Source organism: Rosa rugosa, chromosome 6 (genome assembly GCF_958449725.1).
Source record: "Rosa rugosa chromosome 6, drRosRugo1.1, whole genome shotgun sequence".
NCBI classification, from domain to species: Eukaryota; Viridiplantae; Streptophyta; class Magnoliopsida; order Rosales; family Rosaceae; genus Rosa; species Rosa rugosa.
The window spans coordinates 2606125-2744003 of record NC_084825.1 but is presented as its reverse complement, the minus strand read 5'-3'; the positions used below and the strand labels follow the sequence as shown (position 1 = coordinate 2744003).

The window sequence follows — 137879 nt, the reverse complement described above, 5'->3', positions numbered from 1 at the left end:
AATAAAGCACAATACCGGGCCGAAAACACCAATGTCGGCAAGTAAATCCACAAAAAAACAAAAAAAAAAATATGATGCACTATAAACAAATTTCATCTACCTTTTTTATTATTATAACAGAAAAAAAATGAAATAAATTGTTTCAACAATTGAATGATGCACTAAACATTCGTATTGTTTGACTATATTATGGGTGTTGCCGAACTAGACTCTACTCATCTACCTAGACTCTTGCTTAATAAATACAATTGGCAGCCAACAAGTCATTCCACTAAAGGCAAACTTCAAAGTACAAAATGGTATATATAACAACCAATTTCAGCAGCAACTACTCTAATCAACACATCAAGTATACAAAAATCACAAAAGAGAAAAATTGCGCAAGCATCAAAGGACTACTCTAATCAACCCATGCAAGCATCAAAGAACTGCCAATGTACCTCAGCTAGTAAAACTTGCTCAGAATTTATGTTTTTGCCAAATGTGTTTTGTTATGACTCGGGCACTTAAAAGCTGTCTTGCCAAGGCAACTCCAGCATTAACAGAGACTCTTACCAAACTAGCAAACACAAAATTACAAAGTATTTCCAAAGGAAATAGTTATAGTTTAGGCACACCCAAGCTTACTCCAGAAACCAAGCCATGTATAATTTCATTACCTTGGGACCAAATCATGCAAAATACGATTAATCTACATGAGAGGATGGCCATGAAAAACTGAACAGGAAAAAAAAAAAGAGTTTTGTTGGTTTTTTCTGTTGTGAGATAATGACCCAGCACCAGCAATCATCACAAAAAGAAAATTCTTGCCCAGTTTTATTCGCACAAATTAGGGCAGCATTTAGACCAATTTATATATATAAACAGAAGACCGGTTCATGGATTTTTGAATAAGTTGCATCAACACGCACCCAGGTAAAAATCTAACATTAGAAATAAACATCAGAAATCATAGGTTGAGGTGTCCTCCTACAATCTCTTGGACTCAGGACCACACCAGTCTTCAGAAGTAATAAATCCTCTGCCTATTTTCTTTGCAGCATAAGCAAGCATTTCTTCCCCATTAGCTTCATATTTCGTCAACATATCACTTAGTGGAGGAAATTCTGCCAAAATTACACCTTGTAAATGACCAACTCTAAACTAGGAAATTAGATTTTAATAATAAATGAGTATTCATGTGATTGACCCCATTCACATTGAATAAAGGGAAGGGATGATGGTAAAACAAAAAAATCAGATAAACAGATAGTTGGTTGGTCGGTTTTAGAGACCAGATTACAAAATTCATCTGTCATGGCATGCTAGAGCTCAAATTTGTAGAACTGTGAAAATCTTATATTGGAGCCGTACATCCATATAGATCACACACACACACACGCATATATATATATATATATATATATATATATATATATATATATATATATATATATATATGTTGGAAACACAATCATTATTTCTAGACCTATATATAAGAGAGAATACCAAGCTTCACTCCAACAATCCAAGAGTGAATTATCATATTATAATTCAGACCGTTGACATGCAATCCTAATACATTTTATTTTTAGGGAGTTATCAACTTCAAATAGAAATGATAACCACAGCAAGAAACAAGTGTCAAAGAACTATTACAGAAGGGTTTCATAGTTTAATAATGGAAGTGCTCTGTTTTCTGAAATATATGCATTCACTCAATCACAATCCATAAACTCTAGACTCTGAACCCCATAATATAAAGCATGTGAGCAGAGGACTGAGCACAGGCACATACAGATTATGTGGTAAGAACCTTCATTCACACAAGAGATGTCGAAATCACTCAAAATATGCACACCTTAGTAATGCAATAGACAATCATAACAAGTGAAACTTGTTGATTTGCTCCTTCAGTAAGGTGGAAACTCTCAATGTAATTTGGGCTGAGATTAAACAATACAAGAAAATGAGAGAATTGGTGAAGATGCTACGCTCAACAATACCAGTTCATGTTTTGCTATCAGTCTGACAAAATGGTGGAGATCCTGACTGGAAGCATCAGACTTGAGTGATGCAGGGCTGGCTGCACCTGTTGTCTCAGAATATGCAGACCATTCTAATGGGTCAAAGAACCTACCTTTAAGGGTATAAGTTGTGCGCTAAAGAGGAAATTTTATATGATGAAGGAAACTATGGGAATCTAATATGTTTGACAGCCTTTCAGCATGACCCAGCAACAAAAACAAAATTCTTGCGCGGGCGGCAAAGGATGTTGTTTCATTTCGACCAATTTATTTATATATAAGAGAAAAGATGATAAGTATTGAAATAGAGACACGCGAAATTCAGAAGACCTCCCACAATCTCTCCGCCCGCCCTTAGAGTGTGTTTGGATAGAGTAATTTAAATTTCCACAGAAATTCTAAAATCATGGGAATTACAATTTCATGAATTTAAATTCCATTAATTGAGAATTCCATTGTTTGGATTTCATAATGTAGAATTTTTAAAATGACAAGAATTATGAATTCTAGTGTTTGGATTAATTTTTGTCAATGGAATTTAAATCGAATCAAATAAATAAACGATAAACTGATTGAAGAAATACCATAATCAATACTGCAATGAAAATGTAAAATCCAAATTTAAACTAGACCAACACATGTGCTAAAAATCCAAATTTGCTTGCTAGGAAAATCCAAATTTATGTTCTAACAATACTAAATGAGCAAAAATAATTTTCTGAAAAAAAAAAAAAAAAGTACCAGCTCTTATCATGTTAACAAGAGATCCTATGCAGATCCATATGAAATAAACATCAACACCATATCTTTTTTCATTTCCACTGGGACTTCCTTCAACATGAGAAACTGTTTGTCGTTCTCTATAAACCAAGCGCATGCTTTTATTTGTTCTTCTCTAGAAAGATCTGTTATTGCCATGATTTCTGTCCATACATCTTTCGGGGCAAGACTTTTTGTAGTAGCACGAATGAGTTCTTCAAAAGATGAAGCCATTCTATCCACAGAAGTACCCAAGACATCTTTAGTTGTAACTCTTCTCTTTGGAGGAGGTACACTAGAAGAGACTGTTGCTTCATTTCTCTTTTTCTGAGAACTTGCTTGGTTCGGTGAAATGTTCTCAATGATGTGAATATCTTCGGATCCTTGGTCATCACCTTCCAAATCGACATGATTATCTTCATTAGCAGGAGGAGTCATAACCTCAGTGGCTTCGAAACCTGTTTCAGCACCCTCTCCAGTGGCTCTATCTTTGCCACACAAATCAACTATATCATCCCAATTTGGGATTCTTTTAAACCGAAAGCTTATAGCTTCATCATGAGACTGCAAACAAATAATAAAAGTTGCATACGAAAAATTTAGTAAAATAGACAAATGATATTATGAAAAAAAATTAATAAAAATTACATACCTTCACATATTCTTCCCATACACTGTTTTCATCAATGCTTATCATTTGTGTTGAGGAATCCCAGCTAAATCCACTTTGGCTCAAGATATCACTAACAATTCCATAGAACTTTTTCCATGATTTCACACGGTTTTTTATATTGTCAGCAGATATTTGAATATCAAACTGTGCAGATAAAATATCAGCAGCTGTATTATAAGCTACAGCTTTCCAACCATTATCTCCTTTATGGCCCAGACCTCGTTCCTCACGAAGTATATCAGCCAAAGCACGCTCCATATCTAAATTCCACTGCAAATAGTTCTTGCCTTCAGCCTTTCCTTTGCTCTTTCCTTCATTCTTTCCATTTGGTTTTCGGATTTTGACCTCGTTTCCTCCAAGTCTACTCATTTCTAAACACAATTAGACACCATGAATGAAAATCATTAGATTTGAGTATATCAACACAACAATCACATAAGATTTAATAGGAAACAAGATAAATCATACACACAATAAGAATGCAGAAATAAATTACAACCATACTAAAATTTAACTTCAAGAACAAAGTTTCATTACAAATAGTAAACTGCACTAGGAGAACAAAAAAAAAAGGTATAAATAATTTTTCTTATTGTTTATGTGGCATGTCGCGCTTGATAATCCTGGAACATCTTCAATGCAAATGTATCACGAAAATTTGTCCACTGCTCAGTTGCTTGAACTGATGTAATCCTATCATTTAAATTATTTGCATTACTCTCTGACATTGGACGATTTAATATCTCCAAATCAACCGCTGCTAAAAATCTTGAATCTTGATCTTCTAAAACAGGATCACTAGCTTGCTCAATTCGAATAAAATTGTGCAAAACACAACAAGCATTTATGATCCTAACTTGTGTTTTGATGCTGAAAAATGATGGAGTACGCATTATACTCCATCGCTTTTTTAACAACCCAAATGACCGTTCAATTACATTTCTTGCAATTGAATGACGAAGATTATACAATTCTTTGTAATTTTCAGGTCGATTCCCAGTCCATTCATTTAAGTGGTATCTAGTTCCTCGATATGGTGCTAAAAAACCAGGCCCGTTAGTGTATCCCGCATCCACCAAAAAGTATTTATCTACAATAAGAAATGTATGAGAGGAATTAGAAGCTTACTAAACGTCTAAACCTAAGTTTTATTTAATCTAGAATTAGTATAGAAAATTACCCCGTGGAACATGAAGTCGATTATTTCTACGTAGAGCATCTCGTAAAACACGAGCATCAGAAGCAGAACCCTCCCATCCAGGCAATACATAAATAAATTTTAAATCAGGGGCACAAACCCCTAGGACGTTAGTAGAAATATCACCCTTTCTATTTCGATATCTTGGTCTTTCCTCAGCTGACACAGTCACTGGAATGTGAGTTCCATCAAGTGCTCCTAGACAATTCTAAAAGGAAAATATAAAAAGTGGTTATTGATTAAGATATAAAATGGCGGAAATTGGTTTTCAAAAGGTAGGGAATTACCTCAAACCACTTCCACTTCTCTCTTTCTGAGCTACCAATGATAGATGACTGTAATTTCAAGTATTCCTTGCTTATTCTCATCATTGCATATAGCACATTATGGAATTGCCGACTAACTGTTTCCTTAGAACGATAATATATAAAACCAATTTTTCTGTACTTCACGTTGTTACCAAGTATGTCCAGAAACATAGCTACTGATTCTTCAATAGGAACATTTCTTGTACGAACTAGCCCACCTATTCCATGTAAAATCTCACATAACTTCCTAAATGCGCTCTTGCTGACTCGTAGTTGTTCAATACAATCTACCTCTCTTCCATCGTACAAACGGTTTAAGTAAGACCGTCTTTCTTGATCCCAATCACGTGAAGGCTCTTTAACAAGAAATGTCTTATGATACCACTCTATTATTAAAGCAATCACAGATACGGTAGCACCAAAAATAATTCTCATTCTCTTTTTATTTTCCTCTTCTTCTATGGCACGCTTTCGTTTTAACCTCATTATAATATCACCAACACACATTACAGCCATACCTGTTTAAACATTAAATGACCAAAGACACAGAGCAAATTACAAAGAAAGGTCAGAGAAAGGCAGGGGGTCCAAAACAAGATTCTACTTAGTATCTATCTTTTATAGTCTAACTATCACTACGACTGTTTTCATCCTGAAGGTGTGCACTTTAAGTCACGAGAGGTTGATGACAACTTAGGAAGAAGGATTTTCAAATCTATGGATAGTTGAATTTGACAGAAAATAATTGGTATACACTTCTTTTTCATTTTGAGTCTATATTTAAAGCACTAACCCTCATATAATCACAAGATTCAAAAAGCCTAATCTAGACCACATGAACTGCCTCCTGCTTCAATCTAAACCAATTTAATAAGTTATTACCATTTACCACTATCTATTTTGTTTCCCGGCTACATGTCAAAATGTTAAAAACTGAAATAGCTTTGCACTCAATATGAGAACACAAGTACATAATGAATACAATTCAGATCTTAAGTAAATATTGATGAACAGAATTACTAACCTCCTGTGGCCATTGAAGCTCTTCTTCTCTATGCAATCTCCTTAGACACTCTCGTAATGGGGTTTGAGAATAATGTATGTGTGTATATAATGAATAGAGAAGGACCTTCAGCCTTTATTTATAGGTATTGAACTTTGTTTCCTCCCATAAAAAATTTTATGTCCTAAACCTGTAAGGAAAACCATAGTCATGTACTTTATGGATTTATTCCATTAACAGATTCATATTCTTATACAACAATGTTTATTTATCTGAAACATAAACACTCCCCACTTACAATGCAGTAATCAAAACTCACAATAGTCATTTTCAGTATATGAAAGATATAGACAATGCTCAGTATCTGAAACATAAACACTCCCCACTTACAATGCAGTAATCAAAACTCACAATAGTCCTTTTCAGTATATGAAAGATATAGACAACTCAGTAAATGAATCAAACTATAGCAAGCATTCAAGGTCCTGTCTTCCTGATCTATGTACTCACAGAATATTCACATATCAATTTGTAAACATTAGCATACAGAAGTTCCTAATACAATCTATATTTCATGAAGTTCAATTATCTCTTCTCAACTTGGTTAAAGAACGATCTGTATATGCAGAGAAAGGAGAATACAACAATAAAGGATCTTACCGTTTTAATATACAAATATATGAGTATGAAAACAATAGAAAACAGCCACTTCTCTATGTCTATTTTGGATTCTCAGCAATTAAATTTATGAGAATGAAAACAATAGAAAACAACCACTTCTTTATGTAATTATATGTGCTCAATTTGCTGATGCAGATTTCCCGCTGATGCAGGAACTAAAAATAAAATAGATGGAGGCACATAAGCAGATGAAGATTTGCAATACCTAAGGCCTATCAAACTCTAGCAAAGCATACGTAAAGGAACTTAAAAGTGGAATATGACAAAATGGGAACCCGGTAGTTTACCTCAATTGTAACCTTATACATAAATTAGCTATTCTGTTTCTCGAAATGTATCAAGAAGCAATCCAACAGACAATTAAACTTCAAAAGAACAAGGCACACGGAAGACTAGAGAAAGCAAAAGAAAAGAATCAGACATACAAAACAAAACAACAAAAGGACTAACCTTTTCAGCGGTAGTAGAGAGGGTCCCCAGAAGAAAACTCAACGACAAGAACGATTGCAAAACCTAGCCACAATCAAAGTCCCATTGAAAAATTAAATTTCAATACATAAAACAATTACACATAAGAAGATATGGATTGGAACCCACCTTTTTAGCAGCAGAAGAAAACTCAGATATGAGAACAATCGCAAATTTTGGAGTCCAGGTCTTGCAAGTTTTGTGGCTTTATATAGAGTGGTTTTGGATCAAAACTTAGCGCGGCATGTTTTGATTTTGGCGTTTTGGAAAATGAGATTTCCCGCTGGGATGGAATTGAAGAATGACACCTACCTTGAGAGGAATTCAAGTCAGGAATCTGCGCCCTCAAATTCCACGATTTTTTTCCCGTGGAAATTGCTAATTTCATGGGATAAGTATCCAAACGCTGGAAACAGTCCTAAGAAATTGGGAAATCCTTATTTTTGTTTAAATTCCCTCACTTTTTCCCCCATCCAAACACACTCTTAAGGAATACAAACACAAACATAACTTCTTTTGGTTAAGCGCATGCGTTATTGCTCCACAGAGAGACAGTGAGGATGATAGAGGGAGAGAGACAGTAGAATCGAGGCTGAGGGTTTGTGGTAATAAAATTTCGGGTAAAAACTCTAAATGGTACCCAAATGACAGCGAAAGGTTTTTTTGGCACCTTCGAATTTTTTTTACCCAAATGGTACCTGAACTGTTGCATCGTTACCAAATATTTTCTGTTAAAGTCGCCTACGTGACATGTACTTTTTTAGAAAAAACTCCAAATGATACCCAAACTATTGCAAAATATATTTTTTTTGGTACCTATAATATTTTTTTTTACCCCCAATGGTACCATTTGGAGTTTTTTTTTTTTTTTTTTCTAAAAAATTACATGCCACGTAAGCGATTTTAACAGAAAAGGCTGGAAAGCTAACCAAGGTACTAAATTTGATAATAGCACAATACTTTAGGTACCATTTGGAGTAAGAAAAAGTCGTAGGTACTAAAAAGTACATTTCACAATAATTTAGGTACCATTTGAAGTATTTACTCTAAAATTTCACGTGTGATTGGTTTGGGGTTTTGGGTAATAAAGGCCTTATCAATCACCTGCAACTTTTTTTTTTTTTCTTCACTCTCTCCTCGCTCATTACTTCATCAATCGTCTCAAAGCTCCTTCTTATTAATCCCCGGAATCAAATCCCTTCTCAGCTTTCATCGCGTGCAGGAATAGGTTCGTCAGAGTCTCGGCAAAGAACACCTCCTTCAGTAAGTGTTTTTGCTATCTATACTTCTGTTGGGTAGGAATTAGTTTCCCCCTTTGAATTTAGCATGAGAATTGATTTTGGTTGAATTTACAGGAGACCCGTAATTGAGTGAAGGAGAAGAGGACGACTTTGTGTCCGGGTTTGTTTTGGCTTCCTGCAAGTGCAATGGGTAATTGTGTAACTCTCACTGTGAATATTAAGAGTTAATTTTTGGTTAGCTATGAATCTGGTTTTGTGTACTTCGTCAGTTTGGTACTGTAGGTGTTCAAGTTAAGTATGCATGTAGTTCTTCTGTTTTATAACTTTAAGTAGTTGAATGAAGTTGAATAGTGTGCTACTATTATGGTCCATTTGTCCTTATGTATCAAAACTAACCTTGCACCAGTGGTGTTGTTAAATTCTTGAATCTTTGTAGTTTCAGTGGTCACATTAGACCCTTCTAAGTAAGGACCTAACCCACATCTTATTTTGATTTCAGCATTGTTTATATCTACGAACTTGAGTGGTTCTTTGCAATTAAACACTGTGATCGTCTTATGTGTATCTGGTTGGACAACCAAACCGGTAGCAATGTAGAAGACTGACAAGGGCTGCTGCTATGAATACAAGCACACCCGACACAGCAAGGTGCTCTGTTTGTGCTATATTTAAGGATAAGTACTACATTTATTCACCCACTGAGCTTTATGTCTGTTTGTGCTAAGACTCATAAATGTTACAACATTTGTTGGCTTTTGATCTCATTACCAACATCATCTTTTGCAAGAAATTGAAGCAAATGAGAAGCATAGATATCAACTCCAACATATGATTGAGGAGGCCATTAGTAACAATGGCAATATCACGGCAGATATCTACATGGAAGACCTTTGCGAATATCAAGGTCAGTTAACTTCTCTGTTGTTTTTTTTTTTTTTTTTTCCTTTTCCTTTTGCAGTTCTGAGTAGTTTATGAAATATCACGGCAGAATTTAAGTTCTCGGAAAGATATCTGTGACATGTTAAAAATAGAGATAATTAACATAGGAACAATTTTTAGGTTCACCCCTAGGGTGAATGAGCATATTCACCCCCGTTGTCGATTAACATATTTTTACTTAATAAATTTATAATCCAACGGTCTATATCTTAAATTATTCTTTAAAGATCATATCTGTAAAAAATTAATCGAATCGGAAATCGTTTAATTATCTAATTGAATCAAACAAATGGATGGTTCTAACAACACTTACTACTACTATGATGAACAGTCCATATATTTCATAGAAATAAATAACTAAAAGGTCTTCAATTTGATTTGATTTTTTACAGAGCTAATCTTTGTATTACGTTATATAACATGAATGGTTGGATTAGAAAATTATAAAGTTATTATGCGTTAATCGCAAGAGATGGTGAATATGCTCATTCACCCTAGGGGTGAACCTAAGAATTGTTCTTAACATAGAGTAAACAGCAAGGGATGTAACATATTTCCTATGACTAGAAGTCTAGGCAGAGGCTCCAAAAAACCCGGCGTCTTGGTCTAGGGTTTTGAAAAATCGGCTCGTCCGGTGGCGTTCGGAATCGGTATGGCCTTGCCTTGCCGTTGACGAGTCGCTGCCGGACGGGTATTGATAGCTACTTTGCTCAGATTGTTCTAGAGAGTGGCTTCGGCTCAAGGGACAGATGGCTGTCTGGTTGGGTAAGCATCAGATGCAGGCTCTATGCGTGGTGGTTGGGTTGTGCTAGGATGGCTTGAGCGGCGGCGTGGGTTCTGCAGATCTAGTGACGGCGGCGTGGGTCGAATGGACTGAGCGGCGGTTAGGTTCCCAGGGGCTTTGCTGCGGCGAGGTTTTTTTCTGGCTGATTTCGGCGTCGACTTGGTGGCTGTAGGATTGTGCGACAACGTAGGCAGGTGTGGGACGCGGGATTCCGGCCAGCGAGGACGTGGGTCGGCGCGGCTGGATGAGGCGGCGGTGCTCCACAACCACTGCGAGTTTTTGGAGATAGATTTGGGCTTGCTGCAGGCAACCTACTGGACCTGAGTTTGGGCTTTCTTTTGGAGCAGCTGGGCTTTGACTTTGGGCTAGGGTTTTGGCCTTGGCCCATACTATGTTATTTTAGTTATAGTCTAATTTACATTATTGTTCCGTTTTCAGGGACAGTCTAGGCACCTTTGTGCATCTAGTTTTTACATTTGGTCTGGTCTTGTCGACTTATTTCTCAGTGGATCTAGTTGTACACCAATTGAGGTCTCTAGGCAACTAGATTTATTGGTTCAGAGTAGGTTGGGAGGGCCGGATCTTTCTAGCGCCTCCGGCGTAGTACCAAAGGGGGATCCTGCTATGTCTACGTATTGATTGTACAATGAGTGGGTCTATTTTCTAGTACCATTGTGGGTACTACCACTATCTTCTTGTCTGTCTAAATGGCAGCGGAACGGTATGTAATGGCCTATTCTGGCTTTTGATGAATTTAAATTCGCCCTACTGGCTCGATTATCAAAAAAACAAGGGATGTAACAAATCAGGAATTCTGTGAATATTTAATTCCTCAAGTTCCTCCCTACCATTCACTCAACAGAAGCTAGAAACCACCTTTGGGAATGGAATAATACTGTTGTTGTCAGTTGTCACTCACTAAGAGCAAGGGTTAATGGAGTGATATCAATATAGACTTATTCGTATCAATTGAGAATTTCAATCCTTTATGTTACATATGCTGGAAATTCCATCAGTATTTAGAGTTTCTGCCTTTCTGTGGTGGGTTTTGGCGATGCAGAATCAAGAAATTGGTGATTGGCATCAGCATAGAGGAAGAGATTTCAAAGTGTCTCTTCTGGGCTACCTGCAAGAAGATGGCAATGTCGTTGGAGCAAAAAAGGGGTTGGGATATTGTCAGGTTGTTCAATCATTATACGCTCTGTTCAATCACACACACACAAACACATGCACACTATGGTCTCTAGAAGGGTTCTATGACGAACTCCCTATCACAAAAGAAATTGCTGCAGTGAATTCAGTAACTGTATCTGTCAGGAAGTGCCCTGAGCTTAGAATCTTCTATATTCGCAAATGGATACCTGATCATGTTGTTGGCACAAATTCACAACACACTGACGACTGGTTTGCTCTGCAGAACAGCTGAGGAGCACCCTGAGATTCTACCTGAAAGTGAACTTTGATGAGAATAAGCCAATGTGCAAAGCGTATGAACGTGAAGGTCAGCAACCCCACATTAGTTCTTGAATTTGATATGCAATAAAGCTGCACATATTCGATTTTCAAAGGGTTTTATTATGCAGTGCATATTCAATTTTCAATGAAGATTTTAGAGAGCTTCCAGGGACCCTTAATGCAGAACGTCTTGATGGGGACATACGAACAGGTCAGATTCTATCATAAAAGCTGTTCTTTAGGATTTTGTTTTTAATTTCCTGTTGGTATCAAGTTCTCTTAATGTGGAGATATTTGGTTTCTTGGACATGTCAATTTCCAACTGATATCTCTAATTTAACATCCAAAAGGAGATGCTAATTTCATTTCAATTGTACCTTTTCAGATTGGGAAAAGGCTCAGCTGCTTTAGCTGATTTGGGTGAGGCTGAAGAGAAAGAACGTGTTGATGATTTGAAGTTCAAGGATTTGGCTGCCAAAATTGCAGGTCGGATTTTGTTTTTCATCATTTCTGCTTAATTGTGGGTTGCTAAGTGATTGTTAAATGCTGACTCTTGTGCTTGAGTACCATAATGATAGAATTAATTTAATCTTAAATATTGGTTTTATATATATCTTATGGACACAATTACTGTATTTGAGGGGTTTTATGGGAATACTTTCATTTCCATGGTTCCGATGGTACAGTTTTCGTAGAAGTCAAAGAAAAACAATCCTGCTTTGTTGCATCGAGTTCTGTAGGTTTCAGTTCTTCTGTACTCGGTTATATGATTTACATTAGTAAAGCATAGGATGGCAGTTTCAGGAGATGAAGAAACCCTTTGGAAATGATAATTTTGTTAGTTTTGCTCAACTGTTAAAGTATGCTTATAGTTACTGAATGGTCTTATGGCTACTTTGTATTTCTTTATATGCTTTGCTTCAGGAATAGGCAGCTGTTGCTGAAATAGACCAGCCAAAATGGTGGTAAAGAAGTATTCCCAATATGATTGACATACATTCTACTCAAGAATTCTTGAGTGCTTTAGGTCAAGCTGGAGAGAGCTGTGCATTATTTTGTAAATAATTGATTAAGTGATCCAGATAGGACTTTGTTCTGTCAACATAAGTCTTGCCATGTATAGAATTTGGTTTTGATTTTCTATTTGGCTTAACATCTAAAAGACTTTTCTTTATAAAAAACATTAGTATAGTAATTGATCACTTACAGGCTTTGAAGCCCCCTTTTGACTAGTAGGCTAGACCCTTACGGAACATAACTCTACCTAAGTAATTGACAGAACTACACTACTTCTATTCGACCACCTCATCCTAATTTAACATCTGCTTGAACTCTATGGTACCCTTTGGTATACAACTTAGCAACTATCGTTAATGCAGCATTACTTGGTAACTTCAATTTTTTGTTGGACATCTAAGTGTCTTATGTTTTCTGAAGGGTATTATTTTTTGTAGAAGGTATTTACTGATAAAAAGCCTTAAATTGTAATCAATATCTGGAAGCGTGATGGCTCAACCATTGGCTTTAAAGAGCAATGTAATGTGAGCAACAAACGTATAATTGTGAAAAAATTTCTGAATAGTTAGATATTAACACTGCTTCCTTGTATGTTACTGTCACAGCTTCTATTGTCCTGCATCAGTTTGGAGGTGACCTAACAATAACGATATGAATATGTTCTGTTTCTGCCATTTGGTGTGAATATTATGATTGAAGATGTTAATAACACCGTATCTTGGTCTTAATAACACCGAATTATGATCTGCTTGTTTGTGTGCTTTTTCTTATTGTCTTCCTGGTCCCTACTATACCATCACCGTATGATCTGAACTTTCTACACCACCTCTCACTTAGTTCTCACTATCCCTTAAAGGGAAAGGTGATGTTAGTGTTCATTGGCAATGCAGCTTACTATTTCAGATTTGGTTTTATAATCAGATGTGAATTGTTGCTATTCGACGTGCATTACTTTATTGTATTTTGTATATTGCATCTGCAGTTTTAGTCATTTCACCTTGCATATGTTACAGCATCATTCATTTATTTTTGCTCTTCTTATTAGATCTTATTTGAGGAGATGAAGTCTTGGTTTCAGACTTGGCATTTCATTGATTCGTTTGCGGAATCCCAGCAAGCACAAGAGTTTTGTCTCTCTCAGGCAAGTCCTTCTTATCTTATGTGTTTCTTCTGTATCTATATATGTCTGTGTGTATATTTGAGCTTCTGATCAATCAGTGATTGGATTTCTCTTTGTTTGGTTATGATTTGAAAGAAGTTTTCCAGATTGGTAGTAGATATTGCCCAGTAATGCAGTCTCTCTCTCTCTCTCTCTCTCTCTCTCTCTCTTTTTCTTTTTGAATTCATTCTTTGTCCTTTTTGATCTTGAACAGTTGCTGGGTTTGTTGTTTTAACGTTTATTTTACGAATTGGTTCGCTTAGTGGGAATGTAATAACAGTAGTGTAATGAGTAGCAGAAATTGATCCCTGATCCAAATGGAATATGGGTTTCTCCCCGAGCCTTACAAACCTTCATTTAAACCTACAGTCCAAGCAAAGTAGCATTTTCAAAACACTCTCAACTTTACTATACTGCCACATGAATGCATAGACACAAAAATAACAGTGTCAAGCCCTGATTGACTGATGTGTTCAATAAATTTACAAAAACAGAAAGGGAAAAATAAACGGTAAATATGAATTCCTAAAAGAAAAAAATATTGGTACCTCAAAAACAACTTAGCGGACAGATTTTCAGAGTGCAGCATTGGTTTTTCATAGCAGATGGTACCAAAATTAGATACACTTCGTCTGTTATAGGCTTATAGGCTTAACACCCTATTATGGTCTTTTGTTGGCTATATGAAAATATGAATGTGGATCTCAATTTTTCGTTTTTCTTTGTCCTTTGTGAATTCATTCAATTAAATCACTCAACCTCTAAATATAGAGAATCATATTGAGGCCTGCCGTTTGAATGATTTTATATATAGAGGTTGACTAATATATAGAGGAAATCAGTTTGTAGTCTTTAATGGTATTGGTTAGTGTTCATTGTCACTATATAAATATAGAGATTATGATATGTTTGTAGTTTTTTTATTGCACTTTATAAATTATATCATAGCATTTGTATTTTTGCTGTGATATATGGCATATAATGAATGATTGTATAAAAAAGAAATGCCAGATTACATATACATTTTATCAATATTGGAACACTATTTGTGAAACAATTTTTCTTGATTATTAATGCTTTGAGACAGGTAATAATACATGGTGAGCGAAATACTAATTGCCTTTGGATGGGTTGGACGACCTTTTGAAGTTCAAGTTTGAGGTCAAGAGCTTTTGTATCGTAACTTCACGCGGTTTCTATTGGTCTTTTTTTTTCTTCCTTCATTTTTTGGAAAATGTAAATAGATAAGTCTGGTTAAGATATCAACTTTTATTTGGGATTTCCACTTTTGTAATATGTAATTATACAAACATGGTGAAACCCTAGTTTTTGAAATGTGTAAATTTAATAAATGTTTAAAGCTTAGCAAGCAAACAAACTTGCGGCATCGTTCGGGGGAACTTACCTAGTAGTAAGCTAAACTTGAGTTGTCATGGGACGAGCTCGAGGCTAAGATCTACTTTTCATCAAAGTTAAGTTCTTCTCCCTGAGGCAGTTTTTCAATAAACTCAGGTGTTGGTGGAAGTAGGGACATGCTTAAGGTTCTCTAATCTTAGAAGAATCCAACTGTACCTCTGTATATTTATTTCCTTAGGTTTCTTGTACGTATCATGTATTCATTAACTCACACAGTAAGCAACAAGATTCTCAAACATTAATCGTTTCAGATACTCAAGTTACTACATTTAATTCATAATGCAATGCTATTATTTAGTCTTTAAATAATACACATAGATGATACTAAATAATCTCAATGGCTCGTTATACATATAGGAAATGATCCATCTTTGTTAGACAATACTCTGTAAAGTATGCTTCTTTAAGAATATGGTAAATGAGCGAGAAGTATTCTATTGTCGAATGAGGAGGTAATCCATCTAATATCCTTTCGGGTAATTTTGATTTTCTAAGATATAGATAAGCTTTCCATTTAAATTTGTGGAAAAATTAATAAACTGGCTGGGTAGTTGGGGAGTTCTAAGCATGTGCGATAAGAAAGGCTTGAAGAAACTCCGAGGATGTATAGTCTCAAAACTAGTGTCCAAAATATCAATTATATTTCTTTATATTTCTTACCACCCATTTCTTTGATAGTGATCGGAAAATGCACAAGAGGGTTCTCAATTTCCATGTATCTCCAAATTACCAAGGCAAAACTATAATAGTTGACATTTGCATCTGCAAGCCATTCGACTTATTTCGGTATAGATGAACAACCTGGGTTCTTTGCCATACTATTTGGAGATAAGTACATGAACGGGTGTACTGCTCACAAAACCAATCTAATAAAAGGCACGACCATGCTAGAAAAGAGCGTTTTGGGCCTTTTGGCCATTAGGAATATTGTAGATTGGACAGTTCTAAGAAAGTTGTAGAGAAGGAAAAGCTACCATGTAAGGGTCTCATGTGCATTAATGTTCCAACAAGTCCACTTATTTCATGTTGAAAACAACTTAAAATTTAGGAATGTTTTTATCTATACAACCTTCTATGAAGTACCATGTTGAGGAATATTAGGTGGCGTTCGGTAACGTTTTCAAGTCATTTTTTTCATTTTATAAAATGAAAATGGCTTGAAAATGCGTTCGTTGGTCTGTTTTCAAAAATACAGAAAATAAAAATTGAAAATGATTTTTTATTTTACTCGTAAAACAGGAAAACGACAAATAGACGTTTTCACCTTTTCATTCTCATATTTTAGAAAACACGGAGATATATGTATACATTTTCATTGTTTTTTGTATTTTCATACGGTAGTACCGGACTCGTTTTTGCTGTTCTCGTTTTTGAAAATTGTTTTCGAAATAAACTACCGGACACATTTTCGGATCTCAAAAATCCAATCTTGTTTTCTCGTTTTCATTTTCAAAATCGGTTTTTGAAAAATCATTTTTAAAAACATTACCGGACAGGCCCTAACAACTTGTTTTTTGGATTCTGAGATGACAACTGGTTCAGAAACGAAAAAAATTTTGATCGACGTGATAGCTAATATGAGAAATATATAGTTAAAGTATTATGACCATTTTAATAGAATGGGTTTGGGCTTGAGCTGGTTCACGGTTTCCAAAGTGTAGCCCAATCTCTACCCTGTCAAGAATGTGTTGAGCTAAGTCCACCCATTAGCTCCGGGTTGATTTTATAGGCATAACTGACGTTCTTCAGAAAAGTTAGTATTATTCGCATATTAGTCACTACCATCTTTCAAAAAAAATTATTGTCTCAAACTGAAAGCTATTTTCAACTCAATGAAATTATTTTTAGTAGAAATTAATATTATTTCACAAATTAGTGGCCAAATACAAGGCTGGTTGAGGGCGGGCTTTATTTACCCGAACGCTATCGGGCCATCAGCCCATGGGCAGGGCTTGTGCTTCACATATTTGTGAAAGGGTCGGCCCTATCTTGCCCATTTAATACTTAGGGGTACAAAAGCCTAGGGCAGACCATCACTTAGGCCATCATATTGCCTATCCCTGACCATTTTAGACGCCTATTTGTGAGTAATTGTGAAATTGGTAAAATACCGAACGTCTCAACCCGTGCCCACCCCTACTTTGTGGTGCCTGATCTTTACCCCTGCCCTGACCATTTTACAGGCCTACTTAGGGGTAATTTGTGAAATTGATAAATCCTGAACATCCCGGCCCGTGTCCACCCCTACTTTGTATTGGTGCCTGAGTTTTAGTAGTAGATTTTTTTTTTTTAGGCAACAGCAACATTTTAGTTGTAGTGGTGCCTGAGCTTTAGTTTAGAATGTTCTTTCACCTACTTGCCTGCATATATCAAATTTTCTTCTCTTTGCATTTGTAGGTTGAGGATTTAGGATTACATTAGCCAAGAGATATGATGATCCTCAAATCCCCAAACACGATGCCACATTGCATCCCCATAGACCTTCTCAAGGTCTTGGAATTGATCTCAGCTGCGGAGCTTGCGAACACGAGAACAAGAAGCGGAGCCCGTATAAAACCAAAACGCATGGTTTTCGTCCGCCCAATTCCAAAACCCCCATTCTCCGTTTCTCCCTATTCCCAAAAGTTTAAAACCCTAATTCCTTCTCAGACTCAACCATGGCTGAGCAAATGCAATCTCTTCGATTTCTGAGAAGGTTAACCAAAATTCGAATCCGACGCTTGCAGAGAGAAGAGAGGAAATTGATGGCAATGCGTGCCGAAATGTCGGTATGATCTTCTGGTGCAGAGAGTCAGGATGATTTGGAAGAGATGCAGGTTGATTGGGAAAGGCTTCAGGTTGATGGGCAAGGGCAGGTTGATCATGAGATTGAGGAGGCTGGGAATGAGATTGAGGAGGCTGGGCAACAGATTAAGGAGGATGGGAATGCGATTCAGATTGATCGGTGATACGCTCGAAATTAGTGCCATTTTAAACCTTGAAGGGACGAGAACTGGGCTGCATTGCAGGCAAGCTCGGACGAATTGCTGCAAATCCTTGATGGAGAGATTGAGGTCGACTTTTCTGCTGAAAGGGAGAGGTTGCAGGAAAGGATCGGCGAATTACGGAATCAGCGTGATAAAGCTTTATCAGATGTGACGAAAGTCGAAGCAGATCTGCTGAATCGGAGAAGAAATTAAGACGAGCAAATCTTGCTGTTGCTGCTGAAAGGAAGAGCTTGCAGGCAAGGATCGGCGAATTAGAGGAGCAACGTGATAAAGCTTTATCAGATGTGACGAAAGTCGAAGCGGATCTTGCTGAATCGGAGAAGAAATTAAGCCGAGCAAATCTTGTTGTTGCTGTTGGACCTACTCAGACTCAGTAAGTACTAAATTTAGTTCAAGTATTCTATATTGGTAAATATGCACCTTTTACCCAAAACCTTGTTTGTCTTTATAGACTTATGACTGCAAACAGTAATAGGATGATGACGCAAAATATCACAGCAAGGAATACTAATCATATACAAAGTAGGAAACCAAATCCAAGTAGAGAACAAATTATAAACAAACACAAATTAGAAATCAAAACAAACGCAAATACAAACAACAAATCCTAAACAAACTCTAACTACACAAATTCATATACAACACTAACTCTACTTCTTATACATGTACAAAACGTCATAAACAATCCTAAAACAATGTGTTACGAGTTAATTAAGTACAAGATCAGATTATTAACAAGTAATTTGAGAACTTCATATTACTATTTTACAAATTACAAGTTCACAAATCCTAAAATGAAATCAAGAACACATATACAACAGAAACGCAAAACACAATCACTCAAACACTTTATTTACGATTTTAGTTTACAAATATCAGATTATGTCATGCACAAATTTACAATTTCAAGTAACCTAAAAACCTAAACAATTACACATATACACAAACACAAAACACAAGTAAAGAGGGGTTTTTGAAGATTGAAAACGAAAATTTCAGATTATTTAAAACAAAGAAAACGATTTTAATTTAAAAGATGGATGAAGGAAATCTTTGGAAAAAAAAAATATCAACAGGAGATGTTGGGTATATCCAATCAAGAGGAAGGCGGACGTATTCCCAGTTTTCAATATAAGCAAAGCGTGTGTGGAGCTTGAATCTGAAAAGAAGATCAAGTGTTTGAGGACGGACAATGGAAGTGAATATACCAGTAATTAATTTGATAACTTTTGTCAACAAGAAGATATCAAAAGGCAGTTCACAGTGGCATACACTCTACAACAAAATGAAGTAGCGGAGTGGATGAACAGAACCTTATTAGAACGAACAAGAGCGATGTTAAGGACTACGGGGATGGCCAATTCGTTTTGGGCAGAAGTAGTGAAGACCGCCTGTTATGTGATCAATCGGTCACCATCAACCGCAATTGATCTAAAGACGCCAATGGAGACGTGGACTGGTAAGCCATGTGATTATTCTCATTTACATACATTTGGAAGTCCTCTATACGTTATGTACAACGCCCAAGAAACATCAAAACTGGATCCAAAATCCAGAAAATGCATTTTCTTAGGGTATGCTGATGGAGTTAAAGGGTATCGCCTAGGGGATCCCACTACCCACAAGGTGATAATCAGCAGATATGTAATATTTATAGAAGACAAGGTACAAGGAAAAGAAAATGATAGCACTTCATAAGAGAAACCAAAGACTCTTACAGTTCAAGTTGAAGATAAACAAGAACAAGAAGTTCCAGATTCTTCGGAAGCACCACTAGAGCATGAAGAACAAGAACAAGTTGAGTTTGCAACTCTATGAGTTCGAAAGTCAACTCGAGAGAGAAGAGAACCAGCTTGGCACTCACAATACATTATGGAGGGAAATGTTGCATACTGTCTACTAGTAGAGGATGGGGAGCCATCAACTTTCCATGAGGCTACAAAAGGCCAAGAAGCTTCATTGTGGATGGCAGCAATGCAAGAAGAAATTGAAGCCCTCCATAGAAACAAGACATGGGATCTTGTTCCACTACCACACGGAAGGAAGGCCATTAATTGGCAACAAATGGGTCTACAAGATCAAAGGAGATGGTAATGACCAAGGTTCTAAAAAACGCTAGGCGCTAGTCGGGCGGTGCCTCGAGGACTAGCGCCTAGGGGCCTAGGCGGGAGCCTAGGCGGGGACTAGGCGGTTTTTATTTTTTTAATTTTTTAAATTATTTTTATGACATATAATTATATAAATAAAAATATCTAAAGTCTAACAACTAATTATAAATTTAAAAATAGTCAAAATATAGAATAAAATTAAGAATTTAGCAATCACACGTTTGTTATATGAAATATATCCTTTTATTTAGATTGAGTTTGTTATATCAGTAGACTATTTTAGTTGGTGTGTTGTATGACTAGTTGACTACACTATTTTAGTGGGTGTATGATTGCTACACGTCTGCAAACTGCATGTATATCCTTTTTATAATATTAGCAAATGAAACCTCCTTTGCTGGGTTTCAATTTCTCTCTCTCTTCGTTAACCAAAAAAAAAAAATTCTCTCTCTCTTCTCTTCCTTCGCCTCACTGCATCTCCCGCTTACAGTCCCACATTTGAGCGGCCTCACTCGCACCAGAACCAAGCCCTCCCCCCCTCTCTCTTTCTCTCCCTTCCTCCCTCTTTCTAGTCATCGCCGGAACCACCACTGTCCAGTATAGTCGCCGGCGCTGGCACTGGGTTGTCAATTTTGAATCAAGGGCTTAATCGAGGACTGGGTTTAGTTCAAAGAGTAGTCTCTAATTAAATGCTTTTGATTTTTGAATCTTCTTCTTTGTCCTTTTGATATCTGACCAGAATCAAAAGAAAAAAAAAAATTCAGCGCCCAGCGCCCAACAGATCCGCCTAGGCCGCCTACCCTCCGCCTAACCCGCCTAGGCGGCCGCCTGGAGGCCCTCCGCCTAATCACTTCGCCCAGGCCAAAATCGGGACGGGATGTGGACGCCTAGCGCCTAGGCGCCGCCTAGTCGGCCGCCTAGCCCGTTTTTTAGAACCATGGTAATGACCAAGTGGAGCGGTATTATGCTAGATTGGTGGTGAAATGATTTGCTCAGAAAGAAGGCATTGACTTCAACGAAATATTCTCTCATGTTGTTCGACTCACAACAGTTCAAGTAGTCCTGGCGATGTGTACTACATTTGACTTGTGCTTAGAGTAGTTAGATGTAAAAACTGCGTTTCTTCATGGAGAACTTGAAGAAGAGATTTACATGCTCCAACTAGATGGATTTGAAGAAAAAGAAAAGGAGAACTTGGTTTGCAGGTTGAACAGTCAAATAGAACAATAAAATATTGAGAGAATGAATTGCTTGATACTCTATTCATCTCACAGGGAGGTATATAAAGTAGATTACATGAATACAACTAACTTACGTCTCTATTCTCTACCACACATAGAATAGGTATGGTATAACTGCAAATTATTACATTCCTAATATTATGCCATGACTCACGCTAACACTCCCCCTCAAGCTGGCGCATACATATCGACCATGCCCAACTTGCTTAGTGAGTCATAAAACGCCTTCCTGGGAACTCCTTTGGTAAGTATATCTGCAAGTTACTCTTCAGTAGGAACAAAAGGGAAGCTGATAAGTTTGGCATCTAGCTTCTCTTTTATAACGTGGCGATCAACCTCTACATGTTTAGTACGATCATGCTGTACTGGATTCTGTGATATATCAATGGCTGCCGGGTTGTCACAATACAACTGCATAGTACTTTTGAGTTTGAGACCCAAATCACATAATAGATTTCTCAGCCACAGCAATTCACACACCCTATGAGCCATACCTCTATACTCAGCCTCAGCACTAGATTGTGCCACAACTTTCTGTTTCTTACTCTTTCATGTAACCAAATTACCTCCTACAAAGGTAAAGTGATCTGATGTCGACCTCTTGTCTGTAATATTTCCAGCCTAATCTGCATCTTTGAAGCCACAAACCTCAAGAATGTTGTTGTGTTTAGAAAACATTACTCCTCTCCCTGGAGCTGACTTCAAGTACCTGAAAATTCTCACAACAGCATTCATGTGACTCTCACTAGGGTTATGCATGAACTGACTTACACACTCACCTCATATGCAACATCTGGTCTAATATGAGCCAAATAAATCAAGATCCCAACCAACATCTGATAGCGAGCTTGATCAGTAGATACCTGATCTGGATACTCTGCTAAACAATGTTTTGCTCAATAGGAGGGTTGATAGGTTCATAATTTCATACATTTTTATACCCTTAAATGTAGGATTCTAGCCTTAGAACTTGTCATCTTTGAGTCATTTACTTTGTCTTTGTGTTTTGTAGGTTAAATTGGAGAAAAGAAGGATTTGGAGCTTAAAGTCAAACGCAGGATTGAAAGGGTGCTTGCTATCCTGAGAGTCCAGAATTGTCTCTGCTGTGCGTCAACTTTGAGGATTAAACTGTACCTTCTCACAAGGAATTAGCAGGCGAGCCTTATACCATTGGAAAGATACAGATGTTAGCTTTCTGAGGAATTTTACGGAAGTGGATTCGCATTCTTGTGGAGGAAGTTATGATGATTTAAGTGAACCTAGTTCGGGAAGGCAGATTCTGACGGATTTTGCATATATTTTCAGAATCTGACTTGTGAGGCCCAAGTCCGTTGATCTTAGCACTTGAATGGAACAAGATTGAACGTGTTTGACATATTTGGAGTAATTTCTTGCTGTGACTATAATAACCTTGTGTTTCTTTGGAGAGAAGAAATCTATTCCAAGTTGGACTAGAAGACCTAAGAAGCCCAAGTCAAGTAGGGGAATAAAAAGAGACATATTAGGCAAAAAGGGAGGACTTCTAGAGGGAGGAAGGCGGTCTGGAGAGCAGATTGGGACGCAACAAGAGCAAGAGGAGTCACCTCCATCTTTATTCCTCCTTCACTATGTTTTTCTTAGTTATTTTTATCGTTTCTTTTTGCTAAATTCCTAAGCTAGGGCTGAGATGAAGCCCCTAGTATGACTATTCTATTTGTTTAGTTGGTTTGCTATTGAATTTCTAGATTGCTATGTTAAACTCTTAATCACCGTTTCAATAGAACTTTTATTCAAAATCTTTGCTCGGGATCAATAAGACCTAGGTTTTGTTTATGAGTTATTTGGTTGGAGAACATGATGCTTGATCAAAGAGTAGATGTTTTCTAGGGTGCCAAAAGATAATTCAATCTTGTGATTAAAGAGTTGTGAATTGAGAATACAAGTGCTTGATCATAGTCGATATTCTTGTTTGCATGATTTTCTAGTTCTTTTGTGCTTAATGGAGTTGAACATGTTTGCTTGAACCTGATCATTAAGTGAAGTAAATTATAGTTTGGCTACTTGAGTTCTATACAGGATCAATAAGTTAGAATTCATAAGTTAGAAGAACTTTGGCATATGTCTTGGATCAATAAGGCTTATGTACGGGAATCATTAGCATAAAATCTAGGGAATTCAATGGTTGTCAGCTAGCAATAGAGTAGAAGTACTAGGTGGTGGATTCAAAGTCTTAGCATTCAACTCTCATATTTTTTTCAACCTTCTAAAAAACCCTTCTCTCAATTCTTTTGTTTCTGTTCTTAGTTGTTTAGTTATAATATCAATCATCACAATCTTCCCAAATGTTTCTCTATTTTTGTGTTCAATTGGTTATTTGAGTTAGAATCAATTTGAGTTTCAATCCTTGTTGGAACGACCTCGTGCTTGCACTAACTATACTACAATCGATTTGTGCGCTTGCGAGTAATCATTTTAAAACACAACAAGGGTCAATAGGTTTGCAATCCAACATACCTGTCTCTGTCAGCAGGTCAAGAATGTACTTCCTCTGGCATAAGTAGATCCTTTCTCTCCCCCTAGCTACCTCAATCCCTAAGAAGTACTTTAGTTCACCCAAGTCCTTCATCTCAAACTCAGAGGCTAGCTGGCTCTGTAGTCTATCCATCTCAACAGTATCATTGCCAGTGATTACCATATCATCAACATAAATGATTAGGGTTGTTACCTTCCCTTGTTGATGCTTGAGAAACAAGGTATGGTCTGAGTTACTCTGTCTGTAACAAGACTTCCACATGAACTGTGAAAACCTCCCAAACCAAGCACGAGATGACTGTTTGGGACCATACAAAGATTTTCTCAATTTGCATACAAAATCACCAGAAGAGGCAGCTACATACCCAGGTGGAAGACTCATATACACTTCCTCAGCTAACTCTCCATGAAGAAATGCATTCTTGACATCAAACTGTCGGAGTGGTCATTTTAAACTAGTAGCAAATGAAAGCAGAACCCGAATAGTGTTCATTTTGGCAACATGAGCAAAAGTCTCATCATAGTTTATACCATACGTCTGAGTAAACCCTTTTGCTACAACACGTGCTTTATACCGATTCAGTGATCCATATGCATTATGTTTCACGGTAAACACCCAACGACAACCTACAGCCTTCTTGTAAGAGGAATGCAATTAGAACAACATAACTTAGTTCAATTACATGTTCTGTATGAAGAGTAACAAGTTACTGTGACTTTAGTTGATATTGATTAGTCCACAAAACCTTACAAGTCCCACATCGAAGACAAAATGGAACTCCTCCCTCTACTCAACTATAAAAGGTTTCTCACTCTCCTCATTAATACTTACACATTTATTACTTACCTAACGTCACTCTGTCAACATAAATACATTGACTAACTTAGACATCGAATGAGCAAAGACTGCCAACCTAGGTCTCCCTCTTGACACTAGTTTATTTTACTTGACAGGTGACGCAGTCGCATTTCCTCAGTAAATTAGCTGAGACTCCAGACTCGTGTCTGCATTAACAAGATCCGACAACACCCTGAATCTTGAGAATTAACACAACAAGCTGATCTTTCGGAGACTCGACTCGTTACCGAGCCATGACTCAGGCTCTCTTGATTGCTAGACCAGGGGAACCCCTAGCTGCCCCATCAGTGTTCACTTTCACCTCATGAGAAAGCGGAGTCAACCAGTTAATCTCTGTGACTTTTGGTGCACGAGGTAGCCTTCCAGGAACTCCAATTGAACAAAGTACACATAGTTCCACTGTCGTGTTATGCATGATACCTTTGCTAAGTGAATTAATATTACCAAGTTGAGAAATCACATCCCGTGCAATAGAAGAAGCAGATATGATAATTTCCCTAAAGCGAAAAGCATTCCGTGCAAACCAAATTTCATACACGACGGCCCCAAGCATTCCCCACCATAAAATTCGTAACTGAGAACTAAAATCATGTTGGATGGGATATAGAAACATAGCTTCCATGTCTCCAAAATTTTGTGAGACCCGAAATAACCTTAGTAAAATTCCCCAAATATGCTTCGCAAAGGAACAATGAATGAAGAGATGCGAGGTAGACTCACAGCTACGATGGCAAAGTGAGCATAGAGATGCCAGGTTAAATCCACGAAATTGCAACAAATCATCAGTTAAAAGTTTACCATGGAGAAGCTTCCAAAGTGTGACCGAGTTACGAGGCCGGTAACTTGAGTGCCAAACAAATTTAGACCAGCTAACTATAGGAAATTTGCGCCGCTTCATCTCATAGGCTAATGCCACCGAAAAAGCACCATTAATTGTAGAGCACCACACCAGTTTATCCTCAAACCCAACTGAATTTGGGAGTATAATTTTCTCAATAGATAGCTTGATTGTAGCCCAATTAGCAGATAAAATATTTGGCAACAACCAAGACCCATTAATAATAAAATTTGAAACTTTAGAGGACAGATGAACGTTAATTGAAGGGGGTAGCTGCAGCTGCATTATAATTGGAATATCTAGCCAACGGTCAAGCCAAAAGTTTACTTTCTTGCCCGTACCAATTAACCATTTGGACTCCACAAGAATGTCATTAAAAAGTGGCTTGAAACCTGGCCAAATAGAAGATTTCTTATAATAAGAACATGGTCTTCCCAGGCTATTAACAAAACGACCCCGAAACAAGTACGATGCTATAGAGGAATTGGTAAGAACATCCCAGAACTTTTTCATGAGGAAAGCCTTGTTCAGAATAGGCAAATGCTTTATACCCAGTCCACCCTCATCCTTTGGTGCACAACATTTCTTCCATGCAACAGTTGAGTAACCACGAGTAAGAACATCACCAGTCCAAATGAAGTTTCTAGACCAATTCCTTAACTGAGACAAGGTGGAAGACGGCCAAGCATAAACCGCAAAACTGTGTGAAAGCATGCTTGTTACAACTGAGTTAACTAATGTGATCCTGCCGGCCATGGAAAGAGTAGAACCTCGCCATTGAGAGAAACGAGCTTTAACCTTATTATCTGCTAATCCTTGAAATTAAATCCTCTTAGGACTACCTTTTTTTATAAATTAAATAGAGGATTAGGCGATATTAGTTCCTCTGCGATAGCCGATTTGGGGTGACTAGCACCCACCCACAATCTCGAAAGAAAGGGGGCAATCGCAACCGGGAACCCACCGCCCATCCCTCTATTTTATGTTATTAATAAAAGAAAAGAAATTACAAGAAGAGAGAGGGGGACATGAACCAAAACCTCTCTGAGAACAAAATGAAGTAAAGTACTCAAAGTGAGCAGTAAGCAATAGTTACAAACTGATGGAAAGAAGAAGGACATGCAGTAACCATGCAAATATATGTGACCACGCAGCAACCACATATATGGAACACACCTATAGTTCATCAGCAACCATGCAGCAGAAATCACCATAACCCAAACCCACCTTTTCATGAAGTCTATCAAGCACCACAAAATTAGCGAATACGGAAATTCGGTAAACCTTGCAGATTGTGAACAAAGGCAGCCGAAGCACAAGGAGGGCAAGAGTCCCACCAATAATGCCCCTCATGATCCACCCCATAGTTAGCTAAGCAGTCAGCCACTTGATTCCCTTCTCGATAAATATGTGAAAAACGTATCTGCATAGAGGAGAGAATGGTACAACAATTGACCCAATCAACAGATAGACGCCAAGGGACTGAGCAATTATTAGTGGCAAGAAAGTGAATTGCTACCGCGGAATCACACTCAATCCAGAGAGAATTCCATCCTTTTCCTGATGCTATTGTAACTGCATGAATAATGGCTTGAAGCTCTGCTTCTAGAGCAGTAGCAATACCCATGGAACCAGCAAAACAACCCATAAAATTGCCCAAGTGATCACGAAAAATACCTCCATAGCCTGCAAGCCCTGGCGTCCCACGAGCAGCGCCATCAGTATTAACCTTTAATTGAAAAGCAGAAGGAGCAAGCCAATTTACTTCATGAATTTGATGTGTTCTTGAGGCTCTACCACTGATTCCAAGAGCACTAAAAATACAAAGCTCATCTACTGAGTTACGCATAATTCCAAAACCCCAAGAGTCAACCTCTCGAATTTGCAGCTTGATAGAGTGAATCAAATAATCAACCGTTAAGCGACGCTCATCAAAACGAATAGAATTTCTAGCATTCCAAAGAGATTAGAAGCCAGCTCCCATCATCCCCCACCAAAGCAATTGCAATTGAGTACCAAAACCATGCTGTAATGGGTAAGAGAAGAAAGCGGATATATCCAAGAAAAGAGTAGTGACTTTAAACCAAGATAAAATTGCGGACCAGACCTTCATAGAGAAAGAGCACTCAAAAAAAAGGTGGTGGGCTGTCTCAACCGATGCATGACAGAGGGAGCACATAGAAGCAAAAGAAAAGCCTCGCTGAAGCAAGAGATCATCTGTTAAAAGCTTACCATGAAGAAACTTCCATAACGTAACAGAGTTGCGAGGGCGAAAACACTGACGCCAAACCCATCTATCCCAAGGAACACCCAAATAAGTGAAAGGCAACGTGGCGGGACGATTCTTCAGACAAGAATAAATCAGAGGACGATGAGCTAAAGCTGGCTTTCCAAGAAAAATATTTGATTTTCCTCTGCTCACCCGCTGCCCATAATTAATACCATACTCTTCAATAAAATCCCATAGATTATGCAGACTATTCTTATCGCTTTTACAAAAAATCATTATGTCATCTGCATAAAGAACATGACTAGGAGCTGCTACTCCACGAGGAGAAGAAATAGTACGAACCTTCTTAGAAGAAACAAGATTCAAAATCCCACGACTTAAAACCTCCTCTGCTAGGCAAAAGAGAAGAGGAGAAAGAGGGTCACCTTGTCGAACACCACGAGTACTACAACCAAAGAAACCTGCAGGAGAGCCATTGAAGAGGATAGAAAGTCTAGCTGATTCCAAAATGTGTTTAATCCAAGTAATGAAAGTTCCATGGAAGCCAAAACAAGAAAGCACTTGACAAAGAAACCCCCAATGCAAAGTATCAAAAGCTTTAGCAACGTCCAGCTTAATGGCAACATTACCGTCCTTGCATGGGTTGTCAATCAAGTTAATACATTCTGAAGTCAACATGATGCAATCAGAAATATTCCTGCCTGGAAGAAAAGCAAATTGGTTTGGCAGGATGATTCTTGCCACAATTGGTGATAATCGAGTAGCCAAAATACGAGTAATGATTTTGAAACTGAAGTTGGCCATGGCAATAGGTCTAAACTGGGCAATGCAATCAGCTTCTTGAACTTGTGGTACTAAAGCCACAAAACTGCAATTTAAATTTGGAAGAATGTAACCTGTTTCAAAAAAGGAAGTAACCGCATGCACCACATCCAAGTGAATAATATCCCAGAAAGCCTGGTAGAAACTACCACCAAAACCATCCGGATTCAGAGAGAAGACTGCACACCTAACTTCCTCCGCATTCGGAATGGCCAAGAGAGAATTATTTTCATCAGTAGTAACCAAAGACGGAATTAGCTGAGAGACTAACCCAGTATCAACTGATATGCCGTCATCTCGAAAGGCTAAGGAAAAATGATCCACTGCATGGGCACGAAGGGCGACAATATCCTGCTCAAGCTGCAAGCCCACCTTCAAACCTGTGATGCAATTCTGAGCACGGCGAATCTTTGCTAGTGTTTGAAAGTAACCAGTGTTGCGGTCCCCATCCTTCATCCAACTTTCCCTAGTTTTAGTAGCCCAAAATTGATCTTGGACTATTAATGCCTCTGTCAGAGACTTCTGTGCCAAAAGCTCTTGATCATGCAGAGCTTCTGTGAGACCACTTGAGGAAATTGCATATTGCACTGCCTCAAGATCACTACGAGCAATGTCAACTGCAGTATTAACATTTCCAAAAACTTCCTTGTTCCACGTCTTTAGTAAGGGTTTAAGAAGCCTTAATTTTTGTTGCAAGATAAACATTGGGCAACCAACAACTTGGAAAGATGCCCAGGAATTCTGAACCAAAGAACGCAACTGGGAATGACCCAACCAAACTTTATGAAAGCGAAAAGGCAAAGGACCTTGAGATTGAAATTTTTCACAAGTAACCAGAATGGGATTATGGTCAGATTGATGTCTCACAAGAGTGGAAGAGCTGGTAACTGGCCAAGATTCTAACCACTGTAAAGAACAAAAACACCGATCAAGAAGCATTTCAATGCGAGATGCGACACCCCTTCCATTAGTCCAAGTGAAAGGAGACCCTTTTAGATCAACAGGAAGCAAATGACAAGCGTCTATTGTGGCCCGAAAATCATCGATCACAAGAAATCTGTCTTGGTAAGTTACCTCCCGATTTTTCATGAGCACTGAGAACAGCATTAAAATCACCCACAACTAATAGAGGACCAGTGAAGCTGGCGACGACTTGAGCCAAAGATGGCTAGAGTGAGTGACGCTCAGCAACAGTAGTCGCCGCATAAACAAACACTAGTCCATGAACAACATTTTGCACCTTGAACTTCAAGAAAACATGTTGACTAGAAGTGGAGGAGACCCATGGAGCACTGACATTAACAGAGGTAAAAATCCAAATATTAGGAAGCCTGCCACCTCTGTCATTAAAACCTACTAAACTCATACCAAGAGACTGCCAAAAAGATGGTTTGAGTCTAGTTCTATATCTTAACAATTAGCAATTTTGATGAAAAATTTTAGAAGTGATATATTCATGCATGCATAAACATCAAACGATTGATTTGTCGTCATGTAATCGAAAGGTGGTTCTCCCAAACCGTTAATTAGAAAGTCTTTAACTAGTCCTCATTTTAGTGGTCATCATTAAGAGGGCCCTCTATAAATCAAATAGTTGAAAACAAAACAACTCAACTTGAAAATAATTTTCTCCACCATTGAACTTACATCCAACGAAGCAAGCAGAAGAATAGAGACGAATAGAGACTAGCAGAGGAGCAAGCAGCTACATCAATTGAAGTTGAAGAGACTAAAGTCACTCAACAAAGCCAAAGGTTTCCAAAGTTTCAAAGGCTTGTGATGCTTCAAATGGAAAAGAAAAAAAAAAAAAAAGAGCTCAGGTTTTCAGTTAACTCAAATTTGTGTTGTTGGAATTTGGACGTTGGAACAAGTTGTGGTTTGGTACTTTGGTTGCAGTCTTGAGTTTTTGACAGTTTGATCAAATCATCAAACAACTTGCAGAGTCTTGTAGATTTTTTGGTTTGTGGATTGTTAGAATTTTCAGATTTGTTATATATCTCAGATTGCATAATTTTCATATTTGCCATTTGTGGATTGTTTGAATTGCATATTTCAAACAGTCAAACTGCATAAGTGCATAACTGCATTGATCAGCGTGCATTTGATAATGTGATTTTGTGCTTTTTTTATGCAGGTTTGGTCTTTCATGTGTTACTTTGGAGCTGCTAGTCCGGTCTGCTTGCTGTGCAGCTGTGGTGCTTAATTGCTTTGAAGAGTGTAGTGGCCAGTTGTTTAACAGTTTAACTTGTTTTAGTTTTTTTTTTTTTTTTCCTGGTTTCAAGTTCTTTGTTTGGTACCTGGATAATGGATGATGGATGATGTAATTTGCTTCTCAAGTTCTCAGTTAGTCAGTTTGGTACTTTGAGAGTTTGAGTCTTTGACAGTTTCATAATTTGCTTATCAGCTTGGTACTTCATTCATTTGATTCTCAGTTTGGTTGCTTCTTATTTGATCATTTGCTTCTCATTTGTTGTACTTGAAATGGTCAATTTTGGCCTCTTTGAGTTGCCCAGATTGTAAGTAATTCGTAGGGGTGGGCATAAACCGACCCGGGACTCAAAAACCGGCCGAACCGGGCCGGAAAAACGGGTCGGCGACCGAACCGCTTGCAACATACACTTAAAATGACATTCACCGAACCGCACCGAATCTTTCCGGATCGGGACCGGTTTCACACTTCACACCGACCGAACTGACACCGAATTGACCGAATTATAACACAATTACCTTTTTTATTAACGTGTTGTCACTTTACTAGTGGGGGAGGTTTGGTTTACTATGGACCTTTGTACACACAATCTTGACCACCTAATATAAACCTAATAACCCTAGCTGACAGCCACTATCTCTCTCTCTCTCTCGCAGCAGCCTCCTCATTCTCTCTCACCCTCTCATTCCTTTTCTCTCAATTCTCTCATTCTCTCTCACAAAAATCTTCCACAACAAAAAGTTTAGTCACTATTTATGTTCATGATCTATAGGTCATCATTAAGCGAGTCGGATTTTCATCAAAATCTATTGGTAAGCTTCTATTTTGAATATGAACTAGGCTATAGATCTGGGTTTTAATTGGATGATTTTGGGTTTGCTTTGTAAGGATTTGGATTCAAGGATTGATTATATTCATTTGCAAAGAAAAGACGATCTGCACAAAGGAATATTTATTAGTGTTGTTCGACTAAGAGTTTGATTGTTAGGCTATTGAGATCAGTGGTGAAGTTTTATGCTCTAATACTTTTGTATGTTTGTACCAGGATCAGTGGTTTTCACAGGTGTTATTCATCCGCAGGAGCCAAGAGATTAGAAGCTGGGAATTGAAAGTCGTCCTCCAACCTTTGATATATTTCTGTTGTTATATTTGTTTTAATGAACTATGATCCTTTGCTTCCTTTGATCTGTGAAATAAGTTAATTTGTTCTTGCACAAGTTTACCCAGATTGTTCTAAACAAACAATTACCGAAGAATTGATGTTAAGTTAATCTATTGTTGAAGTGTAAAACAGAAAATTGAAGTTGGGCCTGGATATTGGACAATTGACTTAAAGAATTTTGTTAAAAAAAATAAAATAATTTAAGCCCATTAAAAAAAACGGTAACCGAACTGGGCCGAACCGCTATTTCGGCCCACCGAAAATATCGGTACATCTCAGAAATAATCGGGCTGCGGTTTGATTTTTGGCCCAACCGAAATGGGCGGTTCGGAAACGGTTTGGGCCCAACACCGATCCGACCCGACCCGCGCCCACCCCTAAGTAATTGGAGCTGAAAATCTGAAATATGGTTAACATAGTTCTAGTTTTGATAGTAAGTGTAGGAACTGAGGATAACCGAACTGAAAGAAAACAGCTCGAGTCCTTGTCGGTTCCCAGCTTCACAGAATGAAAAATCCGAACCGGAAAACATTGATCCAGTTCTGTTACGGTTCTGGAATTTTTTTTTTGAAAACCCGAACCTACATCCCTAGGTGGACATACTCGGAATCTAAGAATCTATTAGAGTTGATCATCTACGTAGACCCAATTCTTAAAGCCCAGAGATTATTCCCAATATATGTCTCCTCTCATCTATTATTTGTACTTGTAACGAAGAGAGGAGAGACACTTCTAGATTCGCTATCCACATCCCCTCACACTCTTCCTATTGGGGGTCCGATATGAGAATGCACAAATCAAATGAAGAATAGAGAAAATTTGAAAGAAAAACTGGATGGGTAAATTCCTTCTATGGTACCTAAGGTATGGTCAATTGGACATTTTACTTAGTTTTTAAAAGAGGACAATTTGATACCTGAACTTATACTCCGTTTGACACTTTGGTACTTCTGTTAATTTTTCAGTTAAATATAAAGGTAAAATTAACATTTAGAATATATGTACAAAAACACAATAAAAAAAATATGAGTTTTGTGGGTTGATGGTTGTTATTCATCATTTTATGAGTATGAATTAATACTTATGGGTTATGCTGAAGGTGAAATAATCGAGTTTTATGTTTAAGAAATATAGTAATCGTGATTTGAACACCCACGAGACTACTCCACCGAAAGTAGTTTCTTCAGTGTTCAAATTACGACGATTAAATTTTTAAACATAAAATTCAACTATGTCGTCTTTAACATAACCCAAAAGCATGAATTCATGTTCATTTTCTCCCAAATGACCTAAATGATGAAGACCTAGGACTGATGGTCATCAACCCACAAAACTCATGTTCTAATTTTTTTAATTTTTATACATATATTCCAAATGTCAGTTTATCCTTACATTTAACTGAAAAAATTGACATAAGTACCAAGCTGTCAAACGGAGCCTAAGTTTAGATATACAAAATCTATCAAAAATTATCCTTTGTCTTCTTATTTATTGTACTTGTATTTTGAATCTTAATCCCGTTTTACTTAATTCCTTTTCTAAAAGATATCTTTATTTTTTGTTTGAGTTGGATAGGATTGATTGTATAGTATCTTAAAACCATACAATGTCTAAAAATTCTTTTGAAGATTAGGCACCAAAAGTGTCCAATTGGCCATACCTCAGGTAGCATAGAAAGACTAGATTTCATATATTCGAAGATTCATAATTGGGAACAACCGAACCCAAATAGCTAAGAGAGAGATCAAGAGCTAGGCTACAGCTGTATTACTCACGGCAGGAGATCAGCACGTGTCTGTTAGCCAAAGATATATAGCCAAAGATAGTTAGTAGGTAATGGGCCTGGTGGTCACTGGTCACAAACCCAGCGTCTGCATGGCGGGGCTTCCTCTTCTCGATTCTCTCTTATTTGCTTCTCTCCCATCATCATCGACGAACCCTTGGACTCCTCGATCCCTCTGATCGCCACCCATCCATCCCAAACACTCCTCACCGCGACCGCCACCTCCTAACCCGACGCGGTCTCGAATCCAGTGATACCATATCATCAAGTTTAGGAGAATCAGCTGATAGACGCCAAGAACTGGGCGTCAATTCCCATCAGGGACAACGAGGTATTCGTCGTGTATATCCATTGAAACGGCGCCGTAGTAGCAGTTTCTTGTTCAATTTAGGTTTTTCAGTGAAACCAAAAGGAACCCCAAACTCATCGCAGTCGCACAAAGCAAAACTTCCGATTTCAGTCTCTCTTATCAGCTTCTAATAAGTAAGATGTCCTCTTTTTCGTTTTAAATTTGCGGTTTCGATTGGAATTTCGATCGAGTCCGGGCTATGGTTTCGTTCTTTTAATGCCATTAATTGTTTTTTGTGGTCAAATAGGTAGGAGCAGGATGTCAAGCAAGAACGAAGAGGTTTCGAAGCTTAAAAACAAGGTTTATGATTATATCTGATTATATGTAATAAGCATCAGCCTTGAGTACTTAGTAACTGATGCATGCTTGCGGCAGATTATTGAATGCCAAGAGGAAACGATGCAGCTATTGCGCGAGAAACAGCGGTGGCCTGACAAATTTAATCTGATGGAACAGACAAAAGAAAAAGCTGCAGCTGACCTGACAAGACAAATACTATGTAATTCGATCCAAATATCTGAATCTGAAAAGGTACTCGAGGCTCTGAACAGGGACTTGAAGCGTGTGGAGCAGTCTGAATCTAATGTAAGACTTATCCTTGTTGCAGACTGTGGCATTGTCTGTCTCTAGTTTCACTGTTTGATATGTTGATGTATTAGAATTGTTTATACTTTAGTCACTCTATCGGCAATCTCTCATCCTAAATTTGCTTTAGGAATTTTTAAACATGTACGGATATGTTTCGAATGAAAACCAGCATTTCTAAGTCTGAACCTTGAAGCTTTGTTTGCAGGTAAAAGAGATATTTGACAGCAGTCAAGTTCAATATGATGAATATAAGAAATATAAGGAAATGCGGCTGATAGAAACAGAGAGTGGTTTGGATGAGCTAGAGAAAAGTTTGTCTGATGAATCGGACGACATTAACGTGTACAAAAGGCGTGTAGAGATGGAGAAGACACTTGAAAATCTTAATGTTTTCTGTGAGGCTGTGTATTCTATTCTCGAACCGAAGGACTCTAGTGATGTCTCTCTTGTCAAAGAAGCTCAGGTAATATATTTAGCAATATTATTGGTAGGGATTAAGTTCAATTTCATGAGTCTGTAAAATCTGTCTTTACTCTTCCTCTCATTGCACATGCTTCGTGTTCTCTCTCTCTCTCTTTCTCTTACAAGAACGGGTAGTTGGTTCTTAAATGTGGTATAGCTGACTTTCTATTTTTTATTGGTGAAGCTTGATCATCTTGGCGGACAGAGTGGACAGAAAATGCGAAAAAGGAGAGGGTCACAGAAGTCTCAATAGGAACCTTAACATAAAATAATGAAGACCTGTTTGGGCGTGTTGGCTGTGAGTGGAACTTCTTTTACATTTAGGAGTTCAGTTGTTTCTTATGTTTCTGAGACATTGCTGGATGTTCAAATTGTTCCCCTTTTGACATTGTTTAAACTACACTCTGGTTTCATATGTTTATTTTGGTTATTCTCTCTCCCTTATTTTGGTTAATTCTTCAAATGATTTAAATTGGTCCTGAATAGCTGCATTTTAAACCTCAGTTTATTACAGTAAGCTAAGCAAAGCAGTTGAAGCTCTTATGGAATAATCCAGAATTACAGAAAAAACTACAACGTGGGTGCCTCTGTAACACCAATCAAGAAGCTTAGATAGTCATCAGGTTGAAGATGAAGGAAAAAAAAAAAAAAAAACGAGGAGAAATGCCAAGTGTCTATTATTCGGTTGAGCAGAAACAGGCCTCTACTCGCTTGGGAGAGAGAAGCCCAATGATTCAATACTATAGCAGTCAGTATCTCATTCAGCCTCACTGCTTCTGCTATCAACCTGAAAACTAATACGAGCATCTGCAGGGAGTGGTATACAAGTATAACATGGCATCTTCAGAAATAAAGTTTCCCCCAGTTCAACAAACCAAATTGCTATACCCGTTTCTTTTTGTTTACTCAATTACTTGTTCATGTAGTGATGTAGAAGTAATAGGGCTTCTACGACTAACTCAAACCACACAGACACATCTCCGCATCTTTCTAACTTCTAATTCTCATGATTCTGCACTCGCTAAACGCTAGTAGAGTACGACTTCTCTTAAATTTAATTCAGAGGTAATTGTATCCATCTGGAAGATGCTTTTCTTTCAGGATCAATCACAGATCTAATTTTTACCATAAAGGGCTTTTCTTTATTTAAAAAAACTGTTTACCCAGCCAACTTATAAATAGAAACAAGGGGCAGTCACATACAAAGAGACACACATTTAACCTAGAACTATCAGTAACAGATACTAATGTTATATTATAAAAAGGACTCTGTGTTGTACAGTGATTTTATATTTATAATAATATTTGAATGCATTTATAAATTATCTTCCTGAAAAGGCTTTTACATGCTTCGCACCATGTCTTCAACTCCCCGCATAATGTATTAAAAAAATAGTCACTTTAAATAGTTGCCAAAGGAAATTTAAGATCAGCTTAAATGAATAGCATACATCCAAGTGTTCATGCAACAAGGAACATTGTCTAGCGTGCATGTCAATAAGCTTTGAAACTTGTTCAAAACCACACTGCACAGGTTTTTGGACCAAATATTTTTGACAGTATCATTCTAAATTCTGACATGGATGCCATCATCAATACGCAACTCCACACGCTTTTAACACAGGTCTTCCAATTACAATACTCCTCCAGCAAAACGAGGGAGGAGAGTCTCCTAATTCAGCTTCCCAAAATGAGCGATGAGGGTGATATTTAGCTTTACACAATCTAGCAACTTATGAGTTAGGGTTAGATGCAAGTCTCCACCCTTGCTTGGCAAGTCTTGCTAGATTATGAGCATAAATATTTTTAAAGCCCATGCCATCCTTTAACTTTGTAAGACACAATTTTTCCCAACTTCTCCAATGGATCTTCTTCTTCATCTCATTAGTATTCCCTCAAAAGAAAGAAGCACACAGTTGATGAATGTCATCACATAAACCTTTAGACAGTAAATAACAATTCATAGCATAAAGGGACATAGTTTGCGTAACAACTTTGATCAAGGTTTCTTTACCTGTAGCACTAAGGATTTTAGCTTTCCAACTAACAATTTTTTCAGTGAGCTTCTCTTTAATGTATTCAAAGACTGCAGTTTTTGATTTCCCAACTCTCATGGGGAGCCCCAAATATCTATCATGCTCTTTCACACATTTAACCTCTAGAATAGATGCCAGTTTCAACTGCCTATTTTGATATACAGTATTGCTATAAACCACACTACTCTTTTGAAAATTTACCTTTTGTCCAGATGCCCTTTCATACCTTCTGTACTGCTCACACTTCTCATTTGTAGCAGTGCCATAATGAATGCTATCATCCGCAAAGAAGAGGTGATGGATAGTTGGTGCTTGAGGGCACATTTTAAGGCCTTGAATGACATTGTTGCCTAAAGCTTGTGAGATTAGGGTAGACAAACCTTCACTACAGAGAATAAAAAGATAAGATGACAGAGGATCACCTTGTCTTATTTCTCAAGTTGGAACAATTGGTGGAGTCGGTTCTCCTTGTACCAAGATAGAGTATCGCATCGACATCACACCATTCATAACCATCTGTATCCACTGAGGAGCAAAACCTAGCTTTGTTAAAATTGCCTGAAGAAAATGCCATTCCAATCTTTCATAAGCTTTACTTATATCCAGTTTCTGAGAAAACAAACTTATTTCTTTCTGTCTAAGCTTGTACATGAAATGTGCGGCCTCATTTTCCATCAAAGTGTTGTCAGAGATTAACCTAGTTGGTATACGTAGGCATTCTACAAGGGAGAAATTATGTCTTGCAACCATATTTTCAATCTGTTGGAAACCACCTTCAAGCTAATTCTGCATATGACATTGCAGAGAGCAATAAGAAGAAAGAGTGTTGGATCTTTTGGGTTCGTTAGCTTTGGTATCAAGCATAAATGTGCAAAATTGGAATCATGCCACAACTCACCTTTTTCAAGTAAATTGCAAGGCACATATCCTGATTGACCACATCCTGACACGCTCAAAGTAAGCGCGTAATTTAACCCTGTAAAATGTCATCGTTAGTATAGAATAAGTAGGGATCGTTCTATCCGGGGATTGAGGGTACACCTGTAATTGTGTAAACAAATAAAGAATTAAAATAATAAAGTATTATTTACAAAAATGAAAAAAAGAATAGAAATATATACAAGTAACACAAATAAATACAACACAAACACAATTTCTAAACAAAAACTAATTCTAACATGAAACTAACTAGGAAGACTCACATGAACTAACCTTAAAACCTAAACAAGGTTAACGTATTCTTTTAAGGTATTTTCATATTATATTTGAAATATTTACATGTACGAAAAACTAAAAACACAAATTTATATACAAGAACACATATCACGAAATCAAAGAAAGGTTTTGGGGGTTTTTGTAATGGAAATTTCAGAAAACAAAAACAAAGAAAAACGTTGAAGATGAATGGAATCATGAATGGGACATTTTTGGTAACAATTCATCCACCACAATTCAAGATCAATTTGTTACATGCATCCCTTAATCTTTCTTAATTACCGTGGAATAATATCAACCAAAACACAAAGATCAAAGCAACCAATGTCTCTTTTAACTTTCTTTCTTAAGCCTATTGAATTAGCAAAGCACCAAGACAATTTATTTTGAAAAGTCGACATCACACAATCAAAGCAACTGCGTTGAAAATCCGTTTTCAAATCATTAAGTTCAAGAAAGAATTGATAAACATGCAAATCCAAGCACTCAAAGCAAGTCAATTCATTACATGCATAATCTGATTTCGACTCAAAGCAAGCCTTTACTACTATTTTGAATTAGGGTTACAAAGCATAAACCTAATTACTAGCAAGTTACATGCAAGTATTCCTATGTTTGCAACCAAGAGAACGTTACATGTAATGAAGCACAAAATCAGATTATTATTCCATAAATCAGCAACTAACAAAGATCAAGAACACAAAAACTAATATTACATTGAAAAGAGCATCAAAATTGTTCCAAAAATAAGATTATGAACTCATAATTTCAGTTTACACAAAGAAAATAAAAGGGTTCTTGACCCAAAGCACCAAAATCAGCTAAAATTATTCCACTTACCCCAGCAACAAATTTTTATTCTCACTAACCCAATTTGAAACAAAATGACAATTTTGTCCTTAATCAAATTAATAAACCCTCGATATCTCTCCTTCACATCGCTCTCTCTCCCCTCTCTCATCCCTCTCCGATTTCAGATCCCTCTCTCTCTCTCCCCCCTAGGAATTCACTGCCGGAATTCTCTTTCAAATTCCGTTCCGGCTGACCGGGGCTCCTTGCAACTCGCCTCCGGTCATACACGTAAGTCTCTCTCTCTCTCTGCCTCTCTCTCTCTCTCTTTCCCCCCGCCCCCTCCCTCCCTTATTTTGGTTACGCCTCTGTTCAATTTGCCGGAAAAGCTCCGGTGACGGTTGCTTGCTCCAGTGCCATGGCACGACAACGAGTGGGATTAGAGCTCCCGTGTGATCGACTTGATTGTGCACATCGCCAAAGGCTTAAGCTCAGATCTGAAGATGGAAGGCTTTGCTTTTACATGTTTCGGTTGAGTCTAGAATTTTTAGGTCTCTGGGTTCTGAATAAGAGTATCTTTGTGTGCTCCTCTGGGGGTTGATCTCTCGGGGTTGTCTATTTTTGGTGTTCAACTGTTAGTTGCGAATTTCTCCAAAAAAAAATAAATATCATTTTCATCAAATATCAGTTGAATTATTTATTATTCAACTTGGCATAATACCGTATATGTTGATGATCTTAATTAAAGGATGGGCAGTGAACTATTCTGATGTGAAAGAAGATCAATGATTATTGGCTTGACCTCAATGCACGAATTTGAAATCATTTCTATAAATAGTTGTTCCAATTAATATTCATTTTGATATATTAAGTAGAGACATGCTGCAATATAAATGAGATTTCACGAGTTGGAAAGGTAATGGTGATTATTGAGGCCGGAAGGCCATGTCCTTCCTCTTTCTTTTATTTTTTTTGGTAAAATGAGGGCAGCAGGAAAGAAAAAAGAGAAAAAAATATTTAGTGAATTTCTAGCTTTTTTTTTTCCCTTTTTTTGGTAAAATGGGGCAGAAGACCCAGAATAGAAGAAAAAATGAAGGAAAAAAATAGGTTTTATTGGGCCAAAAGAAGTGTGTTAAGGGTCTATTGGGGGGCAATAGACATCTATTGGGAGGCAATAGACGTTTTGAATTGATGTAACATTCTCATTTTTTTTCTTTAATCAAAGTTTTATTTGTCTAAATCTAGGAAGATTAGTTCTTATTCTGGCTACTGAAAGTCCTATGGGGGCAATACATGGCTGATAGTCGTCTATTGGGGGCAATAGACGTCTATTGGGGGGCAATACATGGTTGATAGACGTCTATTGGAGGGCAATAGAGGTCTATTGCCCCTTTATTGGTGGGCAATAGATGTCTATTAGGGTAATAAACATTTTCAGTGAGGTTTTCTGAAAGGTCCGATGGGCGGCGGCCGGTGACCGGAATCAGGCGAAAGTTGGCCGGAATCCGGCGACCGGTGACCGGAATCAGGCGAAAGTTGGCTGGAATCCGACGACCGGTGACCGGATTCCGGCGGCCGGTGACGGGCTCCGGCGAAGTCTCATATGGTTTCTCTCTCTTCCATTTTCTCTCTCTCTCTCTCTCTCTAAGTAACAAAAAGGGTGAGGGGTAAAATGGTATTAAAAAAAAATTAAAAACAAAAAAAAAATATTAATGGGGTATTAGGGAAGAAAATCCCTAGAAATGGGGTAAATGGACAAAAACCCAAAATAAAAAGCAGAATTTTTTATCTACAATTACACATAACCGTGAAGATATGATGATAAGATGGTATGAACAACCCTTGATTACGTCCCAAGGATCCAAAGCAGCTCCAAGGTGGCGGCACAAGGTGGTGATCACAGCTAGGAGGGTGGATGGCACGGCTAAGCTCCTTGAAGATATGAAAACTGCTATGCAAGAAGACTAGAGAATGGGAAGAAAATGGAGAGAGGAAGAAGATGGAAAATGGATGAAGGAATGTAACTAAGAACTAGAGAATGGAGAGAAGATGGTGAGGAAATGGAGAGACAAAGAAGATGAATGGATGAAGGAATGTGTTGTTACTTCTTTGTAGCCTCTATATATAGGCTATCAAGCCATAGTGTTTGGCCTTAAACAAATCATGATGGGTTAGGTTTGAGCACTTAAACACTAATGGAATTTGTTAGGTTTAAGCACTTAAACACTAATGGAATTTGTTAGGTTTAAGCCACTTTCTACTCCTTTCTTCCTTCAATTAATTCTCCACCAAGACTTCAGATGTTGCCCGTGACTTCTTCATAACAAATGTTCCTCTATGAGTGTAGATCATCCTGGTAGAATTTCAGAGCTTTTGGTATAGTGGTTGGGCCGGAAACTCTGCTGGACTCCTTACAGGTCCAGTTTTCCAGTTTTGCTTCTGCAGAAAATTGGACCTATCTTTTGAAGGCCTTCCACTTCTATCTGGATCTTTCACTCTTCATAAGAAATATTTCTTATGATGTCTAGAATGGATCTGGAGAGTTTCAGCTCATTTGGAGTTCATTTGGTCAGGCGGCCGCTCCTTCTTCCTTGCTTGGCTTGGTTTCTCCTAGCCGGAGTAGGAAAATGTGTAAAGTTGACCTTTTTAGTGCATTTCCATTTTTCTCCATCATTTCTAGGTAATTATGGACCTAACACTCATTTCTTCTTCATCTACTCCAATGTACCTAAAAATAGAAATTCAGTTAAAAAACGATTCGGTTAAGGAATTACTAAGCAAAATATGAGGAATTAACTACTAAAATATCACATTAAAATGCTCCTATCACATCCCAATACTTTTGAAAGAAGAACGGAGACATGCCATCTGAACTAGGGCTTTTTGAAGGATGCATTTGGAACAAGGCAGCTTTTATTTCCTCATATTTGAGAAACTTTTTAACAGGTCTACATTCATATCATTTGTAACCTTATAAGGAGTGGCCTCGATGACTTCTTGCAAAGCATCATTGTCAGTGCCTACAGTGGTGAAATATGTTGAAAGTATAACAGTAACAGTCGTTGTATTTCATGAGGTCCAATTTGCCAATTTCCATGATCATCTGTTAAACCCTTGATAGTATTTCGACCCTTCTATTGTTTGCTCTTTCACAGGAAAGTAGCGCGTTGTGATCACCTTCTTTCAGCCAAATTTCCTTAGAGCATTGCCTTTAGTAATTTATTGTACCTGACATGCAAAGCTTTTTGTTCTTCAAACAAGAGAGGAGAGTAAGGCTGCCTCATGAGATTGTTTAACTTTTCCTGAATAACTCTCATCTCAGTCTTCTGCTTGTCAAAATCACCTTGGTGCCATTGCATTAAACTTTGACATGTTCAAGCAATTTCCTGCCCTAGTTGACGCGAAGCATTTCCAATGGTAGGTCTTGACCGTTTAGGAATCTGACCCAACACTACTCCTTTTGGATAATCGTATTACATTCTTCTATCCCAAACCAACATTCTTCAAAGCGAAATCTTCATACTTGTTTGCGTTGCAGCAATCTTTCAAGCCTCGCCTTAATCCATAGCAGACAGTGTCAGATTCAGAAGGGCTCAAGGTGATAACCTTACTAAATGGAAATTTGTAATGCCATGTTGTCTGGACACCTTGATCTAGTTGTTCTTTAGTGTATCTATTGAACCATGTGTATCTTTTTCCCACAAAGCCTATGTCAATGAAGCCACACCGTGACATGGCAATTCTGGACTTCGCCATTGCTGCAGCAACTCTGGGAGGACCACCAGACTTGTATTCATAGCACATGACCTCGATAAAATCTCCCAATCAACCAAGGTAATGAGCAATCATGTGCAGCTGGGGTTTCAGTGAGATTCCATGTTTTGTCTCTACCTCCTCTTGCAGCGACGTCATACACACCTGTAAAGCACCATAATTCCACTCCAGGCTTACAGTCACAACATCAATGTGGTTTGCAGAATAGGTACGAAGATCCACCTTGGTTTCATCATTCTAGAAGAGGGAAAGACCCTGAGAACCTTCTTCATGTGGTACGCAGAAACCACCTACAAACCCTAATCTTCTCGTAAGCGAGTCAATCAGGGCTTTCTGTGCTAGGATTTCAGAGAGAAATATGAGGCTTGGTTTTCTCGCATGAATGAGGGCTCGTTGTGTTTCTATGTTGATATTCCCTCTGCAGTTCTATACTAGAACATTTTCTTGAAGCATTTCGAAGGCCAGAAGGTGTTGCCATATATAGAAGGCTTCCGGCATTGGTGGTAGCGCACGGAGTGACGGAGGCCTTAGGGTTTTTTTCTACTAGGTTCGTAGCTCTGCCCTTGTTTAAGATTGTAATTTTTTTTTGAAATAGAAGTTGATTTCATTAGATCAACAACCAATAGGCTAGAGTCTACCATAACTTACATAAGCAAAACTCGGCAAGAAAATCCGAACTAAACTATCTAAGCTAGAGCATATCATTAAAATCTATGGAACGCTCACATTTAAGCGAGCCTATACAAGAATGAAAAACCTTGCCTCCTACGGAAAAGAAATCATTCAACTTGTCCCTACTTGCCAATCACGCAATTGTGGTACAAGCAAGATACTAGAAACATTATAGAAGACTCATAGAAGTTGATCCAACATCACACAGGCTCAATACCCTAATTCATTACGGCCCAGATTTCCTTAATTTGAGCCCAAGCCCGTAGGCCCAAACCCAAATCAAGTATTGCTTAGCAGGATGACTCCCCTACCCCATCAGCCCAAATTTGAGCCCAGGCCCAAACCCAAGCAAACAGCACCTAAGAGTCACACTGCTCCTTTGCCTCCACCGCCGTCAAGACCTCCAGCGCCATCCCCTTCGACCATGGCTCCGTGATAGGAGCATTTTAATGTGGTATTTTAATAGTTAATTCCTCACATTTTGCTTAGTTAATTCCTTAACGAATCGATTTTTAACTTAATTTCTATTTTTTTAGGTACATTGGAGTAGATGATGATGAAATGAGCATTAGGTCCATAATTACCTATAAATGATGGAGAAAAATGGAAATGTACTAAAAGGTCAATTTTACACATTTTCCTACTCCGGCTAGGAGAAACCAAGCCAAGCAAGGAAGAAGGAGCGGCCGCCTGACCAAATGAACTCCAAATGAGCTGAAACTTTCCAGATCCATTCTAGACATCCTAAGGATCATTTCTTATGAAGAGTGCCAGAGCTAGTTTTGAGTGGAAGACCTTCAAACAGTCAGCCCAATTTCCTGCAGAAGCAAAAACTGGAAAACTGGACCCGTAAGGAGTCCAGCAGAGATTCTGGCCCAAAGGCATGGAAATAAATTCTGAAATTTTACCAAAATGATCTACACTCATGGTAGATCATTTCATATGAAGAAGTCACGAGCCAAATCTGAAGTCCTGTTGGAGAAATAATTGAAGGAATAAAGGGGCAGAAACTGATCTAAAAACAGCTCAACACCACATGTTCAAGTTTCCTACCCACATGAAGAAAGCTAGATGCTTTTCTCTTTTTCCTTGGATATATTTTTCTGCTCCAATAGATCATCATCACTTCCATACTTCTGCACCTTCATGCCTTGCTTTCATTTCATCATTACTCCATCTTTTCCATATTTTACAAACCACTTTCATTATTTTTCTTCCATTTATCATTTCACTCTTCTTTTTCTTCCCTATATAAACACCTTCTCCTCTCACTCTAAAGACATTCCTTCATCCATTCCATCTTCTTTGTCTCTCCATTTCCTTTCCATTTTCCCACACATTCCTTCATCCATTCCATCTTCTTTGTCTCTCCATTTCCTTTCCATTTTCCTCTCCATTCTCTAGTTCTTAGATATTCCTTCATCCATTCCATCTTCTTTGTCTCTCCATTTCCTTTCCATTTTCCTTTCCATCCTCTAGTTTCAAGTTTAGTCATCTCCACGAGTTCAAGCAAGGCCAAAGAAGAAGAAGAGAAGCCGTGAGCACTTCCATCCATAGCCATCCTTGAAGCTTGCTTTCGAGTTTCAAGAATCCACAACGTGAATCATCCATCTCATCTTCATCCACGGTGTAATCTGATTCTCCTTTGTAACCTTTGCTTTGAATTTCGTTGGTTATGAACTAGTTGACATATATGTTTGAACAAAGTACTATTTCTGGAATTTTTATGATTAATTGAGAATTTTCAGATTCATATATTGTGATTCGAGAGTTGCTTATGTGGGTTTGTTTAATTAAATTTGCGTTATAGATAACTTTTGTATTTTAATCTTATGTGGTTGCAAACACTTAGGGTTTCGATATGAATGGTGCTAGGTTTAAGAACATGAAATCGACTTTTCGTTTTGTGTAAACTTGAATCAAAGTAGTAAAGGTTTTGTACAAAGATCGAATTTAATTAAAGAGAATTGCAATTAGGTGGACTTTTCCATACTAAGTTGTACACTTGAGTTGATAGCCTTTCTCTATGTGTAATGCGTTAAACATGACATGATTGACTAGCTTTCTAGGGTTTGATTGCATGTTTGATAGGATTAATCTAGGTGCTTTCGCTTAGGTTAATTAGCATTGAAAAGTAAAAAATGGGAATTCATTTGCTTTCGAATGTTTCACATGATCAACTCCTTTCTCATGACTTAGATGAACAATATTAGGGTTTGAATCAATTTTAATCATAAGTTTCGGTTTTGATCTTTGTTCTCTCATTCCATTCGTTTAATTATGTTTATGTGTTTTATTTGTTTTCTTAACTTAGTTTATTTTCGAATCCAAAATCCAAAACTCCCCCTTTTTCGTAAATATGTTTATACTTGTGAATATCTTTGTGATTATATTACTTTGTTTTAACTTTAATTGTTTAATTGTTTGACAATGACAGGTGTACCCTCAATCCCCGGAATAGAACGATCCTTACTTGCTTATACTACTAATGATATTTATAGGGTTAAATTATGCGCTTGCTTTGAGCGTATCACTCCGGCGGCCGGCTTTTCCAAACCCCAGCCAACAGAGGAGTCGCCTCCACAGTCTACACCGCCGCCGTCCCGTCTGGCGGCCTTCCCTGTCCACAAATCATTTCCGACCGACACTAGTGTCAAAGAACTAAAGCACTAAACCGGCCAAAAAACTCAGCTTGAAACACCCCTGCACTGCACCAACAAGTGATGAAACCGGAGAAACAGCGACAATCTGCAAGCCAGAGTCGCCGACGCCAGTCCCCTAGTCCAGAGATCAATCGCTCTCGTCAAGACGCCGAGAAAGAAAGCAGAAGCCGTCGGCCCAAACCAATCCACACGACCCTCGACTTCTTAATCTCCGACGTCGATCTGCCCTCCCAAGACGTGTGCCACCCTATATCTCGCCGGTGTTAGATCTCAGCCGGCCACCGAAGAGGGTCCGTCACCGCTCTGCTCAAACCCTAGGTCGGGTTTGCTAAAACTGGATATAGTATAGATAATACTTGTCAAAGATATAGCATAGCACACGTGGCATTAGCATCCCTATTATGTTTAAGATTGTAATTTGTTATCAATGAAGTTGTTTATTTTGATTAAAACAAAAAGAAGAAGATAAAATCGGTGTAAATAAATCACACGAAGGAACAAAAATACTTTTGCTTATGCGATTTTGTTTCTCCATGCGAAGACATTGGTCAAAAGACTAGTAGTACAAAAAGTTCCTTTGAAGGGTTTTTGTCCATTTACACCATTTTTAGAGATTTTTTTCCCACTTACCCCATTAAGTTTTTTTAATTCCCTCTTACCTAAAACACTCTAAGGAGGTCTTCCCTAATACCCCATTAAGATTTTTTTTTTGTTTTTTAATTTTTTTTAGGGAAAATCGTCCAAACAGTGTCTGAACTTTTCCAGACTATTAAATTTTCGTATCTATACTTTCAAAAACATCAAAATGATACCTGAAGATTTAAACCCGATCCAATTTCCGTACCTGACAACAGTAATATCGTCAACGGCGTTAACTTTTGAAAGGTAAAATTGGTACTTCCGAAAAGAAAAAAAAAAAAACTTGAAGTTAACCCTCTCCTTCCACCTGCTTTCGGATTCTTTTCTTTCTCTCTTTCTCTGATGGTTGATTCACTTCATAATAGTGCTAAAATTCTTCGGCCTCCAAAACCTTAATCTGGTTTATTCAAATTGAAGGGCTGGGGGCCGTGCATGGGCTGGGCGGGGCTGCAAGGGTTGAGCAGGGCATATGCGTGAGCTAGCGAGGCTAATGGACTCGCGGGGCTGGGCAGGCTTTGCGCAGGCGGGGTGCAGGCCGTGTGTAGCGAGGCAGACTTGCCCGAGCTCCAGGTTTTGCAGCTATTGGAGAACAACTTCACTGGGTCTATTACTCAAGGTATGGACAGAAATGGAAAACTTCAAATCCTAGACTTGTCTTTGAACAAATTGACAGGGCCTAATCCTCTATTTAATTTAAAAAAAAAAAAAAAAAAATTGACAGGAGCTCTGCCTCTTGATTCAAATGGGTGAGAACTTTCTAAATGGGTCGATTCCTAAAGGTTTCTTTGGTTGCCCAAACTCACTCAAGTGGAGCTGCACGAGATCGTCTGGGTCAGGGACTAAATTACCTCAATCTCTCAATAAACCATCTTGTGGGGAACATGCCATCTACCCTTTCGGCAATAGAGATATACTTGGCAAAAATCAATTTCCCAATTCTGCTTGAAACCTCCTTCGCTGGAAGTAGAACCACTTTTGAAAAGTTCTTCCTTTATTTACTCCTCCTCTCTTGATCCTATAAAGGAAGTTCTTACTGTGGCCATACCTCATTTGCAACAAAGCTATTTCTAAACTATTTGATTAGACTACTGCAAAATTCTCAATCAACCTTCGTTTCATGGATATCAACAGAACAAACAATTAAAACCTCATGAAGTAATCCAAAAGAAATTAAAGATATAGTTGATGCTCCGCCGCTTCCGGCCTTGTCATTCTCACCGCACAGGGATAAGATACTGTTCTCAAGCGGAGAGCTTTGCCACCATTGACAGAACTTGCAAGACCAGAGGAGAATCTTGCTGGTGTTCGGATTGATGAAAAATGCAATACAAGGACTCGGATGTCGTTTTATACTGGGATTGGGATTCATCAATTGTTGTTGGTGTTGGTGAGTAATGAGGTTGGGGTGGTGAGGTGGCGGGGAGTGGAGAACGGGTCGTCGATGTCACTGGCGGCGCGTGAGGTGGAGGCGAGCTTGAGGGCATAGACGATGTAAGTGACGGAGACGAATAGGATGAGCCAAGAGGAGAAGTTTCGAGGTGGCTCCGCATCTGATCTCAAACCATATGAAGTACCAATTTTACCCTTCAAAAATTAACGCCATTGACGATATTACTGTTGCCAGGTACGGAAATTGGGTCGGGTTGAAATCTTCAGGTACCATTTTGATGTTTTTTAAAGTATAGGTACGAAAATTAATAGTCTGGAAAAGTTCAGACACTGTTTGAACGATTTTCCCTTTTTTTTAATACCATTTTACCCTCACCCCTTTGTTACTTAGAGAGAGAGAGAGAGAAAATGGAAGAGAGAGAAACCATGGGAGACTTCGCCGGAGCCCGGTCATCAACCGCAGGAGTCCGGTCACCGGGCGCCGGATTCCGGTCAACGGTCGCCGGATTCCGGTCACCAGCTACCGCCCACCAGAATTTGCTGAAAATCTCACCGTAAAGTTTTTTTGCCCCCAATAGACATCTATTGCCCCCCAATAGATGACTATCAGCCATGTATTGCCCCCCAATAGAGGGGCAATAGACCTCTATTGCCCCCCAATAGAATTTTCGATAGTCAGAATGAGAACTAATCTCTCTAAATTTAGACAAATAAACTTTAATCAAAGAAAAAAAAACGAGGTGATTACAACAATTCAAAACATATATTGCCCCCCAATAGACATTTCAACTGCCGGAATAGTTACTAATCCTCCTAAAATCAGTCAAATAGAACTTTGAATAAGGAAAAAAAAGAGGAGATTACACCAATTCAAGACGTCTATTGCCCTCCAGTAGACGTCTATTGCCTCCCAATAGACGTCTATTGTCCCCGATGAAACTTTTTTTTCTTTGCTTCTTCACCTTCTGCCCCCTATTTTACCAAAAAGTAAAAAGTAAAAAGAAAAAAAAAAAAAAAAAAAGCAGGAGGCCGGATTGCAGCTCAATCATACAATAGATAATTAAAGAAAAAGAAAAAGCAAAGGAGACAAAAAAAAAAAAGAAAAAAAAAAGCAGCCATTAGAAATCAAAATTCAAAACACAGTTTGCCAAAAAAACAAAAAATCAACTCCAGTTCCGATTGCGGCCGGAGAGTGCGGTGAGTGAGAGACGGTTGCTGTCTTTGCCGTCTGCGCCATCGAACAACAGGGCCACGGCTTCTCCGACGGCGTCGTTGTTCACATCCCCATCGTCGACAACTGGGCTCCATTCTGAAGCTCGAAGGCCCCCGACCGGTCTCTACTGCGGCATCGACACCGGCGTGGACAAGGACGGGAGAGAGAGAGGACGAAGACGACACCACATGAAACCGGAAACGAAGCCGGTATATTCCTCCGATCTCCGAGTTGTTGCGTCGTCGCCGGAGCTGGAGGAGAGAGGGAGATGGCATGGGTCGAACGTTGGAGCTGGAGGGGAGAGAGAGAGAGGGCCGTGTCGAGCGCCGGAGGCGGAGGAGAGAGAGGGCTGGGTCGATCGCCGGAGCCAGAGGAGAGAGAGCCGGAGGTCAGTTGGGAGAGATGGGGGAGAGAGGAGAGAGAGAGATCGGATGAGAGAGAGTCAGAGAGATTGATATTGAGTGGCGAAGCTGTAATTTATTAATTGTGTTTAGGGCAAAATAGTCATTTGTTGTTAAATTGTGTAGGTGGGAAGAAAAAAGTATTGCTGGGGTAAGTGAGATAATTTTTTGTTATTTTGGTGTTTTTGGTCAAGGACCCTTTTTTGAAATATAGGCCGAAACAGAAAAATAAAGAATTAGGCACATTAGCCATCAAATGAAAAAGAAATTTAAAAAAAAAACAAAAAACAAAATGTTCCCAATAATTTCTTTAAAAGTCCAACAATTTCTACTAGTTCTCCTTCAATTTCTCCTCAAACAATGCAATTGATTAAGAGCCGCTAACTCTCATCTTGCGAAAAGCCAAGGTTCAGACAAACAATGGTGGCACAAAGCATTTGCAAACTTTTGAAACCAACAGAAGGAAGAAAAAGAAAGAAAGAAAAAAATCTTTGGGGAAATAGAAAACCCAAAGAAGAAACCAAAGCGGATTGAGCAGAGAGAGAGAGAGGAAGAAAATGGAGGAGAGCAACAAAAAAATTCACAGTGTTGATAGAATTGACATTCCTAAAGGATGCTCATTGCAGTTACAAAAACTTTTCACAGATGTAGCCCTTCATGTTGGAGGTTTCTTCTTAATGTATATCCTGTGTCATCTTTCGCACTACCTGCTAAGGCCCTATTCACAGCCTCGCATTACCTCTGATACCTTTGTGAGTCTCTCTCTCTATTTTTTTTTCTTTCAAATTTTTGTTTAATATTAGACAAGCACTGGCAATACATTTCAGGCATTAATATGCTTCCCTTTTATTCATCGAAAATAGGGAAAATTTTAAACGAGTTGTGTTAGGGTTAATGTTCTCTCAGAAACTTGAGTTATGTAAAGCACCCGAGATCTTAATTGGTCTGCTTTAGTTAGTTCAGGTTCATTTCTTGGAGACATAGTGCAGCCGTGCAGGCATGCTATGTGATCGATTTCAACGTACGCTTAACCTCCTACTAAAACACAAGCACTTCTGTAAGGCTACGTACGAGTCTTTTCTTCATCCTTTTGAGTATGAGTAAATTTGACCCTAATGAAGAGATTCACTTCCTTGTTCTCGGTCTAGAGTGTTTCGTAATCTAGTAGACCATGTGGATGCTTTTGCTCGCTCTTCGATAAATTGGTGCCTCATTTTGGCATTGTAGAGTAATTCATTATTTCAGTTTTGTATTCTTTGTTTACTTTAAGCCTCTAGAGTAATCTGTAGCTCATGTTCGAAAACAGAATAGTAATCTGTAGTTGCTCGATCCCATTTTGATCCATTTACTGGGAATTTTTGTATCAGACCAATCGGACTAAAGCAATTTTCCATTACATAAAAGTTTTAAAGCACAAAAGTGTTTCCTTGTAGTTGCTATCCTACTACATTTCATCGTTATAGCACAAAAGTGTTCATTTTGCAATCATTTTAAATAAGAAATGTGTTGAATTGTGATGCTGTTTTCTTTATGATAGTATCCACTGCCTACTATTGTGATTAAATTGTTATCTCTTATGTAATGCAGGTAGGACTAGTCATCGGAAACATAGGGTTCATACGCAATATTCTATCAAAGCGAGTATTGCAGTACATAGTTGATTTTGGAATGATTGGCTACATGTTTGTGCTGGGAATAGAAATGGATCCATATGTGCTTGTTAGAGCACCAACCAAAGACGCGAAAGTAGCCTATGCTGGTATGCTCTTCACATTCGCCCTGGCCTGTGGAATAACCCCATTTCTGAACTATACAGACGGTTTTAAGATTGACTTCACTCTCTCCCTCTCCATGGTCCTCTCTAGCACGGCTTCGCCTGTACTGACACGTATGATAACAAATCTCAAAATAGGCAAGTCTGACATAGGCCAGCTTGTCATTGCTACTGGAATGCATTCTGATTTTATAGCCACTCTTCTCCTCTCCCTTGGCTATGTCATTTGGCCTGTTCAAGTTGAAGATAAAAAGCCCAATGTTCGCAGATCCCTTCAGATGGGTGCTGCATTGTTGGTCCAGACAATTTTTACAGCCATTGTTTCACCAGTCGTCATGAACTGGGTCAACAATGAAAACCCCGAAGGCAAACCCATCAAAGGTTCACACCTAGTCCTCTCTATGGCTTTCATGGCCTTTGTTGTGGCTTGCCCATCATTTTGGGGGTACAGTGCTATTTTGAGTGCATTTATGGCAGGAATCTTTCTACCAAGGGAAGGAAGAGTATCAAAGTGGGTAATAGGCAAGATCAATTACTTGTTAAGTACCATATTCTATCCCATATTTTTCTTTTGGATGGGGTATGAAGCTTATTTTATGGAGTTTCAACCTCTTGACTGGATGACATGGGCAAGGTTATTTGTAGTTTTTGCTATAGCAACAATCGGAAAAGTTGCTGGAACAGTGGTCTCTGGAGCGTTGTTGGGGTTTAACTGGCCTGAATCTGTTGCACTTGGGCTTCTTCTCACTACCAAAGGCCATTTTCATATATACTTGGCTATTGCTGCAAAATCGGTTAGTACGTGACCTCTGCTTTTATCTCATGTCCTTTCTTTTCCTAGCCCAATTTCCAAGTGTTCTGATACAAGAATTTCTCAGAGAGCCACAGGCATTTTTATTCTTGAGGTTATGTCCCAGTTTAAACTTCATGCTCTTTGCCACTTCATCCAATCATAAAAATTTTATAATTGTGTTTATCATAAAAATTTCTTGTACTTTCGAATTGCATGGACTGAAAGGAAATGCATGCGGTTTTTGTTTCAATCTAGATTTCTGTTTGAACAAGAATAAAAGATAACTTGACCAACTAAATTAACAATTAATGTTATTCCCAAAAGAAGCTGAACATGCCGAGTCAATAGAAAACTGATTGAATTATTTCTGATCCATTAGCTAGGCCAAGAAATGTTTAAACTGAACTAAGGGATGTTTAAACTGAACCAAATGACAGAAGAATTATTGTAGTTATAACTTATAAATATCAAATACCGCATCCATTCTCATGCATATATTGATACTACGTACCGACACATTTTGAACCATACTGATCTTTGTTTTTTTTCTTTGCTTTTGATCGACTATAGTATGGGAAAACCACTACTTCAACCAGCACTGTGATGGTAATAGCTATTTTTTTTACTGTGGTGCACGCCCCATCAGTTGTGGCTCAAATTATTAAGCGTGCAAGGAGACGGGCACCCACTCATCGGATGTCACTTCAGTTGCTTGAACCTTCAAGCGAACTCCGCATATTGCTATGCCTTCATGGGCCACAAAATTTGCGTACAACCATTAACTTCATTGAGATATGTAGAGGGACAGCAGACCCTGGAATCGTGGTATTTGTAACAGACATGATAGAACTCACAGACCAAATAGCAGCCACACTAGTTAAAGAAGAAGGAGTGAACACAATGACTGTGACTGACAAGGCAGTCACAGACAGGAGAGATCAAGTCACTGCTGCAGTTCAAGCCTATGTAGAGGAGGATGAAACTGGTATTACACTTGGACGATTGCTTGCACTTTCGACTTTCAATGGCATGCCCCAAGATATATGCATTTTGGCTGAGGACTCGATGGTGGCCCTCATCATATTGCCGTTTCACAAGACACAAGGTGCAGATGGGACATTAGATGGCGGCCATTCTGGTTTCAGATACGTGAACCGTAAGGTAATGTACACCCAAAACTTGATATTTTCTAAACAGCTACAAATTCTACAAAGAATAATCATAGTTGCATTTAACAATGTGTCACTTGGGCATACCAAGATGTATCGAGAAACAACAGTTCAAGAATTTTAGCACCATGATCGTATTTGGAACGATTCTATATTTACAGTTGGTACAACTGTACTTAAAAAAAGAAGAAGCATATATTAGAACACTAACAGGAACTAGGTGGATTAGTTTGTCTTAAAGCATCCTGTTAACAATAGCAAATTAAGAATTAGATTGGTTTGGATTTTGATTCACAGATAATTAATCGTGTAATATTTTGAGCATGCAGGCTGTATTACATACTGTCATATATGCAACGTTTAATTTACTTGCATGTGTGTGTGTGTGTGTATCATATACACCATTATAATTAGTAACTATGGCATTGTTAGATAAAAACCATAAAAGTGAAAAATAGCAGGGTGTGCTGCTTTTAATATCTGCTCTAGTTTTGAAGCCTATTCACCATTTCTGGACATATTGGCAATCTTTTATGGACATATGTATTTTAGAATATTCTACTTTCCATTAATCAGTTACTGATGACTATGGTATTAACAGGTCCTCAGAAATGCTCCATGCTCCGTAGGAATTCTTGTAGACAGAGGTTTTGGACTGATTGAAAAAATATCAAGATCTCATGATCATTCTATCGATATGGCAGTCATCTTCATTGGTGGAAAAGATGATAGAGAAGCACTTGCTTATGCCGGTCATGTAGCACAACATCCTGGTGTAAAACTCACCATCTTAAGATTTTTGGTAGACAGTAGCTCGGATGCCTCAAGTAGACCTAGCCATTATCAGGTAAGTCGTGCTCTACAAGAAGAGGAAATGAAGCTTGATGATGAGTGCTTTGCTAAGTTCTACGAGAGACATGTTGCAATTGGGCAAGTTGCTTACATGGAGAAGCATCTTGCCAATTCTTCTGAGACCTATAATACCTTGATGACATTGGATGGGCAGTACTCACTTATTATAGTGGGAAGAGGGGAAAGGGTGAATACAGTTTTGACATTTGGGATGAATGACTGGCAGAAATGTCCGGAGTTGGGTCCGATCGGTGATGTTCTTTCAGGTTCTGAATTTTCAGTCAGAACCTCAGTTTTGATCATCCAACAAAACAGTGGAAAAGGAGAACTAGATGGACTTGATGATGACTTTTCTGTCATGTAAATGTTGAACCTAGCAAGTTAGCATAGAATTTAATTGTAGATACCAATTGTAGCAGGGAAGTAAGAAACTAGACTTTTTGTGAAAATCATAGATAATAGAAAGTTAGGAGATTCTAACAGAAAACAGGTTAGAAATTGTAGAGCTAGTGTGTGAACTGTAAATCAATCAATGATGGAAGTTTGGAAGAGTTATGTTTAATTTTCTACCAAGGTCCCAGGCTAGCTCCCTACAGGTATAATTCGAAACTGGAGATTGAAATATATATTGTATCACATCTGAAAAATTCATTCCTGATATATTTCATTTGGGATTTGGAGTAATGAAGTTTTAGTCTGTTTTCCTGAAATCCTAAGAAACATCATACTTTTTATTTAGTCTAATAGCATAAGTCTTTTATTCGTATATGGGAGGTTGCAAGTTTGACTCACTGAAGACTAGTTTTTGTAATTATGAGTTGCTAATGTGACAAGAAAAAAGGTTATGCAATGGGTAGGATGGGTTCCATTGTTAACCTGAATTAGGTTTAATATTAGTAAAATATACCATAATCGAATGTTTTGGGCATGAGCTAATATTTCCCGAATTGACTTCGTGTAACGGATATCCGAACCACATCATCTTTATAACGGATATTTGAACCAATCCAAGTTACTAAGAAGCTAATTATTATTGAAAGAAATTTAAGAAAGAAACACATAGAACCAAAAATTAATCTCTATAGTAACTCCAATGCATATCTTTATGTGGCATGAAGTTAGACAATATTAAGGCAAATCTCTCTAGCTAAATGTTCGTAGTGGTACTAAGATTGTTTGTCAACTGGCTCTGTCATTGCATAGATACTACATCAGCTCGATGTATTCTCTTTCTTATATAATAACATGGGTGTGGCCCTGTGGAGCTAAACATTTTGTGTGATAAACGTGACTCCTGTGGTCATTATGACACATTGATATTGTTCAAACTTAATTACCTATTAAGTACTGAATTTTACTCAAATGATCTCAGTGCAAACAGAAGCAAGGTTGTCTACTTATAGAAGGAGATCCGAGATTCTCGGTGCATCCTTGGTTTTCGAAACCTAGGTTTCGACTGGCGGAGGCGTTCTTCCTTCGGGTAAGGCGGTGATCGTGGATGGTGGCGACGTAAGGAGGGATCTCTGCGGAGATCGTGGGTGCGGCGAGGGATTTTTCTCCAACTGTGGTGGTGGATTTCGGTCTAGGCGGTGAGTGAAGAGGGCAGCCCTCACGGTTTTCTCGTCTGGGCTGCAGGGGAGGATTGGGCGAATCGGAGTGGCGGTTTTGTCTCGAGATCGCAAGACTTTGAGTTAGTTTTAGCGCCGAAGATTGTCGATTGGGCTACAGTTGCGGTCTGCTGGTGTGGCGGTAGTGGCAGCGGTGGTTTGGAGGTGGCTTTAGCTGCTGGTTGTGGTTGCTCGGAGGCTTTCTTGGTTTGCGGCTTGAGGTCACCATGGCCAGGCTCGGTAGCGGTCGGCCGCCGGAATGGACGGCGGCAACGACGGTTTGGCTACTGGGGGCTAGGGAAGCTGTCTTGGCTGCTCGGGTTTGGGTTTGGGCTTTTGAGCCTGGGCTTAAAACTGGAATAAGGGGTGCTTGAGCTTTTGGGCCTGGATTGGAGTTCAAACTTGGGCTGGTTGCGTATGCTGCAGTGGACAAGAAGAGCAAGACCAACCTGTTGCCGAGGTTGTTGGCTCCTGAAGAGGCTGAGGACGGTGCTGGCTCCAACCCTAAGGGGAAAGAGCTAGCATTTTCTTAAGTCTATTTGCTATTAGACATCTAGTTACAAGCCTTTTAAAGTTGGAGTAATCTATATGGGTTATTCTAAGATGTTTCTAGTTGTTTTTTGTACCACAATTGCGTGCTGGCAGATTAGACTAGATGAATGATTTTTCCTTAGAATAGCGAGGTTGTTCTTGCTTGGTTTAGGCTTGCTTTCCAATGAGCGTCCCTTTAAACTTTAATGAGTTTAGTATTGGCTTAGATAGGTTTTATATGGTTTTTTACCGGATTTCTTGTGTAAGTGCATGTTAGACTCTGACATGTTTTTATGTCTTTGATGACTAATAATATCAAATCCTATTAAAAAAAAAAAAAAAAGGTTGTCTACTTATAAATTCTATTTTTTTTTTCTGATGTAAAATTTCCACGCTTATTTTTAAAATTTTTGAAACTTGGTGGTGAGTTTTCCAATATTAGCAATATGGATCTTTTAACCCTTCATTGTCAATATCAAAAATTCAAGAACTAAAGTGAAGAATTATGGCAGTGTAAAAAATAATTTTGTAATTCGACCCCATTGCTATATGTGTATTGACCAAGGGACCCCGAGCCGAAACGACACGACAAATCCCAAAATTGAAAGTAAAACGCACACAAACCCTCAAATCGGCCACACAAGAGAGAGAGGACCTGTTTCTCTCCCCGTCTCTCTTCTCTCTTCCCTTTTCTTCGTCATCACAGTCACCCCCACACCTATAAATTGGTTTTATTTTCTTATATAAATTTAATTAAAATTTTCTCCCCCAAGTAAAAATTTTAGGAGGGCGATCCCCTAAACACAAAATTTTTTTTGAAATCTAAATCTTGATGGCATTTCACGTCGCTTGCCCAATTACATGGTATACCCTCTCTCTCTCTCTCTTTCTCTCTCTAAAACCCTCTCTCTCTCTCTTTCTCTTTGGTTTTCCCTCTCTTTCTCTGGCTCACTGAAACTTTCTTCTTCTTCTCTGTTGTGGTGGTTTTGGTTTTGTTTTGAAGCCGGCGAATCTGCTTCTGTCCGCTAGGGTTTCCTCGATCCCTCGCCACCGCGAATTCCAAGGCGTGCTTCCTCGACGAGGTCATCAAGGTCCATGACTTTCTCAGCGATCCGTCCGGAATTAGGGCTCGCGGCGACGACGCCAAAACCGTCCAGGTCGCCGTTCCCAAAGTCGCGCCGCCGCCTCCTCCGCCGCCGACGGCTCAGCCTGTTCCGCCGTCGGTGGCCGGAGGAGATGCCGCGGTGACGGCGCCGGTCGATGATGAGTCGGCGGCTGCGGCCTCCGCGCAGGCCAAGCGCGCTGCTCTCCAGCGCAAGGCTGCCGCGGATATGGTGGCCGCTGAGGACTTCGCTCGCCGCTTTGAGTCTGGTGATTTGTCGGTGAGCCTCTTCAAATTTACTGCTTGTACTGTATGAATTTTATGTGTTATGCACCTGCTTATTAGGATTTTATCTTTTTGGAGTTCACTGGCTGTAATTTGGAGATGTTAATTTTTTGTAGATGAATACACGATATGTGAATTTCGAGTTTTCGTAGAGTTAATTGTTTGAGATTTTGTTATATATGGTACTGGGAAAGTGCTTGCTGAGTGTTGATTAGTTTTTACTGTTTCTGCTAGATAATGACTTTTATGGGTTCTTTTCGGGCTCATGTTGGTTCGCAGCAACGAGAGGCTTTGAATTACTAGCTGCGAATTTCCTTAAGTAATAGGGTTCCATTTATTATTACATGTTTGTATTTGTAGGCAATGCATTTATATATTTATTTTTTTTTAAATTTTCCTGCTTTAAGTTTGTTGAGCTATCAACATCTGTAAAGGCGGCTCCAGGTGGATTTTTGTGGTCATCTTATAGAGGCGCAGGAATAGGACTGACTGTGAAAAAATATGAGAGAGAAAGCAATAGCCTTTCATTGGGAAAAATGTTTTGTAAAGGGTGAGTCTAAGTGGTTGCAGCACTTTTAGCTGCAAAGAAAATGCTTTTAAGTAGCTTCTCAACTTAAGAACCCAAAGTAGGGTTTATATTCTAATGATATAACCTTCAACTAGGATGTAAATGTGTTTCTTCCTTGCTTATAGAACCTCCCAGCTACACACATACACACACCCAAGATGTGCTGCATATGAAAAACTACAGTACATATGCTCTAATAAGGAATGGAACATCATGTTGAAGTGCCCTCACCCGTTTGGTTTAGTCAGACTTGATACCCCATTAGCTTTGGACACGATATGAGACCTAGCAAGTTTTGCTGTTACTCGAATGGCATACCTCCATTTAGCTGCTGGAGTATGTGTTGTATTTGATTATGTCGGGGCACCTTTTTTCCATTATAATCTGATTGTTATGAGATAGTTGTGCTATTTATAATTATCTTTTCACGTAGTATTGCGATCTTGATAAAAAAGTTGGCTGTTCAATTCTTTATAGATCCTTTTATACTCTCTCCCCCTAAATACGTATGTGTATACTCACCCGTATTGTTTATGTTGGATAATATAAATTTTTCATTTTTTTTCCCCTGTTATCAGGACACCTCCAGAGGAGTTGTGGGAGAAGAGCAGGGTCAGTCCAATGTTATGTGTCGGATATGCTTTTGTGGTGAAAATGAAGGAAGTCAGAGAGCAAGAAGGATGCTTCCATGTAAAACCTGTGGCAAAAAGTACCATAGGAACTGCTTGAAAACTTGGTCTCAACACAGAGGTACTAATGGTTCCTAAGCTTTTGTAAGAGGCTATAGATTTGACATATTAATGTACTGGAAGTTCTTTGCAGATCTATTTCACTGGAGTTCATGGGCATGCCCCTCGTGCCGAATTTGTGAGGTAATGAGTGATTTGCAATACTCCTCCAATCTTGTTACATGTATCTTCTATTCAGCTTCCTATATCACCTTTTTTTAATTTTTTTTTTTGTTTTTTGTTTTTTGTTTTTTTTTTTGTGGGGATATTATCTATTATTGTTGGTCTACAAAACTCATGTTCCCATTTTGCATGCACACCCAATCATGTGTTTTCTAGTATTCTCCTGATATGCCTTCGTTTATTTGTAAGTTTCTTTTTCTTTTCCTGTTTCGATCATTGCTCTCTTATATTGTAACTTTTCCCTCAAAAACCCTAAATATTTTTAGGCATCTTAATAATATGATCCCTGATATATGTATCAAAATAAAGTCTGGTGTTCCTATGCCTAAAATTAGGGCTGTTGGCCACCACTACATTCTGTATCGAGATACCTCCGCTTGGTCTATTATTATAGGCTATAAATTGTCTCTTAATAACACTTCATGAGGACTTATTTATTTAATTTTATCCACCGATTCTTTTATACATGTCATTTTAAACCAATGATGCCAGATTATTTGTATGGGCCAGTGGTCCTGGTATTGGGTTTCCAAAGAGTCACTTCCTTAACCAGGTACCTATTGCATCATTTTTCCAGGTATGTCGAAGAACAGGAGATCCAAACAAACTTATGTTCTGCAAAAGGTGTGATGGTGCTTACCACTGTTACTGCCAACATCCTTCACATAAGGTGGGATGCACTACTTATTTATGATTTCCTATCTCAGGCTGAAAATATGCTTATATTTGTTCATGCATGTTGCAGAATGTTTCTGCTGGAGTTTATGTGTGCCCAAAACATACAAAGTGTCACAGCTGTGGGTCAAACGTGCCAGGAAATGGTTTGAGTGTAAGGTGTGTATTTTTACTATTTTGATCTAGTAGTTTTATTATCTTTCCTACACTGAGGACAAGATGATTGTTATTGTGATTTTCTGATTTAGTTTACTTTGTAGTATCTTAGTTTTCTGTGTTCTGCACCTTGTGAGATTCTGGCCTTCTCACACCATGCCTATTGGTGTTATACCATCTCGCACATCCTTTTAAGTTATATGTTCTGGGGTATTGTGGTGTTTTGCATTTGATGTAGTTTCTATATGTCATTGAAATCCATCAGGAACATGTTTCATAATGAGTTTTGTTTGTGTAAGACGCTTATACAATTTTAATCTTTGATGGGCCTCTCTTTCTCACGGAACTCAAAGTTGTTCATTTTTATTACCCCTCTCTTTTCTTAAGTTTGTTATTTTTATGACCCAATTAGCTAACTTGGAAGGAAGTCATAGACTTATGCTTTGCTGGTTAAATTGACAGGTGGTTTTTGGGGTACACCTGCTGTGATGCATGTGGACGATTATTTGTTAAGGGGAATTATTGCCCTGTTTGCTTGAAGGTACTAATTATTTTTTAGACTATTTTCCTGAGGTTATTTTTTTTTAATTGACTTTTATGATTCGTGTTGCATTTGATTGATCAGTTAATTATTACTAGGAGCTACAGTTATTCATGTACTAATTAATTTCAACGGTATATCTTATTTTTGAAGCATCACATTGGATTATGTTATCTGTCCTGTTTGTATGCATGCACACTGTATACATGCCTCACACGGGCACACAAAAAATTAGGGAGATGCACACTCTTGACAATATCCATTTTGGCATTTTGTAGGTTTATAGAGATTCAGAATCAACACCTATGGTCTGCTGTGATATTTGCCAGCGTTGGGTACATTGCCATTGTGATGGGATCAGGTTGATTATTTTGTATACTTACAATTACTGTGCTTAGTTTCCTCTGATTCCGCTGGTTCTGAAGACCAATTTCTATAAAGAACATGGTTGGTTGTCCAATTTTAACAGGAGATATGATTTCATTTAGCAAAAAGTAATGGAATGACATGTCATTCTGTTCACTCTTTCTTTCTTTACTCAGATTTCAGAAGCCTTAGGTCTGGCTAGCAGGCAAATCATTTTTTTTTTTTTTGAAAAGGGCAAATCATTTTTAATATCATGCATTTATGTTGGTGAATGTTTCCCTCTGAAGCCTCCTTTCCATCCATATATAAATGCAAAATTAATGTTTGACATTAATATGAATTTTTTACTTGTTTCCTAAATTGTGTTATTTCTTTTTCCAGTGATGAAAAATATCAACAATATCAGTTAGATGGAAATCTCCAGTACAAATGTGCCACATGTCGTGGAGAGTGCCACCAGGTTCGCTAAAGTTAAATATTAGTTCCCTGCCCCCCCCACCCCTCAAAAAAAAAAATTAAAAAAAATAGAAGAGAATAATTGACCGTCTGTTGAATCTCTTCTGCCAGGTCAAGAATCATGAGGATGCTGCGAAAGAGCTTTGGAAGCGAAAAGACGAAGCTGAACGAGATTTAATTACTAGCTTAAGGGCTGCTGCAGGGTTGCCAGCTCCTGAAGAAATATTTTCTATTCCTCCCTATTCTGATGATGAAGAAAATGGCCCTCCAATACAAAAGAGTGAATATGGACGTCCCTTGAAATTGTCTCTCAAAGGATTAGTTGATAAGTCGCCAAAAAAGACCAAGGACAGTGGAAAGAAATCTTTAATCAGAATCCCTGCTAAGAAGAAGGAATACCAGGAAATTTCAATCAGTAATATCGAAGCAAATCAGAGTGTTCGAGGACATGATCACCAATACCTTGGGTCGGACAAGAATGATGAGATGCATTCCTCTAAAAATGCAGAACCAGAAGTATATTCTTCACCTCTTGCTGGAAGTGTGAGCCATACTGAAGAGATTTTCTCTGTCAGTGAGCCAAGCGTATTGAAGCACAAGTTTGTTGATGAAGTGATGTTGAATGGTGGAGATAGGACCTCCAAAGTTCGTATTAAGGGCAAGTCTCATGGTCTGGATAGTGTAGAGGACACTGGGAAGCATGCTGGCAAGTCTAAGCCTGTGAAAGAGAAGAAGCTAGTGATAAACTTTGGTGCAAAAAAGTTAAATATAACTAAATCTCCAAGTTCTGATGCTTCAACCTATCAAAGAGAACATGCTTCGGTGACCTCCAATGGTATTTCATCTATATACTGTATAGGGAACAAATATCAGATATTGTTGTGTCTCTCTCTCTCTCTCTCTCTTTATGATTTGTGATCCTATTCACGAGCAGGTGGTGAAGATGCGAGCCAGAGGACAACAAGTACTATGGTGGGAAATAGACATGATGGTTCTGCTAATTTTGGCGATGCTAAAGGTATAAAAGGTAGAATCCCCTTAATATGCCTTAAATTTGATTCTTATCTGTTTCCTATTTCATTTATTAGTATCTTGGTCGATTTTCATTATTTTATGTAACCAAAACCCTCGTGCTGGTCTACAATTTTGCACAGATAGAATTGATAATTCTTTGTCATGTGATAGGTTCAAAGGTTGCTGGAAGAGAAGGAAATATTATAAAGTTGGGAAAGGCTAGGTCAGGAGCTCCAGATCATAACCCCAAACTTGTGAAAGGTGATAGGGTTGAGGAAGTCGAAGGCATTCCTCCGGAGCAGGCGCATGTTTCATCCGGAAAAAGCATTGAAGGAGGCATGACTGCAAGTGAGCCTGCAGTTGAGATCCCCACTATGAGAAATAACAAGGTATACTCAAGGAAGCACTCAGAAAGCAGGTCTGCTGTATCTGCTCATAGGAATGATGATTCTGGCCAAACACCAGTTTCACTTTCTTCCTCCAAAGATCATAAGCCTTTGTTGAAGTTTAAGCTTAAGAAACCTAATGTTGAAAGCCAGAGTTCTTCTCAGCATGAAGAAGAAAAAAGCTCTGTTAAGGGCCAACGGTCAAAAAGAAAGAGACCATCACCGTTTATGGAGAAAACATCATTTAGTGAAAATGATGATAGGGGACCGTCGGTTGAAGATAATTTAATGGATGAGATCATGGATGCTAATTGGATTTTGAAAAAGTTGGGAAAAGATGCAGTTGGAAAGCGAGTTGAAGTACAGCAGCTATCGGACAATTCATGGTGAGTGCTTTTGTTTTACCTAGGTTTGGCACATCAGTCATATGTTGAAATTGTTCCATTACATATTTTCCTAATTCAATCTATCATTTAGAGTAGAAAATAGTCATTCAAAGTTTTTGGGAGGATGATGCGTACTCGTTTCTCCAACTCTCCTTATTAAAGAAACCAAACCTTCAACCAAGTAGAACAAATTATGAATCAAAACATTGAATGCCTATATCGTGAGCTGTGAACTTCTTAGTTTTATGTTTCTTACCTCTAGAATATGAAAAATACTACGAAGACATCTGCTTCACAGCTCAGGAGTCAATTTGTATGTTTCTCAGCTTTTGCCATGCATATGCGTTTCAGCTGCCTTTTATGCATACATTTGATCTCATTTACAAGGGCAATAGTTTATTAATGGCTGTAGTGTAAGGCTGTTGGGAGGGGGCTAATTTTTATAAAGGAACGAGATTAAATGGCTGGTATTGTAAATATCATGTGAAGAGAAAATGATGAATGCCATTCAAACACTGAATCAATATCTTAGATGAAGATGTGATTGCTACTTTGGTGTGATAATTGGTGCATTTGAAAACAAAAAAAAAAATCTGTTTAATGCTCCTTTTCTTGCCAAGTATGTTGGTTTGGTGGGAGAACTGCAGTTCATTCGTTATATGTTGATTTCTTTTCCCCTTTTCATGTATTCAGGCACAAGGGAGTCGTTAGTGATGTTATTGAAGGCACATCACTGTTATCTGTTACTTTAGATGATGGCAAAGTCAAATCTCTGGAACTTGGAAAGCAAGGGGTTCGCTTTGTATCCCAAAAGCAGAAGAGGTCGAGAACATGAGGGGGATGTATTTTTGTTTTGTTTTTTTCATTTGGAGGCTTCCTTCCCCATTTTGGTTAGATAGCTCTCCACATACATATGTTGTAGCATTTGCCGTGGCTTGTAATTTTGGTCATTCTTCAGTCTTCACAGAGGAGAGAGGGAGTTGTTTGTTGGGTGCTCATGTGTCTTCGTAGAAGAGTTAATTCCATCCAACTTGGGTTAGCTACACGGCAGGCTTTCTCTCTCCTATGCTCCCTCATTCTCTCTCTGTATTTCAATACTGTAGTCTCGACATTAAAAAAGTTTCTGTAATAGGACAGGAATGTTGACCCTGAAATAATAGGGTGCTGTTTTTATATCAGGCTTGATGCATTACTATCTGTAGAAATAAGTAGGAATTATTTTGTTCCAAAGTCATGGTCGCTGAAGTTAATAAGCACGTGATTAATTCAGGTGATGATTGCAAACAATAGTTTCGTTCATCTACTCGGTTAATTTTTGATTCAATTGTGTTTAGCTATCATTGAATTTAAATTTAAGGGTGGATAGTAATGAGGCAGTTGAAGTTACTTTTCTCGTTATTCTTTACGACTGAATTTAAATTCAATGGAAGTTGACACAATTAAATTAAGGAATTGACTGGGTGTCTGGGTGAACATGACTCACAACATGGGTATTCATATATATGAAAACGTGTCCTTAAAGTTGAGACCCCTAGAATCAGCAGCAAATACAGGGTCTGCACCTCTGATGGCAAACCCTGTATTTGCAGGATCAGGATTTGACAAAACAGTAACCTGTAGTTGAGTTGAGATGAAAACAATATAACCTCGATTACAGAAGTGTAAGATACAAAGTTATACAGGTGGAGGTGGCAAGTCGACTATCTCATAGGGTTGATATCATGTATAATTATACAAAATTATATATGATATCCGTTGGCTCCAATATCTCTAAAGAGCTCTAGGAGCGTGTATTATGGTGCCGTTGGGCAAAACAAATTATGTCATTACACAGCCTTGGATTATATGATTTATATCTGATGGGCCTTTCACAGTTGTCACAAAGGAATATGTCTCGAAAATAAAATTAAGGGAATAAAAACTCAAATTTTATTCATTATTAAGCCAACAAATACATCAAAGTTCCAGAACAATATCTAATCCAAAACTATTAATACTAACAATGGTAGTCACTCAACTTCTTTCGGTAACTCCAACACAAATATACGACCAAGTAAGAAGAGAAGAGATTTCAGTGGAGCTATGCTCGCTTAAGTACACGTATCTCTTACAACTCTAGCCTAGACATCGTATCCATTTTGTATGAGCCTATTTGAAGGGAAGATAAGACCAATGTTCAGTAATAAAATATGGCAAATGTTATTACAATCATTCTTGGAAATAAAAGGTTCTGATAAAAAACAGCGACTTCTATGCCGTTTGACATTGGCAGAGTCAAAAATCTGTAATCTTGAGCTCGACATTTTGTCTTCATGTTCTGCATGATAGGCTTTTCTTGCTTCCCTTCAAGCTTTGTAGATAGCAATTATTAAATCAGAACATGACACGTTTTTGCCCAATGATCAATTGCTTCACATTGGAAACACACTTCACATTAAAACTCGATTTATAGTTAATTGATCTTATCGTGATTGAGGCGCAAAATGTGTGCGTATATTGCAAGCCCTATGGCAAGCGGCGGCGGCGATCCCTCTCTTTCCACCACGGCTTTGGCGGTTTCCTTCTTGAGTATAACGATTAGATAGAGCAAAACGTCCGAATTGATTATCCTTAGATTTAGAGTTTCGCTCACGACAATCTCTCTTAGGTGTGCCATTATAATCTTTTTTCACAAGGTGTAGAGAATATTCTCAATCAATTCCTCATCTGTAATGCTCTGATTACATGATTTTAGCATAGATCTAATGCTGAGGATTTCCGAATAATACTGAAGCACTGATTTATAGCCTGTGAGGCCTTACGCAATTCAGAAGTTGGGGGTCTCGGATATTACCAAAGTGCTGAACCCATAGATTCGTTCGGTTATTTCCAACCATACATTTGAGTAGTGCATAATAAAGCAGAGTCGAGTTTGTTCAAGTTTGGCATCCCAAAAAGGGAAAACAAAGAACAAATTAGTTTAGGAGCCTTTAGTGCTTCCACGAAACCAATAAATTTTTTAGCATAATTCGCCACCAAGAAATTGACTAGAATTTTGGATTAGACCAAAACAATGATGTTTTGAATTGTCGTTTGGTCATGTTCTCAACAAACTTCTTGTTCATAGTATATTCAATTTCTCAACGAACCTCTTGTTCAGAGTAGTATGAACCCCCACAGTTTGGGTTAGAATCCCACATTATAAGAAAGGTGGGAGGTAGAAAAAGGGATATTAGAATCCCCAAGTACGGAAAGCAAGAATTTAAAGAAAGCAAGAACCTTTGGAAAATCTTACTTGTTAGGATTGCAGATATGTTTTCGATCCTGAGATAGAATTGTAACGGTGCCTTCAATCTTGAGGCAAGACTCTTGCTGTGCGTGGTGATTGTTGTGTGGGGTCTGCAAGGCTGGTGTAGATGGTAGGGCACTAGGGCAGTCTAGTGAGACTAGCTAGGCATGGGGCAGCGAGGTTAGGCGCACGGGTGCAAAAGGTTGATGGGAGGCTATGCGAGGGCTAGCCAGGCTAACATTTTATTTAATTTTTTTATTTTTTATTTTTAGGATTTGTCTGGGTTTTGACTAATTGATTAATGGTTAGGGTTTTGTGTTGATAACATGTTTTAGGATAAGAGTTTTAGATACTTTCATTGATAATATGGATATTTTTATGTAGAAGATTACATGTACAATATCTTGAAGTACAAGGTATCCTAATTAGATACAGATTAGGACATCTAGAATATCATACTTTATAATAATAGAATAATTACGATCTTCCAAGAGAGCCAAAAACCCTAGCTAAGAGAAAACGCAAAGTAGCAGTAGTGCCTGTCCGGCGGCGCGCCCTCTCGGCGTCGTCGTCGGACGGGACAGAAGGGACCGAGTGTCTGGTTGTGCACGGTCCAGTCGGAGAAGAGGTTGCAGGGGGATGACGGCGCAAACCCGATCGTTTGCAGACTCTGACGTTGGCGGGGGCAGGCAGGTGGGATCGGAGTCCATCTATCCTCGGGCGGTGCACAGACTCTTTGGTGGTTGTTTAGATTTGGGGTGGCGGGATCGGCGGTCTGTTGGCGGTGAAGACCCGGTGGCGGATTTGCTGGGTTCCTCTGATCTTCGTTCGGATCCGTTTGCTTTGGTTGGGTTCGGCCGGCTTTGCTCGGATCGGGGATGGGGTGGCGCGTCTTGCCGGTGTGGGGATAATGGAAGGTTGGAGGGTCAGACTGCCCTTGCACGGCGTCAAGGGGGCGGCGATGGAGCTGTCGGCGGCAGGACGAGAGGAATGCGTCGTGCCTTCTGCAATTCTCTTTTTAGGCTTGGGCTTGGTATCATATGGGCCTGGGCTTTGGCTCTAGGCCCAATTTATTTTTCAGTTTATTTATCTATTTTAATTTATTTTTCAGTGTCTTTAGGTGGCTTTATGCCCATAATAATGTCCTACTCTAGGTTTGTAGGGCGAGGTGGACGTTGTCCCGGTTTATGCACCTTGAGTGCCTTGTCTGGCCTAGGGCGGCGGCAAACTTCTTGCATTGTCAAATGGTTGCAGCCTCCTAGTGGCAGAATGAAGCCAAGTGTCACCGGATTTATTTTTTGGTGGCAACATAGTTGGAAAGTTGATATTATTAGTCTATTATGGCTCCGCGTGAGCATTATCTTTCCGGTATGTCGCCAAATTTGTAAAGCAAATGGAGTAGCCAGATGTGCATTCTTTGCTAATTGGTGCGTGATAGAATACACAATATTAGTAGGGACTTCTGATATTATTTCGGAATGTTCTCTTAAGGCTCCTTATAATTTGGGGTTTAGGCTTTATGTCCCCCCCCCCCTTGTATCCTATGATTTCATTAATGGTTATGGCTTAAGGCAGCCGTTTTGGCCCTACCTCAAAAAAAAAAAAAAAATCATACTTTATTACAACTAGAATTCGGCCAGACACAACACAAATTGGTTTCCAACGATATATCAGGCCATTATCCCCTATTACAACTAGAAGAAGTAATCATGTTTCGGAAGGTGCACAGAGCTATATTGGATGTAGGCCAGAGACCAGAAGAAAACAAATTGACACATCTTGTCTGATATGAGAAATCCAACCTGGATTCTAGATCAGAACTCCCCTTATCCTCTTATCAAACAACTATCTAATTTTGTGATTTTCAATCCTCCTAATTTGGGTGCCACTCAAAACGAATAACACCAAATTCTAATAAAATCTCGAATTTTTGAGTCCTGGGATGGATCAGTTTATGGTGGCCTGAAGAGGCACCAAGCACAAAAAAGAGAGAGAAGTTTAGTTTTCTTAACTGGGTTTCTCTTTTCTCTTTAGCTTCGTGGTGGATAACGTTTGCCTGATGGCCTCTCATGGCTACCCTCATGGGCTTGTTTTGCAACAAGAACAGAACATGGGCATCATTAAGGATTCCCAACCCTTCCTGCCGAGTTATGAAGCAAAACAGGAAATACAAAGTCGGAATCTTTAAAAATGTTGCCTCAGCAATGTGAGGAGCCATGGAGAGAAATAAGTGGATTGTCAGAGTCTAACTGGTTTGCCAAGACCCTGCCTCGGATATTGAAAAGCCTGCACTCACTGATCTGCAAGATGTTCATCGAGATTCAATGCTTTTCGATCAGCTCTGGGATTGCTGAGCACTTCCTACGACATGAAAAATGGCGCAGTTGCTCATGTCCGGAGAAAGTGAAGCAGAGAGAGGTGGACTAGATATAACTTCACTATATGACTTGATGGGGTACAGGGACTGAGATGAAGCATCTCCTTTCAGTTGTTGCGGAGTTTCACTCATTGAAAAGCTCAGCTAGTTTGGGAAAGCATTGTGTTCTGGTTCCGTATTTTGATAGGTCCCAGTTCAGGAAAAGAGTCAATATTTGATGGTTCTCCAGTGAAGATGCATGGGACTACAGTTGCTCCTTTAAAGAGTCCTGAAAAATTCAAGACAAGGGGGATGCCAAAGCAGAAGAATGGAAAAAAGGTAGGGCAGAGACAGACACCTATACACGAGGAACTATTTCCACAACTGCGAGAGCCTTCTATCTAAAATGATCGACAGAAAGAAGAATGGGAAATCAGCAATTCATTCACTTCAAAAATCTGGCCCTGAGCTTCCTTAGCTCCGACCCAGTTTTCTGCCAGTATTGCTGGAACAGGATTTACTGTCTTTTTCTCTGTCGTTTGTAAAGTAGCTTGTGCGAGAGTACCCTTCTGCTCGTCCAAACTCTTGAACACCGGAGTTGGATTTGGGTTAGTTTGTCTGTCTTGGGCGACACAATTGTTTCTAGCAGGAATCCAAGGAAGTCGTATTTAAAAAAAGAGGAAATATTGACGAGGGTCTAGACAAGCGTGAATGAGATTTACTTCAGAGCTGCAGCTTTGATGACGGTGGCGGTGTTGAGGTTTGCTTGAACATGAAGCGAAGACAAAGTTTTGGGAGATACAGATGGTGAGAACATTTGCCTAGATGGTTAGTATTTAAATATAATTGCATATGGCGGTAGCTAATAATTTGGCTAATGACCAGATCGAGTCACCAGACAGGTGAAGCCCTTTGATCAAAAGTGTTCTTCAATTAGATACAATTGAAGAACCCATCTTTCGACGAATGAATATGTTCAAAACAACTCTACAGTTGGCATGAACCAGAACTCTGGCTGATGACCAGTCGATCAGCTGGTACGTAGTACGGTAATAGACTAATAGTACTAGTTCATGTAGAATGTGAATTGATAGGAAGGCTGTAACATGGACTGTGCATGATACTGGACTTTGTCTTCTTCCTATTTTACGCGTTCAGATTGAGTTTTAACCACCTTTTAATAAATAGTTGAAAAATGACCCTATGAATGGATCAAAAGTCATATAAAATCTTCCCTTCTTCTGCGAAATGAAGACCTTTTGAGAGCTTTAATCCCCTTGTTGAAACTAATTTCTTTGTTCAAGTCAGGGCCAAAGTAGGCGACGGATCAAAAGAAAAAGGAAGCGAAGGGAGCATCTTCATCTGGCCTTGATTTGCTTGAAAGAATTGATAATGATTTATTCTAATTCAGACTTGACTTGGTTTAATTGCTTGAAGACATGGTGTCAATCTCCACTTCTCATGATGCTGATTTGTAAACTGAATGTGAAAGGCCTCTAGAATTGAGGATCCACATATGAGAAGCAAGGAGGTAACTTACAAGGAGCTGACAGTTCCTCTGAATATCTTCGTGGAAATTATGCAAAAGGTATAATATATCTTATTCGAGTCTTACAGTAGATGAGTTATACAGAATTTTAATAGGGGTAACTAAAATTTTTGATCCGTTCATATGGCCATTTTTTAAATATTTGATAAAACATGGTTAAAAATCAATTTAAAAACGTAAAATAGGTCATTTATCAAAATTTCTCTTTTTTTTTGAGTTGAATGGTGTTACTTGTTAGACTTTATTGATAACTAATAAACAGATTAAGAAATACATTTCTCAGATTCTATTACATCTTGAATGAAGGAAGGAATATTAGACCAAAAGAAAGCTTGATCAAAATCTGCAGCATGAGCTGCCAATTTGTGCGCAGCCATGTTTGCCTCTCTGCTAGCATGAATAATTCTAACTTGGTTCACCTCTTTCAAATCTTGTCTGAGGTCCTCATATAACCTTCCAAGAATAGAATAATTTTGCAGCTCCTCTTGACACACTTGTTGCTTCAAAACCAAACAATCAGTCTCCAAAATTACTGGACATAGACCATGTTCCATCACATAACCAAATGCTTCCTTACAAGCCAAGAGCTCGACATGTTCAGCAGACTGAACTCGAGTAACTACCTTCCCCACTGCTCCCAAAAAAGTCCCTTGAGAGTCACGGACTAAGAAACCAATTGCTGCTTTGCCAGAGCTCGGACTAAAAGCTCCATCAAAATTTACCTTCAACCAACCCACAGGAGGGCACTGGCACTTCAAAATTTTCCTAGTTCCCTGAGAACCATGTAATTTTGTATTGTGAAAAATAAAGTTACTCAGTCTGACAGAAGACATGAGAGCTATATCACGAGCTAAAGTGATTTTGTTTTCCCATACCCTATCATTCCTTTCTTTCCAAATTCCCCAAATAAAATGCAACAATTGATCAAAGTCTGTTTTTGATAACTTCCCAACACACAAATTCAACCAATTAAGAGCATCCATCTGATCAGAATCCCCCCCCCCCCCCCCCCCCCAAAACAACTGCCAGCAATTTGCAAATTGGTGGACAACACTTCTCTAGTGAAAGCACAATCTCTGGTAAGATGAATATTTGTCTCCACCTCATTGCAAAAAACACAACTCTGAGATTCTAAAATAACATTCTTTGATGCCAATCTGTCTAGAGTAGGCAGAATATTATGACAAATCCTCCAAGCATTAACCTTTGCCGTGCTAGGGATTTTGGCATGCCAAATGTTCTTCCACACTCTTTGATTACTCACAACAGAAGGAGAAAGAATAGATGCAGTTTTAGAGAAAGCATGACGATATGCAGATTTGACAGTAAACATACCTTGTTTCCCCAAATGCCAAGTCAATCTATCATCCGGACTTCTAGCACTCAAAGGAATTGCTAGAATAGTTTCTGCATCTGAGTGTATAAAAGTGGAACGAATTTTATACTCATCCCAAGAATTAGGAGGAATAATCAATTCACTCACCTTGGCCAAATTATCTTGCACCGGTCCCAATAGCTGTGGTTTATGAGTAATAGTTTTAGGAATCCAAGAATCCCGCAACATGAGAACATTATTTCCATTCCCAATTTGCCAATGAGCACCTTCAATCAATAAATTTCAAGTAGAAAAAATGCTACGCCAAGAATAAGAAGGAGTAGCATGTTCTTCTGCATTCCAAAAAGAACCATTAGGATAATATCTAGCTTTGTACAATTGTGCCACAAGAGTATCCGGGTTAGAGACAACCCGCCAAGCTTGCTTCGCCAACATCGAAGAATTAAATTCTGATAAGCTCCGAAAACCCAAGCCACCCTCTTCCTTGGCATGACACAAATCATCCCATTTCTTCCAATGTATTTTACGTTTATCATTTGTACTCCCCCACCAAAATCTAGCACACATCTGCTCAAGATCTTCACAAAATTTTTTTGTCAATTGAAACACACTCATATCATAATTAGGGAGAGCTTGAGCCACTACCCTGATCAAAATATCATTACCAGCACCACTCAACATCTTGCCTTGCCAATGCTTCAGTTTTTCAGCTAACCGCTCCTTTATATAAAGGAAGGTAGCTATTTTCTTACGTCCTATGTAAGTAGGAAGACCTAAGTATCTCTCATGGGACTCCACCACTTCAACACCTAACAGATTAGCCACTCTATCTTGCTCACAATCTGCAACATTCTTACTAAACACAACAGAGCTTTTATGAAAGTTAACCACCTGACCTGAAGCCCTTCCATATGTCTGTATAACATTTTTGATCTGAAAACAAGCTTCCGGAGTAGCTTGAGCATATAGCATACTATCGTCTGCAAATAACAAATGATTGATAGATGGTGCTCCTGAGCAAATAGCAATACTAGGTAATAACCCCAACTGTTGCTTTTGTTGTAACAATTCCGAGAAGCCTTCTGCACCAATAAGAAACAGATAGGGTGATCATAATGGATCCCCTTGTCTCAAACCCCTAGTTGGAATTACCAGGCCTCTAGGCTTCCCTCTAACCAGAAAAGAGTACCTCACAAAGCAAACACATTGCATAACAACATCTATCCATGTAGAAGCAAAGCCAAATCTCTCCAAAACCTTGTGCAAAAATACCCATTCCATACGATCATAGGCCTTGCTCAAATCCAACTTCAAAACAATATACCCAACTTGACCTTCCCTTTTGTTATGGACAAAATGAGCTACTTCATTAGCCACTAGGATATTATTCGTGATCAGTCTCCCAGGCACAAATGCACTCTGAAAAGGAAAAATAATAGATGACAAGAAAACCTTCAGTCTGTTTGCAATTACTTTAGAACAAAGTTTGTAAATAACATTACAAAGTGCAATAGGTCGTAAGTCTTCCATATTCTCAGGATTCTGCACCTTTGGTATCAAACAAATGTGAGTAAAATTTATCTATTTTAACAAAGAACCAGTGTGCAGAAAGCTTTGTATTGCCTCAGTAACATCTTTCCCAATATCCTCCCAATAATGCTGAAAAAACAATGGAGGCATACCATCAAGGCCAGGAGATTTCGTTGGGTACATCTGAAATAAAGCACACTTGACCTCTTCTTCTGAATACTGGGCACATAGCTTTTGATTCATATCACTAGTAACACACAGCTGAATTGCCGCTAAGGTCAGATTAATTGCGTCAACATCAAGATCAGTGGTAGTAAACGTTTTTGAAAAATATGAAGTCACAATATTCTCCATACTCTTGCAACCAAGTAACCTTGGCCCGTTGCTTCCAAAATGCCTCTTCCTGCGACAGAATATCCTGTAAAGAAATCATTAAAACTTTCTTCTCATTGTAAACTGCCTCAGACATCGGCTCATTCATAAGCACTTCCAATCTGCTCCGAATATCCTCCATCTGATTTTGACGCAGTCTAAATGTATCACGCTGCCAAGATTCCAAGGCACATCTCGTGTTAATGATCTTTCTTGCTAGTACAAACATGGAGCACCTCCATCTTATGCTTTCCAATTAGATAACACAAGAGGATCACACTCTTGGTGCTGCAACCAAAAGGACTCGAATTTAAACCTGTGCCGCTTAGGACGCTTGGGCAGAGGTACAGAACTAGCTTGTAACAGAATGGGAACGTGGTCAGAATCACTGGGCGGCAAGTGTTTCACCCTTGAATAACCAAAGATGTCACTCCATGTAGAGGTACCAACTGCTCTATCCAAACGTATTTGAGTCTCAGAATTCCACCAGGTCATCTTTGCACCCTGAAACCCTAGATCAGCAAGATCACCATATCCCAATGCATCACGGAAACCCCGCATCTGTCTTTCACTAGGCAAAGGTCCTCCTAACTTCTCACTATTGTTCAGTATTTCATTAAAGTCGCCGATTATCACCCAAGGAAGAGAATCTAAATCAGCCAAATCACGGAGAAGCTGCCAAGAATCCCCACGATCTCCTGTCCTTGCATGACCATAGAACCCTGTTATTCTCCACCACGGTTCACCAGGTGCACCCCTAATTTATGCGTCGATGTGATGCGCAGAGACAGTACGCACATGCAGATCGACATCCTTTGTCCAGAAGAACGCCAGGCCTCCCACCTGACCCACGCTCAAGACCTCCTTCGAGTGCGCAAACCCTAGATCCTTGTGCAAAGCTTTGAAATCCCTCAAAGTACTGATTTTTGTTTCACAGAGAAAGACAATCTGAGGCTGATTCTGTGTGATCAAATCCCTCAGCGCCCTTGTAGTAGTTGTGTTGCAGATTCCCCTGCAATTCCAACTCAGGACATCCATGGAAGTGGACGGAAGATTAATCTCCCAAAGATTGAGAGTAAACCCTAGCGTGCGGCTAGGTCAGAGAAGTACTGCCCAACTATCAAAATTTCTCTTGTTATGATCCGTAAATAAACTCTTCGTCCAATGACATATCATTTAAACAAATGTTTCTTGGTTACTAGAAAAAGCCTCATAGGACACTATCATTTTTCGGCATCTTTTGCTTCAAAAGATACGGATAATTGTATTTAAAAATCATTAGATATGTTGCAGTCACGGAAATACGGAATATAAAAAGGTATTCTCTGTAGCAGATGCCACCACCAAAAGTTATGGTTATCCGTGTTTCTTAACGGGGTCCACCTTAATTATTATTTTTTGATTATATTTATTTCATTATTTATAATATTGATCGTATTTCTTTGAGAAATTTTATTCACACATTGCTAAATAATAGATACACATCTCCTACTTAATACATTACTTCCTAACTTTTGATTTTAACATTTTACTAAAAACACAACCCTAAGCTTCCTAAACTATCCTCATTCACAATGCACCATATCTATCCACTAAACATTCATTTTTTTTTTCCTCTTTGGTCAACTGAAAATTTTATAAACGAAGGCAACAACCAAAGCTAACACCAAAGAAAAATACAACAGAAGAAAAGCTGCAAACACAAAAGAGAACCAGCTACTAGAAGACGCTGCAGCTGGAGACACAAAACATTAATTTGCTATGTTCAACTTGTCAAGCTAAAATCCACAAGCCATTAATTTAAACATACTTGTCCTCCTGTCAATTCAACCATTATGTGTTTCATATTCAAAACTTTATAGTTGAATCTCAAAAAGACAAATAACAGTTTTAGCACACACAAGCCAGGTATTACTAGTTCAATCTTCCAACTCAAAATAAATTTCCTTTATTTAAAATCACCTTGCAGAATCAAAATACCATACTTATATATTCGGTTCACTATACACCATGTGAGCCTTATTTTGAAGGAAAAAATTCAGCAGATTTTCTTCAAGAGCATCTATCAATATATTTTTTTTCATTATATGCACTCGATAATTGACAACATAGCCAAATAAGGAAACGACAAGATCGAGCATTATATGCACTTTAGAACCAAGCTAGAGAACAACAGACGCCAGTACTCCTCCAATAACAATAACAAACCTAGCCACTATACTAATTAGCCATATATTCATATATATTGACATCATACTAGCTTGACAAAATAATAAAATATGTTCCAACTATGTTTCTCTATTTTTGATATAAATTTCTCTTTTGGTAATTTTATATACCTATAAAACAAGATGTTGGGTATATGAAAAAAATATGTGTATTTAGTATTTAAAGGTGTGTGAATAAAATTTCTCTTTCTTTTTTGGTCTTTTTTCCTTTTCATTATATTTAATTCATTAATTACAATATTAATTGTATTTCTTTTTTAGTCAATATATATTAAAAATATTTTTAAATTTTTTTTTTTTTGTTCGATCATGCTGCTGACTTGAGGATCTCCGCCGTCTCTTTCTCTTCCTCCTTCCCTTCTTCGTCCTCTCTCTTCTCCAGACGGTTTTTGACCCACCACGAGCATAACTTTCTCCGCCGCCGAATGTACCCATTCTTCGTTGGCGAACCCACCCAACCATACCTCGCTCCCAGATTGAGCCTTTGAATCCTCTATGTCCCCTCTATCTTCCTCTTCCTCTTTCATTTCAAAAGTTTTTAACTGCTCTAGAATTTTGAAGCTTCTCAAACAGCCGCGTTTGCCCACGAATATGCAGCAAAGAAAATGTTTGTTGAGGCCTTGATCAACCTAATTGGAATTGCCTTAAAGAACTAAACCAACCATAGCAGTTAATTATGGATGAGCATTAGCTTTTAGAGAAATACTAGCAACCTTCCCTTTCAACCTTCCCATTTCTACCTTCCTTATTCATTGTATGTCATGTGTATTCCACTATCTAAAAATTTTAAACAATTTTTAACAAATTTCATTCAAAAAAAATATTTTAAACAATAAATACAATTAAAAGACAAGTTTTCACTTCCCCTCTTTATCCTTATTTAATTTCACATGCATTTAATTAAGTAATTGATTTTAGTTTCTCAATTTTTTTTTCTCTTTTATGAATCCTTTTTATTTGCAATATATATTACTCTTGTGGGCTTACGGTTGGGATTTTACAGAAGAAATATGTACATGGTACATATATATGTAAGAACATAATTCAAATTTTGTCCAAAAAAAAAAAAAACAGAATTGAAACCCAAAAAATGGCCAAACGTTTAATGTTAAAAAGAAAAAACCATTTATTTCTCAAAAATAGATATTGTATATATAAAAGTCATGAATTTTAATTTTTGAAGATCCAGTATATTGTTGAATCTGTGTGCGTTCGTATCTTGCTTTTATACACTTAAATGGAGCAACAAGCTCAAAGCAAGGCCGGTCCTAAGTTTTTCAAGGCCCTGGGCGAAAAATATATATACATCAATAAAATTAAATGAAAAAAAGAATTTCTTCAATAATTGAGATCTCTAAAGAGAAGCCAAACATCAGTCTACTAAACTTTGAATGTAAATACTTGAACATAGAACAATAAAATGTGGAATCAACTTTGCTCCTTGTTTTTCCTTTTCTGCTCGAGATCGACTTGAAACTCTAACTTCCAATTGCACCTAATATTGAAAATTGAAAACGAATTAGCAATCAACAAAACCCAGAAATCAAGTAACCCAAAATCAAAATTGAAAAACACCTATACGTATTTTGATTTGTACCTCAGCCTACATTGATGGAAACCCGAAGAATTCATATGAACACTGTAGATGAACATAAGTATAGAGAGGAGAAAGAGTGGTGATGATAAATGATGAGAAGAAATTGAAGGATTGAACAACCATTGAAACCAATTTAAAGAGAATTTGCTTGATTTCAAGGTTTGGGAGAGAGTAAGAGACACTGGAATAATGGCATCATGCGTGCAATTGAAAAAAGAAAGAAGAAAAGATGCTGGAATAATCGCGTTTAGAAATCTGTAATTTTTTTTTAACGTTCCTTACGTATTGCTATATATAATTAATTAATTATATATATATATATATATATATATATATATATATATATATATATATCAGATCCTATCCAGAGCGAGGCATCGCTTTGAAATTTCAGAGCGAGGTTAGGGTTTAGGGTCACTTTTCGGTCGCATATCCACATCTCAACCGTTCAGTTTTTAGGTACTAATGTATAGATCATCTCTGCAAAATATATATATATATATATTAAATCTTATTTTAAAAATCTGGTGCCCCCCTCTTTGTTGTGCCCTGTGCGGTCGCCAATGCTGCCCAGCAGCAAGGCCGGCCCTGGCTCAAAGTAAGAAATTCATGGTTTTATAACATCAATACATTATTTGGAATGTATTTTAACACCATTAACATCAGAAGCGATGCAAAACAAGAAAGAAAGCAATAAGTTGAAAAATTAGTATATAAGATGATAATCTTTCATAAACTTGTTCACTAAATAAAAGATTATAAAGGTGTTCCCCCATGTAGCCTAGGGTATCATTTGCAATCTTGTATCCAACTTGAAAAGTAAAGACTATGGAACCCTGAATGATCATAGTTGTGGTCATAGTCATGAAATCTTCTATACAACCAACCGAATAAGGGAAACTATACCTTGTACTCTAATAGAGCTAAGTTTATGAAAACTTTTAAAATAGGCTCCCACCATGCAAGTTAATTTATTTGCTAACTACCATTTAATTTAGTGATAAAGGTGTTTTTTTTTTTTTTTCAACAAAGTGTTAGCAAATGTGCTGACTGCTGAGTCTTGTAGGGTGAGCTTATAACTAGGTACGTACTACTAGGAATAAAGCTGGTTTAGTATCAATCATTCAAAGAAAATGTGAATGATCAATCAGCACTCTCACAAAATTGAATTGCTAATTCGTAAAGTTTGAATCTGTCAAAACTTATCAAGTACAAGGCTAATGAATTAGCCATAACTCTCTATTCGCCTAATTTCCAAGTTACGCAGAAACTTTAGTCAAAGACAATGAAATTGTTGTCCCAGATGAATATTTAAACAGCCCAACCATGAATATTTGGGAAGGTCTTATTCTCACGCATTATTGTTGACTTTCCAGTTTTGCACTCGTTATCAGAGTTTCCAGTTGCACGCAGTGCCCACGCACACTTGCACTGGGCCCGGTCTCGAATCTGTTGGCCAAGGTGTCATGAGGAGAGTGGAGTAGTTATTACAAAAAATAGACTAATTCTTAGGTGCGGCTGCCCAATCAAGTCTCAGAGTTTTTTTGTCTTTGTTCTAGAATTGTCTCTGGTTTTTAAATGTGAAATACTCAAAATACCCCCCTACTTAAACACTGATTGGTCAGCCGCACCACCACGTGCACGCGGTGCGGCTGCCCCACGCAAGAACCTCTCCAAAACAATATGTGTCATTTTCACATGATCAACAAAAGAACAATATTATTGTTGAAAGACGGACATGGACCACCACTTACCTAACGCAGGCATTTGTCTAGTAAGGTTTCCAGTCTCCCTACACTTTGACTTTATTACTACAACATGCATTTCAGAACGACTCATGAGGAGGTGTTACATTTCGGAACGCGAAAAGATCGACTTCCGCCACTGGGCCCACACCCGCCAACTTCAATCTTAAGTAACAACTATGCTTTAGGATTTCACATGAACGTACAATTAACAGAGAACAATTGCGCTTCACAGGTGTCATAGTTATTACAACATTTTTAGACCAGCCTCATTGAAACAGCATTATATATATATATATATATGCACTCATTACTACACATTTGGGAACGACTCCTTCATTTATACAGAAGCTGCTGATTTCAGACTTTATTTCAGTTTCATCTCAATGGCTGCATGCGTAGTTGGTAATATAAAATTTTACTTTTGTGTTTGATCTTATTGCAATTGTCTGCAATGCTCTCTGATCATTTAAAACAACTAAAGCATGCATCTTTGCTGTATCTCATAGAAATTAACGGACTTCCTTTTGTTTCTCTTAAATGAAAGTTGCAATCCCTCCGCCTCGTTGCAAGCCAGCTTCCACTCACTTAATTGCTTGAAGATTCGCGTAAGTTTCCCCCTTGTCATTATGAGTACTAGGGCTAGCTTTTGTAATTAACTTGTATATTTACAAATTAATTGTCATATGGAATTGATTTTTATATGATATGGCTCATCTTAGTTCATCATTTTCATATGGATCATCATAGGACAATTAACGCATGAATCGCTGAAAGCACCCTGTGGCAGCATTAATGATGTAATTGACATGTATATAAGAATCACTGTAATTAAGGATATAGTATAGGACTAGGGTTGTCACTCGGTCGATTCAAATCCATTATATGCCTTACCAACTTCAAAATCAGGGCTTTCGGTTTCAAAATTGAGCTATCAATTACCAACCAAAATTTTTGGTATCTAATCATAACACCAAATTCAATATTTTGGTTTTCAGTATTACCAACTTTACAATAAGTTTTTATATAGTTGGAATATAAATTAAAATGAACAATAGTAGAATTTTAATTTGATAAATTGTCAAAAACTTTATATTCATCTACTTATCTGATTATAATTCTCATATGTACATATATATGACATCAAGTTTTAGTTATTTTCAATAAAACTAATTATTTAACAATTTTTTACCAAGTTAATGTAGTATTAATCTAGTATTAGTAATAGTGTTATATTATTATGAAAATAATTATGTTTATATTTCTTATTATATATGTATTTGTATTGAAAACTAGAGTATATATAACTAATATTTAGATAATCGGTCGATTAGGTATTTACCAAAATCAAACCAATTCGGTAATATTCGATTTCGGTTTTATCGATTTCGATTACTCAAAAACGGTTTACCAAATTTAAAATATCATTTGATATTCGATCAGTTCGATAATTACCAAACAAAATGGCTGCCCTGAGTAGGACACACATGACATTGTCCACACTACAGCCCTAGCTAGTAGCTGCCACAATGTTTATCTTTGAGGTACATTAAACTCGATGAGAACCAACCATTCATGAATGTACGTGTAGCAGCTAAGAGGGCAGATTGCGTTGATGAGATACTATTTCAAAACCAGGGACTAAGGCTATAGGTAGCTCCTTATATTCAATAAGTTCAGATCATCTTGACTCTTCAATTATGAGTTTAATTTATAATCATATATATGTATTCATTTTCCAAATCTTTACAGAAAAAGTAAAAAAGAAAAGCATCTCAAACTAATTAACAATGACCTTACTTGAACAGATAAGTACCGCACACTGTGTGCTCCCCTACACGAAGCTGCAACAGGAGGTGACTGGCCAGCGGCTAACAAAATCATGCATGAAGATGGCTCCATTATACGTGCCTCTATTAAAAAAGAAAGCCGAGAGACTGTTCTTCATATTGTGGCCTCTAAAGGACATTGCGACTTTATGAAGAAGTTGCTGGAGTTGTTGAGAGAGGATGACTTATACTTGCTGGACAAGAAGGGGAATACAGCTTTTTGTTTGGCTGTAGCAGCGGGAAAGGTACGAGTGGCAAAGATCATGCTGGAAAAAGATCCCCTCATGGCAACACTTAAGTGTGCTGAAGGATGGTCACCTCTTCGTTTAGCCACTTTTCGTGGTCATAGCAAGATGGCATGGTTTCTGTACCCTAAAATTATCGAAGACCTTGAACAAGAGGAACGAGTTGCAACATTTTTCATTTGCATCAACAGAACTGACACTTCTTTGTACGGTAAGCAAATGTAAAGGAGGGAGGGAGAGGGGGGAGGGAGGGAGGGGGAGAGAGAGAGAGAGAGAGAGGGAGAGAGATAGAGAGAGTAGAATTTTTCAGTTAATTACTTAATTACATGCCTTTGGTTGTGCATCTCCAACAATTATATGAGTTTCTTATGTTAACCCTCTCTGTTCCCTAGCTCTTATGCTATGATTTCTAATGTTTCATGCTCCCACTGATGCCAACAGTTGTTTACTGCAGAACTAGCATTGAAAATGCTTCTTGAATACCGGGAGCTTGCAGAGGCTCGTGACACCAGTGGTGAAACAGCATTCCATTTGTTGGCTGGGAAACCTAAAGCATTTAGATCAGCAATGTTGAAATGCTTCCTTCACATTTGTTAGTTTCATTCCTCATTGCATCTCAATTCCCTCGTTTACTGATGTTGCCACATTGACTCAGTTCACATTTAAAAGCATGGAATTCTTCTATATATATTCATTTCAACTTAAATATTTTGTGTTTGTGTGTAATAGTGTACGTTCATATGATGTATTCAGCTTATACAGAATCTGAACTCAAACTCTCAAATCTACTCTTTCAAATTTTGAAGGTTTAGGAAAGCAGCTCGAATCTCCTGGCCTTCAAGTACTAAAACAACTTTGGAAAATAGTTTCAGAGAAAGATGAGAAGACGGTTAAAGGAATATTCTTAACAATTCCTTCAAAAGGAAAGCCTTCAAATGCATTGTTCATTGCAGCTAAATGTGGAAATGCTCAGTTCCTGGCTGAGCTTATAGCCTCCGATCCTGCTTTGATAATTGAAACAGATGAGCGCGATCGGAATGTATTCCACATTGGAGCTATGTATCATCAGTGGAGTATCTTCAGTCTGGTAGATAAGTTGGGTGCAGATGAGCATTCCATACTCTCTGCACAAGACGATAGGGACAACACCATACTGCATTTAGCAGCAAAGGTAGCTGGACCCCTTCAATGGGATGAGATGGTTGGACCTGCAATTCGAATGAAACGAGATTTGAAATGGTTTAAGGTAAATATGTACAGCCTTTTCTCATATGTTTTCATACGCAGTACATTTTTTTCTCTTCAGGGATATTTGGGATATATAGATCCCCTATTTATTGTTGGAGATGCATGCATGCATGCATGCATGAGATTAACTTTTTTTTTTTTTTTTATCGGGAAGTTAGATTAGTAACGCACATACCCATGCAGTGGTATCCCAACACCTACACCGTCATCAGGGCCGGCCCTGACACTACAAGAAAAAACATATTTAACAACATGCAATTCACGTTGTCAATAACTTTTGACAACGTTTGCCGCATGTTGTAGATGCCAAAGTCATTAAAAGTCCCCGAGTCCTTAACATCGAGCTTTGAACGTTGTCGAAAAGAGGCGAAGCATGTTGTTGTAATTATTCAACAATGAGCTATGCACGTTGTCATAAATTTTCGATAACGTTTCAAGCGCATGTTGTAAGTTTTAACAACATTCTCTGCACGTTGTCATAAATTTTAGACAGCATACACGGTACGTTGTCATATTAATGGATACGTTGTTATAAAATTTCAGTACATACTATTGCACCCAATTTGCTGGGTTATGCTTTCCTGTACCTCTAAACATTCACCATTACTTAAACTCATTCACATGCCAATATTAGTACACACTAACCTTGTATGAAAAATTTACATTTCATTAGGAGTGCCACATTCTCTTATACATATGTTCTTTACAAAACAAGCATGACAAAGTACTGGATTCTTTGTTCATCAGCATTGACAAAACATGCATGGTACTCCCTCACCTACATAAATTCTCTAGTAAAGCAAAATGTACCTGCTACTTCAACTACTAAGGGAGCATTTTAATGGAGCTTTTGGGCCATGCAAGAGTGCTTCCTACAGCTTCACCAAGTTGTTTGGCATCCATGGTTGCTCTATACACTTCCATAGTCTGATACTCATCAAACACCACGTCAACCCAAACCTTCCAACAATCTCGTCCAAGAGGCACACAATGAACTTTTGTACTTGGATTTGTTGAAGAGATCTTCCCTTCAGCCACCACTTCATCTTCTTCATAATTGTTCCAATTCAAAAGTGCACATCTTCTATTTTCAAGATCATTGCTTGGAGCATTGATTGGTCTACTTGATTGTTGTGACTACAAATATAAGAAATTAAGAGAGAGAAATATTGGTTTAAACATCTAACTGTAATATTGCTCACACAGTTTCTGGAAGTAATAGCTATTGTATCAGTAGATTAAGAGGATAAAACTTAAAACTGAACATGTACCGTACAGTACCTAGTTGCTTACCAAGAGCAATTCTATTTTATTCTTCAAAGCATAGCCCTACTCTAAAATGATAATTAGACTGTAATGACTAATGATTGTTGTCCAGGAACCTCAAAGCAGAAATTCCTCTCTTGTTATAGCATGACAATAGGTGAATTTTGTTTCACCTAAAATTCATAAATCTTACCAATTATAGCAGAGATTACATACCTGAGAAGTAGTTGCATGTGCATTTATCATTTTCTCTAAGTTTATGTTCTGTTGAGAAGGTCCCTGAATTTAGTTCAAGACACATTAGATTATGCTTCTTCATTCCCAATGGATTTGTTAAGCACAAGCCAGAAACTGCATATCAGATCTATCTTAATTCGTAGTTCACAACATGACCACAGGTCCACAAGTAAAGTAATACCTATAGTCATATGCAGTAAGTCTTGCAACTGAACAACTCATCGCATACCAGAACTCGTTTTTTTTTATTTTAACTCAAAAACACAGTAGTTTCACATTTCCAACTTGAAGATGATATCCCATAAAAAAAAAAAGGAAAAAAAAAAACTTGAAGATGGTATGAAGGCATATCGAATACCAGACTATTCCGCCCACTCATGTTTAATACATAATTTTGTATACCACGTACCAACTACTATCAGATCAATAACTTGATCCCCTAAACAATATAAGTCATATTTTAATAGTAAACTACAATGTCATACACAATTATGTAGCAGAAGATGTCAATGGCTATTTGCAGTCGAGAATACAGGAGCTTTTGAGATGAAGTGTACAAATGAATTCAATTGCAAGAGGTGGTATAGAATCGTTCTAGATAATTGGCAGTTTCTGTGTTTTGTTTCAGAATCCGAAGAGTAATAATGCATTCAAGTTTCAAGAGCAGATTTGTACCTCCTGAGTGGCCTCTTAATAGAAGTTCTGTAACAGATCATGAATGATGCAATACCATGTGTCCAAAAAGCATTTAATAGAAGGAGAAATTTACCCGAAACTCAGGACCAAGTTTGTATTTCACAAAGTTGTCCCATTCTATCTGAGATTTCACATTTGCTGGCTTGACCTTGTCAATTGCACGTTTCTTGGTAGGAAAATCCACAACCAGGCAACTTAAGGCATCACAGAAGGTTGAGACAGAAGGTTTAATCCAAGAGATGCTTACCTCAATTCAGAGATCCTTTGCAAGTTTTGCCTCACTTATTTTATTGATTATAAAATTCTAAACTCTCATCCTAAACGAGCATGAGACATAACTCCCATTATAACATTTACGCCCATACAAGTGAGAAGTGAGATGTGATACCATATGTGTCAAGAAAACCAGATGCCTTGTTTTTTCATAAATGTTGCAAAGGGAGATAAATGCAAACAATCTTTCATTAATACATCAGAATCACTGAAAAATGAGGAAGGAGAAACTCAAGATAAACTGACGGAATTTAGAAAAAGCCTTGACAGTTTAATTGGAATGATAGTCTGATCGCCTTTGCTAGATAGTATCAGCAGTTTGCTGTGGGATTTATTGTATCTTTATTTACTTGTTGTAGTGTATGGCACTTTGGTTGCTTTTGATAAAGAAATAAAATGGATTGTAAAATTGCACGAATGAAAAGAGAAAAAAAAAAGGATAATAAGTCGATATATGTAGACTATAAAAAAATCTCATCATAGATGAAAAACAGGATAAAAAAAAAGTGCAGTGAATGAGTACCTACACTGAGAAAAGAATGAAGCTCGAAAGGAAAAAACAAATTAATCAACTCAAGAGCATTAGATTGTTCAGTAGACTGTAGTAGACAAATAGCACTGAGACAAATGGCTGCTAACAATAATCAAAATAAACATAAGATAAGAGCACTGGCACCTGACAAAAATAATGATGTCAAAGAAAATTTCAACATGACAGATGACAAACCTTATTTTCTTGGTCACGATCAAGCTTCAAGAATATAATATCGTGATATTTCTGTGACAATTCTATATATTTTGGAGCTATAATCATTCAAGGACCACACCTGCGGATGAAGATCAAAGGAAGGAATGACAAATCAAGAGTAACTAATCTTAAGATATTAAGATATACCAAGAAGCATGAGCCGGGTGAGAAACCAAAACAGATTTAGTCATTATAGCAAAGTGGTGCAGGTAATGCAATTGCAGCCTAGGTCCAAGTTATGGTTTCGGTTAGCTAAATTCATGTCCAGTTTCAACTTCATGTTTAATTCTTCTGGCTTTTAAGAATCAATGAAAGATTAAAATGCTACTTTGTTAAAGCCACCGTGTTCTTCCCCCTCTTGACCCTACAAGCAGAAATTGCAGTCCTCACTAAACAATGAATTGAATCGAAAGGAGAAGCTAAAGGCAAATTCTCACACTAAACTTAGCCTATTCCAATTTGCCTCATATATTTTCGAAACTAAACAATTTGCAGAACTATAAATGTCAAAATTCCGTGCTATTCTACTCTACCTATTTTCTCAAAATGCAGAAAACTAGTCATAGATTGCAGCTAACTAAACTTTCTTAATCAATTGCAGATACAATAAGAGAAGCCCATTCAATTCCACAAAGCCATATACTCAATTGCCCATTCAATTCCACAAAGCCATATACTCAATTTCCCATTCAATTGAGTATATGGCTATGTGGAATTTCCGAAAATTTTCGAACCAAACACTACCATGAACGAACAATAAGTCAAAAAAAAGTACCTGTAATCAGAATCGGAGAAGCATTGCAGGAATCGAAGGGAGCTGATCTTGAGAAAGAGCTTGAGCTTGAGCTTCAGAAGGGAACCAAAGACAGAGAAGCTGAGCTGAGCTGAGAGACGCTGCGAGTGAGAGAGAGAGAGAGAGAGAGAGATCTGAGCTTTTGAGAGAATTTGAAATTGAAAACTGAGAATGAAGAGCGATTGGTACCTGGAGACGAGTTGATGGCGGGAGGGAAGGACTGCTTGAAGTCTGAAACGACTAGGTGGCTCCGAGCCCGTCGAACATTATGAAGGTCACCGTCGACTGAGGCGAGAGCTTTTGGTGGCGGCAAATGAGTTTTGGCTTCGACTAGGGCGTTTAGTGGCTTTGTAAAAGGTAGGTCAACCAAATTTCAAATTTCTCCTAAAATTTAGAATAAAACGGACAGCTCCCCTCACCAATTTTTTTTTTTTTATCTCAAAGTTTTGACAGCGTTCGCCACATGTTGTCATTCTGAAAAATTTTCAACAACGTGCACACCTGCTTGTTGATAACTTAATTGACAACTTGCAGATAACAACACACAAAGTAGATTGTTGATAACCAAATTAACAACGTGCAAATGACGCGTGTGGTATTAAATGATTTACTACAACGCACATTATTTGCTCGTTGTCGAATACTGTAAGTAACAACGAACATTTAGAGCATGTTGTTATTGTGATGTTGTGGTAGACTACTTTTCTTGTAGTGTGAGGGCTGCCACCTGAGGCAGCCGGCTCAGGCCACCGGCTCCGGGGGGGCCTCGGAAGTTCTGTATATATGATACAAAATAGGTATATAAAAATGTTTTGCGTTTACAAACACCAAGCGAAGTGTTGCTCCAGCGGGAGTGATCTTAATTAGCCTCTGGAGGCCAACCAAGGTTTGAGTCTCCCTCCTGTCTTTTTTTTTTCCTTCAACTTGTCAATGTCAATCCTTGGGCCCAAATCGAACCTAGGTTGCTCACCCATTCAGTTTTTTTGTTTTTTTTCCTTTTCAATCACTTAGGTTTAACTAGTTTTTTATTTCTCAAAATTTATGTAGGAATAAATATTTATATATTTAAATTTATATAGGAGGCCACATTTTAATTCTTTGCCTCAGGCCTTAGAATCTCAAGACCGGCCCTGACCGTCATTGCGGCGAAAGTCAGACTAATCCACTGCACCGCAGACGCACGAACCCAAAGGGTCCCTCAAATCTGCATGTATGAGATTAACTTAATTACCACAACATATATATTTGATTTCACAAATTAATTAATGTCTTTGTGAACTTTTGAGTTCCCCAACAGTACGTTCCTATAATGTCAACTTGATTATCTGAACCTGTTGTTATTTATCATCTGCATCACAACAAAAACACCTGCATGCATTTGTACAATTGTACGTACAACATATGCAAGTATGTACAAAAGTATAAGGGCTAAATACTGGTTACTACCCTGTGGTTTAGGTCCAAAATCAATTCAGTCCATGGACTTCTAATTTCATCAAAAACACTCCTATACTTTCAATTTTGATCTAATAGGTCCAATTCGTTAATATTCTGCTATGGGTACGGTTCAACTTATAGTTGGATTATTTGATGAAAAACTTTTTATTTGATAGATTTTGTAATAGTGAGACACACCCACTCCTAAATTGACTATGCATGCCACCTCAACACCACATCATAAAACATAGGTCATATATGAGCCACGTCAATAAGTTAAATGACTCAATTATCGGAAGACTAACAGATTGGACCTATTAGATCAAAATTGAAACTGCAGGGGTGTTTTTGATGAAATTAGAAGTCTAGGGACTGAATTGATTTTAGACCTAAACCACAGGGTAGTAACCAGTATTTAGCCCAAACTATAAACACAAAGAACATGAGATTATTTTGGATAATTAGGTGTATATCTTTCATTGCGCTGGATTAATTAACCTAGCTAGTATTCCCTGCAGGATGTGACAAAGGTTGTGCCACCTGATTGCCTAGATAAAACGAACTTGGAAGATAAAAGGCCTGGAGATATATTCATCGAGCAACATAGAGCTTTAAATGATCTCTTGGTGAATCAAAAGGAGATGTCATGGACGACCTTGCTTGCAATATTCGCTAGTTCCTTTGGGATTGTCGCAGCCCTAGTTGGTGCTGCAAATTTTGTGTTGCAACAGATTCGAAGCAACTAATCCATCTTTGAGATGCATTAATTCAGCTTTTGAGGGGCGCTGAATCAAATGTCATAATATCTTACTACTTTTAGTGCTCCGTTTTAAGAGCAATATTTAAGGAATGTATTGAATTGAGAATTAAGATTTCGTGCAACTTTTATTAAATTAAAAGAAAAATTATGGATTTTATTGTGTTTTTTTTTTTTTTTTGAAGGGGTTTGGAACCCAGCCAAACTGGGAGGCTCATCCCCATGCCTGACTTATTTAATTAATAATTAAATTATGCATAGAGGGGGACATATAACCTTGACCTCTAGCAATAGTACAAGAATCTTCGTAGAGTACATCCTGGATAATCGCAGGAGACTCATCTAACCATACATCGTCAAGATAATCCATACTAGCAAGGTGACCAAGCCTATTGGCTACACCATTTGCTTCCCGGAAGATATGCCTAATCTGAACAGAGTGTAACGACGTCAAATAAGACTTACAATCTTCAATAATCCGCCCTGTATCAGATCTATCTTCCATCCCATGTTTCAAGGCATTCACCACAATAGAGCTGTCACACTCTAAATCAAAAGCAGCGTAATCTTGGTGAATAGCAAGAAGGATACCTGCCCTAGCAGCCTCAGCCTCCATATGAAATGGTAGATTAGAGTGTAACTATTGTTGCTGTTTCGTTTTTTTTTTTTTTTTAGAATTACGGTTCTTAACTGAAATCGACAGACGGACAGAGTGACATACACAAATACACATTTCTCTGCAAAATTCGAGGATTTTCATCACAGCCTCGAAACGGTTCATATATTGGGTTTTCTCCAAAAAAAAAAAAAAAAAAAAAAAAAGGGTTCATATATTGGGCCTGCAAAGAAAGAAAGTTTAATTTTGGATTTCACACAACTTGGGCTCATCGGAATAGTCGACCAATTCAACTAGTGGTAAGGGCGTGATAACGTATAATTTTAAGGAGCAATCTCAGTTACCTCCCGCTCTCAACCCAATTAGTGGCAAAGGGATTTGAAGGAGCAATCTCGTTCAATTAACTCCTCCCAAACCAAAACACCTGTCCTTTCTATTTTTATTTTTTATTATATCATAATTCAAAGCCGTTCTCTTCTTCTTCTCATCACAGCTCTTCATCCCCACAGCTCTCACATGATCAACGTGGCTGGAATTTGTGCTTGGCGTACAAGCTCATGACCAATCCTAGTTTCCGCCTCTGAAGACTATTCTATATATTCCCAATTTCCAACAGATTTGACCGAAATTGATGACCTCTTCTTTAGGGAGATTTAATAAATTGGAAGATATATGATAGTATCAATAAGAACGATAATATATGCAGATTATCTTAATTTGATTCAGATTCCGTTAATGGGATAAAAATGGAATTTGGTTCAGATCCTTGCCGTACCAGATGGTATCCTTGTCGGGAACTTTGATTTGGTTTTGCATCAAACTGATATCTTTCAAGGAATCAGGATATGCATAGTTAATAGTTTGATTTTAGCTTGGATAAAATTGAATTCTTTTATTGCTGTACCTGTAGCATTCATTGATGAGCAGATTCCAAATACAGTATTTTTGGACCAAAATACATGCATGGTGAAAAGAAAAAAGAAGGTATGAAGTACCACGAAAAAAATATATATCTTAATTTTTATGCCTTATTGAGAAAGTTACAGAATGATCGAGGACTGTCATTTGGATTCAGCAAACTAGCAACCTGAACAGTAATTGTACCAATTTTATGGGAGCATCAAATAGTTACAATTTTATGAATTTAGGCACCGCAAACAGTGCCAGTTTTCCTGGATTGTTGAATACCGGTGGTCATAACTTTCTCAGCCACCGACAAAATATGTTTGCCTTTGGTACTCTTGGGCCTAGGGCACCTCTAGTGCTAGGGCCCCGGACAATTATGAGGGCCGAGACTCAATTACCTAGGGCTACGTCGTCATCCACTTCTTCGGGAGGATGAAGTGGTCCAAGGGAGGAATCTCAGGTCCAGAGTACTACTGACCAAGCTAGTTCTTCACGTACTTTTCTTGAGGCAACTGCAGGAACAAGTTGCTGCTGAGGGAAAGCACTGGACAGTTTGCTGGCAACAATCTGTGTATGCGCCAAACAAATAAAAAGTATCCATATTAGTCATATATCATCATCATCAAGAATCAAAGTAATAAATGAGAGAGAGAGAGAGAGAAACGTTCCCAAGGGTAAGGAAGGAGTATTCACGATAAAATTCACAAGGAAAGTCCATGACCAAACCTCCCATCTATAGACAGATTACATATATTAATAGTACTAATTTATAAAAAGAGACTTACAACTTTGGTAAATCATTGATTCGATATGCGACTCTTAACTCATTCATGATGGGAAGCAAAATGTATACATATCTGCGTTTGTCACTTGAGAACTCAAAGGTGATGTGACCTTCCTCCATATCTCTATAGGCTATCTAGATTGAATGATATCTTGGAGGAAAATAAAAAGAAACATGAAGAATATTGTAAGGACAAGCTAATATTCGACCCCCTATATAGTTTCTATTGTACCATAAACAAGTTACACGAGCACTGAAATACTTTAGAAATTCTCTGCTAGGTCAACCCGGCCAATATGAAATTTGATCAACTAGGAGCTAGGATGCCCTAGAAATGCAAGAAAAAAGAATTCAAGAAAAGAGAAAGAGCAGACGATAATGTTGTATACTAGCTACATGACATATGTGAAGAATGATAATGTTGTGGGGATGTAGCTCTAGGTCCCTATTTATAGCATTGGCTTGAACACCTATGAGTCGCCATACTATACTTGCATTGTCTATATTATTTGGACCAACAAATCTTACCTAATAAGTTTCATGCTAGATTCTATATATGTATATTGTAAATTTGTAATTATTTACCAAAGTCATATTCCATGAAAACTACATTTGCAGTAAGATATTATATATACTATTAATGTTCAATGAATTGTAATTAATCAAAATCATAATCCAATGAAATTTACTTATTTGGTAAAACAATTAGTGTATTACTGTAACAACATTGATATATATATATGATTACAAATGCGTTTAAAATCTGTAACTTTACTAACCTAACTTTACCACTGCATGAGTGTGTGAGTTACTAACCTAACTTCCCGATAAAAAAAAATAAAATAAAAAATCTATAACTTTACTTAGAGCAAAAAAAGAAGAAGCAAAACGCAGTTCACCAATCTCTTGTGATATTGGATTCAACTCAACTTTTACAAAAACACAAGTATTACTTATTCGAAAGATATTCATTGTCAGTTACCTATGTACCCTTTAGAAGAAAGATGTTAATAAAAGAACTTAATTTTTTTTTTAAAGAAATATTAATAAAGAACCGATAATATTACAACCGATTATGTATAATAATTAGTCTACAAGTCAAACTCAGAATCTTCCACTTACAAATTAAGCACTAATATCACTAGACCAAGTAATATTAGCACTAATATAATTATACATGCAAATGAAATAATTTCAATTTTTTTGAAGGGATTTTGTCCATTTACCCCATTTTTAGGGATTTTTTTTCCCACTTACCCCGTTAAGTGTTTTTTAATTTCTCCTTACCCAAAACACTCTAAGGAAGTCTTCCCAAATACCCTATTAAGTTTTTTTTTTTTTTTTTTGGTGAGAGAAACCATATGAGACTTTGCTGGAGCCCCGTCACCGGTCGCCGGAATCCGATCACCGGCTGCCGCCCACCAGACTTCTCTGGAAACCTCACCGGAGGTTCTCAAAGAGGTCGTTGGAGATCTTATAGGTCGCCAGAAAGGTTTTTGACCCCAAAAGAAGTCTATTGCCCCCCAATAGACGTCTATTGGGGGGCAATAGAACTTTATGAAACCTCGTCATAAGTCTCCAAAGAGGTTGTTGTAGATCTTATATGGGGTCGGAGAGGTTTATTGCCTCCTGAATAAACTTGTATTGCCCCCCAATAGACGTCTATTGCCCTCCAATAGATTTCAATCACCGGAATGAGAACTAATCTCCGTAAAATTAGACAAATAAAACTTTGTTTAAGGAAAAAAAAAAGATATTACATCAATTCAAAACATGTATTGCCCCCCAATAGACGTCTATTTGGGTGCAATAGACGTCTATTTGGGGGTAATAGACGTACGTCTATTTGGGTGCAATAGACGTCTATTGCCCCCCAATAGCCCTTTATTGCCCCCTCCATAAATTATCAAATTGTGTGAGAACTTTCTTTAAGAACCCTAAAGCATATGCCCAAATTTGTTTTATCACACAAAGACGACATTGCAGAAACTGAAAGCACTCAATTATGATTGATAAATAGTATTTACAAGGGTTCCAGCAGATACGAAGGTGATATTCTGCCACATAATACTTCTAATGTTACTCTTCAAAATCGTGCAAAAACCTTCTAGAAAGCTTCTTGAAATGTGGCCCAACGACGGTCTTGAAAATGCTTCGCAGAAAGACTTGTCAGAAATTCCAGATTTTCCTTATCCTCTGCTCATCGTTGCAGCATCATAACTTATGCATTCCACCACCTTTCTGGATGATTCTTGATTCTAAAATGTTCTACAACATATATTCTTCAATTCTGGGCAGAGAAATTCATGATTTTCGTCCCTTAAGTCCAGTATAAAAGTCCTTGAAAAAGCTTCCTGAAAAGCTGATGAAAACAGTCTTCTCGAGGTACCAACTTTGAGCACAGCCTCCGGCTTCCTCTTTATCATTCTGGACCAACTCTTTGCCTTCCGTTATATTAGAACATGTGATCTTCAAATGTTGCCAGGCCTTTCTTCATAATTCCACTCGAAGGTTCTTCAAAACAGCTTCCCAAAACAGAAGAAAATAAGGCAGACTCTTGTACTCTGTTTTCTGCTTCTCTGCAACTGTTTTGCACTGCAACTCTCTCCATCTTCTCTTGAGTTTTAGGACCAATGAATGATCAGACTCTATCCTTTGCATCACTACTTCATGTGAAGTGCCTTGATTTCCCCATTGAAGCTCTCTTTTCTCCTTAAATGCTTCTCAAAGTACCTAAGAAAATAACTAAGTTAAATTGATCTTTTGAAGGAATAAACTAAGCAAAAGTATAAAGGTTTGAACTATATATTCATTGCATTTTATGCTCCTATCATAGCTGCCTGCCGTCTCTCTCTGAAATCTCACTGCTGTCAATTAAAACATTTAGAAATCATAAATTTATATCAAACCAAATATCAGAATACTCATATATAACATTCAATCAGCAAACCTAATCACTATAAAAATCAGAGAAAGGAAAATAAAGACCATTATTAAAGAATCATCATCAACCTTAAGGTAAAGGACTGTATAAGGCAATTGTTAGGCTCCAAAAGTTATTTCTTGTTCAAAGTGAAGAAAGAAGATAATTTGAAATCGTATAAAAATATTCATTCAATCTTTGGAAGCATAATACTGGAAGCATACATTCTTCATGATTAAATAATAAAGCCGGTAGTTAATTTCAAACCATAGTAACTTGCATTAAACATAGATCTCATCAGGAAAAAAAAAAAAAAAAAAAAAAAAGTTTTCATTTTATTAAGTTTTAACAAAAAATCTGAATGGGTAAATTCAAATTCATCCATCAAACTTACAAAGTAATAGCTGAAGTTGAAGTTGTTGTTCAAGCTCTCTCTATGCTAATCTGCAATGCTGCAAAAACAACACTTTAAATAAACAACTAACTCACTCTTCCTTCCATTGCTTCCAAGTGCCAACACTTTAACATATATTTTCAAATACATTAACCAAGCATACATTTAATCACAATTAATTAAACACCAAAACTGTAGATTTAAAAGAGGATAACAATTATAAACTGCAACCAAGCCACTTGAAGTAAAGAATCGATCTAATAAACAAAAAGGAGCATATTATGCCAATTTCTACAATACCAATACCAATACCACAGTAGCCACTTTAACCAACCATATTTGCAGAAAAGGATTTTTCAAATCCCTAAGCATAACACAAAACAGAGAAAAACAAAAAGAATTTTCTTTTTAGGAAAAAATATCTAACCTCACATGATCAAAATAAAGCAAAAACAATGATCAAGTTCATACAGTAATGCTAATGATCAATTCCATACAATGATCAATGTCACACATGTCCTTGTATTAAAATATGATTGAAAATAATCTTCACTTTTGCCCAATCTGCAATCACTGTTCAATAATACTAATGTTAATATCCATATTAGTGTTGCTTAGATAGATTACATTACATAAGTATGTATAGAATAAGCAACAGAAGCATACTTGGAAGACTTTGACTATTGATAGGATTGCACTACATTATTCTGTACTTATTATTATGCCAGCTTAGTAAACCATTTATTTTTTTATGTGCACTCTATTCTGTACTCTTATTATTATGCCAGCTTAGTAAACCATTTATTCTTTTATGTGAACTCTCGGATTTAGCCTCAACCTTACAGGTTCGCTTTGACATTGTATATTCATTTGTCACATCTTTGCATATTGGCAGATAGTTGAAACTGAAAGATTATTAAAGCCAATCCTTTCATTTGAAGAAGTTCCGGGTTCTTTCTCGCGAGTCTTTTAGTACCCAACTTTCTTGTATTCTTAGTCTTTATCTTCTTTGTCTCAATAAAAAGAAGGGAAAAAAATACAAACAGTACCCAACCTATGGCCCACTAGTAACTTCAGTACCTAAGTTTTCAAAACTATCACTTTGGTACCCAGGTTATCTAGCCCAACCCAACTTTAGTACCTAAAACACTGTTGGCCGTTACGGTGTTAGCCACCTGGCAAACTTTGAAGGGTATTATGGTCCCTTCACTGTTCGTCTTCTTCTTCCTCTCTTTATTTTGCAGAAGAGGCACATTCTCGTCGGTCATCCGCTCTGACCCAACGACGCAGCCTCGCTCAATTTCAACACCGACCCATTTCTCCTTCGCCGTTACTTTCCCCAAAGACTCATACTTTTCTCGTTTTCTCCGTCCCAAATTTTCCCCCAAAGCTCTCGCCTTTTTCCAATGAGCCTCGATCCTCAGATCCATGGAGGGCCGGCCCACAATTCTACATAGCAGATTGCTTCGTTTCCCATCTGGGTTTCACCAATGCTTTAAGAATAACAGATCCCAGTAACGATCTCTGAGGTTTTTTCTTTTTGTTCTTTGGATTTTTTCTTGTTTGGATTGATTGGTGTGCTGCATCTCTATTGCCGTCAATGGTGATGGTAATATCGATGGCGTCCTACATGTCCGGTGTTCTGGGTATTTGAGTGTCGTCTTCGAATTCCAGGCCTGTCGTGAAATCGCGCTGCACGACCCAATTCTCCACAATCCTTTCCAACGACACCAAAATCCGGCGTTCCGACCTAACAACATAATTCAATTAACCCATACATCACATGTCAACCATTTCACAGTAAGCATACAACAAAGCAATCAACCCCAATCCAAAATTTTGATACCAGTAGCAAATTCATCAACACACACTCATTTTGATCATGCAACCCATACCGCACAGCCAACCCAAATCTTCAACTTTCAGGGACTAACATCCGATTGTCACCAAGTACCAAACTTTGATTCAAGGTCGGGGTTATACCTTGGAAAATCGAAAATCAACTTCAATCACCCAAACTTAGCTTCCCGAGCTCACTGCCGAAACTGGAATGGTGGTGAACTGTTGACTTCCATGCTAGCCGCTCAACAAGCTTCTCCAGGGTTGATCTTTGATTGTATCCGAGCAAGAAACGGAGCCCAGAAATGCCGAGAAAGTCGCCGGCGTAAGAACACGGCAGAACCGAGATGAACCCAGAAATGAAGTTGTCAAAACATGATCCAATTGAAAACTAATTACATAAACATGTAGAGCATGACGAGGGGATGAATTTCCATACCAAATACACCCCAAACGGTGGCCGGAGTCGGCAGAATTTGTTGAAACTCGCCGGAGGTTCTTCAAGCTTTGGATCTTCGATTCTCCGTTCCCAGTCGCTGCATGTATAATCTGGGACCACAGGGACGTAGACGACACCGAGATGAAGCTGCTGGTGGCCGCGCGCCGTCGTGGGGTGGCCGGAAGGCGTCCCCCTGGTCGGGTTTCCTTCTCAGGTCGCGGTGGTGCCTGGGTCAGAGCTCCCAGCTCTCTCTCTCTCTCTCTCTCTCTCTCTCTCTCTCGTGTTTTGCCTTCTCCGCCGACTCCCAGTTCATGGTCTCCGTCTCCGACGACAAAACCCTCCACCTCTTGGACTTCGAAACCGGCGACCTCATCAAAACCCTCCGCGGCCACACAAACGAAGTTGGGAGAAACAAGAAGACAGAGACTGTGAGGAAGAATAAGATGAACAGTGAAGGGACCATAATACCCTTCAAAGTTTGCCAGGTGGCTAACACCGTAACAGCCAACAGTGTTTCAGGTACTAAAGTTGGGTCGGGTTCCGAATTTCAGGTACCAAAGTGATAGTTTTGAAAACTTAGGTACTGAAGTTACTAGTGGGTCATAGGTTGAGTACTGTTTGTATTTTTTTCCCTAAAAAGAATTATTGATGTTGGATTCTTTCCCTCTTTCCTCCCTCCACTCCCCTGCTCCTATTTTTTTAATTTATTATCATCACTCAGGCTTATAGTAATTCTCTCCTAATATCTGTTGTTTATCATGCCCATCATAAAGTATTCTGATTGCACTATCTTTTGCCTAACTTAAGACTCCAAATGCAAACAAACCTTATAGCAAATAATGAAAATTTATAAGAAGATAAGCATATGTTATACTGATTAGTAAGATGTAAGCTGACTTACATGCAATCTCTACTTGTTACACACCTTCTTATATTATTCATATAAGGTATTGCACATTCCATTATTAACCATAACAATGACATAAATATGAAAAACAGAGGAATATAGTTATTACCTGATCTTGAAAGATAGGACAGGTGGCAAGAGGGAGAAGTTCTCGTCTCTGATCTCTTCTGATATTCTGCTAACAGACCCTGCAGTAGGAATTGTTTTGATCATACTGATATGACTCGAATTATGAATGCAGCAAAGCAGGAAAAGAAATGCACTTTTACAGGTTAGCTTCTTTGAAAAGTCATGATTCCTAGTTTCTACTAATGTCTTATTATTATTAAATTGTTAGGGGATTTTCAGATTACAAATTTCTTGTTTCCATAGAAATAATGATCAGTGATGATCAGATCATTGATTAATGACCATAAAATATTGTAAAATAATCTGTCTCCATAGAAAGTAAAAAAAAGGAAGAAATAACAATCATGACAAACCATACCTCAAGAGAAAGGCAACTGCATCAAGGAAGCAAAGAACAACAATCCAAAAATCAGAGAACAGAGCAATACTACCACCTCCCGTTTTTGTTTATTCAAATCCCTACCAAATGCAAACAATATTACGTTACTACAATAAAAAAGACAAAACTGAAAGAAAAACCACAGAATCTCAGATTTAAAAAAAAAAAAAAAAAAACCAACAAATCAGATCAAATACCTTCCACTTCTTTTCTTTCAAGCAAACAAAAGCTCCTCTCTTCTTCCTTCTCCTTCTTTCAAGCAAGAAGGATTCCTCTCCTCTCTGTTTGACAAATAACAAAACTTCAAGTACAAATAAAAAAACTATCAAAACAAACTCTAACTTTATAAACCTTTGATCCATAATTAAACTTCACAATCTCAAGATTATGAACAAATTGAAATAAACCCATCAAAACAATCAATGCTAATCAATAATAAACCCATATAAACTTTACGACAAAAACCAAAAAAAAAAAAAATAATAATAATAATAATAAAATCTCACCTAAAGTCGTATTCTTTGTAGAGCCTCCAAAGAATATCTCTACCCACAAAAAAATATGATGCAGCCAAAACAATAAATGATTACCTCACAAATCAATTGATTTAATCACTGGTCCTAGTACACCACTTGAGTGGGGTAAGGCTATTTGGCACAAAGCGGTGCAGCCCAGGAAAAGCATTGTATGTTGGAAGGTCTTCCATCTTAAGATCATGGTTGACGAGGTACTGCAGAGAAGAGGTAAGATCCTTTGCTCCCAATGCTCTTTTTGCTGCTATAATGTGGAATCGGTCTCTCACCTATTTCTAAACTGTCCTTCGCTTGGGGAGTTGTGGACATGGTTGTTTGATATATTTAGACTGCAGCGCCCAGCTGGATTAACCTTACAGGGAATTTTTGATTCGAATATGATGAACCAATTGCCGGTGGCATCTAAATTATTATGGAGGCTAGCAGTTTGCAATATATTTTGGTGCATTTGGACTGAACGGAACAAAATAAGGTTTGATGGCAGGGTTTTTGATTTCTGGAGATTTAAACAGTTCTTCATTAATTCTTTTAAGGAATCGGCGATGTGCTACTTTGCTCCTTGTGGTCGTATTGGTACTGCAGCCCCGGTTTATTCTCTGCTGGGAGTTTCTCCTCTTAGAGCGCAAGCCCCAAAGTTTACCCCTGTGGTTTGGGAGTCTCCGGCTCCGGGTTGGATCAAGGCGAATACGGATGGGTCTTTTTCAGATCCTGCTAGCGCTGGCTTTGGCGGGGTCTTTAGGGATTCAGATGGTCTCTTCCTGGGAGGATTTTCTTATAAGGCTGCTGTCCCAAGTGCTATTGATGCTGAGGTTCTAGCAGTTATTGAAGCAGTTGAGGTGGCAATGGTTAGACGTTGGACTCATGTTTGGTTGGAAACTGATTCTGCTTTGGTGGTGCGTTACTTCAATAAACCTGATCTGATTCCTTGGAGATGCGTATCCCTTGGATGAACTGTTTATACAAGATTAGCCATTTTACCTTTCGGATATCGCATATATTCAGAGAAGGAAATGCATTGGCAGATAAATTTGCTCGCTATGGTGCTTTGAATATGGGGGCAGTTTGGTGGAGGAAACTCCCTTCATCCTTTCTCCCAGAGTATGCTAGAGACTTGGCTTCTAGAGTTACTTTTCGCTTCTCTTAGTGCAGGCTTGTTCTTATTTATTTGTTCTGTTACACTTTTAGGTCTTGTTTTCATAATTGTTATGTTCTTATTTTGTACTGTGTGGGGTCTGTCTATCCATCCAGGGAGGTTTTGGTCTAGTCCCCCTCCCATGTTTGTATCTTTGTTCATTTTAATAAATTCCTGGCAAGGGACGGGCGGTGGGCTCCCGGTTGTTGCGGTCCCCTTCGGGGTTGTGTGGGTGCTAGTCACCCCTTTCAGACTGCTTCAGAGGAGCTAATATCGCCTAATCCTTGCTAGTTAAAAAATAAAAAATAAATAAAAAATAAAAAATAAATAAAAAATTGATTTATTCACAAACCAAATCAATTAGATTAGTCCAAAATCAATAGCTCACTCACCCGTTAATCTTTCGCTGTCAATTCTTCTTCCATTTCCTCCACAATCACTCTGCCTCTCCTACCCCAAATCAATCACACACCGAAGAATCTGTCACGAAAACATCAAATTAGACACACACCAAACAATATCTCACAAAAACCCAATAAATAAGCGTCGAACCGAACAACAATACACAAAACAACAACATGCAGAACCCATCACCCAACAACTGCATACCTCTAGATGCCAAAAGCCCAGCCAAGAACGAACACAGAAAGAAACAGAGAAGATCACGCTAATCACCCCAACACCTTTTTGATCGAACAAAATCCAAACCTCATCATCCCTCTCCTTCCTAAGAACAAATGAAAACATAGAGCTCATCAGAAAAACCAAAACGCCAAATCAATCACATGTAAGGAACAAACAAACTCTCAATGGAAGAAAAACAAACAGGACGACAACATGCACAACCTGTTCTCCCTAAATCTCACCCAAGAACGCAGAGGTGAGGCAAAAACAAAGAGAAGGAACGAAGAGAGAAAGAAGATCGCGTCTCTGACCCCAACACCTTTTATACTCAAACAGCAGATCGCAATTAAGGTTATTAAGCAAAGAATGAGGGCAAAACGGTCTTTTAACAGAACCGGCTCGGCTCGAGCCGACACTGTTCATAAGCCGATGAACCGTGCGTTGAGAATTAGTATATAGTAAATTTGGTAATATATGAATATGAGTATAGCTGAAGGGCATCAAGAGGAAAACCCTTTTGTGAAGAGCACGAGGACGGAGGCATACATACTTTTGTAATAGTATGTTTGCTGTTGTGTGATATGATATTGTTGAAAATGATAATGTAATATATGTAGCCCAGCATTTTAGAGTACTGGAGCAGTCTTGCCACTACAGTCGACCACTTAAAAGTTAAAACTTTAAATTAATTACCTATCCAAGTAGTCGATCCAGTACTCAGCCACCACACTTTTCCTTACAGAAGCATTATCACTGACTCACCGTAACCTTGTGCTTGGCTTACTAAATTTTCATTCTTCTTTTTTCAATTTTCCTCAGCAACCAAACAAGGTGTCCGAGATTAACAAAATCAAAACCAAGCGAGAATGATGGAAGGATTTGGATGAATGCAAAGAGTGAAAGAAGAAGAGGCAAATGATCGAAGCGGAGAACCTGAGCGAGGATTCTGTTCCTGTCAACTTTCTCCATCATTTGAGCTCTGACTTTCTCCACGACTCGTACTCTCGTCTACAGGCAGTGGCTCGACCTCTAGCGGCTGAGCTGCACCACTCTCCAAATCCCTTTCGTGACTCACCTCCCCCACCATCGTACATACTCACCGGCCTCCGGCAGATCAGTGAGACGGATGGCTTCAAATCTAAGCCAGAACGACATGAGCCTGGGCTCGCCGGAGGAGGACGCTACCAGATTCTGATGACATGAGGAATTGTTTCCGAGAGAGAGAGAGAGAGAGAGGAGAGAGATGTGAGAGAGTGGTATAAAATGTAGTTGTTTAATTAGGCTGAGGGTGTATTTGTCATTGTACTCCAAATTGTGTTAGTGGGAATAAAAACGGTTGTTGAGGCAAGTGAGATAATTTTGGTCAATTTTAGTGCTTTTGGTCAATGACCATTTTTGAATTCTAACGTGTTTTGTTTTGTTACATGGTCGTATGATTGGTGCGATATACTGTGGTGTATTAAATATGTATAAATAAATTTAAAATATTTTTCCTTAACATATAATTTTCATGAGGGACTTAGAGGCGGGTTTTCGTCGCCTGAAAGCCCCCCACCAGAGGCATGCCCTACTAACTTCCGGAACTAGAGGATCCTTCCTCCCCACCAAAATAAAGAATAAAAGAGCTGCTTTCCCCTAGTAAAAAAAAAAGAAGTTAACTCCACAAATTAGGATTCCGAATCAAAATAATTTAAACTTATTGAACAATTTAAAATGCGTGTCACAATATTGTCTTGTAAATAATTGTGATAAAGTAGCCTCTTATATTATGGGTGTATTAAATATATGTATAAAATATTAGTTCCCTAACCTACTACAATTTTCATGTGTTGCAATATTGTCTTTTGAAAAATTGTGATAAAGTAGCCTCTTAAAGGATTTCATCAGACTTTTCTAATTCACCATAAAAGAAAGTTGTACGAGTGCATTTTCGCTACTAATGATTAACCCTGATGAATGCATTCGTAGCTTAGAATTTAGGGTTTGGACCAACGAAACCTACCTAATAAGTTTCACACTAGATTCTATATGTGTATATTGTAAATCTTTAATTATTTATCAAATTCAATTTCAGTAAGATACTTAGACTATGGTTCAATGAATTGTAATTACCCAATTTTAATAAGGTAATACCAGTCGCAGCCGTTCTCTCCCTACAAACTAGGGTTAGGGTTTTGACTGCGTTGCTTTCTCTCCTACGTCAATGGCAACAATTGATGCAATGGCAGCCCGCTTGGCCTCCTCCTTAGCTTTGGCTGATGGAAAGAAACCTGTGGATCTGCGTCCGTCCAAAGGGTTGAGACAACCCGAAGCCTTCATGGTTGGAAAACTGCTTACTGCGCGGGAATACTCGCGTCGATCTTTTCTGGGAATGTTCCGGTCGGCATGGCGGATCAATGGCAGACTGAGTGTCGAGGAGATCAGAGAAGATGACAGGTCTTGTTCACCTTCACGGACCCAACTGATGTGGACAGAGTGTGGAAAGGAGGACCCTGGGGCTACAATAAAGCTCTAATAGCCCTAGCGCCATATGATGGCGTCAATCCGGTAGCAAACGTGCCTTTGAAGAAATCATCCTACTAGATGACGCTGCAAGGAGTACCGCCGGCGTTCCGGTCTGAGCGCATCATGCGTCTGATTGGAAGTACACTGGGCGAGTTCAAGGAGTACGACCGACCTGCTTTCCGGACTCGAGTCATGCGTATCAGACTCGAGTTCAAGCCTCTACTCTTTCGTCGGCGTTTCTTGGTCGAAGACGAAGTCCAGATTCTGGTGCAATTCCGGTATGACAAACTCTTTGGTCGTTGCGGAACTTGTGAACTAGTCACTCATGTCGGCTTTCCCTGCTCAGGGCCAGAACTGGTTGAAGATAGTGACGCACCGGTGGGGGGGGGGGGTGGCACAACCCACGGCTCTGACAGTGTTACGGGGTCATGCAGAACCAAACCCTAATGCTAACAGGATTGTGATTAACAATCAAACCTTGATTTTTAAGGCCCATATACCAAGTAGCATACCGGAAACTCTCCTCCCTGCATCGGTGGTAGCCATGCGTCGTAACCGAAGACAGGTGCATATTAGGGAACTCAATGGACCAAGGTTGGATGAAAACCCAATTACAGGACAACGTCGAGCTAGGGAAACTGATGAGGTAACAATCTCTCCAAAAAAATTACGTTTGAGTCTTGCTATTGGAAAGAAAAATTTGGATGCAGTGAATATGGGGTTGTTAGAGGGACCTTCAAGCAACAAGGAACAAACTAAGAGGAAGAGAGGACGCCCCATTGGCAGTGTGAATAAGTTACCATATGGAACAGCTAGAAAAGGAAAAAAATGCAAAGAAAGAAGGAGAATCAGAAAAAGCAAAGAGCAAGAAGACCAACCTGATGCCTAGTTGTTAGCTGCTGATGAGCCTGGGACAAGCACTAGCTCTAACCCTAAGGGGAAAGAGCAGGTGCATGCTTAAGACATTCAAATTCAAGGTATTCTGAACTTCAAGCCTTCTCAAGTGGGAGTGATTTCTATATGCTTATCTAAGATGTTTCTAGTTGATATGTGTACCACAATTGAGTGCTGGCAGATTAGACTACATGATTGATTTTGCCTTAGAAAGCGAGATTATTCTTACTTAGTGACACGTACGCTCAAAGTAAGCGCGCAATTTAACCCTGTAAAATGTCATCGTTAGTATAGAATAAGTAGGGATCGTTCAAACCGGGGATTGAGGGTACACCTATAATTGTGTAAACAAATAAAGAATTAAAATAATAAAGTATTATTTACAAAAATAATATAAAGAATAGAAATGTATACAAATAATGAAATAAAAGGGGGGGTTTAAGAATTATGGTTTCGAAAATTAAACTAAACAAAATAAAGAAAATGTAAAAACACATGTACAAGAATGAAATGTAAGAAACAAAGATCAAAATCAATTCCATATGATTAAACTCAATTCAAATCCTATAATTGATCATCTAAGTCATGAAAAAGAAATCGATCATGTGAAACGTTAATAAGCAAACAATTTCCCATATTTTACTTTCCTTTACTAATTAACCTAAGTGAAAGCACCTAGATCAATCCTATTAAACATGCAATCAAAGTCTAGAAAGCTAGCTAATCAAAACATGTTCTACGCAAGAAGCATAGAGAAATGTTATCAACTTAAGTGCACAACCTAGTATGAATAAGTTCACCTATTTGCAATCCTCTTTAATTGAATTCGACATTTGTCCAAAGCCTTTACTACTTGTGATTTAGGTTCACAAAACTATTAGGAGAATCGTTTACCTAAATCTAGCACCAATTACATGCAAATCCTATAAGTGTCGACCCAAATAAGATAAACATATAAAAGTTTTCTATCAAGCAAATTCAATCGAACAAACTCACATAAGCAACTTAGAATCACAATTATGGAATTCGAAAACTTTATTTAAACATAGAAGTTGGGCTTAAACTTTGCCCTAAACGTTATTGTTAACTAGAAACAAGTTCATATGAATTCAAACAAGGAAAACAAAAGATTACAAGGAAAAAGAATTAATTACACCGTGAGGGGAGATGGAGATGGAGAGCTTGAACGTTGGAATCTTGAATCTTGGAAGCAAGTTTTCAAGGTGGACGATGGAGGCTATGGCTTCACGGCTCCTTCTTCTTCTTCCTCTCCTTGCTTGACTTGATTTCTCCTAGCCGGAGTAGGGAAATGTGTAAAATTGACCTTTTAGTACATTTCCATTTTTCTCCATCATTTCTAGGTAATTATGGACCTAACACTCATTTCTTCTTCATCTACTCCAATGTACCTAAAAATAGAAATTCAGTTAAAAATCAATTCGGTTAAGGAATTAACTAAGCAAAATATGAGGAATTAACTACTAAAATATCACATTAAAATGCTCCTATCACTTAGTTTGTTGGTTTGCTGTTCAGCGAGCGACCATTTAGATTCCAATGAGTTTAGGTGTGACTTAGATAGGTTATCCGGTCTTATTTCTGGATTTGCTTATGTAAGTTCTGTTAGACTCTGGCTTGTGTTTATGGCTTTGATTTCTAATCATATCAAATCCTATTCAAAAAAAAAAAAAAAATTGTAATTACCCAAAATCATAATCCAATGAGGATTTACTTATTTGGTAAAATAATTAGTTTATTACTATAACAACATAGATATATATGATTACAAATACAATTAAAATCTTTAACTTTTACTTAAACCAAACAAAGCAATAGAAGACCAACTCAGTTCACCAACCTCTGCTCGTTATATCACGTTCAACTTAACTTATACAAAACACAAGTATTACTTATTCAGAAAGATATTTATATTTAGTTACCTACGTACCCTGTAAATAAAGATGTTAAAGAAAATACTTAATTTTTTTTGTTTTTTTTTTTTGAGGGGAATGGAATCAGGTTCCAATATATTAACGACGTCACTGTGTCAAGCTAGAAGGATTCGCAAATCCTTCATAATACATCTCAGAGTACAATTCAGACTGCCAAAGGCAGAGGTGCCTAAACTAAAAAGTTCAAACACATTACAAACTGCATAAAGCAGCCAAATTATTACTAGCCAGCAAATAGGAAAAACCTAAAGGAACTGCCGAAAAGAAAAGCAAACAAAATAAAACTTTCCTAACCCTACCTAGTCTAAAAATGGAACCACCGTCTTGAGCATCTTGACGCCTAAGACCCAATGGTGGACGTCGCAACAAATCAACACAGCCACAGTACCAATCAAAAACCAACATAGGATTAAGAAAGGAACATGCCTCCTCCCAAAGACTCCACCCAACCCAAAACTGAAAGAGAAGAAAAAGGAGAGAGATGGGCTAACCCATCCAGGCCACAAAGCTACAGCCCAGACAGATTGGAGGCCCAATGGCCCAGAACCCATCTCCTCCCTCTCTTCCCTTCAGATCGAGCAGACCGGAATCGCCGGAAGGACGCGCCCCATCAATCCTCTGGCGGGCGTGCACGCTCCTCCACCATTGCCTTGGACTACGGGAGAAACTCCGGGACCTCGGCCTAGAAGCAAATCAGACTGCCGACCCCAAAAACTAGGGTCGCCGCCCCCTCTCTTGAAGGCCTATGGTTGTCGCCGACCGCCTTAGAGGAACAGAGCCCCCTCCGCAAACCTCGTTAGAGTCTTGTGATGCTGTCGCCGAATCCCGAGATCAAGCTTTGGCACCCAGATGACTTTGAACAGATTCATCACCGTGATCAACCTCGCCTCCGTCACCGATTGCAGCTCTCGCTACCCTCACCCGTTGTCGCGCCGTCACCTAGCCAAGCATCGGCAAGGCTTCGGCGTGAGGTACGATATATAATTGGTACGCAGGTGCCAATTATATGCCAATTATTAAATATATGTATAAAATATTATTTCCTTGACCTACTACAATTTTCATGTGTCACAATAATGTTCTTTCAAAAATTGTGATAAAGTAGCATCTAGCATCTTAAAGCATTTCATCAGACTATTCTGATTCACCATAAAGAAAGTTGTACGAGTGCAATTTTATAAAGTTGCTTATCATATGGTTAACCCTAGTGAATGCATTCCTCGCTTAGCATTTAGGGTGTAGCTTCCAAGATATTGGCTAAACCCTAGACCCACATTCTAACAATTATATACCATTAAATATTGAACCTACTATTGTTCCAAGAATAAGGGACGACCAAATGCTTGTCTAATAAAATAAAATCAAAAGGTTTGATTCTTATATCTAAAGTTCTAAACAAACTGTACGAAATTAGTTTCAATTGTAATTATGAACAAAACCAGAGAGCATATTTGGAAAATGGTTGTCAAATGATGGTTTTCTCATTATCGCAAGTTTTGCTATGCTCTGAAACTAACCGAATGATGTGGCATAGAGCATGGCACAATAATAATGTATAAAGGTGGAGTTTTTGTTTGCGATTTAGTCATTGTATATACACGAGGGTCAAATTTTTGTAAGCTAGAGTTTCTAGCTAGGTTTGAGAGTCAATCTGCTTCAAAGAATTTTTTCCAACTTTCGGAGAAGTCATGTTTGTTATTTCATTCAACTTCATGAACTTATAAGTTACAGTGAAAATTTCGACCATTAGGAGCTACTTCTTTCGTATTGTATGGACTTTATTCTAAGTAGTTGTGCTTAGGTTTTTCTTCGTACAGTTTTGTATGTGCACCTTTTTATTGGGAATGATGCCTATTTTATCTATTTCGAATAGCAAGAGGATACTTTTAACTACAAATTTGGTCATCACCAATGGCTAGAATCATTTTATTTTTATTTTTTAGATTATATGCATATAATGATATAATCAGTTTCTGCCTTGAATGATACAGAGGTCTCCAACTTCTAAATCTCATTTCCTTTGTTGGTCTTATCAGTCCCACTTTATTCAGAGTATCAGTCATGTTTTTGATGCTACCAGAATTGTAACAAGCAAAAAGGCTCCCAACATAAAAAAACACAAGCAGAGTTTATTTCTTTATTACACTAAATCCACACGAAAGTATGCAAACAGGGAACTATCACCCTTACAAATTTCCTACTACTTACTACAATTTGATTCACCTACTACGTTCAATATCTTTGTGATTAGATCCTTTTCACTGATACCAAGTCTTGAGTAGCTAGCACCATAAGTTCTGTGCAAGGCTTCCGCGCTCCAGGCATGACCATCGTCAACCGTTGGCATCCTCACATCCAGGACATGAGAGCCTGGCATTAACACAGCAGCCAAAATTCTCAACACGTTTGAAGCATCAATGTCCATCATTTGTATTTGTGGAACTCGTTTGGGTGTTGGAGGACTTCCCTCAATTTTTATGTCTTACTGAGAAAGTTACAGAATGATCGAGGACTTCAATACAGTTTAGTGATTCTGTAATTTGGATTCCTCAAACTAGCAAGTAATGAAGTTGGGATTTAGCTTTTTTTTTTTTTTTCGCATAGGCCATACCTGTTGTAAAACAAGAGGACCTTTTGGTCTAACCAAAACAGTAAACTGTATTTGCAGGATCCGGATTTGACAAAACAGTGTAACCTGTATTTGCATTCATTTGAGATAAGATGAAGAAAATAACAATATAACCAAGGAACTGAAGTCTGAGAGTAATCTCTATTTCTAAGATACAAAATTATACAGGTGGAGGTGGCAAGTCGAGCAAAAGCCAAAATCCAACGCAGTCATCCGATTCCAAGTCGCCTTGGATGGCAAGGAAATGTAAGCCTCCACAAGCCTTCTTTGCTTCTTCCCACGCTTCGGCTTCCTTTGTTGTCACCGGACTTTTCTTATAGGTAGCATAAATATACCGGCCAGAAATTCCAACAGAAAGAATTAAGCATGCCCGTGCAAAATCAACTTCAATCGCACAAACTTCCAACCCATTCATCCAAGCTGCAGAAAAAAGTTATGAAGTTGTGTAAGGCACAATAAGGATGAAAGCAGATTCAAGCAAACAGGAATACTCCAAAATCTCGATCACTTATGATGCCAAGTACAATGTTAATAACTAAAGGTAGCAACGTTGTATAGTCTGGTGTTTGAGAAAGGAGGTCACTAGACCAGTGATTGCAGTATGGTTTTTAACCCTGATAACAATCCTCTTCATAAAGCATGATTGTAGTATGCAGTTAGTTATGCATGCCTCATCAAAAAGATAGCACAGCTCTTCTGCTAGGTTAGACGTGAATGGAAGACAATACACTCCAACAATTCATGAAAAATGTATTCGAGTCCTGGCTATCATTTATAGTCCAATTTCAGAATGTTAAAACTAACTGCATAAGAGTATCATTTGCATTCTGAAGGTTCATATCACCAAATCTTTCAGGACTCAAATGAGTTTATCAATAGACTTTTAATATCATTAGACAATTATGACTTTTACACCATGCTTATACTTTAATGTATCACAGGCTCCCATATGGAGCCAAGTTTCTCAAGACCACTCAAGAGGTAGCCAAGTTGGTCAATATTCAGAGTCCCTTCTGTGGGTGTGTATCTTATCCTATGAACTGAATAATGATGAGAAGCAATGGTCATGATTTAGAATATTAGAAGATTATATTTGAGAGAATTTGCACCTGCGAGTGGTTTAGCACGTGAAGAAGCAACAGCCAATCCAGGAATCAATGTCTCATCATCAATTTCAATCCCCAACAGATCCAAATCTAGACTTGCTCCAAACACAAGATTCGAGTCTAAGGATGAGATTTCCTTCTGGACAGCTGAATTCATGATTGGAATTAGTATGAGAACAAGAGATGTTTGAGAGAAATATTAAATGTGTAAGGACGGACATAATGAGACATGTTATATTTGTCAAAAATTCAAGCATCATAGTCAGCAAATTCCTTACCTGAAAAGGGCAGTTGGACAAAGGCCCATTTCTCCCCAAAAAGATTTTCTGGAAGTTCCATGGGGAAAGGGTTATCTAGAGCAAGGAGAGGCTTAGAACCTTTCTGGAAACCAGGATGGCGTGTGTATACAGTCTCATAGCGTTCTTCCAACCATAAAAGCAGTGATAGGCACTGAGAAAAAGAAAAGTGTTAGCAGAAGTAGACAAGGCAAGCCAGTTCTTCCAATAACTCAAAGCAGGCTTCATCACTATAATCATGTCCTATCTTTGAAAAACAGATGTAAGTTCTGCAACATTGTCATAGTATCTCCACAAAATGAATGATATGGACGGTTCGTTATGATATATAGTGTCTAGTCAGTGGTAACATTTGGCTCAGAAAAAGGAAAGAACGATTATTAGTACTAATCTGTGCTTCATGTCATAAGGCATTCCTAAATCTCAACTACTTGGGTTCGTTGAAAAGTTGAAAAGAACCCTTGTGTCCTGTTACCTAGAGGGAAACTGATCAATTTCAATAAGCCACAGCCAGTTTGGAAGTCATAACAATTTTCCCCTTACGCAACTGAGCTAGAGTGATCGCAACATGTAAATGTAGTTCAAGTTGTCCAAAATACTTAAATTAGTACAAACAACTTTTCTTTCCAGTGACCATTTGCACAACAAAAACCAATCAACCTCAAATTTTCATTTACATAGCTGGCTAAATGAATAGAAGTTTCATGTACAACTAACTCCTACAGATGAAAATGGTGTAGCTTTAATTAAATTCATCGAAACCTCGAGAATCTTATCTACTGGATTTCAGCATAAATCAAAAATCTTTAACTGCGACCTGATTGGGAAAATTGAGTAGACAATGATTTACTTCTAGTGTAGCAGATATGATTGAACAGTAGTCTGAAGTTTGGCATTAAAAACAGAGTTATAAGAAAATAAACAAAGCATACTCACCCTTTTACTTGGAATAGGCTTTATACCAAGCTCGTTACACGCTTTTGTTATAATGGTCTGCATCTGTGACCTACATCATTGAACAAAACCAATCATACATGATTCCGAACATGCAAAAACTACAAACACATTTCTTTTTTATAGTGATTTGCATACCTGAAGTATCGGATTTTCTCGGGTAGAGGTACGCCTAATTCATCACTAATGGCAACTATAGCTTCTTTCAAAGTAATGCTGTTGATGACATTGTTAGGGAAGTACTTTGTATGCTGTAAAGAAAGAGACTCATCACAAACTACAAGCTCCCACACTTTCTTGCCTCTGATATCCAAAATGGGCCTGGAGCAGAAGTCCAGTTCCCACTCCGTAATGCTCTCCGGGTCGGTTTCAGGGTCCAGATAGCTCAGTTCAGCTGTCGGGTCATCTTCGACTTCGCCACTTTCGTCTATTTCTTGCGTTGAGACGGAGCTTTCCGACACGGAGTTTGATCGAAAGTGGTGAAGCTTTGGTGGGTTGTTTGAAGGGTTGGAGGAGAAAGTAAAGGGGATTCTGATGGGTTTAGGGCGAGAGATGGGTTTGTGAGATTGAAGAGTTGGGGTTCTGATTCTGGTGGTGTTGAAGGTGAAGCTTGCCATGGAATGGAATGGAAGTAGTAGTAACTGATAAGAGTTTGCTAGGAAAGCTGTTATTTGCAGTTATATATCGACCACATATATCTTTGTTGATGATACTTGGACCGGGACCGGCTCGTTACTAATTTACCACTATGAAAGAAGAGAAATTCTCCCTCCATTTTTCTTTTCACTCTTAGCGAAAATTCTTCTATGAACCGGTTGTGCGAATAACTCAAAACCTAAATGCAATATGATATTTCTGATCAACATTTCACCAAAACAATCAAAGAATACACGTGATGTTATCCAACGTTTTTGTTAGTGCAAGTACACGTTGTACTCTTACTTTACAGTTTTACACCAATTCTAACTTCCTTCGGTCCAGCTCCGGGCCCACTTCCGCCTCTGATGCCAATGCCACTTGATCATTGCTGCATCCTTTTTCAGCAAACAGAAAATTCCGTCACAACTCATCAAATTATTGAAAATTCCCCTGAAATAAGTGATCAGATAAAATTCTTTATTTTAAGGATTGTATTAATTTTGTATTTATAAAACATAAAAATGACATAATAGTCCATAAATTTTAATCAAAAATATTCGACTGCAGTTCATGGCTTGTTTACATGTGGCGAGCAATGAATGAGAAAAGTGAAAACGAGAAGGTTAGAGGGGAATGTTGCTAGTATTCCTCTTGCAACCCACCAACCTTATTTTTTATTCCTTCGATTGAGTTGAGTTGCCCTAGAAGCGTTTGTACTTAACTTATTTTTTCTTTGTTCTTTTTCACTTTTTGTTGAAAAATCCGAGTGTAAATTGTAATGAGTCCTACTTCTCATTGGGACACATTCACACAATTTATTATTACAGCATTTCTGTAGAGGCTCAATTAGCATATATTATTACTTGACTCTAAACTCTTAAAGTAAAATCATTGGGCCTATCATCAGCAGTCCAGTCCATCCCAAACCGGGCCGGTTTGGTTTGACATTCACGGCGCTAAATTCCCTACATCTCCACCAAGAATGCCCTATCGCAATCAGCCTCTCCCGAATTAATGGACACCGCCAGCCCCAACAGGAGGCTGTGACGACTGTGAGCTGTGAGTTTCCAACTATCCAATTCCAATTCTGATTTCTCATTAAAAAAAAAAAAAAAAAACAAAAAAAGAATGAAGCTTGCAACTTGTTCATATTCGTCGTCACCAGCCTCCGTTACTCCTTTTCTCCTTCAAACCCGTCCCAGATTCTCATTCAATATATTTCAGCCCTCTTCTTCTTCCTCAACCGCCGCCCACCGACCACGACCCGTCATGGTTTCCGCCCGCAACTACGCCCACGCCCGCTACCTTCCTCCTTGGTTCAGGTTCAATTTTCAATTCAACTCTCTGTGTATTTTCGAAACTAATCCCTTTGTATTGTGGAAACTTTGTTTGAGGATGCGTTGTTTTGGTTTGCAGTGTGGCTCCCATGATGGAATGGACTGATGTTCACTACAGGACTATGGCCCGCCTCATATCCAAGCATGCCTGGCTCTACACTGAGATGCTCGCTGCCGAAACCATTGTCTATCAGAAGGACAATCTGGTACAACAATGCTCTCTTTCCACTTCTTTCAATCTCTGCTTTTCTCTGTTCAACTTCATTTTTTTCGAATAGATTTGTTTATGCATCTATGCTAGGCTTGTGTTTCGACCAGGATTTCATTGTCGAGCCTCAAATGAAAACAGTTTATTGTATACATTTGTGCCACTTCTATTCTGAAAGAAATACAAAGAAAAAGTCTAGAGGTTAACTTCACAGGAGGCCCGGCTAGCATCCGGTCGTAGATAATAATAATACATAAGAGGTAGTTTGGAAATGTGGTAAGAGACTCAATAGAATGATCTCCTTCCGGCATGTCTCAGTGCTCCTACTACACCACGATATATAGGCTGTTTTGCCATGAGTTCTATTTGATTAAGAACTGAAAAGAAACACCCAACCTTTTCTAAGATTTTAGCTGTTGCATGGTCAGGCCCATGTTTTATTCCCATGTGGTCTGGGGATCGAGCCACCTCTGGTTACCTACCTAGCTATTTGCTAGAGTTTCTTGTCTCCTAAGGATTGTAGGGTTCGGCAGGACGCCCTGGTTTCCCATCATCTTAGCCCTCATTGGTGAATTATTTTTAAGGCTTAAGGCTTCGGAAGAGAGTGCTGAACATGGTTTCCTTCATTGTCCATTTTGAATTCAAGTTTGGTTGAGGTTTTTCAGCAATTTTGGTGCAAGTTGGGTCTTGCCAAAACGGTGCTACGAGATGTTTAAGTATTTGTTGTAAGTGCTTGAGCAGGGGTAAGAAGGCTAAAGTACTGTGGTGTTGCAGAATGTTGGCTGTTTTTTGGGTCATTGGCAACAGCGAAATAGAAGAATTTTTGAAATATTTCCTCGGTTTGTGTTTGGAAGAGCTTTGGGATCGTGTTTGCTTCTGGTCTGCTCTTTAGGTTCAGTCCCCTTAAAGTTTAGAAATTACTCCCTTGCAGTCCTATTACTAGAGCTGCAGTGACCTGATTAGTGTAGTTCTAGTTCTGAAGTTTTTGTGATTCTATTTGTTTTTAAAATTTCAGGCTCTGAAGACTTCTTGTTCTTTAATGTTCTTTTCTCTTTTCTAATAAAGTCTAAAAAAATAATAATAATAATAAATAAATAAAAACTGTAAGCACATATCCCAAATTGGAGTTGAGTAAAATAAAATAAAACTTGTAAATTGTCAAGATGTTCTCTGTGGGTATTTGCTTTCTGGGTAATTCATGGGTGAATGGCTCATTCACCTCCTATAATTTTGTAGTCCAACCCTTCAGACTTGACGATACCCTTTAAAGATCACCTCTGCAAAAAATCATCAAATCGGAGATTGTTCAACCATCCAATTGTATCAAACCAATGAACGGTTCTGGTAACAATTACTACTTATTATGATGGACTGTCTATTTACTTCATGTAAATAAGTGACCAGAAGTGTGCAATTTGATTGATATTTTTCAGAGGTGATCTGTACATTATGTTATTAGACATGAACGGTTAGATCGCGAATATTTGAAGTAAAAGTACGTAATTACGAGGGCATTGAGCCTAAGAATTATCCTTTCTTAAGGATTTGCGTTCAGTTACTTGCATGGTTGGTGAAAGAGCATTGTAAATCAACTTTTTTCTTTCTAGATGTCATTGTGCTGCTAATTAGGATATGTAATATGTATCACCTGTATACTATCTGCTGTTTTGATTGAATCTTGCATAGTTCGGTTTTCTTATTTCCTTTTCGAGTTTAGTGCTTTTGTCTCTCATTGTTTATATAGGGATATCACAGAAGGAGGCTCTCTTCTTCTTCTTTTTTTCATCGTTTTCTTCTTGTATTTTCATCTTCATTTTAGTAAATGCATTATTTTCTGAAGGTTACAGACTAGAATGCAGATTAATGTTCTGTTCCGGATTTATTTGAACTTTGCCGGTAAGTTATATCTGATTGTTTGGGACAGAGACAACTGATGCCATGGTCTTTTTTTTTTTTTTTTGCTCAGGACAGATTCTTGTACTTTCCTCCGGAACAGCATCCTATTGTTCTACAAATTGGTGGCAGTAATTTGGAAAACCTGGCAAAAGCTACTCAACTTGCTAATATTTACAAATATGATGAGATCAATTTTAAGTGAGCACTCTTGCTATATTCTATCTTTTTGTTCACTATCATTTCTTTTATTTCTTACAAATATGACTTCACTAACTATCAATGTTTAATCAGTTGTGGATGTCCCAGTCCAAGAGTAGCTGGACATGGGTGCTTTGGTGCTCGTCTTATGCTGGATCCAAAGGTTTGATAAATTTGCTTATTACATTGTTAATTGCAATAAAAAAAAATTAAAAAAAACACCCTAGTGTTTTCTTTGTAGTGTGCTCTGATAAAGACGTTTGTTCTTTACAAGGAAAGTTTGTTGCTGAGGCTATGTCAGTGATTGCTGCGAACACTGATGTCCCTGTCAGTGTCAAGTGTCGAATTGGTGTTGATGATCACGATTCATATAATGAGCTCTGTAAGGTTCTTTTTCGCTGAATATTGTTTATATTGTCAAGTCCCAACAATATAGCCTAATTAATCATGACTTTCTCTCTTTATTCCTATAAATAGTATGTGGAAAAATAAAAAATATTATATATATATATATATATATATATATATATATATATATATATATATATATATATATATATATATATATATAATGGAGCAACTTCTAAAGTAAGATCCCCCTTGATTGGAGTGGTCCACATGTGAGATTCCATGCAAGGATCATCTTGACTAAAAATCAACCAAATCAGAAGCCTCTCCTTATGGGAAACAGTGTTCATTAGATATATGTGAGCTCTTACTAACATAGAGTAAAGAAGTTGTAGCTTTGTAGTGAAAGTTAACAGGGCAACAGATTGCAATTTTTTTCTTTTCTTTAAAAGATCAAATAAACTTTATTAATTACACATCACCAACAGATTGCAATGTTTTCTTGCCCACAGTCTTTGCACCCTTAATTGTTATGTATGTGCGTATTGTCAATAAACATAGCTAATTTATCTATTGGTTAAGCCTGAGCACTTATAACCGTGTAAATCTCACTCCGTATTGTTTCCAAAAGGTGCCTCCAGCTGTGAGGACAAAACCTTTGTGCAACCAGCATTTGAACCATTGTTGCTTTTCTGAATGTAAAAGCACTTAACTATGTTTACTTTTGTTGCTGGAGTTGCATCCTCACTCTGTTGTCCCACCCTCGTCTCCTTTTCAGGTGATTTTATTTATAAAGTTTCTTCTCAATCACCAACTAGGCACTTCATTATACATTCTCGGAAGGCCATGCTGAATGGAATCAGCCCAGCTGAAAATCGAAGTATTCCACCTCTTAAGTATGTGTTGTATACATTCATTTATTGTGAACTTACATGCCAATTAACTGATATGTGGTTATTATTATTATGTTCCTGGTATGCTGAACTTAATACAGCTGTCCTAACCTGACCAAAAGAAACTACAGCTATCTTAAGAATGCTTAGATACATAAACATCTGTAGGTCACCCTTTGCATTTACATTATTTGCAGATACGAGTACTTTTATGGCCTCTTGCGTGACTTTCCGGACTTAAGATTTACCATAAATGGTGGAATAAACACTATTGATGAGGTAAACGATATCAAATTTACCTTTTTTTATTTTTATATATTGTTCTTTTATATAAGGATTTCCCATGATTTCAGTAGTAAATAGCATCAGTTGGAACTTGGACTGTTGTCTCTGTGCTTACATTTCCTTATTGTTGAGAAAGGTTATTCAAAACTTGCATTTTCTGTACCGTTTTCTCTACTTGTCATGATATATTACACCATTTTCTAAAGTTACTATTATGATGCTTACCGTCATTGTACATGTTATCATTATTACGGAGTATATATTGGTAGTGATTTTATATGCAACTTGATTTTGTTAATGTTTTTCTTTTAGTGAAAGGAATCGTAATATGGATTCCATTCACCCTTTTCTCATGCCCTTTCCTTTGTTTTCAAATTTTAGGTCAAGGCAGCTAGGAAAGCAGGAGCTCATGGTGTAATGGTTGGACGGGCTGCATTTAATAAGTAGGTGATATTCATGATTTGGATCGTTTTGTTTTTTCAGTACACTTTATTATTTGTTAATGTTGGTCATGTTTGATTGAAGTCTTGGATTTATTCTCTGGTATTATGATCTGTTTTTGATCATTTTTATGTTTGGGTCTATGTAATTTTGTGCTTAGTTGATATTTCAAAAAGTGTTCCTGTTCTCTATCCATCAACGACATATTACAACCTAATGAACTTCGTGCATGCAAAACACGGGAATAAGTACATTATGTTTACTGTATAACTTGAAAGTCTGAAACGTTGTTTGCTGATTGCCACGAAATATGAGAATGCAGAGTCTGCATTTGGGGAGAATGAAACATCTTTTCTTGAGCTCTCCTGCTCTAAGATCCTATCCAAATGACAAAACTTATACTATTTTTTTTTTTTTTTTCCAAACTTGTCAAGCTCATAATTTCTTGCCTCACATGTAAGTCTGTCCACAACCCTTGAACCCAATGCGTTTCTTCTGGGTCAATTGCAAAAATACTGAAAAACTAAAGTTAGACTTTAATGAAGACTAACAACTAGGCTATAATAATCACATCATATTGAATTTCCCCAAAACTTAATGAGTTTCGAAATTATATTTAATTGTAGTCCAGTGCAAAACGAAAATTGGACTCACAATTGTTGTACATTTTCAACAGCTCATGGAATACTTTGGGACATGTTGATACTGCTGTTTATGGTGCACCAAGCAGCGGTATAACACGGCGTCAGGTTCAGTTGCAAACTCTGCTGCAAGATGGTTGGCTGTTCAATTTTTATTAAAATTTTGTCCTACAGCTCACTATTTTTTTTTTCCACGTTTAGTTACTCAAGGAGTTTGAAGCTTATGGAGAGACTGTTTTGGGAAAATATGGACAAAAGCCCAATGTTCGAGATGTGGCCAAGGTTAGTACTACCTAGTTGTTTAGTTCAATTCTTCTTTTCCCTTTATTTTTACGTATGTACTATGAACTGTCATCCTCAAATTTTCATTTGGATTCAATCACATGGGTAAGGTTAGTACTAGCTAGTTTTTTAGTTCAATTCTGCTTTCCCATTTATTTTGACATATGTGCGATGAACTGTCATCCTCATATTTTCATTTGGATTCAGTTACGTGGGTTTCTTTGGTCCTGTCGTGTGTCTCACATCACAATATTATGATATCACCCTCATCTCTGAGGGCTGCATTGCTTTGGTTCTTATGAGGGAAGGGCATTATATGTTTTATTTCAGATGTTGCTATTATACAAGTATGGTTTTTGGCTACAGTGTTAGCCACTATATGGGCAATTTATCACTATTGGTATTATGGAACTACCATGACTCAATCTAATTGCCTGGTTGAATGCTAGTTGTTACTTTAGGGTCTACCACTGGGGTTGTGGTTGTGGATTTGTTCAACCGCGAAAATTGCATGCTGTTTGGGCACTGTGCGACAAGCCTTAGAATATATGATCTTAAGCTAGTCTTTTTTAAGACCCAAATTTTCTCTCACATGCGATTACATAACCTTTTTTGGTTTTGGTGCAGCCTTTGCTTAGCCTTTTCTATGCTCAGCCTGGGAACAGTCTTTGGAAACGCAAAGCTGATGCTGCTTTCATGCATTGCACGGTATAATTGTTATTATTATCCATCTCCAAACTAAAAATGATGTATAGTTGAGGAAATTATTTTTTGAGTACTTGTCTTATTCTCTGATCTTCCAAGGACACCTATTTCTAACTGCTGTCAAACCCTGCAGACTATGAAATCATTTTTTGAGGAAACACTTGTAGCAATTCCAGACTTTGTCTTGGATGCACCTGTTGGAGCGCCACCATCTGGTAGTAATGATCCTTTTGCAAACATACATACTTTGTTGCCTCCACCATACGAATCAAGGGAACAAGAGCTACAATATGCTTAGTCTATCAAATCTTAATCTGTAATTTAGTGGCAATCTGTAGTGTCAGGTTGAAGCATATTCTTTATACTTTTGGAATGTAACCTATTGATCCGATGTAACAATATACTCAATTGTGTTGGTGCATAGCCATAGTTACAGTTTTGTAAGGCAGTTTTTGTCCATCTTGAAAACATTTCAGACGGTGACTAGCAATTTGCCCACTACATCTATACCAAGAAGAACCTCTGCGATACTCTGTAATGCTTATGGGATGTTTTTGTTATAGGTAAAAATGGGATTTGATTTGAGCCCGTTGAATTTTCACTTGTCACTTGATTTTTCATCTGGATTGGTCTTCCGTATAATACAAAGCCTTAAACCTTTTCTGGTGGATCAAAAACTTCTATAGCCAATGGCCTCAACAACCACGACAGCCTCATTTCTAACATCTGCAACTCTCCAGCTGCTTACCTATCACCACCCAGCGGAGCAGCTGAGGAGCAAAATGTGAAGGCGAATCATGACACCAAGAAAAAGAGCAATGGCGGGAGACGGCTGGATTCGGTTCGATCTGTTCGGTTTGGATTTAGTTAATTTTAACTGTCTTGACTTTAATGATTTTTTTTTTTTTTACTAAAAACACTTCTTCCTTTCCTTGTTGTAGCTCTCATTTGATGTCAATGGTTCTTTGTACATAAATAGGACAATTTTACAATACTTGATCGTCATAACTTTAGGAGTTGTAACTTTAAACCTCGCTGCATGTCAAAAATCTGACAAACAAATTCTTCCTCATGAATAAGTAAATAGCTCGGCCATATACATAATACATTAGAGACATTAAGAAACTATGGTCCTATGAAATCCAAATGCTACTGAAGGCTTCTTCAAGTGCCCTCTTCCTGCTTATCATTGGACTCCACCCTCCTGCCCTCGGACCTCTCTCTGCTCGCAGCTGCATCATTTCTTCATCATCATATCCATGCATATCATGCACCCCTCCGAGTGGCAGTGGTACGTTGCGGGCCTCCCATGCCCACTGGTCGTGGTTGTCCAGAAATTGTAGGTGCATATTGCCCCTGCATACCAGTACCAAATCCTGCTTGAAAGCCTTGGTTCAGTGCCACATCAGTATCATTTTGTACAGGATGACCCTTGCTTGCTGCTAGAGCTGCAGCTAGTTCTTCATCCTTGCGGGCTCTATTAATCATTATTTGTTCAGCATTTTCTTCCTGGTACTGTGCAATTTTGGCTTCAATAGCAGGGACATCTATTCCTTCGATCAAGTTAAACGTCATATCCTCTACTTCCTCCAAGTAATCATTGTATTCTCTCAAAAGAAGGAAAATCATCTTCTCGTTTGTTGAATATGCTCGCAATCCTCTTCCTGATACTTATTTCCCTGTGGTGAGGATTAGAACTGGCAACCACCATTTTGTTTCCCCCAAAGCCTTTTCACCTTCTGCTCCTGGAATGGTTACGATGAGGAGGGAGTTCTCATGGCAACCAACAGAGAGCAGATAAGAGGCCGACAAGAAGAAGCACTGGATTGGTCTTGACTTTAATGATTTAATCACCAATTCACGTCCGGGCCAGGTGATGCAGAACAGATGGCAGCCCAATTTGAAGAACAGTTGGATCGTGCTAAAGGAGGAAAACGAAAAGTGACTAGTAGACGCGAGACAGCTCCACGGAGTCCGTTTGGGACGCACCTTACCTTTCCGGAAAGGGAATAGCGCCAGAAATCAAACTCGTTGCTATGCTACGACCTGTGGCCTTTTTCGGGCTTTCGGGGTCGTTTAGGGCCTCAAAACTGCATTTTTCTATTTTCCGGTGTTTTGGTTTTCCTAGTTATTTTCGGGTTGTTTTCGTTTTTACCCATGGGCTTTAGGGTTTCATTGTTAGTCGCCCTAGGGTTTATTTTCTTATAAATAAGCCGCCTTAAGGCTACAAAACGCATCTTTTATCTTATTATCAATAAAATTGAGGTTATTCTCTTTTTATCTCTGGTGGACTCCAGAACCCTTTTGCTTAGGTTTATTGCTGGTAAACCTAGTTATCAATCCGTCTGCGTCACCAAGGGTTTCTGTATAGAGACATAAATCAGATTGAGTGACCGAGGCTATCAATACGTACGATCTCCTAATTTTCGTCACAGTTGGGAATAATATTTGATAGTCCAGGCTAGGGTTTCGTTTTGTTGCATCAATTAAGTATTTTTCTTTTGAAGTTTTAGTTAGGGTTTTGAAAATAGTCGGAGGATGGAGTCAAGTGAGGCGGGCAATATGGACGAAGACGTTTTGAAGCTCAAAGAGGAGGTTTGCATTATTACTAATGGTATTTTCTATATATTACTAGATATCCTGCATTGCATTCTAACTGGTGCTTAATTGTCAGCTTTCTCATTTCTCAATGCCGACTCGAAAGGGAGCGGCTCTTGAAAGAGAGAGAGATGGAGGATCAAGGAGAAACTTTGTCAAGCGGGGAATAGAAAAGGTAGAAGAAAAGCTCAGGGTTGAAAACTTGAAATAGAAGCGACTTCGAGTGCAACATCTGAATTTGAAAAATAAAGAGATTTGATAGTGTGAATAATATGTAATAACTTTAATTCATTCAGAATGATTTACAACATTTTATACAACAAGCATGCTAATTCTATCCATAATTATAGGACTAACTATAGTAATACAAATCTCTTAATTAACTTGTGATGATACAGAAGATCCCAATAATGAAGACTCCAAATCATAAGACTTCAGATCATATGGGATTCATTTCCTCAATACTCCCCCTCAAGTTGGAGTGTATGTTAATTACACCCAACTTGCTCAATAGTGCTGAAAATTGCTTCGAACCCAGCGGCTTGGTGAACAAGTCAGCTGGTTGTTCCTTTGTTCGAATATGCATGGTTTTGACTAGCCCCCTCTGTACTTTTTCCCGCACAACATGGCAATCTATCTCAATATGCTTTGTGCGTTCGTGGAAGATGGGATTTGATGTTATATGAATGGCAGCCTGATTATCACAGAACAATTTAACTGCATGTGCATGTTTAACATTCAAATCTCTTAATAAACTTCGAAGCCACGTAATCTCACAACATGTTGTTGCCATAGATCTGTACTCCGCTTCTGCACTAGAACGAGACACTGTTCCTTGCTTCTTTGTTTTCCATGAGATGGGTGCGTTGCCTAAGAAAATACAGTAGCCAGTAGTTGATCTTCTTGTGTCCTTGCAACGTGCCCAGTCTGCATCACAATACGCCTTGATCTCTAATTGTCCAGTGGAAGGCAAAAGTATCCCTTCTCCTGGTGTCTGCTTAACATATCTCAACACCTTGTGAGCTGCATCTAGATGAGGTTGTCTAGGGTTATCCATAAATTGACTTAGGATATGTACAGCATACACGAGGTCTGGTCTCGTGATTGTGAGGTATATGAGCCTTCCAACTAATCTGCGATACTGAGAGGCATCCTTTAAAACGACTCCTTCACCTTGCGTTAGCACCAAGTTCTGATCAATTGGAAATCGAGATGGTTTAGCGCCTAGGAAGCCTGCATCTTCAAGGACCTCTAATGCATACTTTCGTTGGCATAAAACAATGCCTTGCTTGGACCTTGCCACCTCTATTCCAAGGAAGTACCTTAACTGACCCATATCTTTGAGCTTGAAATGACTTGCAAGGAAGTGCTTTGTCTCCATGATGTCTTGTAAGTTGTTTCCTGCCAGTATAACATCGTCAACATAGACTAGCAAGGCTGTGAATCTACCTTGAGTGTGTCGGACGAAGAGTGAGTAATCAGACCAAGACTGATTGAATCCGGCAGTCTTGATAGCACCAGAAAGTTTCAAAAACCACTGCCTCGACGCTTGCTTGAGGCCATACAATGATTTGTGTAACTTGCAAACTCTATTCTCCCCCTTTCGTCCGAAACCAGGAGGCAACTTCATGTACACATCTTCATAGAGGTCACCGTTAAGGAAAGCATTGTTGACATCTAGTTGATGAAGATGCCAACCTTGAAGAGCTGCAAGGCTGAGTAACACTCGAACTGTTGTTAGTTTGGCCACCGGAGCAAAAGTCTCGCGGTAATCAATCCCTGCAACTTGACTATAACCTTTTGCAACCAAACGAGCTTTATACCTCTCTACTGTGCCATCTGGGTTGTGTTTGATCTTGTAAACCCACTTGCAACCGATTGGATTCTTGTCAGGGGGGAGAGACACCAAACTCCATGTCTTGTTTTCTTGAAGAGCTTGAATCTCTTTGTCCATAGCTTCTCTCCATCGTGGTTCAAGGACAGCCTGAGAGAAAGATCTAGGTTCCTTTTCGAGTGTAATGTTAACAGTGAAAGCTTTATGTGTAGGAGAGAGTCTATCATAGGATAAAACATGAGCAATAGAATGAGGGGTACCTGGATGAGTAACCTCGCTCGTGGAAGATGATGGTGCAGTACGTGAAGGAAGGGCTGACTCAATATGAAAGCCTTGCAATGTGGTTGGAGTTCTAGTTGGCCGTGATGATCTTCGTGGTTGTGGCAATGAAGAATGAGGTATTGCACCTTGGGATACAGATAAGTCTGGTGGTGACGTATTTGGAAAATGAGATGGTGGGATATTTGAATCCGAGTGATTTGTGGGATTGATATCAGCGGAAGTTGTGGGATTAGAATCAAGATTTGATTCCGAGTGATTTATGGGATTAATATCAGCGGAAGTTGTGGGATTAGAATCAAGATTTGATTCCGAGTGATTTGAGAAGATTTGATCGTCATCAATGTGAGGTGAGGTAGATAAAGAAGGAAAGAGTTGAGGAGGTGTTGGAGAACTGACAGAAGGCGAAGATGTGGAGAGTTTGGATTGATAAGGAAACTCAGTTTCAAAGAAGATGACATCTCGTGAGACTAACATTTTCTTATCTTTCAGGCTATAGACTTTATATCCCTTTTGACCATGAGGGTAACCAAGGAAGATACACTCAGTAGAGCGTGGATCAAACTTGCTGGGCCGGAGTGGATGAGTAGACACAAAGCAACGACAACCAAAAACACGCAAATGAGAGTAGTTTGGTGATTTGTGAAATAACGTTTCAAAAGGTGTTTTACCTTGCAAAAGTGGTGTCGGTGTCCTATTTATTAGATAGGTAGCGGTGAGTATGACATCCCCCCAAAATGGTTTAGGCAAGTTTGATTGAAAGAGAAGTGCACGAGCAACGTTCAACAAGTGCCTGTGTTTGCGCTCAGCGACGCCATTCTGTTGGGGCGTGTTGATGCAACTGGTCTGATGTAAAATACCCTTTGAAGAGTAAAATTGTGTGCATTTAAATTCTGGACCATTGTCACTCCTAACAATTTTTACTCTTTTGCCAAATTGATTCTCAACTAAGTTGACAAAGTGAATGAGTAGGGCTCGTGTTTCTGACTTGTGATGCATGAGATAAACCCAAGTGCTTCTAGAGTGATCATCAACTATGGTTAAGAAATATTGTGCCCCAGAAAGAGATGGGACGTGGTAGCCACCCCATATGTCCACATGAATCAAATCAAAACAAGAATTACTAGAAGAAACACTCAATGGAAAAGGTCTTCTAGTTTGTTTAGCTAAAGGGCAAATGGAACAAGGACTTGCATTGCAAGATTTATTTTGCAAAAAGGGAAAAAATGAAGACACTTTGCTAGATGGATGTCCGAGCCTTTGATGCCATAGGTCATGTGTTTTAGTGGTCACCACATTGCACGTTCCTTTCTTTGGCAGATTGAGACAGTAGATCGAGTCCCTCACTTTCAGTTCCGGTCCCAACCATCCTCCCCGATTGAAGGTCCTGTATGAAACAAACTTGTTTAAGAAATATGGTGATATAAAAGGAATCAAATGCAAGTTTGCTGATGGAGATGAGATTTAGGTAAAACAATGGGACACATAGAACATTGTGAAGGACAAAGTGTGAAAAAATGACACTGTCCCAATGTGAGAAACATGTAATGTGGTACCATCGGACAACTTCACTGTACGATTGTGCACAGGTTGAAAAGATGTGAGGAAAGCCGAATTACAAACTATGTGGTCACTAGCCCCACTGTCTAGGATCCATGTTACATCTTTATTATCTTGTGAGAGGGCAAATGCTTTACCCGAGAGCTCCTCATAGTTAGGAATGTTACCAACAAGATTGGCTGAAAGCTGTTTCATCGAATTCAACTTCTCTAGTAGCAGGTGCCCATCATTGGAATTCTCCCATGGTTCTGAGGTCTTGGAAGAGTTCTGGTCTTTCTTGTGTTTAATGACCTGTTGTTCTTCGTCACCAACCATGAGGTATTTTTTTTTTTTTTTGTGTGTGTGTGTGTGTAGATTTCTAGGTTCTCAAGAGCGATTGCTCTGATACCATAAAGAGATTTGATAGTGTGAATAATATGTAATAACTTCAATTCATTCAGAATGATTTACAACATTTTATACAACAAGCATGCTAATTCTATCCATAATTATAGGACTAACTATAGTAATACAAATCTCTTAATTAACTTGTGATGATACAGAAGATCCCAATAATGAAGACTCCAAATCATAAGACTTCAGATCATATGGGATTCATTTCCTCAATAAAAAAAAGAAAATGAAGAAATATCACTTTGGTCATTGAACTATGTTTCGTTCGACACTTTGGTCATCCAACTTTTAAAAACTACACTTTGGTCACTCAACTATATCTCCGTACATAAATCAATTCGATTTTGATGAAAGATTGTTCTTTTTTCCAGCTCAACATGTTCTCATTTCATAATTCACCACCAAAAATTTGTTCTCAAATTAAATTTTGTTTATTGTTTCAGTTTGTTCTTCTGTTAAAGTTGATATCTTTGGATTATAATCTGCACAGACTCTATTTGTTTGGATAAAGTTTGATGATTTATCTTGTTGTTTATCTGCATAGCTCAATTTTTTGTCAGTTGTTTGGTCTTGTTGCCCTGTTTGAGAAATGGGAAGGCATGAATGACTGGTAGTTTTGTTTGGTCCGAGTATCCATGGTTGATATTCCTCTTGATAATAAAGTACTTGCTGTTCCAAAGGGTCATAATGTTCCACAGCAAACGAGTAATCAACATACATAACTAAGTTTGCGAGTTCTTGTACTCTTTCACTGAAATTTTATTGGTTTCTGATTTTGATCAAGGCTTTTTTTCACTTAAAAGTGGTATGTTGTTTTACTCAAAAGTGGATGAATTGGCAAAAGTGGATGAAGTTTTATGTTTAAGTTATTAAAATGGCTGGTAGGACTCTCCAAAATACCCTTAGAGTTAACGGAGAAAACAGAGAAAACAAACGAAGAGACTAAAGTGATATACGGTGATATAGTTGAGTGACCAAAGTGTAGTTTTTAAGAGTTGGATGAGCAAAGTATCGAACGAAACATAGTTTGATGATCAAAGTGATATTTCTGCCAAAAGAAAAAGAAAAGATAAAGACACTCAAGGAGGCCTTGGAGACCAAGAAGAAGAGTGTGCTGTGTGCATCAGGTAAGATTTTTGTCACCCATTTGGCCTTAAGTTCAAATGGAGGCTGGTAAATGTATATATGACTGTCATGCTAGTTTAGTCACTCCCACTTGCAATTTTTGGTACTAAATATGGTTCAACGTCTCAAGTTTTGAGCTTCTGGTATGATGCTTTTTTTGGCAGTTAAATAAGGCAATCGATGAGTTTCTTGCTCGTCCTGATGTGAATTATATGGGAAAATGAACACCCGCCATGGAGAAGTTTGATAGATTGATTGCTGAATTACGAAAGAAAAAAATGTGCTTACAAGCAGAGACAGATAAGGTGGACAAGCTACATTCAGAGATATTGGAGAAACAGGACAATTTATTTGCTTTTCTTAAGACTTGTGTGAAAAATTCAAAAATCACTGATGATGTAAAACCTGCGCCCCTACTCCACTATGATGCATATGTTGACACACTCAAGACTGACAATGATGATTGTGAAATGTTAAGAAAATATGTGCATTTTATTCTACAACCGTTTGTCACTCTACCAACAAAGATGCTGAGGTGATATATTTTGTGTTTTGAAATCAATATCTTGTGCACAATTACACTATATTAGTGTATTGTGGACATTCTTGAGTATCTGTTGTTTCTCTCTTTCTCACTGTACTTGTGTTTGTTAATTTTTTTTTTCAAGAACTGAGTAGCTGGTTTTTGAAGGTGGCATAGCTGACTTCTGATGTGCTTTTTTCTTTTTACTGGTGAAGCATAAAAAATATGGTATATAAAATTATTAAGCCACATTTTGCCAAAAGAAAATATTTATTTTTTATTTTTTAAATAAAGTAAGGCCCTTTCGACCCTTGTCAACCCTATTCGGAAGGCCGGCCCGGTCCGCTCCTTTTGACCCATACTGGATCGGACTTAAGGGCGTGTAAGAGCTTACATATTGAATCCTCGACCATGCCCTAAATTTCGTTGACTTTGACTAGGCCCAGCTCGACCCTCCTAGAATTTAGGGTAGAGCTGGCCCTGGCTTGGCCCATGATGAGTCCTACCTAAAACGATATCGTTTTGATGAAAAGAAAGAACGAGGAAAAAAAAAACAAGTTACTTCATCTTTTTCTTTACTCCTCCAGCCGCATCAAAGCTCGCCTTCGGCAAAAACGGCCTCCCAAAGACTTTTCCGTATGTTTTGCAATAGCACGCTCTAGTTTTGAACGGCGAGGCAATTTTTGGTCCGCTCACATAGGAGCTCGCCCCGAGCACGCATCAGCATCTCCTTTGAAAACAGAGGGCATCAACTTATCTAATAATCTTTTCCATAGCTTATCAATCAAACGCTATAATTCTATCAGCTGTATTATGTACCGTAGATTTTTTATATTCATCATGCTCAACTTGCATCCTGTCAAACATCTCTTTTAGTTGCAAACAAAAATCAAGCCACAAGCTTCAAAGTTTAGGCTTAAAAATGCTGGTTTTCATTTCAAACACACTGAAACGTATATGTATATGTTTAAAGAATCTCTGAAGCTAATTAGCATGAGAGATTGCTGCTAGAGTGACTAAAGTAGAACACAAACAATTTTCATATATCAACATATCATACATTGAAACTAGGAATAGACCGTGCTACAGTCTGCAACAAGGATAAGTCTTAAAAAGGAATCCATAATGCGGCCAATGCTCTCCCATGTGCACTAGCAAATGCGAAATCTCCATATCCAATCGTAGTCATGGTCATAACGGTCAGGTGAAATATGTCAAGAATGATCCGTGCAGAGGTATGAGTATGAAACTGTCTACGAAGTCGCTCCCTCTCAAAATAATAAATGGCTGCCATCCTTGAAAGTATAAGCACTAAAATCGTGCCAGCAACTGAAAGCATCAGATAGGAGCGTCTCCTACGGCGACTCTGCACACCAGAAAGATACCTCTGATACAACCAATCTGCCATCTGACCCACAAAATGGCTGTAGATAGACGGTATGATACATCCAAACATACCCAACATATCACAGAAAAGTAGAGTACCGCTCCACTTAGGAGCAATATCCCCAAAACCCACAGTGAATAGCGTAACGGAAGTAATATAAAGTGCGTCAATGAAGGTACCATCCGTGACATCGAAATATGATATAACCCGAAAAGCAAGTAGAACAAGAAATGCCATGTAGAGAGACACATAGACCAACGACATGCGAGGTAGCTAGAGTGCCAATGCCAGTAACCTGAGTTTGAGTACGTCCAAGGATAAGTCTTACGTTGGTTTCAGACTTCCCCGCAAGCTTCAAGGCCTTATTCAGATCGTCGAGTTCCTTTTTGAATTCAGATTTTTGGATAGAATGTCTTCCCAAGTCAGCTACAACGCTTTTTTTTTTTTTTGTTCCATAAGTTTAGATTTGTCAGACCACCACTGTTTCTCGTGCAATAGCTGCAACAATTCCTCTTGACATTGAATAATCTGCCGCAAGCATTGCATCAGTTACCAAGTACTGAAGCTTGATACTTATTACATATAATTTGATATAATCATAAGCCTTGTTATTTATAAACTTCGAAACCTCTTCGTTCTTGCTTGACATCTTGCCCCTACCTATTTGACCACAAAAATCAATTGAAGCATAAAAAAAAAAAAAAAAAAACAAAAACAAAACCCTAGCCTGGACTTGATCCAAATTCCCACCAAACCCGCAAATTTAAAACGAAAAATAGGAGATCTGGTGTGTTTGGATGAAGCAAAAAAAGAGGGAATTTAAATGAAAATAAGGAATTCATAATTCCTAAACATGAATCAATTGGTTTGGCATTCTGTGTCACGCCCCGAATTTTGAATAATAAATTCAAATCCGAAACATGAATAATTACAATTACAAAATCCAAATCTCGAAACTTCGAGTTCATTATTACAATTCACTCTCACAAGCAATATTGTAAAGCTCAAATGAGCATAACACACCTCACAACGTACAATTGCTGTAAAACTCTAACAATTGCTCTAACCGCACGATCACCGTCCTGGTTCTCCTGTCCTGTAGGATTACCCGCTACACAATTTGAATAGTGTACCGGGAGTTGCAACAACACAAAACCCGGTAAGCTTTTTACAGCCAGTATGAGTAAACAAGAAGAACTGTTGATTTAATAAAATACATTTCCTTTAACTCAAGTATAGAAATGTAGAACCATCACAATTACAATGATCACCACAAAACCACTTCACTTTCTCACTCTCATATATATATAAATATATATATATATATAAATATTATACACTTATGAGTCACTCCCCGTTACCCTCATAAGGTCACTCAACATTTGGCAGACAGACTAGAGCTCTAACTGATCGTTTCCACCTACCCGGCGCGAGGGCGTGGTTCACGATTTAATGCTATTAGTTTCCACCTACCCGGTACAAGGGCGTGGTTCACTAATAGATGCCATGGTCACCCCCGTGACCTATTGATCTCCACAGATCAATATATCTCAACAAATCAACAATTTATTGTTTCTCAACAATAAATTTAATACCTCTCACAATATTGTTGCTTTTCAACAATAAACTCAACACAACCATAACAGTACATAAAATCTCACAATTTCAACAATACATATTATTTCACATAAATAATATATATATAGATAGACATTCACACAGGAATGCCCATTAATACCAACTATAGTTCACACAATGACGACAAAAAATAAATTAATTAAAAGTACTCGGTTCGTAATATGAACCACGTGAGGTTTACTCACCTCGATAATCCCGCTGCGTCTTCAATTCCGCTCAAAATACGATCCACAATCGTCCACTAACTCAAACCGTCAATCACCTAGTCAGATACGATCTTAACTTAGCAATCATTCATAAACCACACATATACGGAAATCCAACGGTCGGATTCTAATTTAATGATGATCCAACGGCCAGATCGAATTTATATGATGATCCAACGGTCGGATCCTCACGGATCGCCCTTAGGATCATCCTCCAAAATTATCACGAAGATCCAACGGTCAGATCTTCTTGAATCACTCTAACAAACATCTCCTCAAAATTATACGAAAATCCGACGGTTAGATTCTCACGAATCGCCTTCCGAATCACTATTTCACAATTATACGAAGATCCAATGGTCGGATCTTCGCCCATGACCACACAAAGCCACTGGGACAGTCATAAGATCAACATAACAAAACTACAAGTCCATCGGACGGTCCGATCTTCACAGATCACAAATCGAACGATCGAAATCGATCGAAATCGTAAAATTCATAACTTAATCATACGATATCCAAAAATTGCGTATAATATATCGAAATGATCGTATTGAAATATAGAATCTGAAAATGTACAGAAACCATATTTTTGATCCCCGGAGGTGGCCGGAAAGGGCCGCCGGAGTTAGTGGCAGAGCCGCCGCCAACCACCACCAATGGTGTCGGGGCCGGGCTGCTCTTCTTCCTCTCATCATGCTTAACAACTTTCATAACTAGCACGAAGTCTGAAAATGACCGGAAGGGGTCGAAAATTACCTTGAACAGTATGAAGGTGGCCGGAATTTTCCAGAAACCGGCGAGAAACTGCAGAAAACGGCGAGCTCCAATTCGACGTAAAAACGTCAATTTAAGGCTTCGATTCCTTCTGAAGAGTTGTTAAGAAACTCAAGAAGAACTCACTGGTTCAAGAATCACAGAAAAATATGGTCTGTAGCTCGAGATATACCGATCGAAAGCTTCTGTGGTTGGAAAAATTCCAAAATTTTGCAGAATCCGGCAACGCTCGATTTCGACGTCAACGCTTCAATTTCAGGCCTCGATGCCTTCTAGAGAGTTGTTAATAACATCAAGGGGAACCCACTGGAAAAAGAATCAATCAAAACGATGCACTACAGCTCGAGATATACCGATCGAAAGATTTTCGTTTCGGATTGAAAACTTACCGAGCTCCGACGAACGTGAAACCGGTCACTCTAGGTGCAATCCTCCTAGTATGATGATCAGCAGGTTGAGGGGAGTTCATGGAGCCAAGGATCGGAAGTTTTGGTGGCCGGAGCTAGGAGAAAACCGGCGTTGACCAAAATCGAGCTTAAATCGGACCGGGCTTGCCGCCGCCGCTACAGGCCGCGCCGCCGTGAAAGGCTGCCACAGACAGGTGCGCAAGGACCATACGAAGCCAATGGAAGAAGTTTGGTGAGGATCGGTGGCCGGAGGAGGAAGAAATCGTCGATCGAAGTTTTGGAGGCGATTTCCGGCGGGGAACTAAAATCGCAGCCGATTTTCCAATTTTGGAAAAATCTGTTTTTATTTTTGGAAATTTCCAAAATGGAAGCTTTATACTAAATTGGAAACTTTTTCAAAAAATCATAACTAATTCATACGAACTCCGATTTTTGCGTTCCATATATGCACGCGATCGTGTCGACGAGCTCTACAACTTTCATGAAGGAAGTTTTCCCAAATTCCATACGTATAAAAAGTCGATTTTCGCGTGCCCCTAAATAACGTACGTTTTCGAAAATTAATCGTTCGAACTAATTCCACAACTTCTCAGAGCCTCGTACTCGCTCCCACTATTGTGAAATCATTTCTAAAAATCCACGGAAATTAATTTGGATTTTTCGGGGTATTACAATCTACCCTCCTTAAAGAAATTTCGTCCCGAAATTTAAGAGTAAGTCAATTCCTCTCAATTAAAGTTGACCTAATCATAAAATCTCCATCTTTTCCAAATCTGTAGTAATCTACAAAGCCACAATCCTTTGTATAAAAATACATTCCTATGGCCACTAAATCCTTTCATCACAAACGTAAACGCACAACACAACTGCTCAACATCACTCCACATCAATTACACAAAATCATCACATAGATCTTCACATAGATCATCACTCTGTACTGGCATACAAGCACAGTAAACACTCCCACAAAGCGTTTCGCTACTCCATTAGCATCACGATAAATCTCTATAGTAAAACTTAAGCATGCACTATTCTACACAACCATAGAGATGCATCACTCAAAACAAATCATCCCCAAAAGCACGCCAATAAATTATGTCACCCAATGATGATGACTTGGGCTTGCTCAATCCCTGGCTAAGCACTAGGGCTGGCCAATTGGGCCTGAAGAAATCGGACCATCCACATTTCGAACCGGCCCAAACCAATTTGGGTTTAACATTTGGGCCTACTAATCGGGCCGAACAATTGGGCTTACCATTTGGGCCTACAAATCGGGCCTAACATTTGGGCTTACTATTTGGCCCACAACTTTTTAGCTCGGCTACGGTATGAAATTGTACATACCGTAGGTATACCGTATATACGTATGCATACCATACAGACCGTATATACGTATGTATACCGTACATACCGTATATACGTCCGTATATCAAGCATATACGAGATCCAAAAATATTTGTACGAGGTAAGGTTCGAACTCCCGACCTCGAACACGAAGGTTTTGCTCCCAACCACTGAAGCAAGAGCTGCCTTCATTAATATATGCCCACGTGTTATATTTATTATGTCATAAGCGACATAAATAAAATAACGGGGAAGGCAAGGTTCGAAACCTCAACCTGCTGCACAAAACTTTTGTCCCCAGCCACTGGAGCACAAGCTGTGCTTAATATAATGTGTACAAATGTTATACTTATTATGTCATAAGCGAACATAATAAAAATAAACGAGAGGCAAGGTTCGAACCTCTGACCTCTTGTACAAGAGCCTTGCTCTTCAACCACTAGAGCACCAGCTGCTCTCGTTACTATCCATGCAACTTCTTTTATTTATTCTATCATAAGCGATAGAATAACAACAAACTGTCGGTACACTCCACGTGCCACGACACGTCTCTTCCGTGATTTACGGAAAGCAAATCACTTTCGGCTAAAGCTGTCTGCCACAGCGTCTCGAGGTTCGGCCTGTCCCCTTACACGCTCAACACGCGCCAACAGCTTTTCCGGGTTTCGGGGCGACTTTAATCCAACGCGTGGATTCAAATTCTGAGATCGTTCATCCAACGGTGGAGATCTGCTTACCTTGTTCTATAAATAGGTGCATTCTGGAGAAAAACTGTTCACTCCAAAAGAAAAGAAATTTTCTTCCGAGCTCAAGTCTTTCTCTCTCAACTCTTCAGCCTTTCTCTTCTCAAATCCTTTCTTCATCAATTTCGATCCTTCTCTTCTGATCTTCTCTCCCATCTAGTTGATTCAATCCCATCTTTCCTCTGAACTTTCAGATCTTCAATCTTTTCCTCCAAATCTTCAATCCTTCTTTCTCAGATCTTTTCTTCCATTTGAAGATTCGATCTCATCTTTCCTCTGAGAATCTCAGATCTCCAATCACCAGTTCAACAACTCCAATCCTTCTAACAAAATCTCCCTCAAACACTAAACCATGTATTCCTCGATTTTCACATCCTCTCACTCCATGACCCAAGAGCCACGAACTCTGCAACTAATGGAGCTCCAAACCCCGCAACAAATGGAACCACAACAACAGCAACCAACAGAGGAGGGAGGAAACACCCAAGCAGCTGGAAGTAGTGCCAACATGGATTTCTGGCGAAGCCGTACCAGGTGGATTCCTACTCCAGAACAAATAAGAATCCTCAAGGATCTTTACTACGTCAAGGGATTTAAGTGCCCAACTACAGAGCACATTCACGAGATCTGCCTCCAGCTGAACCAGTATGGACATGTTGAGGGTAAGAACATTTACTTTTGGTTCCAGAACGTCAGGGCTCGAGAGAAGCAGATGAATAGGTGTAATCAGGCTGCTCCAGTGCCCATGGAAACTAGTTCTCTTGGTACTGGTGGATCCATTGATCTCAATTTTGGGTCCACTGGTTCTACTGGTGCTGGTGGATCCATCGACATCAATTTTGGGCCAGCTGGTGGATCCATTGACATCAATTTTGGGTCCACTAGTTCTACTGATGATGGTAGATCCATTGATCTCAACTTTGGTTCCACCTATTCTACTGGTAATGAAGGATTTCTTGATTTAAATTTTGTTTCATATTCTTCCTCACACTTCAACACTAATACCAGTACAACTCTTTTGGCACAACAGGAGGACAAACATCCCTGCAACAACGAGGAGGAGATCACCAGGAGGTTCAAACTCTTCCTCTGTTCCCCGTGCACGGCGAGGACGTCTTTGGTAACCTGAAGGCTACTTCCGAGGAAGGTAGCGCTTTTGGTTACTATTCTGGTGGCTCAGGCGGTTACCACAGTGGCTCAAACGTTTCTCTTGAGCTCAGCCTCAATCCATCCGGAGCTGCTGACTAGGCTTAGTATAGCATGGTCCTCGTTTTCCTTTTTTTTTTTTTTTTTTTTTTTTTTTTTTTTTTTGTAATGTAAAATCAATAAGATGGTGTGCATGTTTTCTTTTCTTTTTGTTTAACCAACAACAACACCAAGGATCGAACCTTGGTCACCCAATACTATTTTCAAAACCATAAACAACTCTACTGCACACATCTTTCATAATGATGCAATAAAAACAATCACTCAAAAAGAATCCAACAATCAATTAAGTCGCATCGAGGTCTAGCTAGTATCCTCTGAGTCAAACCAAACACAACAATTTCATCGATAGGATTAGGGATGTATAAAGCTAAACACATCCTGAGTTAGCTAGGAAAAACCCACGTCTTTAGAGTTACTCTTACAACTCTTATAAAATCTCAACCATTTCCTCTATTAATTGCTCCATTAAACTTACCACAATTCATACCCTATGAATTTACGATTTAGAAACCGAATCAAACTCCATATCGCATAGTAATTCACTTGAACCACTATGGATACCCAACAATGTCACTACAATCAATACCCAAAATTGCACTTAACCATTTCTCCTAAAATCCAACAAATCACAGAAACACACCCTCATCTAATAACCTTTACAGAGAGTTGACTCTAAATCTCCCCATTATTTACCGACCAAGATCAAACTCCATTTCAAAACTTTAAGTGTCCCGCCTACTTAAACTTAAAACACAAACAACCTCAAATTCACTTCAGTCCAACTCCATACTACGATCCAAAACTTAAGAAAACTAGTTCACAAAATCAATTTCCTTCACTTAAATAAAACTATGTCCACAAGTCATAGTCAGGTCAACAGACCAAGGTGTCCAAACGGAGAATTTCCAATCCAGTTGTCTTTGTGAAACGCAAAATATCAATCAAAATGATGCTCGCAACATCAACCACGTATACAAAACATGTTCCTCGGATCTCGATTTAAATTTAGAAATACTAAAACTACCACTAGTCCCACTTCAAATAGCCCTTAAGATTTTAGGTACTCGGAGAGAACTCAAATATATAGTCGTTCGTCTCAATCACTCAAACACGAGATCAAACTCCGTTCTCGCACCTCAAACTCTGCTCAACAACTTACAAGCACATGGAAGAATTAACCACAATAATTTCTTCCCTAACCGCAACACTACTCACAACTCCACATGAGTCTAGAATCTATTCAAATGCATCTGTATGTCCAACTTAAGAAGGCAAAATTACTATCAATTAATACTCGTATCCACATCAGATACAAGCATAGGTTCACACCATGCCTTCAACCAAACACTTCTACATACAAACGGAAACTCATTTCCATAAACAATCCTCACTGACTCATCAGAGTTAAATCCGGAGGTTTCCATTCCTCGAAGATCACAACTCGCGGAAACTAAACTTATTCTAATACGAACTTAGAAGGCAACTCTACCGTCCTACGGACATACACGCTGTCTAGACCCCATACTAAGACATACCCAATGATTATACCAATACCGAAGAGTATATGATGGGGATCCGCTGCAGACGGGCCATCACTCGGGAAGTATTGATTATCACCAAATATGTACCTTACGCTCTGATACCAAACTGTCACGCCCCGAATTTTGAATAATAAATTCAAATCCGAAACATGAATAATTACAATTACAAAATCCAAATCTCGAAACTTCGAGTTCATTATTACAATTCACTCTCACAAGCAATATTGTAAAGCTCAAATGAGCATAACACACCTCACAACGTACAATTGCTGTAAAACTCTAACAATTGCTCTAACCGCACGATCACCGTCCTGGTTCTCCTGTCCTGTAGGATTACCCGCTACACAATTTGAATAGTGTACCGGGAGTTGCAACAACACAAAACCCGGTAAGCTTTTTACAGCCAGTATGAGTAAACAAGAAGAACTGTTGATTTAATAAAATACATTTCCTTTAACTCAAGTATAGAAATGTAGAACCATCACAATTACAATGATCACCACAAAACCACTTCACTTTCTCACTCTCATATATATATAAATATATATATATATATAATATTATACACTTATGAGTCACTCCCCGTTACCCTCATAAGGTCACTCAACATTTGGCAGACAGACTAGAGCTCTAACTGATCGTTTCCACCTACCCGGCGCGAGGGCGTGGTTCACGATTTAATGCTATTAGTTTCCACCTACCCGGTACAAGGGCGTGGTTCACTAATAGATGCCATGGTCACCCCCGTAACCTATTGATCTCCACAGATCAATATATCTCAACAAATCAACAATTTATTGTTTCTCAACAATAAATTTAATACCTCTCACAATATTGTTGCTTTTCAACAATAAACTCAACACAACCATAACAGTACATAAAATCTCACAATTTCAACAATACATATTATTTCACATAAATAATATATATATAGATAGACATTCACACAGGAATGCCCATTAATACCAACTATAGTTCACACAATGACGACAAAAAATAAATTAATTAAAAGTACTCGGTTCGTAATATGAACCACGTGAGGTTTACTCACCTCGATAATCCCGCTGCGTCTTCAATTCCGCTCAAAATACGATCCACAATCGTCCACTAACTCAAACCGTCAATCACCTAGTCAGATACGATCTTAACTTAGCAATCATTCATAAACCACACATATACGGAAATCCAACGGTCGGATTCTAATTTAATGATGATCCAACGGCCAGATCGAATTTATATGATGATCCAACGGTCGGATCCTCACGGATCGCCCTTAGGATCATCCTCCAAAATTATCACGAAGATCCAACGGTCAGATCTTCTTGAATCACTCTAACAAACATCTCCTCAAAATTATACGAAAATCCGA

At 38.3% G+C, this 137879-nt stretch overlaps 11 protein-coding genes, 2 long non-coding RNA genes and 1 pseudogene across 25 annotated transcripts; 7 read left to right on the top strand and 7 right to left on the bottom strand.

The window, feature by feature from the left end:
- Positions 1 to 2774: 2774 nt before the first annotated feature.
- On the bottom strand, positions 2775 to 3807 carry LOC133714580 (uncharacterized). Its single transcript, XM_062140720.1, has 2 exons — positions 3418 to 3807; positions 2775 to 3329 (listed from the first exon to the last, which is right to left on the bottom strand). Exons 1-2 carry the CDS (start codon positions 3805 to 3807, stop codon positions 2775 to 2777), a joined length of 945 nt encoding a protein of 314 aa, XP_061996704.1.
- Positions 3808 to 4034: 227 nt separating this feature from the next.
- On the bottom strand, positions 4035 to 5981 carry LOC133714579 (protein ALP1-like). The gene is made up of 4 exons (XM_062140719.1): positions 5969 to 5981; positions 4924 to 5462; positions 4619 to 4844; positions 4035 to 4528 (listed from the first exon to the last, which is right to left on the bottom strand). Exons 1-4 carry the CDS (start codon positions 5979 to 5981, stop codon positions 4035 to 4037), a joined length of 1272 nt encoding a protein of 423 aa, XP_061996703.1.
- Positions 5982 to 8176: 2195 nt separating this feature from the next.
- Positions 8177 to 13677, top strand: LOC133717213 (uncharacterized). 7 transcript variants are annotated; one of them, XR_009849461.1, is made up of 9 exons: positions 8177 to 8359; positions 8452 to 8527; positions 8837 to 8985; positions 9125 to 9241; positions 11121 to 11240; positions 11478 to 11561; positions 11644 to 11726; positions 11901 to 12001; positions 13578 to 13677. XR_009849461.1 is itself a non-coding variant. In XM_062143888.1 (8 exons), exons 3-7 carry the CDS (start codon positions 9191 to 9193, stop codon positions 11928 to 11930), a joined length of 363 nt encoding a protein of 120 aa, XP_061999872.1. In that variant the 5' UTR covers positions 8177 to 8359; positions 8452 to 8527; positions 8837 to 9190; the 3' UTR covers positions 11931 to 12001; positions 13578 to 13677. The 7 variants fall into 7 exon arrangements, 2 of the variants coding, with proteins under 2 accessions (XP_061999872.1, XP_061999873.1); XR_009849462.1 differs by having other exon boundaries at positions 8837 to 9015; XR_009849459.1 differs by having other exon boundaries at positions 8837 to 9241.
- Positions 13678 to 31570: 17893 nt separating this feature from the next.
- On the top strand, positions 31571 to 32091 carry LOC133714130 (uncharacterized). The gene is made up of 2 exons (XR_009848470.1): positions 31571 to 31724; positions 31958 to 32091. It is a non-coding gene; the product is annotated as an uncharacterized LOC133714130 (long non-coding RNA).
- A 1867-nt stretch (positions 32092 to 33958) lies between these two features.
- LOC133713431 (uncharacterized) lies at positions 33959 to 35691 on the top strand. Its single transcript, XM_062139453.1, has 5 exons — positions 33959 to 34340; positions 34454 to 34506; positions 34582 to 34791; positions 35000 to 35257; positions 35441 to 35691. Exons 2-5 carry the CDS (start codon positions 34465 to 34467, stop codon positions 35507 to 35509), a joined length of 579 nt encoding a protein of 192 aa, XP_061995437.1. The 5' UTR covers positions 33959 to 34340; positions 34454 to 34464; the 3' UTR covers positions 35510 to 35691.
- Positions 35692 to 50497: 14806 nt separating this feature from the next.
- LOC133717597 (cation/H(+) antiporter 28) lies at positions 50498 to 55303 on the top strand. The gene is made up of 4 exons (XM_062144315.1): positions 50498 to 50799; positions 51635 to 52615; positions 53185 to 53775; positions 54385 to 55303. The coding sequence occupies exons 1-4, from the start codon at positions 50605 to 50607 to the stop codon at positions 54997 to 54999; spliced, it is 2382 nt and encodes a 793-aa protein (XP_062000299.1). The 5' UTR covers positions 50498 to 50604; the 3' UTR covers positions 55000 to 55303.
- Positions 55304 to 57434: 2131 nt separating this feature from the next.
- LOC133714507 (uncharacterized) lies at positions 57435 to 64797 on the top strand. Of its 2 annotated transcripts, none has more exons than XM_062140625.1 (13): positions 57435 to 57637; positions 57777 to 58155; positions 59307 to 59478; positions 59551 to 59600; positions 60217 to 60309; positions 60385 to 60473; positions 60933 to 61011; positions 61290 to 61372; positions 61759 to 61837; positions 61945 to 62668; positions 62768 to 62851; positions 63019 to 63619; positions 64313 to 64797. In XM_062140625.1, exons 1-13 carry the CDS (start codon positions 57606 to 57608, stop codon positions 64452 to 64454), a joined length of 2607 nt encoding a protein of 868 aa, XP_061996609.1. In that variant the 5' UTR covers positions 57435 to 57605; the 3' UTR covers positions 64455 to 64797. The 2 variants fall into 2 exon arrangements, with proteins under 2 accessions (XP_061996609.1, XP_061996608.1); XM_062140624.1 differs by having other exon boundaries at positions 57436 to 57637; positions 62768 to 62860.
- Positions 64798 to 68771: 3974 nt separating this feature from the next.
- On the top strand, positions 68772 to 89284 carry LOC133716031 (uncharacterized). 4 transcript variants are annotated; one of them, XR_009849315.1, is made up of 9 exons: positions 68775 to 70050; positions 70129 to 70280; positions 70552 to 70831; positions 80148 to 80208; positions 81409 to 81885; positions 82129 to 82266; positions 82481 to 82920; positions 88043 to 88145; positions 88891 to 89027. XR_009849315.1 is itself a non-coding variant. In XM_062142765.1 (8 exons), exons 5-8 carry the CDS (start codon positions 81483 to 81485, stop codon positions 89116 to 89118), a joined length of 1209 nt encoding a protein of 402 aa, XP_061998749.1. In that variant the 5' UTR covers positions 68772 to 70050; positions 70129 to 70280; positions 70548 to 70831; positions 80148 to 80208; positions 81409 to 81482; the 3' UTR covers positions 89119 to 89284. The 4 variants fall into 4 exon arrangements, 3 of the variants coding, with proteins under 3 accessions (XP_061998749.1, XP_061998750.1, XP_061998748.1); XM_062142765.1 differs by lacking the exon at positions 88043 to 88145 and having other exon boundaries at positions 68772 to 70050; positions 70548 to 70831; positions 88891 to 89284; XM_062142764.1 differs by lacking the exon at positions 88043 to 88145 and having other exon boundaries at positions 68774 to 70050; positions 88891 to 89284.
- Positions 83581 to 87644, bottom strand: LOC133716032 (uncharacterized). Of its 2 annotated transcripts, none has more exons than XR_009849316.1 (5): positions 87125 to 87644; positions 86918 to 87036; positions 85195 to 86221; positions 84405 to 84467; positions 83581 to 84059 (listed from the first exon to the last, which is right to left on the bottom strand). XR_009849316.1 is itself a non-coding variant. In XM_062142767.1 (5 exons), the coding sequence occupies exons 3-5, from the start codon at positions 86206 to 86208 to the stop codon at positions 83748 to 83750; spliced, it is 462 nt and encodes a 153-aa protein (XP_061998751.1). In that variant the 5' UTR covers positions 86209 to 86221; positions 86918 to 87036; positions 87125 to 87644; the 3' UTR covers positions 83581 to 83747. The 2 variants fall into 2 exon arrangements, 1 of the variants encoding a protein (XP_061998751.1); XM_062142767.1 differs by having other exon boundaries at positions 86122 to 86221.
- Positions 89285 to 94268: 4984 nt separating the features above from the next.
- On the bottom strand, positions 94269 to 100890 carry LOC133718678 (uncharacterized). 2 transcript variants are annotated; one of them, XR_009850495.1, is made up of 7 exons: positions 100720 to 100890; positions 100503 to 100590; positions 98643 to 98726; positions 98425 to 98525; positions 98047 to 98125; positions 94753 to 94810; positions 94269 to 94302 (listed from the first exon to the last, which is right to left on the bottom strand). It is a non-coding gene; the product is annotated as an uncharacterized LOC133718678 (long non-coding RNA). The 2 variants fall into 2 exon arrangements; XR_009850496.1 differs by having other exon boundaries at positions 94269 to 94299.
- A 7914-nt stretch (positions 100891 to 108804) lies between these two features.
- On the bottom strand, positions 108805 to 111735 carry LOC133715663 (protein TAB2 homolog, chloroplastic). The gene is made up of 5 exons (XM_062142264.1): positions 111209 to 111735; positions 111053 to 111122; positions 110099 to 110270; positions 109824 to 109967; positions 108805 to 109134 (listed from the first exon to the last, which is right to left on the bottom strand). Exons 1-5 carry the CDS (start codon positions 111685 to 111687, stop codon positions 108875 to 108877), a joined length of 1125 nt encoding a protein of 374 aa, XP_061998248.1. The 5' UTR covers positions 111688 to 111735; the 3' UTR covers positions 108805 to 108874.
- A 981-nt stretch (positions 111736 to 112716) lies between these two features.
- Positions 112717 to 119394, top strand: LOC133717320 (uncharacterized). Its single transcript, XM_062144010.1, has 12 exons — positions 112717 to 113031; positions 113126 to 113252; positions 115221 to 115348; positions 115442 to 115511; positions 115628 to 115730; positions 116475 to 116592; positions 116787 to 116868; positions 117256 to 117317; positions 117992 to 118064; positions 118158 to 118238; positions 118866 to 118946; positions 119077 to 119394. Exons 1-12 carry the CDS (start codon positions 112838 to 112840, stop codon positions 119239 to 119241), a joined length of 1284 nt encoding a protein of 427 aa, XP_061999994.1. The 5' UTR covers positions 112717 to 112837; the 3' UTR covers positions 119242 to 119394.
- A 313-nt stretch (positions 119395 to 119707) lies between these two features.
- On the bottom strand, positions 119708 to 120721 carry LOC133717321 (uncharacterized; annotated as a pseudogene).
- Positions 120722 to 128363: 7642 nt separating this feature from the next.
- LOC133714570 (two-pore potassium channel 5-like) lies at positions 128364 to 128906 on the bottom strand. Its single transcript, XM_062140704.1, has one exon. It carries the CDS (start codon positions 128904 to 128906, stop codon positions 128364 to 128366), a length of 543 nt encoding a protein of 180 aa, XP_061996688.1.
- Positions 128907 to 137879: the final 8973 nt, after the last annotated feature.

Excerpts from the sequence above, each read along its gene's own strand:
- LOC133714580 (XM_062140720.1), bottom strand. The coding sequence starts at position 3,807 with ATGAGTAGACTTGGAGGAAACGAGGTCAAAATCCGAAAACCAAATGGA. Across the intron at positions 3,330-3,417 it reads TATGGGAAGAATATGTGAAG|TCTCATGATGAAGCTATAAG; the intron begins GTATGTAATTTT and ends ATTTGTTTGCAG.
- LOC133714579 (XM_062140719.1), bottom strand. Across the intron at positions 4,845-4,923 it reads AGAAGTGGAAGTGGTTTGAG|AATTGTCTAGGAGCACTTGA; the intron begins GTAATTCCCTAC and ends TTTTCCTTTTAG. Across the intron at positions 4,529-4,618 it reads TCGACTTCATGTTCCACGGG|ATAAATACTTTTTGGTGGAT; the intron begins GTAATTTTCTAT and ends TTCTTATTGTAG.
- LOC133717213 (XM_062143888.1), top strand. The coding sequence starts at position 9,191 with ATGGCAATATCACGGCAGATATCTACATGGAAGACCTTTGCGAATATC. Across the intron at positions 9,242-11,120 it reads AGACCTTTGCGAATATCAAG|AATCAAGAAATTGGTGATTG; the intron begins GTCAGTTAACTT and ends TTGGCGATGCAG. Across the intron at positions 11,562-11,643 it reads CAAAGCGTATGAACGTGAAG|TGCATATTCAATTTTCAATG; the intron begins GTCAGCAACCCC and ends TTTATTATGCAG.
- LOC133713431 (XM_062139453.1), top strand. The coding sequence starts at position 34,465 with ATGTCAAGCAAGAACGAAGAGGTTTCGAAGCTTAAAAACAAG. Across the intron at positions 34,507-34,581 it reads TTTCGAAGCTTAAAAACAAG|ATTATTGAATGCCAAGAGGA; the intron begins GTTTATGATTAT and ends TGCTTGCGGCAG. Across the intron at positions 35,258-35,440 it reads CTCTTGTCAAAGAAGCTCAG|CTTGATCATCTTGGCGGACA; the intron begins GTAATATATTTA and ends TTATTGGTGAAG.
- LOC133717597 (XM_062144315.1), top strand. The coding sequence starts at position 50,605 with ATGGAGGAGAGCAACAAAAAAATTCACAGTGTTGATAGAATTGACATT. Across the intron at positions 50,800-51,634 it reads GCATTACCTCTGATACCTTT|GTAGGACTAGTCATCGGAAA; the intron begins GTGAGTCTCTCT and ends TATGTAATGCAG. Across the intron at positions 53,776-54,384 it reads TCAGATACGTGAACCGTAAG|GTCCTCAGAAATGCTCCATG; the intron begins GTAATGTACACC and ends TGGTATTAACAG.
- LOC133714507 (XM_062140624.1), top strand. The coding sequence starts at position 57,606 with ATGGCATTTCACGTCGCTTGCCCAATTACATG. Across the intron at positions 61,838-61,944 it reads GTCGTGGAGAGTGCCACCAG|GTCAAGAATCATGAGGATGC; the intron begins GTTCGCTAAAGT and ends CTCTTCTGCCAG. Across the intron at positions 62,669-62,767 it reads TGCTTCGGTGACCTCCAATG|GTGGTGAAGATGCGAGCCAG; the intron begins GTATTTCATCTA and ends ATTCACGAGCAG.
- LOC133716031 (XM_062142765.1), top strand. The coding sequence starts at position 81,483 with ATGCATGAAGATGGCTCCATTATACGTGCCTCTATTAAAAAAGAAAGC. Across the intron at positions 81,886-82,128 it reads AACTGACACTTCTTTGTACG|AACTAGCATTGAAAATGCTT; the intron begins GTAAGCAAATGT and ends TGTTTACTGCAG. Across the intron at positions 82,267-82,480 it reads GAAATGCTTCCTTCACATTT|GTTTAGGAAAGCAGCTCGAA; the intron begins GTTAGTTTCATT and ends CAAATTTTGAAG.
- LOC133716032 (XM_062142767.1), bottom strand. The coding sequence starts at position 86,208 with ATGATTATAGCTCCAAAATATATAGAATTGTCACAGAAATATCACGAT. Across the intron at positions 84,468-86,121 it reads ATCGTGACCAAGAAAATAAG|GGACCTTCTCAACAGAACAT; the intron begins GTTTGTCATCTG and ends AACTAAATTCAG. Across the intron at positions 84,060-84,404 it reads CACATGCAACTACTTCTCAG|TCACAACAATCAAGTAGACC; the intron begins GTATGTAATCTC and ends TTATATTTGTAG.
- LOC133715663 (XM_062142264.1), bottom strand. The coding sequence starts at position 111,687 with ATGGCAAGCTTCACCTTCAACACCACCAGAATCAGAACCCCAACTCTT. Across the intron at positions 109,968-110,098 it reads TGTCCAACTGCCCTTTTCAG|CTGTCCAGAAGGAAATCTCA; the intron begins GTAAGGAATTTG and ends TCATGAATTCAG. Across the intron at positions 109,135-109,823 it reads ACGTGCTAAACCACTCGCAG|CTTGGATGAATGGGTTGGAA; the intron begins GTGCAAATTCTC and ends TTTTTTCTGCAG.
- LOC133717320 (XM_062144010.1), top strand. The coding sequence starts at position 112,838 with ATGAAGCTTGCAACTTGTTCATATTCGTCGTCACCAGCCTCCGTTACT. Across the intron at positions 113,032-113,125 it reads TACCTTCCTCCTTGGTTCAG|TGTGGCTCCCATGATGGAAT; the intron begins GTTCAATTTTCA and ends TTTGGTTTGCAG. Across the intron at positions 118,065-118,157 it reads GCGGTATAACACGGCGTCAG|TTACTCAAGGAGTTTGAAGC; the intron begins GTTCAGTTGCAA and ends TTCCACGTTTAG.
- LOC133714570 (XM_062140704.1), bottom strand. The coding sequence starts at position 128,906 with ATGTCGTTGGTCTATGTGTCTCTCTACATGGCATTTCTTGTTCTACTT.